The sequence below is a fragment of the Bos indicus genome, chromosome 11 (genome assembly GCF_029378745.1).
Source record: "Bos indicus isolate NIAB-ARS_2022 breed Sahiwal x Tharparkar chromosome 11, NIAB-ARS_B.indTharparkar_mat_pri_1.0, whole genome shotgun sequence".
NCBI lineage: Eukaryota > Metazoa > Chordata > Mammalia > Artiodactyla > Bovidae > Bos > Bos indicus.
In genome coordinates, this window is record NC_091770.1 from 23,626,439 (window position 1) to 23,770,617 (window position 144,179).

A 144,179-nucleotide genomic window follows, 5' to 3' on the forward strand; every position below is an offset into this window, starting at 1 on the left:
TTCCAACCTCTACTCTAGATTTTTAATTTTAGCTTTTTGGTATTTGTTATCAATTTTGTACCTATATTTTATTTTTTTTATAATTTTTGTGACTTTTTTTCTCTCTCTTTCTTTATCTTCTTCTTTTATATAACATTGTATATTTGAAATTCCAAACTACTCTAGATTTTTAATTTATGCTTTTTGGTATTTGTTATCAACTTTGTACCTATATTTTCTTTATAATTTTTGCGACGTTGTTTTTTTTGTTTTTTTTTTTCCTCTTTCTTTTTCTTCTTTCTTTTAACATTGTGTTTTTGAAATTCCAAACTCTACTCTAGATTTTTAATTTTTGCTTTTATGTATTTGTTACCAATTTTGTACCTTTAAGAACCCAATCTTCAGTACCCATTTTTCACTAGAGAGCGAGATTACTGGCTTGACTGCTCTCTCTCCCTTTGGACTCTCCTTTTTCTCCACCGGGTCGCCTGTGTCTCCTCCCTAACCCCTCTCTACTCTACCCAACTCTGTGAATTTCTGTGTGTTCCAGACGGTGGAGAACACTTAGGGAACTGATAACTGGCTGGATCTGTCTCCCTCCTTTTCATTTCCCCCTTTTATCCTCCTGGCCATCTCTGTCTCCTTCCTCCTTCTTCTCTTCTCTGTATAACTCCGTGAACATCTCTGAGTGGTCCAGTTGTGAAGTGCACATAAGGAAGTGATTACTGGCTAGCCCACTCTCTCCTCTAATGATTCCACCTCATCTCATTCAGGTCACCTCTAACTCCCTCCTCCCTCTTCTCTTCTCCATGTAACACTGTGAACCTCTCTGGGTGATGCTCACGGTGGAGAAACTTTTCGTCTTTAACGTAGATGTTTTATCAATGGTGCTGTATAGAAGGAGAAGTTTTTAAACTACTGTAAAAATAAGACCGATAACTGGAAGCAGGAGGCTTAAGTCCAAACCCTGACTCCAGAGAACTCCTGACTCCAGGGATCATTAATTGACAGGAGCTCATCAAACGCCTCCATACATACACTGAAACCAAGCACCACACAAGAGCCAACAAGTTCCAGGACAAGATAAACCAAGCAAATTCTCCAGCAACACAGGAACACAGCCCTGAGCTCCAAGATACAGGCTGCCCAAAGTCACTCCAAAACCATAGACATCTCATAACTCATTACTGGACACTTCATTGCACTCCAGAGAGAAGAAATACAGCTCCACCCACCAGAACACCGACACAAGCTTCCCTAACCAAGAAACTTTGACAAGCCACCTGTACAAACCCACACACAGCGAGGAAACGCCACAATAAAGAGAACTCCACAAACTTTCAGAATACAGAACGGACACCCCAAACTCAGCAATTTAAACCAGATGAAGAGACAGAGGAATACCCAGCAGATAAAGGAACAGGATAAATGCCCAACAAACCAAACCAAAGAGGAAGAGATAGGGAATCTACCTGATAAAGAATTCGGAATAATGATAGTGAAATTGATCCAAAATTTTGAAATCAAAATGGAATCACAGATAAATAGCCTGGAGACAAGAATTGAGAAGATGCAAGAAAGGTTTAACAAGGACCTGGAAGAAATAAAAAAGAGTCAATATATAATGAATAATGCAATAAATGAGATCAAAAACACTCTGGAGGCAACAAATAGTAGAAAAACAGAGGCAGAAGATAGGATTAGTGAATTAGAAGATAGAATGGTAGAAATAAATGAATCAGAGAGGAAAAAAGAAAAACGAATTAAAAGAAATGAGGACAATCTCAGAGACCTTCAGGACAATATTAAACACTACAACATTCGAATCATAGGGGTCCCAGAAGAAGAAGACAAAAAGAAAGACCATGAGAGAATACTTGAGGAGATAATAGTTGAAAACTTACCTAAAATGGGGAAGGAAATAATCACTCAAGTCCAAGAAACCCAGAGAGTCCCAAACAGGGTAAACCCAAGGTGAAACACCCCAAGACACATATTAATCAAATTAACAAAGATCAAACACAAAGAACAAATATTAAAAGCAGCAAGGGAAAAACAACAAATAACATACAAGGGAATTCCCATAAGGATAACAGCTGATCTTTCAATAGAAACTCTCCAAGCCAGGAGGGAATGGCAAGACATACTTAAAGTGATGAAAGAAAATAACCTACAGCCCAGATTATTGTACCCAGCAAGGATCTCATTCAAATATGAAGGAGAAATCAAAAGCTTTACAGACAAGCAAAAGCTGACAGAATTCAGCACCACCAAACCAACTCTCCAACAAATACTAAAAGATATTCTCTAGACAGGAAACACAAAAACGGTGTATAAATTCGAACCCCAAACAATAAAGTAAATAGCAATGGGATCATACTTATCAGTAATTACCTTAAATGTAAATGGGTTGAATGCCCCAACCAAAAGACAAAGACTGGCTGAATGGATACAAAAACAAGACCCCTACATATGCTGTCTACAAGAGACCCACTTCAAAACAGGGAACACATACAGACTGAAAGTGAAGGACTGGAAAAAGATTTTCCATGCAAATAGGGACCAAAAGAAAGCAGGAGTAGCAATACTCATATCAGATAAAGTAGACTTTAAAACAAAGGCTGTGAAAAGAGACAAAGACGGTCACTACATAATGATCAAAGATCAATCCAAGAAGAAGATATAACAATTATAAATATATATATATACCCAACACGGGAGCACCGCAATATGTAAGACAAATGCTAACAAGTATGAAAGGAGAAATCAACAATAACACAATAATAGTGGGAGACTTTAATACCCCACTCACACCTATGGATAGATCAACTAAACAGAAAATTAACAAGGAAACACAAACTTTAAACAATACAATAGGCCAGTTAGACCTAATTGATATCTATAGGACATTTCATCCCAAAACAATGAATTTCACCTTTTTCTCAAGTGCACACGGAACCTTCTCCAGGATAGATCACATCCTGGGCCATAAATCTAGCCTTGGTAAATTCAAAAAAATAGAAATCATTCCAAGCATCTTTTCTGACCACAATGCAGTAAGATTAGATCTCAATTACAGGAGAAACACTATTAAAAACTCCAACATATGGAGGCTGAACAACACGCTGCTGAATAACCAACAAATCACAGAAGAAATCAAAAAAGAAATCAAAATTTGCATAGAAACGAATGAAAATGAAAACACAACAACCCAAAACCTGTGGGACACTGTAAAAGCAGTCCTAAGGGGAAAGTTCATAGCAATACAGGCATACCTCAAGAAACAAGAAAAAAGTCAAATAAATAATCTAACTCTACACCTAAAGCAACTAGAAAAGGAAGAAATGAAGAACCCCAGGGTTAGTAGAAGGAAAGAAATGTTAAAAAAATTAGGGCAGAAATAAATGCAAAAGAAACAAAAGAGACCATAGCAAAAATCAACAAAGCCAAAAGCCGGTTCTTTGAAATGATAAATAAAATTGACAAACCATTAGCCAGACTCATCAAGAAACAAAGGGAGAAAAATAAAATAATAAAATTAGAAATGAAAATGGAAAGATCACAACAGACAACAGAAATACAAAGGATCATAAGAGACTACTATCAACAATTATATGCCAATAAAATGGACAACGTGGAAGAAATGGACAAATTCTTAGAAAAGTACAACTTTCCCAAACTGGACCAGAAAGAAATAGAAAATCTTAACAGACCCATCACAAGCACGGAAATTGAAACTGTAATCAAAAATCTTCCAGCAAACAAAAGCCCAGGTCCACACGGCTTCACCGCTGAGTTCTACCAAAAACTTAGAGAAGAGCTAACACCTATCCTACTCAAACTCTTCCAGAAAATTGCAGAGGAAAGTAAACTTCCAAACTCATTCTATGAGGCCACCATCACCCTAATACCAAAACCTGACAAAGATCCCACAAAAAAAGAAAACTACAGGCCAATATCACTGATGAACATAGATGCAAAAATCCTTAACAAAATTTTAGCAATCAGAATCCAACAACACATTAAAAAGATCATACACCATGACCAAGTGGGCTTTATCCCAGGGATGCAAGGATTCTTCAATATCCGCAAATCAATCAGTGTAATACACCACATTAACAAATTGAAAAATAAAAACCATATGATTATCTCAATAGATGCAGAGAAAGCCTTTGACAAAATTCAACATCCATTTATGATAAGAGCTCTCCAGAAAGCACGAATAGAAGGGACATACCTCAACATAATAAAAGCTATATATGACAAACCCACAGCAAACATTATCCTCAATGGTGAAAAATTGAAAGCATTTCCTCTAAAGTCAGGAACAAGACAAGGGTGCCCACTTTCACCATTACTATTCAACATAGTTTTGGAAGATTTGGCCACAGCAATCAGAGCAGAAAAAGAAATAAAAGGAATCCAAATTGGAAAAGAAGTAAAACTCTCACTGTTTGCAGATGACATGATCCTCTACATAGAAAACCCTAAAGACTCCACCAGAAAATTACTAGAACTAATCAATGATTATAGTAAAGTTGCAGGATATAAAATTAACACACAGAAATCCCTTGCATTCCTATACACTAATAATGAGAAAACAGAAAGAGAAATTAAGGAAACAATTCCATTCACCATTGCAACAGAAAGAATAAAATACTTAGGAATATATCTACCTAAAGAAACTAAAGACCTATATAGAAAACTATAAAACACTGGTGAAAGAAATCAAAGAGGACACTAATAGATGGAGAAATATACCATGTTCATGGATTGGAAGAATCAATATAGTGAAAATGAGTATACTACCCAAAGCAATTTATAGATTCAATTCAATCCCTATCAAGCTACCAATGGTATTCTTCACAGAGCTAGAAAAATTAATTTCACAATTTATATGGAAATACAAAAAACCTCGAATAGCCAAAGCTGTCTTGAGAAAGAAGAATGGAACTGGAGGAATCAACCTACCTGACTTCAGGCTCTACTACAAAGCCACAGTCATCAAGACAGTATGGTACTGGCACAAAGACAGAAATATAGATCAATGGAACAAAATAGAAAGCCCAGAGATAAATCCACGCACATATGGGCACCTTATCTTTGACAAAGGAGGCAAGAATATACAATGGATTAAAGATAATCTCTTTAACAAATGGTGCTGGGAAAACTGGTCAACCACTTGCAAAAGAATGAAACTAGAGCACTTTCTAACACCATACACAATAATAAACTCAAAATGGATTAAAGATCTAAACATAAGACCAGAAACTATAAAACTTCTAGAGGAGAACATAGGCAAAACACTCTCTGACATACATCACAGCAGGATCCTCTATGACCTACCTCCTAGAATATTGGATATAAAAGCAAAAATAGACAAATGGGACCTAATTAAACTTAAAAGCTTCTGCACAACAAAGGAAACTATAAGCAAGGTGAAAAGACAGCCTTCAGATTGGGAGAAAATAATAGCAAATGAAGCAACTGACAAACAACTAATCTCAAAAATATACAAGCAACTCCTACAGCTCAATTCTAGAAAAATAAATGACCGAATCAAAAAATGGGCCAAAGAACTAAATAGACATTTCTCCAAAGAAAACATACAGAAGGCTAACAAACACATGAAAAGATGCTCAACATCACTCATTATCAGAGAAATGCAAATCAAAACCACTATGAGGTACCATTTCACACCAGTCAGAATGGCTGCGATCCAAAAGTCTACAAGCAATAAATGCTGGAGAAGGTGTGGAGAAAAGGGAACTCTCTTACACTGCTGGTGGGAATGCAAACTAGTACAGCCACTATGGAGAACAGTGTGGAGATTCCTTAAAAAACTGGAAATAGAACTGCCTTATGATCCAGCAATCCCACTGCTGGGCATACACACTGAGGAAACCAGAATTGAAAGAGACACATGTACCCCAATGTTCATCGCAGCACTGTTTATAATAGCCAGGACATGGAAGCAACCTAGATGTCCATCAACAGATGAATGGATAAGAAAGCTGTGGTACATATATACAATGGAGTATTACTCAGCCATTAAAAAGAATACATTTGAATCAGTTCTAATGAGGTGGATGAAACTGGAGCCTATTATACAGAGTGAAGTAAGCCAGAAAGAAAAACACCAATACAGTATACTAATGCATATATATGGAATTTAGAAAGATGGTAACAATAATTGTGTATACGAGACAGCAAAAGAGACACTGTTGTATAGAACAGTCTTTTGGACTCTGTGGGAGAGGGAGAGGGTGGGATGATTTGGGAGAATGGCATTGAAATACGTATAATATCATATATGGAATGAGTCTCCAGTCGAGGTTTGATGCACAATACTGGATGCTTGGGGCTGGTGCACTGGGATGACCCAGAGGGATGGTATGGGGAGGGAGGAGGGAGGAGGGTTCAGGATGGGGAACACATGTATACCTGTGGCAGATTCATTTTGATATTTGGCAAAACCAATACAATATTGTAAAGTTTAAAAATAAAATAAGATAAACTTTAAAAAAAACAATTGATAGAATTTATTACACTGACAGAGTAAATAGAAAATACACAAGACCACTTTGAAAAAAAATGGATGAAATTTAACATTCATTAATTATAAAAGGTCTCAAAACTAAAATCAGACTGGGATTTTTTTAATCTTTAAGTGGTATCTGCAAAAATCCAGAGCTGGAACTATGTACAATGGTGAAAGACTAAATACTTTCCTATTAATTTTAGAAACAAGGCAAAGATGCATCTTTCATGATTTCTAAACATTATCCTATTATAATTTCATAAATAGTACAATAAAGCAACAAAAGGTATAAAGCATACAGATCAAAATGAAGATTTAAACTGCTTGCAGACAATATGATTGTCTATATAGATAATCCCAAACAACATAGCTCCTAGCACTGATAATTCAGGTCAACTATATAAACAAATAACTGAATAAGTAAATTAATATGGGAAGAAGGATCGTTTTTTCTTACAGAAAAAAAGTCTAAATAAGTATTTTCCTGAAGTTTTCTTCCTCCTTAGTAGAAAGTAGCTAACCTATCCTCTTCCATTCCTAAGGATAGGAATGTGTTATCAAGCTTCAGTTTATAAGATTGAAAGATGAAAATATGTTATCACAACATATTCCTAAGTATAGGAATGGAAGATTCTCTTGGTTGTGATAACATATTTTTATAATCTTATAAACTGAAGCTTGATAACACATTCTAAATACTTTCAGAAGGGAAGCTAAAATTGCCTCCCTCACTTAATAAAATTTTTATTTCTAACATTGTTTACACAGTTGCTACTCTGCAAAATCCCTTGAGAAAAAAAAAATTCTTCATTTTGGCTCTAGAAATATTACAGTGGACCAAAGCAATTGGCCTTCAAGATAGCATCATCATTTCTCAAATTCTGTTTCCTTTTCTGCTCTCGTGACTCTCCATACAACTTCAGAATGTACCCTAGAATAGAATGATGGAAGGATCTTTCAACAGATATCTAGCTCCAAGTGTATATACACCCTCTCAAAGCACTTGAAGTTGGTCACTGGTTTCTGAAAACACAACATTTTATCTGTAAGGAACTATTTCTTATAAATCCTGCCCATAAATATTGCTGTCTGCAAAGTACATTATTAAGGCTTTATTTGGTTCAAGTAAGACTTTTCACTTGTCATAGAAGTAGTACATAAACATCATGTATAAACACATGACAAACTGGTTCCAGGTTGTTTTTTGTTTGTTTGTTTTACGTCATATAGTTTGTTCCTGGCTGAATAATGATTAAAACTGGCCCATGATCTTTTTGCATGTGGCTTGCAATTCCATTCCATTGCATAGTCCTATCACTACTTCCTGAACAAACAACTTTAGGATGGGGCTAAAACATCATATGCTTGTAATCATTCACAATATTCATCAATTTTGTTCAGTTGTCAATGAAATTGCACGAAACTTTTAAAAAATTTCCCTTCAGGTAAATTCACAAAGTTTCTAGTTGTTTGGACCAAGAACTCTCTCAGCAAGCTAGTCTAGTAGAAGCAAGCTTTAATTCATCATTACCCACAGAGCTGTCAGATTTAAACATGATTTCTTATCATTTTGAAATGCTCAACTGTGCAATGTACACGAAACTGTTAAATTACTAATATCACCAATCTTCAGGTGCACAGTAGCATATAATTCATGAATAAGTTTTTCAGTAATAATATTCTAGAAGGAACATTGTATCTAGAATTGATTATTAAAAATGGCCATAGAAATTATTTCAAGATTTCATTTAAATTTTAGTCACTATACATGCAAAGCTATAAGGAATTAACTTCGGAAAGCATTCTTGTAAAGTCTATTGTCTTGAAGTTTGATTGATGAGAACAAAAACTGCTTTGAATAATTTATTTTCCTGTAACAACTATTTTCTTTACTCTTTAAATTCTTTATCAGTCTTAGATCAAAGATGCCTAAATAGAACATTTTTTATTAAATGTTATCTTGAAGAGTTTTTTTTTCCCCTTACGAAATTTTGAGCTTATTATACTGCTTTTCATTCATGTTTAAACGATAGGAAAATCTAAAAGAATATTTTTTCTGCTAGGAACACTAATGGCATCATTGGAAAAAAATAATAAAAACTAAGTACAATTTATACAGATTATTTTTAATATTATTTTTTATAAAACTGAAACCAAGTCCCCCAAACTGAGTTCTGTTGCCAAGTTATGATTAACCTCTCTATCCAAAATTGCATTCCCTTCTTATTCCATACCTGTCCTCCAAGACTGAGTAGGATCAAAGGAAAGGAAGCATCATAACCAAGCAGGACCCTGTGGAGTCTTCCAGGAACACATCCTCCACCATGTCCTCCATCTGCCTGCTGTTTATTGAGAAGCTTTAGTTTCCCAAGCTTTTCAAGTCCCAAAGAGCTGACTGAAGAGTCAATGAATCAGGAAATATAAAGATGTAGGTAAAGAATGGAGGTTGGCCTGGAAACCGGTAATAATTTAGACTATAAACCAGTCACATGCGGCTAAGTCACTTCAGTCGTGTCCGACTCTGTGCGACCCCATAGACGGCAGCCCACCAGGCTCCCCCGTCCCTGGGATTCTCTAGGCAAGAACACTGGAGTGGGTTGCCATTATCAGTCACATAGCAGTTATCAAATTCCCAATTCCCTGAAAGATACAGATAAAGGTCTGAAGTGAAGTGAAGTCCCTCAGTCGTGTCTGACTCTTTGCAACCCCATGGACTGTAGCCAACCAGGTTCCTCTGTCCATGGGACTGTAGCCTACCAGGCTTCTCTGTCCATGGGACTTTCTAGTCAAGAATACTGGAGTGGGTTGCCATTTCCTTCTCCAGGGGATCTTCCCGACCCAGGGATCGAACCCGGGTCTCCCACATTGTAGGCAGACGCTTTATCGTCTGAGCTACCCTGAAACACAGCCTTAAATTGTTTTTACAGGAAGCAGACCCTCATCAGATGAAAACTGATTGCGAACACATAGATACCAGGGCAGTTGAAACCAGAAAGTTGATGAGGTCCAAAATTTCACCTTGATGCCAACCAATCTGAGAATTCTACACAAGCCGATCACGCACACCACAGCCCCCTCCCTCACACTGTCTTTAAAACCTTTATCTCCTAACTGGCATCTTGGAGGTGGTGTTAGGACATTTGTCCACCATCTTCCTGGGTTTCTGCCCGCCTGAGTAAAGCGACTTTTTCTTTTCCACCCACATGTGTTGTTTATTGGCCATCAAGCAGTTAAACTTGGGTTCAGGACCAGTCTTGTCCGCTTACAAAGCACAATTATGTAAGATTAGAATTAGGATATAAATCTCTAGCAATCTGCTTTAGATTTCATAATATTATCAATATTTCTGGTTGGAAAGCTATGTATGCTTTGAAATGTTATCCAGCTAATCTTTTACTGATTGACCATGTAAAACCCCTAATTGATTTGTACACATAATTAATCACTTTTATCATTAATCATTTTATTTTTGCAATAATAAACATACTCTTACACTTCAACTGTATTAAATTTCAGTGTAAAAAACTTATAATTTTCAGCTTAAGTTTCTTACACTTAAAAGTAGTTTCGGACATAGAACTTATATCTTAATTTCATTCACTTGCTCATTTTACTAATACATACTGAATAAGTAACACACGGCCCTGTATTATTGTTCATATGCTAATAATGATATGTATAACAGGGGTCAGCAAATAATGGCTTATGGGTCAAATCTGGCCCACCTTTGGTTTTGGATGATCCATCAGCTAAGAATTGCTTTTAAAGTTTTAATTATTTACATTTCAAATGATTATAGTAATGTAACATATATAAAACTTACATAACATATATATAAGTATAACTTCAATGTATGAACATAGCATATCTCTGCATTAATTTAGCTCTTTGCAATTCCTGTCAGGAATATAATATAAATTTTATTGTGTATATATGTCCGTGTGTGTGTGTGTGTGTGTGTGTGTGTATATATGTATACAGAGAGAGAAAGAGCATTTTCCATATAATTTAAGTATTATTGATGCTTTTTAAAATATTTTTAAAAATGTTTTTGAATTTCAATTTCCAATTGCTTGATGCAAATATAAAAATACAGCTGAATTTTTGTATATTGAACTAGTATTGTAATACATTGAAAAACTCAATTATTGGTTCTACTAGTCTTTTATTGTATGTTAGAATTGTCTACAAGCATCTCATTCTTGAATAATAGCAATTTCCTTTGTCCCTGGACATGAGCCAATCCTAAAGAAATCAGTCAATCCTAAAGAAAATAAACCCTGAATATTCATTGAAAGGACTGATGCTGAAGCTGAAGATCCAATATTCTGGCCACATAATGCAAGGAACAGACTCGTTGGAAAAGACCCTGATGCTGGGAAAGATTGAAGGCAGGAGGAGAAGGAGACAACAGAGGATGAGATGGTTGGATGGCATCACTGACTCAATGGACATGGGTTTGAGCAGCTTCCGGGAGTTGGTAACGGACCAGGAAGGCTGGTGTGCTGCAGTACATGGGGTCGAAAAGAGTTGGCCACAACTGAGCAACTGAACTGAATTAAACATGAGACTCTGGAAATTATATCAAAAAACAAAAGAAACTTTTACCAATGATTCAGGGATCAGGAGAAATATCTCACTTTTCCAATTTTCCTTTATTTCATCTGGCTAGTCCCATTCCCCCAAGAATCAGACCTCACTTAGCTCAGTGGTATAGGATAAATTTAATTTTGTTGAAAGAATTAACAGAGATCAATTAATATAACTCATGTGAAAGCATTTTTAATGCAGAATACAAGTTACCTATAAATATTGTTTAGGACTGAGATTTTTCCATGATTATTGTGTTCAGTGCTTGATTTTTTTCACAGTTCTCTTGGCTTGCACATTTAGTGTATTTTATCCAGAATATTTATGAATGTTTCACATTATGACCTTTGAAAAACTACTTATAAAAATGTGCCATACCATTTCATGATTTTTATTTCCTTGAGAGAGATAAAAATTAAAACATTTTAAATGAATTAAAGTTTAAAACCATCTTCCACTTTCTTCTGAAGTATGTATTTCCAACAAGAAAAATGGAGCCATTGAGTTGAAAGCAAATATTCAAAATTTTTAGTTCTTAAAAACCATCTAATCTGGCTTCCTAAGTGATGACAACCTAAGGAAATTCTCAGGAGATAGTATTGGGGCCAAAAAGTTTATTTAGGTTTTCCCAAAAGATGTTACCCAAACAAACTTTTTGGCCAACCCAATAAATCACACCAATCTTTTCCTTTGTCAGGTAAGCTTGGTACCTCTCAACAGCCTTCAGGTAAACATAATGTCTCTCACCAACCAAGGCTGCATCTTTCATTTAACTTGGCCAGCTCCCAAACAGGCAACAGTCATTAAAGAAATAAATAATGGAAGGAAAAAAGGACGAAGAGAGAGTAAGACCAGAGAAACTGAGTTTATAATGTGCATGTGGTTGCATCTATACATTTACGAGTTTTGCCTGTTTTAGAACTTCATTTTTGTAAAGTCAGGCAGCATGTCTGCCTATAGTAAGCATGGCTTTATTACTCATTGCAAATAATAATTGGTGTGAGAGAGAGGTTTATTACAACTTTTCAGCAAAATACTTTTTTCTGTAAACAACACTGATTTCAATGTGATAGTACAATATGAGGTGCCTTCAAGAAAACTTAAAAGATATCAAAACCCTCTCTTCACATGGCTTTAATAACTTATCCCAATCTTTGGTAACTTAAGTGGATGTTCTGGTTTTCAGCCGTGATGAAGCAGTTATATTGACAGTTGAATGAATGGACACTGATGTATCCCTATAGAGTCACTAGGCTAGGTTCCTCTCCCCTCTTGCTGATAGAATTAATTTACTGTTCAAGGCCTCCCATACTCACTCACCACCACCCCCCTCCAAGCACTTTCTAAAGTAATTATGCTTCCATGTAAAGCCACTACTGAAACAAACTTTGAGGATAAAAATAATAATTTCCTCCAGTTCAGTATCCTGAGTTGTTTTACTGTTTAGCAAACAGCTCTCCAGACCCACTTTCGCTCTCTAATTTGTTCTGTTTCACTCTTATTGGAAAGCACAGGATAGAGGCATTTTGAGAGTTTGTTCTGAAGCTTCTAAGTAAGATCTCCTTTCGATGGGATTGATTTGGAAACCACTCCAACTCACTAGGGAGGCCTTTACTGCATTCACTTGGAACTGTTTCTAATATGACCTTAAAAATAATTCTCTAAATTTTCCACAGGAGGCAAACAAATATAAATCCTCCAAATATTATTTTTTCCATTTTTGGTAAAGGAAAAACTGGCTCTCTATCCAGCTCCTCCTTCTTGTTAGAGTTTTTATATTGTCAACAAAGCCATAATTGCTATGTAAGTATATAATTTTAAAAGAGAATTTAAAAATCCATTTTGTATAGAAAGCTTCCAAAGCAGGGAAAAATGCCTCAAGTTTGGAAAATAGCCAGCAGAATGTAGTTAAAATTTGAGAAGACACTTTAGGAAGATTTTTTTTTCTTTTCAGAAAGTGTTATATTCGAAAAGCTGGAATACATAGCCTAATTAATGTTTAATGCTGGCAGACAAATGCAAAGGGGAAGGCAGCCATGTTTCAATGACTACTTCCTTAAAAAGAAATAGAAACTTCATAATCCATCAACATGAAGCATTTATTGTGCAACCTATTACATGTCCATCATTAGTCTGTGTGTTGTGGGGAATACAAAGGAATGAAAAAACAAGACACTTTGCCTCATTGTAAGCCATTAAATGATGTAAAAGAGCTAGCTTATTCTCTCCACTGTCTGTCAACCTCAACTTGCTTTGAACCTAAGATTTTATTAAGATGTACTTCAATGAAGGATAGAATTTAAACTGACCCTTGAAGAATCACTGCTGCTGCTGCTAAGTCGCTTCAGTCGTGTCCGACTCTGTGTGACCCCAGAGACGGCAGACTGCCAGACTCCCCCATCCCTGGGATTCTCCAGGCAAGAACACTGGAGTGGGTTGCCATTTCCTTCTCCAATGCATGAAAGTGAAAATGAAGTCACTCAGTCGTGTCCAACTCTTAGTGACCCCATGGACTGCAGCCTACCAGGCTCCTCCATTCATGGGATTTTCCAGGCAAGAGTACTGGAGTGGGGTGCCATTGCCTTCTCCAGAAGAATCACTAGAGTCTGAATAAATGAGTGGGTACATTAGGAGAGCATTTAAGGAGAGGAGAACCACAGACTTTTAGGGCCATTATTTCAGTCTGATTAGATTTCCACATGCTTATCATACAGGAGTGGGATGTTAGGTTGTGTTTCCTACGTCAAATCCAGAAGACATGTAGAAATGTGCTAAGATTCAGAATTACTAAGTATCTTGAACAGGGAAATGCAACAATAAAAAATTAGTATTTATGACCATTCAGATAGCAAGGTAGAATTATTGTAAACAGAGAACAACTGGAAAAACTGTAATGGTGTAGGTATGAAGGATCTGAGGAACTAGGGCTTAGGTTTCACAACCAAAGAGAAAGGGGTAGAAATGGATGACATTTTTGAAGGAAATTGATGACTTCAAAGTGAAATCAGAGAATTACTTCCAAGTAATCCATAGAATTTCATAGAATCCAGCCTCAATAATAGAGGAAAGGGTAGTTTTTTTGGCAGAGTCAGAAATGTTTTGATGAAAAGTTATTTTAACAAAGGTGTGTTTGTGTGTGTGTGAGAAAGAGAGAGAGACAGAAAAAGCACGATCAAGACAGCAAGAGATGTAGCTGGGGTGGGCAGAGGGGGAGGACAGAAAATATGTTGGGTCTTCATTTGTAGCATGGATTTTGGGGTGATGGCAAGACATTCAAAGGATAAATTCTAAGTGACAGTTGGAAAATATACAATATAAGAGGGAAAATAATGAAATATTCTAAGAAGTCTAAAGCCAACCAGCTGTCATTCAATGGATTTTCCTAGAAGGAACAATATCCTTTTTCTGCACCTACTTAATGCTTTATCAGTTATTCTTACTTCTATGATTTCTTATACAAGAAGTTGGTGACAGACCAGAGTAAGTAAAATTGCTTCATAAGTTGTAAAGTGCTATATAAATCTTTATGCCACCATTATATGTTACTTTTATATTATTTTCTAAAGCCATTATATTCACCCTCAAGTAGGAGTGATACAAAAGTGGCTTCTTTCAAAGAATGCAGTTTTGAAAAGGAAGAGAGAGATATAACGCTTTAGTGGAGAAAGTTGACTAAAACTACCTAGGCCAGGTGATCAAGGTTAACATCAATAGTGATGTCATGTTGACATTATGTAACTTTGATGTAATGTAATGAAAATAGCACTTAACCTCTGTTGTCTTCCTCTAAAAACCCATAATCTCAGTCTAATCATAAGAAAAAATATCAGATAATTTCCAACTGAGGGGTTTTCTACAAAATACTTGAGCAGTACTCTTCGACAGTGGCAAGGTCATCAAAAATGAGGAAATGAGATATTTCCACAGTAAAAGAGAGCCTACAGAGCCATGAATGCTGAATGCACTGTGGTATCTTAGATAGGACCCAAGAACAGAAAAAAAAAAAAAAAAGAGGGGAGTGGGGACATGAATTAAAAAAGTACTAAAGTATGATGTTTAGTTAAAAACATGTTTCAACACTAATTCAGTAATTGTGACAAACAAAGCATACTAATGTAAGATGTTAATAATGGGAGTAGGGTATAAAAAACTTCAATACAAATTTCTTATCTCAAAAAATCTATTCAAAGATAAACCTCTCATGCAGAATGTAAATGAGGATTTAAAGTCAAACAAGTTAGATAATTTGGAAATATGGTTTGGAAAAATGAAACACTGTCTTAAATTCTCTAAAGTAGTTATAATACGATACCTATTCTATTAATGGAACTTGGTTGTTTGACTTTTTAGATATTTATTAACGTAAGATTTACATTTGAAATGCCATTATGAAATTATTGTCCTATAATGTTTATGAAATCAGAAAATACATTTTTCAAATCTAATAAATAAAGGTTTACTATTTTCTACCTTCCCATTGTGGTTCAGCTTGCTATATGGGCTTCCCTTGTGACTCAGCTGGTAAAGAATCCACATGCAATGCAGGAGACCTGGGTTCGATCCCTGGGTTGGGAAGATTCCCTGGAGAAGGGAAAGGCTACCCATTCCAGTATTCTGGCCTGGAGAATTCCATGGGCTGTACAGTCCATAGGGTCACAAAGAGTTGGATATGACTGAGTGACTTTCACTCATTCACTCATTCACTATTGGATTCCAAATAGTTCCCTTTGCTTAATTTATTTATTACTCAGAATAGCTATGAATTTTAATTAACAAAAATTAATCCAAGAATAATCTCTAGGAATTACTCCCAAATAATTAAATATTCTCTCTAGAAATTACTCTTCCTCCTTCAATTACTATTTTGATACTTTTGTTTCAACTTAGAATATATAAGACTTACAAGTGATCACTAATCTTTTAGGTGAAAGTTCCAGTCTGAATTTTAGATACTGAAGTCTCAAGGTTCTGGCTAAGAAAATGGAAATGACTGCAAAACTTGGGTGGGTATATTTTTAGCCTGTTGAAGCCTGCAACTATGCTTGGTGCCTGCAAATTAGGTGTCTGTGGCTCCAACCCCAAACCACTATAAGTAGGAGGTTTCATTAAGTTTGAAATGAAATTAAATGCAAAAATTTTATAACAAACAGAACAGAGTTATGACTGTTTGTTGAATAAGAAGGTTGAGGATGAGGAGCCATGGAAAATGAGACCATACGAAGAGTGAACGCTCTGCCCCAGCTCCTCAGCAACACTTGGTTTCCAAATCCCTTTTGGAAACTTCTCAAACTCTTTGAAGTTTAGAGGAATAAAACCGTAAGGATTTTAGTGATTATTTAGTCTGTTTCCTAACTCTTCAGATTATTGAAACATCAAGGGCACACAGATCTAGAATGAGAACTGTAGTCTTCCAACCCCTCACTCAGTGTATGCTTTTCAATAGTTTTGACAATTGTATTTTGAAAGTGGTATCCCATGACAGATTGAACCATAAATTCAGAATTCCTGTTAGCTTCAAAATATTGCTATGCTATGCTAAGTCACTTCAGTCGTGTCTGACTCTGTGCGACCCCATAGACGGCAGCCCAACAGGCTCCCCCGTCCCTGGGATTCTCCAGGCAAGAACACTGGAGTGGGTTGCCATTTCCTTCTCCAATGTGTGAAAGTAAAGTCGCTCAGTCGTGTCTGACCCTCAGCGACCCCATGGACTGCAGCCCTCCAGGCTCCTCCATCCATGTGATTTTCCAGGCAAGAGTGCTGGAGTGGGGTGCCATTTCCTTCTCCTCAAAATATTGGGAGAAGTCTTTTAGTTTAAAAAGCAACTATACACGATACTGGATGCTTGGGGCTAGTGCACTGGGACGACCCAGAGGTATGGTATGGGGAGGGAGGAGGGAGGAGGGTTCAGGATGGGGAACACATGTATACCTGTGGTGGATTCATTTTGATATTTGGCAAAACTAATACAATTATGTAAAGTTTAAAAATAAAATAAAATTTAAAAAAATTAAAAAAAAAGCAACTTTGTTTAAAATTGAATTTTCCAAGATTATTTGATAGCATGTGACCTCTTTTTTTGAAGTGGTCTCTTTTACATTTTTGAAGAACACCATTGGGGAAAACTTGAGAGTCTCTTGGACTGCAAGGAGATCCAACCAGTCCATCCTAAAGGAAATTAGTCCTGAATATTCATTGGAAGGACTGATGCTGAAGCTGAAACTCCAATATATTGGCCACCTGATGTGAAGAACCAATTCACTGGAAAAGACCCTGATACTGGGAGAGATTGAAGGCAAGAGGAGAAGGGGATAACAGAGGACAAGATGGTTGGATGGCATCACCGACTCAATGAACATGAGTTTCAGCAAGCTACAGGAGATGGTGAAGGACAGGGAAGCCTGGCATGCTGTAGTCCATGGGGTCGCAAATAGTCAGACATAACTGAGTGACTGAACAACAACAAGCATGATTGAATACCTGAAAGGGATTGAGTATTATACTCCACGAGATTGGAAGAGTACCAAACACTGAGTCAGAGGGAAATAATAAACTACAACATACCAAATTATTTAACAATAAAAACCTATGATATCCCAAATTATTTGGCACTCATTTTGGGCTTTTATTTGGTTTACTTCCCTAAATGGAGATCACTGTGACTGAAAGTTAATAAAGTCAGCAACTTCTCTTGAAAGAAATTTCAGGAATGCCAAATTATTGTGAAATCCAGGAATCTAACACGGTTAATACAACATGGAAGCCATGACCAAGTAGTGGGTAGTAACAAGCATTATTTAAAAATAAATAGAATGTGATAAAAACAGAACAGGCTAGAAAATATAAAACGATACCATCGCATTAAGTAATGGTTTAAGTATATGCCTTACGATGCATACATGTATTATCATGTCTTAGTGTTCAAGTTCTTATTGTATGTTTAGAAAAATATTTCTAAAATACTGATGTAGAATATGATTCTGACATTAAATACAAGTATTCTAAAACTTTTGTGCAGCTGAAAATAATGTCCAAAAAAACCGGGCTCTTTTTGCAGAGAATACTACCCTGTGGACTAAGCAAGAGAATGTGAAGACCAATGTATATTGAACACTATTGCCATCTGGCTGGGTTGTCCATTCTTTATGTCACATACTACAAAAACAGGAATTGCAGGGACAGTAAGTAGAGCAAGTTGAATAGCATGTAAGAGAAAGCAATAGAACAGAGACTGAGGTGGCAGTAGGGAGTATCTTGAACACCAAAATCTGTACTACCTGAAGCCAAGTGAAGCAGATGGAATGTCTTAGTGAGAAGAGAAGTTTGACTGAAGCAGGAATTCACCAAGTGTCAGGAGAGGATCTTATTTTCATCGTTTGGACAAGCTGAAACACAAAATTCACTACTAACGACCAAGATCTGGTACGTAAGGAGAAATTCTATGGAAACAGGGCACTGAAGTAACAAAAACAAAGGGAATCATGCATCCTGTCGATGTGATTCCAGATATGAATCGATTTTAGGGAGGCAAAAACTGCAAGCAGAATAGGGGGGGACTTTTAAATAGAACTCAAACCAAAATATGAAAACCAAGTGAATTAAACCAAGTACAAGGTTAGTGTCATTCAGCAACTAGGACGAATAGATTCAGAGGAAGTCAGGAAACAAGTTATATCTGAAAGTACATAGTGCCAACAGTAAGCATGTACTCATTCCTTTATTCATATGTTCATGCATTCATTTGTTAATAAACTGATTAACTGATCAATTAAAAATTGTTTAATGAAATCTCTAGTGTGTGACAGGCACAAGTTCAAGATTTGCAGCATCAAAATTTCCATCCCTTAGTCATTATAAAAGCAGTGTAGGTTTTAGGCCCAAACCTCGAATTAAAGTGAAGTGAAGTCGCCCAGTTGTGTCTGACTCTGCAACCCCATGGACTGTAGCCTACCAGGCTCCTCCCTCCATGGGATTCTCCAGGCAAGAGTACTGGAGTGGGTTGCCATTTCCTTCTCCAGGTTATCTTCCCGACCCAGGGATCAAACCCAGGTCTCCCGCATTCCAGGCAGACGCTTTAATTTCTGAGGCACCAGGGAAGCCCCTAGCATTAATACATATAAAATTAAAAGCAAAGAAGAATGAGATGCTCTTTGATATAGGTATGCTATGCTATGCTAAGTCACTTCAGTCGTGTCCGACTCTATGAGACCCCATAGACGGCAGCCCACCAGGCTCCCCCGTCCCTGGGATTCTCCAGGCAAGAACACTGGAGTGGGTTGCCATTTCCTTCTCCAATGCATGGAAGTGAAAAGTGAAAGTGAAGTCACTCAGTCGTGTCCAACTCTTAGCAACCCCATGGATTGCAGCCTAACAGCCTCCTCCATCCATGGGATTTTCCAAGCAAGAGTACTGGAGTGGGGTGCCATTGCCTTCTCCATGATATAGGTATACTGACATCAAAAGAAGGATATAGCCAATAGCTTGAAGTTGAGATAGAAAACAAAAGATATAAAGAACAGATAAATAACCAAAATAAGGACAACACTTGGAGCTAATTTACACTAGAACCAAATAGTCCTGCCTCAGCATGCCTCAGTTCAAAGAATAACATCCATGAAGATAACTCTGACTCATTAAATACAGTATTATAAGAATAACTACCATTTAACTATGCATCATGCATATTATATCCATTATCTTATTTAGTCCTTACTTTCAACTTACTATTCCCAGTTTATACTTGTATCATCTCTTGATTACCAAAAAATAATAATAAAGAAAATGTTTAGAGATGTTAAGTAACTTATCCATGATTACCCTACTGAATAGGAGGACCTGGTATTTGAACCTAAGTTTGTTTGACCAAAGTTTGGTTGCTTAACTTATTTTAAACATAATCAATATTTAAGGCAGAAAACTTAAATACTTTATAAATATTACACATGGTACTTACTCTCAATGGGCTTATAGTCCATAAAGAGGTTTGAATATACAAAACAAAGTAATTTTAGAGAGTAACTAAAATTGAAAATTAGTGGTACCACAGTAACCAAAAGGACAAAGTCACTGTATGTTGCAAAAACTGGAAGGAAAATATGGAAATGTTTGGACTTGACTCAGGTTTTGAAGATAAATGGAGAGGAAGGAGAGCATATTCAGGCTGAGGGAAACGTGGAGGTGATTTGGAAGTCAAGTAGCAAAAATAAAGGCTCATGGGTAAAGACAAGCATGCCTAGAGGGAAGACCAGGAAAAGGTAGCCTATCTGGTGTGAATAGATGCTACCAAGGAAAAGTGAACCAGACACTGGAAGAAGTGAAGAGGGAACAGATCACATGAAACTAGAACAAGCTAAGACATCAGTTTATAAATAATGGAAAACAAATGAAATATTACAGAGAATGTTTTCATGCTCAACTATTTCTGAACCTCCACAAGTCTCTTCACATTCAAACAGATGTATTATTATTTTTCCTTACTATTATTAAGGGACACTAAATTTCACTTCTCAGTGATTAAAAAATAATTGCCTATATATAATGATAGGCAAATAAAATATACCCTCAGTTGTTCATAGAATCTGTTGACAAGAAGTCTGATGGACAAAATAGAAAACATCCAGATCAATGTCTTGCTCCCTCTTCTTTTTTTTTTAAGTTAATTTATTTGTTTTAATTGGAGGCTAATTACTTTACAATATTGTAGTGGTTTTTTGCTATTCATTGACATGAATCTGCCATGGGTGTACATGTGTTCCCCATCCAGAACCCCCCTCCCTCTTCCCTCCCCATCCCTCAGGGTCATGCCAGTGCACCAGCCCTGAGCACCCTGTCTCATGCATCGAACCTGGACTGGCAATCTGTTTCATATATGATAATATACATGTTTCAATGCCATTCTCCCAAATCACCCCACCCTCGCCCTCTACCACAGAGTCCAAGAGACTGTTCTATACATCTGTGTCTCTTTTGCTGTCTCACATATAAAGTCATCATTACCATCTCTCTAAATTCCATATATATTCATTAGTATACTGTATTGGTGTTTTTCTTTCTGACTTACTTCATTCAGTATAATAGGCTCCAGTTTCATCTACCTCATTAGAACTGATTCAAATGCATTCTTTTTAATTGCTGAGTAATATTCCACTGTGTATATGTACCACAGCTTTCTTATCCATTTGTCTGCCAATGGACATCTAAGTTGCTTCCATGTCCTGGCTATTGTAAACAGTGCTGCGATGAACACTGGGGTACACGTGTCTCTTTTAATTCTCGTTTCCTTGGTGTGTATGCCCAGTAGTGGGATTGCTAGGTCCTATGGCAGTTCTATTTCCAGTTTTTTAAGGAATCTCAACACTGTTCTCCATAGTGGCCAATGTATTCAAAAATTAAGATGAAATGGAAAAATTATTGAAAAATATAACTAACCAAGATACCACATAACTAAATACAAAATATGAATAACCTTATATCAATTAAAAAAGTTTTATTTGTGGAGGAATTGTCCTACAAATAATATTCTAGTCCCATATGATTTTGCTGGTGAATGTTATCACATTTTAAGAAAGAAATAACATTATACTTACCAAAAGTCTTTCAAAAAATAGAGGAAAAGGAACACTGTGAACTTTCTTTTTTGAGGTTAGCATGACCTTTATATCAAAGCTTACAAAATTAAGATTATAGACCTATATATTTTCTGAACATAGACACAAAAAATATTTTAAGTATTATAAATTTGACTCCAACAACTTATAAAAAGGTCATAGATCATAAACCAGTGGTTTTCTTCCCTCAAAAATTCATGATTTTTTAAATAACCAAAAAGAGCTATACTTCACTATATTAACAGATAAAAGAAGAAAACCATATAATCATCTCAGTAGATTAAGAAAAAGCAGTTGATGATATTTAACACCTATTTATAAGTAATACTCTGTAAATTGGGAAAATCAGTTTGATAAAGGGCATCTATGAAAAACTATATCTAGTATCACATTTAATGTGAAATATTAAAACACTCCCCCATAGTGGAAACAAGGAAAAGATGTTTACCCTTACTCTATTCATAATTGGATTGGAGGTCCTAGTTATTGAAATAAGATAATAAAAACAAATTAAAAACATAAATTTTTTAATGAAAAAAATCTCTACTTGCAAATAACATGAGTGCTTATCTAGATAATACTAATGAATCTACCAAAATACTACTAAAATTATGATAAACTGTGTTTCAAAAAATAGTCCCTGCAAAATCTCTGGTACCATATCCTCTTGCTGAATCTAGTTACTTGTCCCCATAGGTCTTTTCCCTTTTCCTTGAATATGGCAATTTTGGAACTGACTTGAAAAATAAAATGTGGAGGAAGGGATACTGTGTGACTTCCAAGACTGAGTCACAGTAAGTAGTACATCTTCCGCCTGGTGCATACTCTCTCCCTCCTGCCCTCCCACCTTACCCTCTCTCCCTTATGCTCTTCAGAGTTTCCCCCTGAGGATCTCACCATGATGTGAAAAAGTCAGTGAGCAATGTAAAAAAACCATATCTAAATCAAAATACTATCAGACATATTTTTAGGAATTGATCATTGGATTCTAAATTTTATATGGAAATACAAATGGAACAATGGATTGGCTCAAAATTGGGTAAGGAGTATCATGGCCATATATTACCACCCTGCTTATTAACTTACATGCAGAGTACATCATACAAAATGCTGGGCTGGATGAATCACAAACTGGAATCAAGATTGCTGGGAGAAATGTCAATAACCTCAGATATGCAGATGACACCACCCTAATAGCAGAAAGTGAAGAGGAACTAAAGAGCCTGTAGATGACAGTGAAAGAGGAGAGTGAAGAAGCTGGCTTGAAACTCAACATTTGAAAAACTAAGATCCTGGCACCTGGTCCCATCACTTCAGGCAAACAGAAGGGAAAAAATGGAAACAGTGACAGACTTTATTTTCCTGGTCTCCAAAATCACTGCAGATAATGACTGCGGCCACAAAATTAAACCACATCTACTTCTTGGAAGAAAAATAAAAAGACGCCTGCTCCTATGACAAACCTGGACAGCATATTAAAAGGCAGAGATATCACTTTGCTGACAAACGTTTGTATAGTCAAAACTATGGTTTTTCCAGCAGTCACTCCAGTACTCTTGCCTGGAGAATCCCATGGAAGGAGGAGCCTGGTAGGCTGCAGTCCATGGAATCGCTAAGAGTTGGACATGACTGAGTGAGCTCCCTTTCACTTTTCACTTTCATGCATTGGAGAAGAAAATGGCAACCCACTCCAGTGTTCTTGCCTGGAGAATCCCAGGGACGGGGGAGCCTGGTGGGCTGCTGTCTACGGGGTCGCACAGAGTTGGACACGACTGAAATGACTTAGCAGCAGCAGCTGCAGCAGCATATACAGATGTGAGAGTTGGACCATAAAGAAGGCTGAATGCTGAAGATACTTTTGAACTGTCGTTGATGGAGAAGACTCTTGAGAGTCCCTTGGACAGCTAAGAGATCAAACCCATCTATCCTAAAGGAAATCAGTCCTGAATATTCATTGAAAGGACTGATGCTGAAGCTAGAGCTCCAATACTTTGGCCACCTGATGTGAAGAACCAGTTCACTAGAAAATACCTTAGTTCTGGGAAAGACTGAGAGCAGAAGAAGGTGATGACACAGGATGAGATGGTGGGATGCCATCACTGACTCAATGGACATTAGTTTGCGCAAATTTCAGGAGATAGTGAAGGACAAAGAAACCCAGTGTCCTGTAGTCCATGGGGTCGCAAAAAGTCAGACACAACTTAGAGACTGAACAACAATAACACAAATGACAGAGAATAACAAAATCTTCTTAGAATAAAAGGAACCAAGTTGGAGGACTCACATTAACTTGTAACAAAACTTACTATTATAAAACCATAAAAATTAAGACTGAAAATAGATGTATATGATCATTTAATTTCTGACAAAGGTGCCAAAGCAACCCAATGGGAGAAGGGAAGGATTTCTCAATAAGTGATATTGAATAAATATTCACATGAAAAAAAAAAGTAGCCTCAGCCCTATCTCATAACATACAAGACATTGGTTTGAAGTGGTATAGGGACCTAAACGTAAAAGCTAAAACTAAAGAACTTGTAGAATACTTGTAAAGGAATATATTCAGTACTTAGACATAGGCTGGTATTTCTTAGGCATATCACAAAAAACAATAATCATAAGGAAAAGTGATTAAACTTCATCAAAATTAAAACTTCTCCTTAAAAGCCAGGGATAAAAGCATATGTCCACAACATGTACACATTGCTATATTTAAAATGGATAACAAACAAAGGTCTACTGTATAACGCATAGAACTCTGCTCAAAGTTTTGTGGCAGCCTGGACAGGAAGGCAGTTTGGGGGAGAGTGGATACCTGTATATGTATGGCTGTCCCTGAGATGTTCACCTGAAACTATTACAACATTGTTAATTGGCTGTACCCCAATATAGAATAAAAAGTTAAAAAAGCATACATCCACAAGAAAGCACTGTGTAAGATAGTTCAGAGCTGTTTTATTCATGAGGTTCCCAAATTGGAAACAACCCAAGAGTCTCTCATCAGAAAATGGCTAAAGAGACTGCTGTAATATACTCATATGATGATCATTAGCTGGCAATTAAAAGGAACTACTAATATATATATAATATGAATAAAACTCAATATCAGTTTGCTAAATGAAAAAAAGACTTACACAATAGAGTTTATACTCTACGATTCAATTTATAGAACGTTTTAAAATATGTGAATGAGTCTATACTGAAAATAAATGAGAGCAGTGTTTGTCTTGGGAGTGGTGGGAAAAGGAACAGCCTAGGAAAGGGCAGGGGGTACTTTTAGGGGTGATGATAATATATATTAGATAGGAGTTTGAGTTTCATAAGTATATGTACTTTTCAAGACATTAAATAATATATCTCTGTTTTTTATGTTTAATCGTGTATATGCTATACATAAAATATACAAATATATTTGTTTATATATATATATATACACACTCAGGCATATGCCAATATAAAACCCTAGTTAATGATGTACATGCTGAAATTAGGGATACTGATGTCTCCAACTAATTTAGAATTGCTTTAAAAAATTCATGGACTGATGAATAAGTAGAGGAATGCGTAGGTGGATTAATATGTGAAAAAGTCAATAGGGCAAAATGTAAATTGTAGAATCTCGGTTTGACCATATGTGTGTCCACTGTGGGCCTTCCAGGTGGCACTAGTAAAGAACCCGCCTGCCAGTGCAAGAGATGTAAGAGGCATGAGTTCGATCCCTGGGTCGGGAAGATGCCCTGGAGGAGGGCATGGCAACCCACTCCAGTATTCTTACCTGGAGAATCCCATGGACAAGGGAGCCTGGCAGGCTATGTTCCATGCCATTACAAAGAGTTGGACATGACTGAAGCAACTTAGCACATGTTCACTGTATAATTCTTTCAACTTTTATATTTAAAATTTTTCATAATAAAATCTGGGGAGAGAATACAATTATAGAAGAAAAGAAATAATGGTCTATGAAGACTTTTATAATGAGACTTGATAGAGTCAGGTAGTAACGTTTTTACCTTTTGAGTAAGGCTATCTAATGAACATTTTCTAGAAGAGGTTCTACTTAAACTACATTCAAATCTGCTTACATCCTAAGGTCTTTCCACTGTTCATGAAGCAATATCACTATGAACTTGGAGTCAGTTCTACTCATTTCCTAGGCATGAGCTTAGATACTGTACTCTCAGAGTAGCTCTCTACCAGGTGAGGAAACTTGGAGTCCTGTTCCTCTCTCAGCACTCACTACCAATTGCTTTGTATCCTTATTCATTGTCTACTTTCCTCATAGCTTTTCAGAGGTATAAGGGCACTGAGCATGTCTTATTCATTATTGTATTCCCAGTTCTTTCAACAGTGCTTGTTACATAGCAGGCATTAAACACATATATATTAAATGGATGAATTCTGTTGTATTAAACATTAAAATAAAATAGTGGATCATGCAGAAAAGTGGACACTATTTACACCAAAGTTTTAGTTTCATCTCAGAAACTTCCTGGGCTGTTTAGGATAAGATCATCCAAACTAACTGGTCTCCTAGTTCTATAAAATAATCAAAAGATTTCCATGAGAGCTTTTTACTCAACAGTGAAAAGTTCCATATTCAAATGGGTAATATCTAACTTAAAAAAAAACCAAAACTGGTCATTGTTTCCAACTTACTCATTCTTTTATTCTTTTCCTTTTTTTTATTTCTCTGTATTATATCAAGGCATAATCACAACTTTTGGATGCAAAGTTCGACATGATGTGAATATAATTCTTCCTGGGGAAAAAATGGCCCCAAAGAGAATGAACAAGTAAATAACAATCACATTGTAATAGTAGCTTTTCATGTTTTACCATCAGTGAGGTAAAGAAAAAAAAGCAAAAACAAAAAATCAATAACTCAGCACATAAGCACATTGGATAGAAAAAAGAAACTGTTATTACTTTGCACCCTTCCTTGCACCCTTCATACCACACAGTCACAGCATGGGGTTGAAAAAGACAACTGCAGGGTGTCTACCTTGGGAAACTCAGGGACAGAACTGCCTTGCAAAGAGGCGAGACAGCTGTTACAAAACCAAATAAGTTCTTTGCTGCAATAATCACACAGAAAGATTGATGTTGGAAGCAAACATATGGCTCACAGGGGAGGAGTAATGAGATAAAGGCACATGCTGCTGAAGCAGGTGATCTGCTAATTAGATTTCAGTGATGTGGTTCATATAATGTTTAGATGGAAATTACCTTAAAATATACACAAGAAACAAAACAGAGAAGCATGGGAAAGTGATTTAGAGCCATGGTCATAATGAAATCAGAATGAAGGAGCTAAAGTAAGGTTTTTTATAAGACTTTTGTTGGCAAATAAAAACAATTTATCATGTACTATCAAAATCTTAATTGGGTTAAGTGAGTAGAGCAGTTCAAGAACTAGAAATACAGACACTATGATTATTAGTTCATCATATGTTGTTTCCATGTACTCTCATTAAGGTAGAAATAATTATTCATATTTATAATCTATTTTATTTTCTGTCACAATCATCTGAGATCATTGTTTCCTAGAAAATTGGGTCAGACAGGCTAAATGACTTGTTCAAGAATACAAATCTGTAACCAGGAGAACTAAGGTTCAAAGTTGGGATGTCTAAGTACAAAGAACTGTCCCTGATCCCCTGCAATGTTCTTCATCTAATTCCATAATGCTGAGAATTCACATGCAACTTAGAACGTGTTTTATAAGGAAATTAAATCAATGCATTTAGGTGTTTATAACATATGCTAATGTCTCCACACTACGCAGAGCTTTGAGTGATGGTCTTGACAATCGAAAGCACACTGTTTCTGGTCTAGTTACTTGGTGAGACCTCAAACTTAAAATATATTACTATTAAGGAGTCTTGCCTCCATTTTTTGAAAGCTATATAACCCTACAGTTATCACTTTAAACTGGACCATTGATACTGGCTCTTACAACATTGAACAAAATGGGAGTGCTTGATGTTTGAAGAAGGAAGTGGTAAAACTACCAAATTATTCCCTGGATAACCCTTCAGATTTTTAAAAGTCAAGGCATTTAGAAAGCATATGGACAAACATTATTTCCACAGTATTGTTTTAGAATAATGTGGGTGGCTGAAATACATTTGTAACAGATTGAAATAATTCAGTTTCTGTCTGTTGTGACATAAATGAAACACTACAATCAAGTATTCCAAATTACTGATTATTCCATGTGTTCTAGATAATAAACGGATTTGAAATTTTACTTCTACCTAGAGTAAACATTTATTATGCAAAGTAAAATTAATACATTTTTAGCAAGAAGTTTTTAAAGTACTTCCTTGGTTGAAGAGTTAATTTATATAACATCAAGGATTAGTGAAAGAATCATTTTGTGGGCAGTTTGCTTACATATATATGTACATTAATCAAAGAGATTTGATATAATAAAACATTTTAAGTGTCATAACAGCATGTTTAACTCAAAAACGTGGCAAAATGAAGACTAGCTTTACCTGATAGCTCCTAAAATTTTTAATAGTAATAATAATAATAGTAGTAGTAGTAGTATTAGCAGTGTGTGTCTGCTAAATCGCTTCAGTCGTGTCTGGCTCTTTACGACTCTATGGACTGTAGTCCGTCAGGCTTCTCTGTCTAAGGAATTCTCCAGGCAAGAGTACTAGAGTGGATTGCCATGCCGTCCTCCACGGGATCTTCCCCACTCAGGGACTGAACTCACGTCTCTCACGTCTCCTGCAGGTTCTTTACCAGTAGCACCACTTGGGAAGCCCAGTAGTTGATTACTAGCTAAGAATAGTGACAACAATGTTCATTTGAAAAATAAGAGACACATTTTAGTTGGATCCAGGATGAGTTAAACGGGAAAACGGAAGGCAGGAGGATGCATAACAGAGTTCAATCTTTAAGCCATCTGTCTGAGCAGCTAGAGAAAGCCTGGGGGTGGAGAAAATGGAGAAAACTCCCTGAAAGTGGTCTCAAGTACAGATGAGAAAAAAGCTCTGGTCCCTGCTGGGCAGGAAAATCACAAAGTAAAGCACTTCTTGTTACAAGGTGAACTTGAGACCCAGAGAATAAGGAACACATTTAAAAAGCAATCTGGAGACTAACTTGGTTGATTTGAAAGATGCTCTGTAAGCAAACTTGAATTTTATAAGACTTGATGAACTGATGATACATCAGGGTGGAGCAATAGTTAGTGAATGGAAACAATTCAGAGAAAGTTACTTAGGCTTTAAATGTGTGATTGGGTTGATTTCTCCTAGAAATAAGGAAAGTTATTTGTATCCTTATTCTGATTTCAAAAGGAATTTGCCATGTCCACAAATTCTATGATCCCAACACTTCAAAACCACTATCCCTTTTGACTGAATTAAAGTAAATACTTCTAGGCTTAGCAGATAAAGAATCTGCCTGCAATGCAGGAGACACAGGAGACCTGGGTTTGATCCCTGGGTCAGGATCCCTTCTCCCCTGGAAAAGGAAATGGCAACCCACTCCAATATTCTTGCCTGAAAAACCCCTTGAACAGAGAGCCTGACAGGCTTCTTGTCTGGATCCTATGTATCAGAACTATTTGCCTAATTTACCACATTCATCTAATTTCTTAAAGAACAGCAGGCATTGTACTAGATGCTAGGAAAACAAATTCACTGGTCAAATCAGCTTCTAGATAAGTTCCCATCTCTTTTCCTATTTTCTGTGATGTTAGATATTGGTCCCTATTGGTAACAGCTATCCTCAATGGAAAAGATAAATAGAACAGATCTTGTGGCAGTAAATCCTTTCACAAAGTCCAAAATACACAGACATTTAGCAAGTTAAATGTCTTTTTTTATGAGACTGCTTCAAATTAAGGTCAAACCAGTTGTCCTTGAGCTAAGGAAATAGTTGCCCAAACTGACTGACTTTGAGAAAATAGGTTTCCACTCATGTATTAATCCCTTGGCAACATTTATAGAGAAGCCACTATGTTCAAGGCATCAAGGAGAGTGCTGAGATCAGAGGTGAAAATATAGGTAGGATATGAACCCATCTCTCAAAAAGATACAACATATACCTTTAAATGATTATGATACAAAGTAGAAAGTGGTAAGTATTTTAAGAGATGAAAATACACAGGATGAACCTGAGTGTATATACACAAAATTTTGACGGGCGTATTTCTATGTATTTTTTCTCTTTTGTTTGTAACTATGTTAAATCAGCATTCCTCTGTAAATTTCCATTCTCATTTCTGTAATAGGCTATAATTCAATCTGACATCTAGAGGTGATGTAGAGATAGTAGAATGCAAATATATGTGCTGAGTAGACACAGATGGAATATGAGGGGATTTGGCATGGCTGAAATACAAGCATCTGCTGACAGGAGACAGGGAAAGAAAGAATTTTGTTCAGTAAACAGAGCAGCTCTTAGGAGAACTGAAGTCTGAATGGTCTTATGCACTATAGGAACGTCTGGCATTCAGAATCTTCCAGTCTTAAGAGCTCTTCTCTGTAAATTAGGGCACAATGGTTTTAACTACAAGATAAGTAGGTTCCTACTCAGCTCTAGGCTCTCAAATCCCACTAGACAAGTGGACTCTGCACCATGAGGCTTAGTCACAACTGTGCACCACTGGCACAGGCTTGGGCTCAGCAGACGCTCAGAAAACATTGATTCAGTGCATGAATAAGTAATTACTTGTGGGTGGACTTCTAATCATGTCCACCACCTTCTCTCCTTTCTTCTCACCTCCTCCTCTAGGGCGACCAACCATCCTGATTTGCCCACGACTTTCCCAGTTTTAGCCCTCAAGCCCCACTTCCTGCAAAACCTTCAGTCTCAGGCAAACCAGGATGGTTGGTCAAGCTTCCTTCCTTCCACCTTACCAATTTATGCTTCAAATATGTGCATGGCATCTGTGGACCTTATTTAAATCTATAGAGATATTTAGGATTAAAGATAGTGCTTTGAAGGGTACCTAAAACTTCGCAAATATGTTCCTTTGGCTTATTTATTTCTCCTCGGAATAGAAGAGACATTAAAACAGATATAGATTTTTAATGTCTTTCTCTATTCATATAGTAAGTAAGTGGATGATCTGCACATAAAATAGTTCTATTTGCCAAAAGCCATCATCCACCTGAGTACATTAGTGAAGTGAAGTCACTCAGTCGTGTCTGACTCTTCACAATCCCATGGACTGTAGCTTACCAGGCTCCTCCGTCCGTGGGATTTTCCAGGCAAGAATACTGGAGTGGGTTGCCATTTCCTTCTCCAGGAGATCTTCCCAATCCAGGGATCAAACCCAGGTCACCACATCGCAGGCAGACGCCTTACCATCTGAGCCCCCAGGGTGATAAAAACAGACCATAAGGCTTCAAGTCATTCTTGGAATATCTCTCTTGGATACCAAGCCAAACAGGTATGATACATAAAGTCCAAACTGACAGTGAACTGAGAAGATCTGGCCACTGCCAGAGCAATGATACCAGAGCAGCAGAGAAAACTGACATGGCAATGGAAGACCAGATCCACAAGAGAAATCCTGGAGTGTACAGAAAACCAAGGGACCATTTTTTAATATAATCCCCCTATGTATCCTGACCTTTAGCTGAACTGGGAATTATTAGAGCTGTGCCAGTCCCCAATGAGCACTGAGTAAATGTCATGCCAGGACCACCCAGCTCTGAAAGATGCAAGATGGCACTGCTGTCCACTCCCAGACTTTACTCAGAGCTATGGGTGTTCCAGTGGAACATGAAATGGTATTGTAGGTGGAAAGTTGGATTTTAAATTAGTCAAGATTTCATGCCTGCATGGCAAGGATCTTCACTCGATCTCACTCTACTGGAGGCAGAGGAGTTTTACCACTTGGTATCGATGTCTTGTTGGATTAGGAAGGTGCATTTCTCCTTATGATCTTAGTGGCACATTTCATTTACCTGTATTGAACTAGAGAAATTCTGGGATTATTGTGATTACAGTTTTCAATGATAAGCATTTTCAGTATAATATGGTAACTATACTTTCAGCAAAGCAAGTCTAGTGAAAGAAATCTGCAACTATTTCAGTCCTGAAGGGAAAAATACTTGTGGCATTTAACAAGAGCAGAGAAGGCAATGGCAACCCACTCCAGTACTCTTGCCTGGAAAATTCTATGGACGGAGGAGCCTTGTAGGCTGCAGTCCATGGGGTCACTAAGAGTCGGACACGACTGAGCGACTTCACTTTTACTTTTCACTTTCATGCATTGGAGAAGGAAATGGCAACCCACTCCAGTGTTCTTGCCTGGAGAATCCCAGGGATGGGGGAGCCTGGTGGGCTGCTGTCTCTGGGGTTGCACAGAGTCGGACACGACTGAAGTGACTTAGCAGTATGTCTCTTTGCCTATGTACTGTATTTTTAAGGATTTTCTACCTTAATTTCCCATTAGATGCATCCCCACAATATTTTACTTTTTTTGTCTTATTGAGGGATTTACTCACTTATTCATTCAAAAATATACATTGAGTGCCAGGCATTTAGACACTGGGGATAGAGCAAAAAACCAAACAGATAAAATTCCTATTAGCATGGCATTTACATACTGGAATCATGAGACAACAAACAAACAAATAAATGGCCCATCAGAAAGTCGTAAATGCTTTGGAAAAAAATAAGCCAGACAAGTATGGATAGGAAAGAAATCAAGAGTTCCCTAGGGCTGATTTTGAGCCACACTTGAGAAGAGGCCTTTCATCTTTCAGAAGCTCCCAAAGTTTTGTGACATACCATAAAATTTAGTAACACAGAGACTATGTAGCCATCACCACCATCAAATTTTAGAACTTTTCCATCACCCCTCCAAAACAAACTCTGTATCCATTATCACAGTGATAGATTGAAAGTTCCGAAACATCTGAACTCTGATAGTCATACAGAAATATAAACAGTAAAAATGTATCAAGGAACATAGTGAACAGTTTAACTGTTTATCATCAACTGTTGGCTTCAGAAAAAGACACTAAGTTCAGACCTTAACTTAGGAGTTTGTTACCTTGAGTGCAAGATGGTACCATCAACCACTATTGGCAGAAATTTCAATTGCTTATTAGAGGCAGTGGGGGTAAATTTTCACTGAGCCATTTTATGCAAGATCCTGATTGTGACTCATAACACACATGAGAAAGGTATTTGATATGTGTTGGTTGGAAAAGTTAAGGCATTTGGACTGTGCATGCAGTGAGTATGTGATCTTATCCACATTAAATGGAACCAGGTTCTAAAGAAATGAGATATGCACAAACTAAACTCGCAAGGAACAATAGGTATGCCTTGGTTTGGTAGTGGAGTTTTCACTCAGGGATTCACAAACTCCTCAGTGATTTTGGACTGCTGACAGGCTTCAGATCTGTGAACATTCTAAAGTAGTATATAAAAACTTGTACTTTTCTTTTGAGAAAGGAGCCACAGCTTCTTATCAGGTTCTCAAAATAGCACATTACACAAAATAGATTAAAAAATGATTACTCTTGGAGAGTGTAATTAATATAGTTGATTCTATTGGGTTGTCCAAATTGTTCGTTCAGGTTTTTCTGAAATGATGCTATGGAAAAAAATGAAGAGACTTTTTGGCCAACTCAATATTTTCTACTAAATGATCTATCTCCACAAACAAGGCTTTACATTTTGATTGCTCAAAATTATGTTCCAAGTCTGATTCAATGACAAGTAAATTTCTATATTTATATTTTTACATATAAGTGTCTACTTCCCTCTTATTTTACATACACTGTATCAGCCAGAATTTGGTCAGAGAAGCAGAGAAATCTGGAATAAGGGATTTATTAGGGGATTAGGTTTTTACACAACTGTGGAAACAGGAGAAGAAGTCTAAGTAAAGCTATTGCTTTTGTGTCTGTTGTTGAGTCTGAAGTTGGCAAAGCTGGCAGATGTGAAGAAAGACTTTACAGAGCAATAATCAACTGGAATCCACATCTATTTCAAGTTGCCTTCATCCTTGATAATACAAGTTATTTTCAGGTAAAACTGGGATCCCACATCACAGAACTGTTCACAGATTGCATAGAGGTCGAAGAAGGAAATTAATCAGGAGATCCGGCACTTTAGAGGACATGCAGGAGAAGATACTGTGGGAAGTGAAGGACTTGGAGGCACCAATGTGGCTCCAAACCAACGAAGTGAGCAAACAGATCAACAACAATCATACAATCTATGGCAGTTCCTGGTACCCTACACTGATGCTTAGAATATAGAGATAACTGCAATTTCACATTTACCCTCTATACCTCATGAATTTTTTCCTATGGATAATCATAACCCAAAGAGGGAAATTTTGGAAAAGTTAATTCCAACTTGGTTTAGTTGACCCAATTCAAAGTCATAAGATACAGAATACTTGACTGAATACAAGCATGGGGGAAAATGTTTTCTATTTGTCAATGCCGTGAAATGAAGGTGATAGTCTATTCATAAGCTATTCTGTTCAGCTATTATAACTCATGAGTTGCTCATATTGCTGGATGTATTTATTTGACCCTTAAAAAATGTAACCAATGTCCCATGAAGCAAAGGTCACTGTGGAACCCCCAAGTATAGCATATAAATATATGTGGTAGCATTAACATTGCTATGCTAAGTCACCTCAGTCATGTCCGACTCTGTGCGACCCCATAGACAGCAGCCCACCAGGCTCCCCCGTCCCTGGGATTCTCCAGGCAAGAACACTGGAGTGGGCTGCCATTTCCTTCTCCAATGCATGAAAGTGAAAAGTGAAAAGTGAAAGTGAAGTCGCTCAGTCGTGTCCAACTCTTAGCGACCCCATGGATTACAGCCTACCAGGCTCCTCCGTCCATGGGAATTTCCAAGCAAGAGTACTGGAGTGGGGTGCCATTGCCTTCTCTGGCATTAATATTAAGTGATTAATATCTATGGTAAAGACAGCTAGCCAGTATGTCAACAAAAGAGAATATTAAGCATACTAGACAAACAGGAAGAGAATGTTACATGGCAATTTACAAAAAGAAAAAGCATAATGGTTTAATATCTGAGTTTGAAGGAATATTCAAATACATTGATAATCAGAGGAATTCAAATTAAAACAATAAGATACTACTTTTATCTTAGGGATTAGCAATGTTGGAATGCCACATGTTGTTGAGGACATCAAGCAGGAGCACTCATGCATTACTGGTAAGGGATAGACAAGTGCAGACATACCAAAAAAAATCCCTAGTGTTTACTTAAATCAAGATTAATGGCCCAGCAATGTTACTCAGGGTTTATACTAAAAAATAAATTCTCAGAAAAATCCATGGTCACTAGATTATCAAGGGTATTCTCTGTTGTGTTTTACTCAAGTAGATAGTTGAAAGCAATGATTGAGCCCATGATTATAAATAAGAAATAAGAAAAATAACGTAAATAAATTAGAAAAATATAATGGACATATACTATAGAACACTATTCAGCAGATAGAAGCAAACAACTAGATGCATTCTCTGCGACATGGATAGCTATTAAAAAGCCAGTGTTTAAAAAAAAAAAAAAAGCCAGTGTTTAATGAAAAAACATAAAAATACAATATTCACATGTAAATTATAATCTTACAGGTAAAAATCTAGTAAATGTAATGATAACTAAGAAGTTTACCATTTAACATAAAACTTTGAACCTTAGTTCTCCTGGTTACAGATTTGTATTCTTAAACAAGTCATTTAGCCTGTCTGACCCAATTTTCTAGGAAACAGGGACAGAGAAGCCTGGCAGGCTACAGTCCATGGAATGGCAAAGACTCAGACAGGACTGAGCAACTTACACTTTCACAGAGAAAGGGAAGAAAAGTGTACTGTGGAATAACTTAACCCTCTGTCCTTAATTGGGGGGGTTGTGGGGAGGCAGGCGGGAAACATGCATTCCTCTCCTAACAAACAGAATTTGGGATAAATGTGGTTTTCACAGTGTCTTGGCATATAGGGATCTGCTATAACTATGTCTCTAAGCTCCAGTAAGTCCTTTATCACACCACCCACATCCTGAAATTTTGGGGTTTTGTGCTTTCCCACCCTCAAAGATAAACTGAGTTTTCAGGTAACAGAGATTCTGGTTGGAATAGAAAAAAAGGTATGTTGGAAAATGGAGTATATATTTTCAATTTTAAAGAGAAAAAAGTTAGTTAGAATTGGTGTAGAAAATACTAATGCTTTATAATTTTAATTTTAGTATCTTGTGGTATAGAATTTTGAAATTGTGACATAAACTATAGGTAAGAAACTCATAGGAGAGAGAAAATAGAGCAGAGAGCAAAGGTGAGAAGAATGGGAACATCCTTGGCATCATTCCTTGGAAAACTGAAAGAGCTCTTCTGTTGAGTGGATGCAATACAATGACATTGTTTTCATTTCCTACAGGACAACTCCATTCTGAGGTATCTGAGTTCCTTCACAAAGTAGAGTTACCACAGGATTTTGTATCTTATGACATAGCTGCCCCACTACAGCTCTTGATTGTATTGAAGATATTTTAATGAGAAAGACAGATGGGCAAATTTTCAGATATTTTTCTTACATTTATTGTTTGAATGACATTGTGTTATGACATCTTAATTTATATATTAACATATCAAATGATAATTGAACATCTAAAATGTCACACATCCAACTAGATCCCAGATTTTATTTTTTTAAAAATTGACATGGTGCCTGTGTTCATTAGACAAATAGCCTCCTCTCTTTACCCCCTCATCCCTGCCTATTTCCCTGCCTAAGATGTCCTACAACCTGAACTCTATAAATGTTACTTTACTTAGCAAAGGGACTTTGCACATGTGATTAAGAATTCTTAAATGTGGAGATTGTCCTGGCTTATCTAGTTTATTCCAATGTAATTGTGGGGTACTTACAAAGGGACAGGGGGGTAGGATAGTTGGAATTAGAGAAAGAGATGTGACAACAAAGGCAGAGGTCAGCATGAAAGAGAAATGTGAAGATGCCGACTTTGAAGATTGAAGAAGGAACCATGAGAAAGGAATTCAGGCAGTCTGTAAGAATCTGGAAAATGCAAAGGAACTAATTGCCCCCAGCCAAAGTCTCCAAAAGGAATGCCACAAAGCCAATTGATTTTTAGCTCCATGGAACCCATTTTTGATTTCTCAGCTCCAGAACTCTAAGATGATAAATGTCATTTTATTTTAAGTCACTAAATCTGTATCTGTGGCTTTTGTTTTAAGCCACTCAATTTGTAATTTGTTACAGCAACAGAAGGAAATTAATACATTTCCTTAATTTGAGAAATTTTGATGTACTGAGAGAGATTAGCAAGTAAACATTCAGAACACTCAGTATTAAGTCCACTGATAGTCATGCACCAGATACTATAAAACTATTTAACTCTGTGTGGACATTTTTAGAAAGCTCCTCTAAGAAAGCACATAACCTGAAACTTGGAGAATTAGAACTAGCTGGTTGGAAAAAAACAGAAAGAAGGGATGGAGGGAGGGGGCAGGAGTAGAGCATTCAAGTCATCAACCCAACAGTAATATGACCCTTTCACAACAGCAGAAATCTTAGGAAGTTTGGAACCTTAACCATTCTATCTTCCATTATAACTCTCCCCGCACCCTCTGAGGAATGCAGTATTTTTCCAGTGGATGTTAATACTGCTGATAAATCTGTCCATTCTGGAAAAGGCACAGTGGCAAATGGATAAGCACTATCAAATTATTAAGGAAGAGGCACTCCCTCACTGATGCTGACAAAGTATCATATAAGTTGACTTGGTCCTCTTGGGCTTCCAGGTGGAGCAGTGATAAAGAATCTGCCTGTCAATTCAGAAGATACAGGGCGCGCAGCTTCAATCCCTGGGTCAGGAAGATACCCTGGAGAAGGAAATGGCAACCCATTCCAGTATTCTTGTCTGGAATATCCCATGGACAGAGGAGCCTGGTGGGCTGCAGTCCATGGGGTCGCAAAGAGTCAGACAGGACTTAGCGACTTAACAACAACAATGAAGTCTTATATGATGAATACCTTAAATATGTTAAAGATTTTGCCGAATTGTAATTTTAAATATCTTTGGAAATATATTGTTAATTTTTAGTATGGTTAATCTAAAATCTGTGTAATCCACCTTTTGCCATAACACTATCACTTTTGAGTGATACTGCGCAGAAACATGAGTGAAAAATTTCTTGCTGCCCTCTTGCCATATCGGAAACCAAGGCAGACACATAGTATTGATTCCTAAAGGGGAAAGCTCTGCAAATAAACACTATATTGTATGGGCTTTCTTTCCAAAGAACAGTGAAATTGTTAAAGAGTCTATTTTGATAGGATTTAAAAGTAAAATCATATTGTATTTTGTAACAATCAAATACATAATTTAAAAAGCTCATTTAAAGGGTTTCTTACTATTCAACACAGTACCAATAGTGTCTTGAGGATGATTAAGAGGTTTATCACTAGATCTTTGGAACCATCATAATCAGTTCAGTTCAGTTCAGTCGCTCAGTTGTGTCCGACTCTTTGCGACCCATGAATCGCAGCACGCCAGGCCTCCCTGTCCATCACCAACTCCCGGAGTTCACCCAAACTCCTGTCCATCGAGTCGGTGATGCCATCCAGCCATCTCATCCTCTGTTGTCCCCTTCTCCTCCTGCCCTCAATCCCCCCAGCATCAGAGTCTTTTCCAATGAGTCAACTCTTCGCATGAGTTGGCCAAAGTACTGGAATTTCAGCTTTAGCATCAGTCTTGCCAAAGAAATCCCAGGGCTGATCTCCTTCAGAATGGACTGGTTGGATCTCCTTGCAGTCCAAGGGACTCTCAAGAGTCTTCTCCAACACCACAGTTCGAAAGCATCGATTCTTCGGTGCTCAGATTTCTTTATAGTCCAACTCTCACATCCATCCATGACCATAGGAAAAACCATAGCCCTGACTAGACGGACCTTTGTTGGCAAAGTCATGTCTCTGCTTTTCAATATGCTATCTAGGTTAATGTTTCCCACTATTACAGAATTCAGTGGAGAAGTTTTCTCTGGTGAAATTCTAAACATATTTTCTGTATTTTTATAGAGTTTAACATCCCCCTCCTCCCCAATACTCTACCAGGATTTTGAATCACAGTTAATTGTACCATACATTAAATGGACATATTATTTGAAGATCACTAGCAAATGTTATTGAAATCAAGAGAGCCTGTTTCCAGCATATTCTATAATACTCTAAGTGGTACTAGACCCCAGTGATCCTTAATGATTAATAGACTTGTAATTATATTAGCTATCTCAAAGTTTGAAAGAATTAAAATAAAATACTGAATAATATCTTTGCCTGGTAACTAAACTCATCCAACAATAAGCTTACTCATGAAAACTTCACTTCTTTATATTATTTGTGTATTTATTCTAATCTTCCAGTTTAAATTAAGCAAAACCATTTTTTTAAAATACATTCTAAGTGTAATATACCAGTACTTCTGGTATGTTTCCCAACTATTTATAAAAAAACACAACTCCAGTCAGCTTGTAAGAATATCAGTTAGTTTGTATTACATAGACTGTTTGGTAATTAAATATTCATTGAATGAAATAAGGTCCCTTAAAGTTTCTCAAAGGTATAACATGAAGCAAACTTTTTTTTAAGTTGGATTAAAAGAGTAACTTCCCCATTATTTTAGAGTGCTTCAGGAAAGCTTTTTCAGTTGAAAACTGAATTATGTAATAACACAATATCAGAAAGAAAATTGCCACAGTGGGCTATTGATTTCTATTAAAAGACTTAAATTGTCTTCCCAGGGGCCCTTGCCTTCTACATCTGTATAATTTCAGTCCCCAATATATCCTTTCAGTAGGGACAATGATGGCCATTGTGGTTTTATTGATACTCTGGTAATTATTTTTCCATTGAAGATTCCTTATTTACCTGAGTATTAAGAGGCCTAATGGTTTGGACAGCGGTTTGAAGGACCAGGAGTTTTGTTGCTATTGCTACTATTTAGGGTTTTTATAAAGAGTTTTGAATTAATTAGAATTAGTTGCATTCATTAGAATTGTGACCTTTATGCAGAGGAATATCTTTATGCCGCTCTACTTTGATTTGTCTGTAGTTTTCAAAGTCACCGTATAAAGTGTCTCTCTCCTGGCCTGAAAATTGAGTACCAACAACATCAGACACAGAGATGCCCTTTGTGTGTGGCTAGCTGGCATCACTTACTAACAATAAAGAGTATAACATTACGGTATAGAATGAAGCTACTAAGGGCATTTTACCTCATAGGTTAATATATTCATATAAATATATGGAGAAGAAAACATAAGGAGAAGTATTTTATGTAAATCGTGAAAGTAAACAATTAAATCATTTGACAGCAACTTAATCATTCAGAACAACTAAACCATTTGATCTTACCCTCTGCTCCATAATGATGACTCTCAAAGACATCTGATGCTTTCTAAATAATAAATATGGAAGTTGTCATAAAGCATCCAGGAGTTTCTGAAATTTAATAGATTTCCTACTTATCACAGAGGGTCAGTGAAATTCCTTTAGCTCTGTTTTTGTGCATTCATTACATTCTACTGTACTAATAATTATTTTTTATTAAATTTTATAGCTATACTATATTTGCCTTAAAAGTGTCCAGAATTTTACAGAAATAAGAAATATTTCAAAATTTAAAGATCAGCTTCTGTAAATCTAAAAGAAGTTAAATCTTGACATACCAGATCTACTTCTAATGTCAAAATGTTACTTAAAACATTCCAGACTGACACAGGCTATTCCTTGCCCAGTTGAGTCACTCAGTCATGTCCGACTCTTTGTGACACCATGGACTGTGGCACACCAGGCTTCCCTGTCCATCACCAACTCCCAGAGCTTTCTCAAACTCATGTCCATTGAGTCGGTGATGCCATCCAACCATTTCATTGTCTGTCATCCCCTTCTCCTCCCCTCTTCAATCTTTTCCAGCATCAGGGTCTTTTCCAATGAGTCAGTTCTTCACATCAGGTGGCCAAAGTATTGGAGTTTCAGCTTCAGCATCAGTCCTGTCAATGAATATTCAGGACTTATTTCCTTTAGGATAGACTGGTTGGACCTCCATGCAGTCCAAGGGACTCTAGAGAGTCTTCTCCAACACCACAGTTCAAAAGCATCAATTCGTCAGTGCTCAGGTTTCTTTATAGTCCAACTCTCACATCCATACATGACTACTGGAAAAACCATAGCTTTGTCTAGATGGACCTTTGTTTGCAAAGTAATGTCTCTACTTTTTAACATGCTGTCTGGGTTGGTCATAACTTTTCTTCCAAGGAGAAAGCATCTTCTAATTTCATGGCTGCAGTTACCATCTGCAGTGATTTTTGACACCCCCTCCCAAAATAAAGTCTCTCATTGTTTCCCCATCTATTTGCCATAAAGTGATGGGACCAGATGCCATGATCTTAGTTTTCTGAATGTTGAGTTTTAAACCAGTTTTTCACTCTCCTCACTCACTTTCATCAAGGAGCTCTTTAGTTCTTCTTTCGGTCATAAGGGTGGTGTCATCTGCATATCTGAGATACGTCATATGCATATCTGCATATTCCTTCCTAGAATTCCCTTAATGAATTGCTTATGTCATTGTCACTTAAATAAACACCATTCTTCAGGTAATTTTCTTATTATTGATTTTCCCTCAATATCAATGTTAATATTAATGTCCTCCTTTTAGAATTTCTCAAAGCTTGAAGCTTAAAAAGTAGGCATGAATTAAATGCAGAGAAAGAAGTGACAGCCTATCTGTACCATGACACTAGTTCTCACATATAGTGTTGCAACATTACAGCTCTGGCATATACTATAAGGAATTTTATTAGAATGAAGTGTGGAAAGATGAAATTAAAAGATGCTTGCTCCTTGGAAGAAAAGCTACAACAAATCTAGACAGCGTATTATAAAAGCAGAGACATTACTTTGCTAACAAAGGTTCAAATAGTCAAGGCTATGGTATTTCCAGTAGTCAAGTATGGATGTGAGAGTTGGACCATAAAGAAGGCTGAGTGCCAAAGAGCTGATGCTTTTGAACTGTGGTGTTAAAGAAGACTTTCGAGAGTCCCTTGGATAGCTGGAAGATCAATCCAGTCAATCCTAAAGGAAATCAGTCCTGAATATTCATCAGAAGGACTGATGCTGAAGTTGAAGCTCTAGTACTTTGGCTGCCTGATGCAAAGAGCTGACTCGTTGGAAAAGACCCTGATGCTGGGAAAGATCAAAGGCAGGAGGAAAGGGGGACGAAAGAGGATGAGATGGTTGGATGGCATCACCGACTCAATGGACATGAGTTTGAGCAAACTCCAGGAGATGGTGAAGGACACGGAAGCCTTGTGTGCTGCAATCCATGGGATCGCAAGGAGTCGGACAGGACTGAGCAACTGAACAAAAACAACGGAAAGATAGTGATACTTCTGATTGACATGGTTTCTCTTTTTAAGTGACTTTCTACTCTATGACCTTTAAAGAAACCTTGAGAATTGCTTAGGACCTGTACCATCATGTGTAATATCAGTATATAGACTCACCCTGGAATAGGTTCTGAAATCAGCTTGAAAGGTGAAAATCACAGAAAAAAGTAGCCTTGACAATCATTTAACCAAGCATCTTATGGGAGATACATATTTCTAATTAGCCCTGACACGGCCATGTTTTGGAAGAGAGAGGTTTTGTTGTTTGTTTGTTTGTTTTATCTTTCTTTCTTTCTTCAAATGAACAGTAGATGAAATGGTTGACTTGGCTTGCATTTAGAATCTGCCTGATATTTAAAAAAATACTCTGCTATATTTTAAATGGATAATCAACAAGGATCTACCGTATAGCACATGGAACTCTGATTAATGTTATGTGGCAACCTGGATGGGAAGGGGCTTTTGGGGGAAAATGGATACATGTATATGCATGGCTGAGTCTCTTCACTGTTCACCTGAAACTATCACAATATTGTTAATCAGCTATACCACAATAGAAAATAAAAAGCTTAAAATTAAAAAAAAATATATGTATTTTGAAAAACTAGAGCCACTCTCAGCCAGAGAGAGAACTAAGACCAATAGCAGGAAAGCTGGATTTCCTATGCCACAGTCATCCCCAGGGCACACTTTGTTTAAACATAATTGCTGGCTAAATCTACTAGGGTATTTAACTTATTTCTTCCTTTGCGTTTTATTTCTTAAGTTGATTTCACTTAAGTAAATGCCTTGTGATGCAACAGCATTTTTGATTAGCAATATATATCATTTTATGACCCATATTCAAGGCACAAGAGGCAACTCTTCTTTAGCTTATACCAAGATGTCCTTTGAAAACAATATGTGTAAGTATTTGCCTGAGGATTGAGTGTGTTCTTTAGATATCTTCAGAAGGTGAACACTGTCCAGGCAGGCCACCTTGAGCTATGGTGGCACCAAGTATTTTATGTCACTGCGGATGATGTAAGTTCAATTTACATTTACAAATAACACATTTCACTTTTCATTGCACAAAGTAATCTTTTTGTGAAAATTATGTCTGTATCACTGTCTTTTCTACCTCTGTCTCTAATCATCTCTTCAGTTAGAAGAGAAAGGAAAAGTATATAATTAGGTTTAGGAGGCGTTCCCCAGATGCAGCTGTCACAGAAATGGTACAGCTACTTTGAAATATTTGTAATACTCATTGCTCAGAATTGCAACAAACTTCTTTTTCCTACTTTAATTTTCAACTCTTTCACTTTCCAAAGTTCTCAAGGCCAAAGCTATTGGCCCTGCCTCTATAGTATAATGCGAGTGCACAATCCATTGCCTTTGCCAGTCAAGGGGTACCTTTCCTTCCGAGCAACATCCTGCACTTGATTGTCTGTATTTACTTCCAAAGATAAAGAATATTGTCCAAATTAGATGTCCATAATGACTAAATAGTTAAGTGAAGGAAAAACTCTACAAATAACAAACACTGGAGGAGATGTGGATAAAAGGGAACCCTCCAACACTGTTGGTGGGAATATAAGCTGGCACAGCCACTATGGAAAACAGTATGGAGCCTCCTCAGAAAACTAAAAGTAGAATTACCATATGATCCAGCAATCCCACTCCTGGACATATATCTGGACAAAACTCCAATTCAAAGAGATACATGCACTTCTGTGTTCACAGAAGTACTATTCGTAGTATCCAAGACATGGAAACAACCTCAATGTCCATTGACAGATGAATAGATAGAGAGGAAATGATACATGTATGCAGTGGAATGATAGTCAAAAGAGAATGAAATAATGCTATTTGAAGCAACATGGATGTATTATACTAAGTGAAGTAAGTCAGAAAGAGAAAGACAAATGCCAAATGACATCACTTACATGTGGAATTTAAGATGTGATACAAATAAATCTACCAATGAAACAGAAATAGACTCAAGGACATAGAGATCAGACTTGTGGTTGCCAAGGGGGAGGAGGTTAACAGATATACACTGTTACATATAGAATGGATGAACAAGGTCCTACTGTATAGCACAGACAACTATATTCAATATCCTATGATAAACCATAAAAATAATATATATATATGTATAACTGAATCACTTTGCTGTACAGCAGAAATTAACACAACATTGTAAATCAGCTATACTTCAGGTTTTTTTTAAAAGTGAGCTGAAGAATGAATATATTTTTTTCCTTATGATATATAGTAAGAGCATCAGCAAGAGTTTGGGTGCCTGGCAGCCCAAAGCAGCTATGGAAGACAGAACAGATATTACGAGCATAGGACACAAATTAAGGTAGAGACAATATAGCCAAGTACTTCTTTCATAAAGTGAAATGATAAATTCTACATGGAAATCATCCCTCCCACTACAAACATTGTACTTCTGGAATGCTTCATTCAAAAATTGTTTTTACCAGAAACTGGCACATTAGGAACTGATATATGATTATTATAGCAGGACATATTTGTCACTGGTAAAAGTAATGCCCTTACAAAAGTAATGGGCTAATTTGAATTGATAGGGAAGCATTTTTCTTTTCAAGTAAAATTAACCTTTTTTTTTAAATACAGGGGTTGAAGCTTATATTTTCCTTTATGGATCTCCTTTATTTTGAAACATATAAGCTGAAACTGCAAAGCTATTGGTGATTAAGTGTAAAGAACAAGTAAATGTAAAGTAAATGTAATTAAAGGCTATCTAAGGCAATAGCACCCCACTCCAATACTCTTGTCTGGAAAATCCCATGGACGGAGGAGCCTGGTAGGCTGCAGTCAATGGGGTCGCTAAGAGTCGGACAGGACTGAGCGACTTCACTTTCACTTTTCACTTTCATGCATTGGAGAAGGAAATGGCAACCCACTCCAGTGTTCTTGCCTGGAGAATCCCAGGGACCGGGGAGCCTGGTGGGCTGCTGTCTATGGGGTTGCACAGAGTCGAACACAACTGAAGTGACTTAGCAGCAAGGCTGTTTTGGAGAAGGAAATGACAATCCACTCCAGTATTCTTGCCTGGAGAATTCCCTGGACCAAGGAGCCTGGCTGGCTACAGTCCATGGGATCGCAAAGAATCAAACACAACTGAAGCAACTTTCACTCAAGGCTGTTTAATAAATTAGAACTAATATTTTTACAGAAAAAAATAATACCATGCTTTTGAAAATGTGCACATCGTGTATCATATCATGTTGGAAGAGGATTGACTGTGAGAATTACAGTACATGTACAGGCACAAAGAGTAAATTCTGTCCTCTACAAGCTTTAGTTCTGATGTCTATGATCTCTATATGTATTTCTACATATAACAAAATGATTATGTATTAATGAAAACCAAGAAATTCAAGCGCTGAGTTTAAGTTTATGAAATATATACTTGCTATTACTTGGAAATACTAAAACATAAACCTCTATTTTCATTATTGTGAAAACCACAATTCACATTACTAAAGATTAAAATCTCAAATCTGTTACTGTTTAAGATACACACACACACACACACACACACACACACACACACACTTCAAAAGACTACTTTGGAGCTTAAACTTGCATCCCTCTACAGTCTCCAGAATTGAAATAATATAGGAGTGAAAGCGTATTTCTGAATCAGGTTACCAAACACCATTTCTTTATAGCAGTAATGCTAGAAATATATAAAATGCTGAGAAATTCTAAGAAAGTCTCCAAATCAGATTAAATTGGGACATGCTATCAGTGAAAAGTACACAAAATTCTTAAGCCCTAAAATTAGAGAATCTTTTCTTTGAAGTTATAATAATTTAGAAATATTTATATCTAGAGTTTTGCAGACAATGGAATTGTTTCCTCCCTCTCTTTAAAAATGTTCAAAAAATTTTGACTTTCAGTGCCATTTCTGACAACACATGTTGTGCTTGGGTTTGGGGTTTGTTTTCATTTGTTTTTCCTGTGACCAGTTTCCAAACCCCAGCTATTGACTATGGTAACATATTTCTTTACAACAGAAGAGGTAAAAATGCCCAATAGTTACTAGAATCGTTGTTTTGTTCTTGAAGTCAGTGAATATATCCTTTACCTCAATTGTGTCAGTCTGTAAGCTGTTGTAGTCAACTCCTCTAAGGGCCTCCCTCAGGTACATGGATTCCTGAGTAAGTTTGACAATTTCAAGATTATTAAAAGCTATTATTGCAATGCATTCTATGAAGATCTCTAGTCACAGACACTGCCAAGATTGAGTAATGCACAAAAATTATGTTATACTTGTCAGTATTGTACAAGACACAAATTAGTCAAACATATTGCTTTGAGTCATTTCTTATAAAACTTTTAACTTTATAGGTTAACTACTATTTCCCTTTTCAAATTTGTTAGAAGTGTCCCATCTATGATCAAGGGGTTTTGATCAGTATTAAGGTTAACGTAGTCATGTCTCAGTCTTCATTGTGTTGACAATTCTAGGCAAAGTTTTATTACTTTTCTTTGTGTCTGCGCCTCTGAAAAAAAAAAAAAAACTAGAATGTTATTTGGTGGTAAACAAAAATCCCTTTAGTGTTGGGTAATTCATAGCCCAAGGACACTGACACTAATATATAATGAATAGAACTGTATGTGCTTTTAAGAATTACTCACATTATAATTATTTTGTTTTCTTCTATTCATTGTTTCTCTTCTTATTTCACAATTATAAGAATAAGATCCTGGATAGGTTTGCTTTTGTTTAGAATAATTTTAAGATAACATATTAGTATTTGATGAAAAGAAACGTTTCCTGTATATTATTTTTTAAAAAGGAATCCTTAAGATGAGCTTTAGTAGTATCACTGCAATATTTCCAAAGGAAAAGAAAAGCCTATGACCTAAATGCCTAAAATATGATTTTAATATGAAATCAGATGGATAAGTAATGCAAATGATAAGGCATGCCACTTTTCTTGGGAAAAAGACCTTCCTTTCAGAGAGTGGGGTATTTCTTTTACACTGTTTATATTCAAACACTAAATAAGGACAACATTTTTATAACAGGTGTGTATGAATTTGCATAAACTGTGGAATGAAATACCAAAATTATTTTTTGATAAAGTGAAAAGTAGGACATACTGGAATTAATGTTGAGTATATAATTATCATGTTTACCATATTTTTTATGACATGAAGCAAACAGCTATGTTTAGACATACATCTGTTTCAAATAGCACAAAGCAATGCTGTTGTTAAAAATATTTTTAGGCACACACAAAATTCTGACAAACTAATGTGTATTAGATTTCTCAATGCAGCCATCTATCTCAGGTGTTATGGTCTGCTATTCTGACTTACAAAAAGCAAACTTTAAAATCCAACATATCTTTGTCTTTCTGAAAACTACTCCTACTAGAGAAAAACTTTGTCTTCATGCTTTTTCAAGCATGACAACTGATAACAAGAATAGTTATTGTAGTAATTACTATTACTTCATCTTCTAGGAAAAGAAAAATGCATTACATTCCCAGTTGCTTTATTTTCATCATATGGATAATTCCAAACCTTGTTTTATGATTCTCTGCTGTAAATGTCAGTTAGAAACTTGACTACGGTTGCTATATGAATGAGTATTCCATATTCTAATTTATCACATTCATGACCAGTGTCACTATGGGGTTATTTGCCATCTTCATTATCCTAGGAAAGTTTTTTACTAATTAAACATATATAGACTTGGCCTCCTTTTCATTCTCTAGAGGCTACTTGGAATCATGCACCTTTGCAATTTTCCTTCTTTTTCAAACTGGAGGTTGTGTCAACTTTATTCTAGAAAATACATGAAATTTAATGGAATTGTAAAGTTGGTTTACAAATAAAATGTAACCCATCACTATAACAAGAAACTTATTTTGAACTATTTTTTTGAAAAAGTTTTTCAAAATCTTCATATCAAGTTTTCCTAATTTGTATACTTTCAGGAGCCAGAGAAGCCACAAGCCAGCCCTTGGACAAAAAGTTCACCTTTACATAAAAATAAAAATGATCAGCCATACTTCTCTATTCCATGGATGACTTTTTCATATTTGCATATTCTCTTTTCAAATCACATTCTTCCTAATTTCCTAAATATTTTGATGAATTGCAACCCTTAGATACATAGATGCTTTTATTAATTCTAGTAGGTCACACTATGTACTATATATGTAGCATAAGGGTTTGGGGTAGTTTAGGGGTATGGAGCAATATCTCTTCCTTATGTGCTCTCATGAAAAATATTAATTTAACATTTATAAATGTGATATAACTGTATAAGGAGCATACAAAATGAGAACCATACTGTTATTGCTAACTGCTGGTTAAATTCAAATCAATAGTTATAAAATATGTGTAAGGGGAAAAGATTAACAATACAATGGACAGTTATGTACCTATAACACTACTTTAAATATAGGGTATTGTCTTATATACCCTTTATTGAATGCTAAATGTGGTTGGATGCAATTTGCCAATATTTTATTTAGAATTTTTCTCATCTATATCCAGTGTGTTTAATAAGTAATTTTCATTCTTCTTATATCTTTGATAGATTTTTGTGCCTAAATTTTGCTAGTATTATAAAATGTGTTGGTTTGTGTTTTTCTCTATTCTTTGGAATATTTTGTGAATGACTGAAGTTACTGTTCCCTGAATGGTTGGAGAACTTGCATATAAAACCATCTATATGTAAAGTTATGTTTGCAGGGTGGCATTTAACTACTGATAAAATTCTTTCATTTGGGAATTATTTGGATCTTTTTCTTTTATCCTACCTTAGTTTTCATAAACTACATTTTTCTAGGGATTTGTCATTTCATCTAAAGCTTTCAAATATGTTGTCATAAAACCTTAATATTATACTTGTTAGTCTTTATCTAATTTTTATATCACCTCTAGTTATGTCTATATTTTTACTAACATTTTATTGAACACTTTTTTAAATTTAATTTAATTTTATTTTTAAACTTTACAATATTGTATTAGTTTTGCCAAATATCGAAATGAATCCACCACAGGTATACCTGTGTTCCCCATCCTGAACCCTCCTCCTTCCTCCCTCCCCATACCCTTCCTCTGGGTCGTCCCAGTGCACCAGCCCCAAGCATCCAGTATCATGCATCGAACCTGAACTGGCGACTCGTTTCATACATGATATTATACATGTTTCAATGCCATTCTCCCAAATCTCCCCACCCTCTCCCTCTCCCACATAGTCCATAAGACTGATCTATACATCAGTGTCTCTTTTGCTGTCTTGTACACAGGGTTATTGTTACCATCTTTCTACATTCCATACATGTGCGTTAGTATACTGTATTGGTGTTTTTCTTTCTGGCTTACTTCACTCTGTATAATAGGCTCCAGTTTCATCCACCTCATTAGAACTGATTCAAATGTATTCTTGTTAATGGCTGAGTAATACTCCATTGTGTATATGTACCACTGCTTTCTTATCCATTCATCTGCTGATGGGCATCTAGGTTGCTTCCATGTCCTGGCTATTATAAACAGTGCTGCGATGAACATTGGGGTACACGTGTCTCTTTCGCTTCTGGTTTCCTCAGTGTGTATGCCCAGCAGTGGGATTGCTGGATCATAAGGCAGTTCTATTTCCAGTTTTTTAAGGAATCTCCACACTGTTCTCCATAGTGGCTGTACTAGTTTGCATTCCCACCAGAAGTGTAAGAGGGTTCCCTTTTCTCCACACCCTCTCCAGCATTTATTGCTTGTAGACTTTTGGACACTCTTTTTTATAATCCATGTTGCTAAGATAAATTAGTAGGTAGGAAGGTAGATGACATAGATCTAGATATATATCTAGCCTGGATTATCCAGCAGAGTTTCGGGTCTAATCACAAGAGCTCTTTAAGTTGAAAGAGAAAGAGATAAGAGGTGGCAGAGTGACACAACTTGAGAAGATTCACTGACACCCTAACTATAGGTCAGTGAGAACCATACCAGACTTCTGACCTACAGAGCTGTAAAATAAAAAAATTTTGTTGTTCTAAGCTAAATTTAGGCAATTCATAATGGCAGCAATACAAAACCAATATAGCCTATAGCTTCCCTTCTAAGTGTCACTTTACCTGCATCATATATTTTTTTTAATATTTTGTCTTTTTGTTGTTTATAGAATTAAAATTTTTTATTTTTGGTTTCTTATTTATGTAGGCATTACTTAGAAGTTTTTCCTAATTCAAAAACATACCAATTTTACTCTCATCATCTTTTTGACTGAATTCTTACATTGTAGTTAGAGATTTTTGGTGTGAATTATATCAATGGCACCCCACTCCAGTACTCTTGCCTGGAAAATCCCATGGACAGAGGAGCCTGGTAGGCTGCAGTCCATGGGGTCGCTAGGAGTCGGACATGACTGAACGACTTCACTTTCACTTTTCACTGTCATGCATTGGAGAAGGAAATGGCAACCCACTCCAGTGTTCTTGCCTGCAGAATCCCAGAGACGGGGGAGCCTGGTGGGCTGCCGTCGATGGGGTCGCACAGAGTCGAACATGACTGAAGCGACTTAGCAGCAGCATATCATTTTTCATGTATGTATATGATCATCTTTAAAAAATAACCTCTCTGTGTTTCAAAATAACATATAGTTTTAACTTGCTGAGTACAATATTGTATAGCTGCTATTAGATGAAATTATTAGCCCGGTTAAATTTTCTCTATCCTAATTATGCTTGGCACTTTGCTCTATAAATACAAGGTTTATTAAGGCTATAATAAAAGGTTTCTCAAGATCCCACTATATGGTGCTCGTGCTTAGTCGTTCAGTTGTGCCCTACTCTCTGCAACCCCATAGACTGCAGCCCGCCAGGCTCCTCTGTCCATGGGGATTCTCCAGGCACAAATACTGGAGTGGGCTGCCATACTCTCCTCCAGGGGATCTTCCCAACCCAGGGATAGAACGGAGGTCTCACACATTGTAGGCAGATTCTTTACTATCTGAGCTACCAGGGGAAGCCTCGCTATATGGTAGATATGTTTATTTCTCCCTGTAGTTCAATCATAATTTCTTTAGGTTCATATATTTTGAGGTTGTTATATTTCTTGGATTCAGATTTAAGTCTTTATACTTTCTTGGTAAACTGAAATTAAGTAGTAACACATTTCAGGAAGAGACTTTCACTTACAATTTACCTTGTTTTAAAAACTAAACTTCTACAAAACTTTTCTTTGTATTGTATCTGTTTCATCTGATATATACTTTCTATTCTTTTTCAATCGATCTTTTTTTGCCCTAATGTTTTAGGTTTGCTTCTCATGAATATTGATTGTTTGGAATTTGTAATTTACCATTTTGACATTTTTGTCTTTACAACATTTAGTCCTTTTACATTTATTCTAATTTCTGATATATTTTCACTCTTCTATAATATTATTTTGTTTTCTCAAGGTTCCCTCTAGCTTCATGAACCAGAATTTCCTGCTAGACTCCCCACTCCTGACTCCACATTCCTTAATTAATATGAATTGAATCGCAGGCTCACAGGGTTTCACAAATGCCTCTCAGATGAAAGCAGGTTCTAGTGCTAAAATCATCTCCCTGTTCCCCTTTTTATTCAATTATTTCGCCTCTGATTATTTGTACATGCTAGCCTGCTCATAATTCAACATTTTGTTGTTTTTCACTGGGAGGATCAGTCTGGGTATTTATGTTGCTTAACTGTTAAGCAAGAGACATCACTATGAATTTTCTAGCTGTGTAAACTTAGAAACTGTCAACTTGGAAAATAAATACTACCATCATTATAGCCAAGTAATCTTTATAGCTTAAAAAAATAGACGATTTTGTCAAACAGACCACCATTATGAATTATCACTACTTTGGTGTAAACAAGGCTGTTTGTTGTCCCTTGGGGAGAATTTCTTCCAACCACAGAAGGTCAAAATTTGAACTTCTCAAAACTGCAAACTTTTTTATTTAACACACACACAAAAAAACATTTCTTGTAATAATGCATGGCATATTTTAGGAGATCAACAAATGTTTATTGAATAAATCTGCATCTGATTGTTTGTGACCTCACAGACTGCAACCTCCCAGACTCTTCTGTCCATGGATTCTCCAGGCAAGAATTCTGGAATAGGTTGACATTTCTTCCTCCAGGGTATCTTCCTGACCCTGGGGTCGAATCTGTGTTTCCTGCATTGGCAGGTGGATTCTTTACCACTGTGCCACCTGGGAAGCCAATTGAATAAACTAATGAATGAAAAATTGCGTTATGCCCTTGCTGACATAAGATGACTACTTTCCATCAAGCAATTTTCCTCGTGTACTTTTCTAACTCTTTAAAAAATCTAGCCTTAGTCTTTATTTTCTGAACAATAGTCAATGAGAAATTTTTTTTTCTGCTCTAAGAAATGTTTTATTAATAATACCAAGGTATATAAAAAATTAAAAGTTCCCATGATGCACATATTCTGTTTCAGTTACCTATCAGCTTTAGCCTTTTATTTCACCCATAAAATTCAAATTATGTATCAAGTAAAATAAAGATCCATTCCAATGAATTTTTTTTCCCTGAAAAGCTTACTTTTGCCTAAAAATTTAATGTAGCTATATATTTAAGTAAGATTTCATTGAATAGAAAAATAAAGAGTGTGTTTGAGGTCAGTGGACTAAGACTGTGGTATTTCAAAAATGATAGATAAGCATTGTAATTGGTGCAGGATATCTGTTTATGCAGTGTCTTAGAGCAGAGTAAAATATTTCACTGAGCAACAGATTACTTCTCAAATACCAACATTTCCTGATATTACAACAGCATTTGTTTGTTTTGTCTCTGATAGTTCTTTCTGTCAAATCATTTTCACATTTGTCATTCATCATTACTCCCAAATGTAAAACACTTTTCCTCTATAGTGATTAGCTTAGTAAATCTACAAGAATTTAAAGACTACAGAAAGAAATAAGGTGACTTCAATTACTTTAAATAGTATGGTCACAAATTAAATCTTGTGATGTCACCACCATATGTTGTACTGTTTTACAAGTTCTAAAATCAGCTATTTAGGTTAATGTTGACAGTATTACTCTCTATACTTAGTATGATCTGCCCTCAAACATTCTCTAGCTAGGAGATTTCTGGAGCAATATATTCTTGCTAAAAAAAGGAATGTCCTTGTATAAGGTTAGTAGAGACATTCTGATTTTATATCAGGCCAAATCCTTTTCTGGTACACAATTCCAGTAGTCTCATTTTGCTTCGTGCAAAATGTAATAAGGAAAGATATTCTTTAAGTAGAATACTTGGTGACTCTGAGGTTTTCAAAAATTTCCTTCATTACTTGAATAGCATAAAATCTAAGACTTATGACTTGCTATATCTGTTCATTGACATATTTCATGTTATATATATTGATTTTCCTACTCTAAGATTAATAAATTCTTAAGAACACTTCATTTTTCAAATTATTGACATTTTATATCCTATCAAATGTAGAATTGCCCTAGTTTAAGCCTTGTACTCTTGCCTGCAAAATCCCATGGATGGAGGAGCCTGGTGGGCTGCAGTCCATGGTGTCGCTAAGAGTCGGGCACGACTGAGCAACTTCACTTTCACTTTTCACTTTCATGCATTGGAGAAGGAAATGGCAACCCACTCCAGTGTTCTTGCCTGGAGAATCCCAGGGACGGGGGAGCCTGGTGGGCTGCCGTCTATGGGGTCGCCCAGAGTCGGACACGACTGAACCGAAGTGCAGACTTTCCTTGTGACCACTGAATCATTTACCTTTGTCAACATCCCCATACCTGTTATGGTTATTAATAGCAATGTCGTGGTATGTGTATGTTCATTGAGTTCTGGATTTTCAGGAGTTATCTATGGATTACTCCCAAGTACTATTACTATCCTTTCTTTCTACATAGCTAAATAAAAGAACCAGAATTCAAAACTGGTTTTCTTAGACTCCAAAGTCAGAGTTATCAGTAAAATGGAACCACTTGTTATATAGCATTACATTAGGGTTTTAATAAAGGTTTCAGCCAAATGATCAAATCGTCAATAGAACCTATCATCTAAACCTTTTGTAAGGCCTACAAAGGAGAGACTTATTATCTAGGTTACCCAAATTAATATATTTGCAATAAAAGAAGGTCAAAATTAGAAAGGTGGGAGACCTGAAGGTCCAGCCCCTAATCTCCTTAGACTTCAGTTCTTTGTCTATGAACTGATGGTAAACCGAAATCTCTAAACACTGTTCTAACAATGCAGTTTATGAATCCAGGTTTAGATCACTTCAATAAAAATTAAAACATGGTAAAAAAAATAAAATAAAATTGGAATAGGAAATGGCAACACACTCTAGTGTTCTTGCCTGGGAAATCCCATGGACAGAGGAGACTATCAGGCTACAGTCCATGGAGTCACAAAGAGTCAGACACAACTTGGCAACTAAACAACAACAAAATTTAAAATATGCCATCAATAAGAGATTATGTGTTTATTTTTAATTGCCATTGCATTATAGGAAAGCTTGTGTTACTAATTCCTTCATTTCAGTTACAATGATTTCTTTTAGATTGACATCCATTGCTAAATTTAAAATTTTGAAGCATATTGAAATTAAGCAATTTTATCTGAATTACAAAAGAACAGACATAAATTACTGCAAAAGAAGACACTGAACTATTATAAATATTGTATATGCCCTTTAAAATGAATGCAATATTCAGTTCTGCTTCTATTGCAGCTTTTAGCTTGAATTTGTGATTATAAAATTATATAAATCACATTCTTTAATTCTTTAAAAGTTGAATTGAGGCTTCACTGGCTTCCTAATTGAGACCAAAGAATTTGGGATTAATACTTACAAAAACCTATACCATGCTTCCCAATATTACATGTTAGGCATAACCAGATAAAAATTTCTCAACTTTAAGCCATCAAATTTATGACAACTTATTACAGAATCCTCTAGAAATTGAGATAGTTTGATAAGGCATATTCCCTTTTCCCCACGTTTGTAGTTCTATGTATTTCCCCCACAATACAAACATGAAATAAGCAAAACAGAAATAATAAATCTGCCTTAAGTTAAACACAGCATACTTGTGTGGATCCTGGAACTAACACGGGCATTACTGGAGAAACCAAAAAAATCCAAATAAAATATGTAGTTAACAGTAGCGCACCAGTGTTAATTTTCAGTTTTGACAACTGCAGCATAGTTATGTACGATGCTTAACATTAGGGGAAGCCGGGTGAAGAATATACAAAATGTACGATGTTTGCAACTTCTCTATAAATTTGAAATTACTCTAAAATTTTTTTTAAAACTACCACACTTAGAATTAAAACAGAAGCTATCTATTTTACTGTTAATCAGACAAAAATTATGTTTAGTTTTCCTATGAATCAATCATTCTAAGTTTGAAGAAAAAAATCCTAAGATTGTGTAGAATTTAGGAAACACAAGTATATCTAAAATATACAATCAAGAATCATAAGAACAGGATACTGACAGCTTTGAAATATCACCAGCTTCTCCACAGTGGCCCAGAAACGCATTAGGTATGAACTTTACACCTAGCTAGACTATCTTTATTAGGAAATCAATTAACTTATTTTGATATAGCAATTATTTAAAATAAAGCCTCAGGATTGAAGTTAGGAAAATCATAACATTATTAATAATATCACATTTTTAAAAATAATATCAACATGTATTGAGAATTTCTCATATATCTTTAATCCTCCCAATACCATTTGTCTCAAGAAACTGACCCCAGTAGACTGCATCCCCAATAGACTGATTGGTTTCAGCTAACGGAACATACAAGCAAAGGCTGGAAAACAAAGATCGGATCATATTTACCCTCTGTTCCCTCTCTATCAGGCTACTGTTCTGGTCTGACTAGTCTGAATGGTATCTCTGGTCACTGCCGCTAAAGGGTAGCCCTTCTTCCATAAGCAGAGCTTTTACAAAGTTTTGGGAACAGCATCTTCCTCTGCAAATAGTTACTTCATTACATTATTTTCAGTGTCTTTGTTCATTGTGCTCTCTATTCCATTAGGAGACCCTGACTAATATCCAACATAAAGTTAATGGATAATAATCCTTTGTTTTTTCCCTTGTTAAACTCTCAGCATTTTAAAATTGTATCCGTTTTAATCAAGGGACCTCTTTATATTGCCTAGGCAATTAAGCCCCAAATTAAAATAAGTTCCTCTTCCTTTATTTGTTTTTCTCTTTTAAGCACAATTTCAATAAGTTTAATTTCATCCTTGTGGGATATCAAGGTGCTTTTGTAATAATAGTATTTTGTAAATATTATTTATCTACAATACCTTTATTTAACACTGCAATAATTATAATCGTGTTTGACAACTGATGTACACTTTACCTTGACACTGATTGCTGCCATTTCTGTGCAATATTATGGGAAATATTATGAAAATTTTTCATACTACACAAATGTACACTGGATGTTTCATGGTAGCATATTAAAAGATGTTATTAAACCTAAAGACATTTAATATTTGATTTTTATGAAAGACAAATACGGATTTGCTAATTTCTCCATGATCTTAAGTGCCAATCTTATGCTATCTAGCAGATCAATTTGATACAATACATATGTGTTTAATCCATTCTTGCAACATAAAAGAAACATTTTAATAATAGGTTCAGGTGAAAAAAAAAAAAAAAAACTATTGATATCCACCTCCGGTAAGAATAGAGTAAAATCCTACCAGAATAATTTTCCCTCATAAAGAAACTATAAAATGTTGACATAAAACCAAAATCAGCAAAGTGAAGAAATTGTACTGGTGAGGAACATTCAATAAACTAGATTCTCATTTACATGGTTTTTAACCTGAGGCCAATTACAGCAGATGCAACATGCAAGTTGGCAAGTGCCACGTCTGACTCTGCAACTACATGGACTATAGCCCTCCAGGCTCCTCTGTCCATGGAATTCTCCAGGCAGGAATACTGGAGTGGGTTGCCAGTTCCTTCTCCAAATAAGAAAACTACCCTTGGAGAAATCATAGTCACAGAAGAGAATGGAGGAATTGAAGAAAAATAAGAGAGACAGAAGGGAATTCCCAAATTCTATATAGCCAATCTCTGACTGGTACTGGAACCACTCATGTGAGAACCAGATTCAAAGCAACTTAGATCAGATCACATCAGTCACTCAGTCGTGTCCGACTCTTTCTGACCCCATGAATCGAAGCACGCCAGGCCTCCCTGTCCCTCACCAACTCCCGGAGTTCACTCAGACTCACGCCCATCGAGTCAGTCATGCCATCCAGCCATCTCATCCTCTGTTGTCCCCTTCTCCTCTTGCTCCCAATCCCTCCCAGCATCAGAGTCTTTTCCAATGAGTCAACTCTTCACATGAGGTGGCCAAAGTACTGGAGTTTCAGCTTTAGCATCATTCCTTCCAAAGAAATCCCAGGGCTGATCTTCAGAATGGACTGGTTGGATCTCCTTGCAGTCCAAGGGACTCTCAAGAGTCTTCTCCAACACCACAGTTCAAAAGCATCAACTCTTCGGTGCTCAGCCTTCTTCACAGTCCAACTCTCACATCCATACATGACCACAGGAAAAACCATAGCCTTGACTAGACGGACCTTTGTTGGCAAAGTAATGTCTCTGCTTTTCAATATGCTATCTAGGTTGGACATAACTTTCCTTCCAAGGAGTAAGCATCTTTTAATTTTATGGCTGCAGTCACCATCTTCAGTGATTTTGGAGCCCAGAAAAATAAAGTCTGACACTGTTTCCACTGTTTCTCCATCTATTTCCCATGAAGTGATGGGACCGGATGCCATGATCTTTGTTTCCTGAATGTTGAGCTTTAAGCCAACTTTTTCACTCTCCTCTTTCACCTTCATCAAGAGGCTTTTTAGTTCCTCTTCACTTTCTGCCATAAGGGAGGTGTCATCTGCATATCTGAGGTTATGATATTTCTCCCAGCAATCTTGATTCCACCTTGTGTTTCTTCCAGTCCAGCGTTTCTCATGATATACTCTGCATATAAGTTAAATAAACAGGGTGACAATATACAGCCTTGACGAACTCCTTTTCCTATTTGGAACCAGTCTGTTGTTCCATGTCCAGTTCTAACTGTTGCTTCCTGACCTGCATACAGATTTCTCAAGAGGCAGATCAGGTGGTCTGGTATTCCCATCTCTTTCAGAATTTTCCACAGTTTATTGTGATCCACACAGTCAAAGGCTTTGGCATAGTCAATAAAGCAGAAATAGATGTTTTTCTGGAACTCTCTTGCTTTTTCCATGATCCAGCAGATGTTGGCAATTTGATCTCTGGTTCCTCTGCCTTTTCTAAAACCAGCTTGAACATCAGTAAGTTCACAGTTCACATATTGCTGAAGCCTGGCTTGGAGAATTTTGAGCATTACTTTACTAGCGTGTGAGATGAGTGCAATCGTGTGGTAGTTTGAGCATTTTTAGCATTGCCTTTCTCTTGGATTGTAATGAAAACTGACCTTTTCTAGTCCTGTGGCCACTGCTGAGTTTTCCAAATGTGCTGGCATATTGAGTGCAGCACTTTCACAGCATCATCTTTCAGGATTTGGAATAGCTCCACTGGAATTCCATCACCTCCACTAGCTTTGTTCATAGTGATGCTTTCTAAGGCCCACTTGACTTTACATTCCAGGATGTCTGGCTCTAGGTCAGTGATCACACCATCGTGACCAAAGAGCTAAACTTAGACTGGAGTGAATGCCCCCAAAACAGTTCATGTCCAAACAAGTCAACTGCATGCTAAACAGAAAAAACACTATCCACTTGAGATAAATAATGGAATCCCTATTATCTATAAATTAATTTTCTCAAATATGATATAAAATTACCAAACATATACAAGATGAGGAAAATAAAACACATTCTAAAGAGTAATTATCTGAGAAAATGGTATGAGACCAATCTGAAGATGAATCAGATGTTAGAACTAGGAGACAGGGATTTTAAACTATCTTTGATAACTATCCTTCAAAAAAAAATAAAAAGTAAATATATACAAATAAAAAAACAAAAACTCAATTGAAAAGATGAGAAAAAGAATTAATGGAACTCTAGAATGAAAAATGTAACACCTGCAATTAAAAATTTCCTAGATTGACTGATATTTTAATGTAATGACATAGGAAAGTTTAAGGTAGCTTGAATACAGAACAATAGAAATCACTCAATAAGAAAAACACAGATAAAATGATAGAAAACTGACTAGAACCTTAGGACTTAGTAGATAACATCAAATACTCCTACATATATATAATTGGTGTCCTAAGTGGTGAAGGAAAAAAATAGGGCAAAAAATATGTATTTCACAAAATAATGTCAAAAATTTCCTAAGTTTTATAAAAGATAAAATTTTAGATACGGATTCTCAACAAACAACAAGACAATAAATAAATAAAAAAACTGTACTGAGCCACACTGTGGTCAAGCTTTTGAACATAAAAGACAGAATAAAGCTTAAAAGCAGCAACACACACACATGCACCCCGACATGACGTACTGGCAAAAAGAGTTTTGACAAAAGGTGAAATACTCGCCAGAAACACGGAGGCCAGCAGAGAGTGAGAAACGTTTTCAAAATTCTAAAGCATGTCTTAAAATTCAGGTTTGGATGTTTCTGTTTGGCTTTGTAGCATCTTTAAAGTCCTAAAAGAATTTTTAGAAAAAAAATTAATGCTGGTTGTTGCTGTTTGACTTTTAGAATAGAAATATACTGTCTGCATATCAGTGCTCTCTCTCTCTCTCTCTCTCTCTCTATATATATATATATGTATGTATATGTATATATAAGCATGTATCCAGTACACTGGGACATTTTAGAAGACAATTACTAATGCATTAAGAAACGTAGTATTCTTCATGCATACTTGTCGTATGACAGAAGTATAACAGTTGTAGGCAAAGTTAAATAGTCTTAGAGTTTTTCCATTATTTTCTGTTCATCTGGCTTTCTCCCAACCTCAGGAAAGGCATTTTCATCTGAATGAATAGAATAAGTTATATAGCTGTTCCTAGAGTTATTGTCTTTAAAATCTGTATCCCTGCATATGGAATATCTTATTTTATCTCTAGGATAAAAATTTCAGGGATGGGGTGGGGAGGGAGGTGGGAAGGTGATACAGGATGGAGGGACACATATGCACCCGTGGGTGATTCGTGTCGATATATGGCAAAACCCACCACAATATTGTAAAGTAAGTATCCCCCAATTAAAAGAAATAATTTTTTTAAAGAAAAAAATTTCAGGTATCAGTACCAGAGGGAGGAAGTTTGAGAACAGAAAATGCTCTTTCCTTGAGCCACTGAAATCACTGCACATAGGCCATTGCATTTTCCAAATACATAAAAATACTATGTTCAAAAAAGCAAAAGAATGATACAATATTGAAATATTAGAATGTGTTTTAAAGACTGCATTTAACTAGTGTTGTCTATCATTAACTAGTCCAGTTAACTAGTAGTGTCTCACACACACTTACACACACATGTACACATACCACTATACACCTGTGTCCTAGAAACGTTAGCAGTCGAGTGTCATGCCAATCAAACAGATACTACATATTCCTGAAGAAAAATTATGTTTGCCTCTCAGGTAATTCACTCAGGTGAGTGCTGCCAGTATTTATAAAATAGTTGCATAATGGCCTTTAACTTATGGCAGACATTATGCTAAATAGTCATTTGAATACTTAAGCTGTTTTTGATTTATCCATTTCCAAATACCAACAAGGCTAGAACTGGGAGAAGCAGCCAAAGAGAGCAGAATGCCTGTTTCAAAAGGAGACAGAATGTTTTCCATGGAGATAAACTTGGAGACAGAATAGACTAGTATGAGACATTCCCTGCTGCTAGTCCTTTTTATTTTCTTTCTGCTGATTTGTGAAGGCTCTGTACTTTATGGTTAGAATGATTTCTTAGGTTTCTTCAGCTACCAAAAGAAACAGAAAAGAAAGGAAACTTCTTTTTGTTCCTTAAAGATGTTTTGTTGTTAAGCATAATGCAGGATACATGTAACCATCAGTTCAGATTTTCTTAAGAAATCCATGGGTTATTGTTAGATTTTCTTATTTTCCCTATTTTTTGTACACATTTAACACTTTTCACTTTATCCATGTAAAAATGACCATTTTGTTTTGGTCATCACCTTTTACACTACAAATTGTTTACCAATGTATCTCCCCACCTCTTCTTTTCAGACAGACCTGGTGATAAATGAACTTTGACACATATCTCATTAGGAACCACAATTTACATCATTTTCTTAATGTTTCAGGAATGTTATTTTGACATCATTTAGAATGGCTAAGGAATCTCCTCCTCCTTTGACAAAAGGGTTCTAGAAAGTTGTTTCCCAAAAGAGTCAATTACACTAAATATTAAGAACTAAAGAGAAGTATACACTTATATTGGCCAAAGGCTCAGGCAAACATTTTCTGCCCTGGACAGTACTGTTTGACTTCTGGGACAGAACCACATTGACTGGATTTCATCTCCCTCAACCTCAAATTCATCCTTAGATGTAGTTGTACATATCTCATGTCAGTCCTCACCTAACAATAAATAGTACATAAAGAAACACAGAATTTCCCCCAAGAATTTAATATTTAAGAATATTGGTCTGGAGGGTAGAATCTGGAAAATTAGTAATCACCTTTCAAAAAAACATCTAAAAACCAACTCTAGAAACACATTTTTTTCTTACAGTTTATAGCCTATATACAACATAACCACATTTTATATCATTTCCTGTCTTGTCTTTTGTGGGGTGGGCTCTTAGAACTTTAAACTTATCAAAAGTGTAGCTTACCAAAAATGTGGCATTATTGTTTTCACATAGTATTTATGATGACAACATATATTGGTATAGTTTAAAAATAAAGGATTATTCACAAAAGGGCTTTATAGTTTATGAATAAAAGATCCTTACCTATATATTCAATCTATTCTATCTTAGATAGCAACTTTTAAGTATATAATACAATATGATTAAATATAATCACCAGGCTGTACGTTAGACCCCCAGAACTTACTCATCTTGTAAATCAAAGTTTATACCCTTAGACTAACATCTCCCATTACCCCACCTCAGCTCCCAATTGATATACACTCTATTTCAATTAGTTCTGCTTTTTTTAGATTCCATATTTGTTCAGACCCTACCCCAGAACTACTCAATAAGAATCTTTAGGAGTGGGGCCCAGCGCTCTCTTTTCATACATCCTCCACATGATTCCAGAACACTGATAGTTTGACTAAAACAAAGTTGGGTTCTCTGGACACTAATATTGAAAGGGAGAAAGAAGTTAAGGACACAGGAAATTGGACAGTTAGGATGATAAAGCCTGAGTGTCTTGGCTAGAAAGTGAAGAACAAAAGAATTATAATAGTGGGAGAAACTAAAGAAGAATAGAAGTCAACATGAGATAAACACAAATCTGCTGTGAGTAAAGGAATGAAACACCATTCACCAGTCTCCACTTTTCAAAGTCCAATCCTACTTTTCTCCTGGCGTCCAAGTCTCAGTAGACATATTTTAGTAGCATTAAATGTAACTTTTGTTCTACTCAACTGTTTTTCACATTCAAGGACTATTGTAGCATAAGCCCTAAGTCAGAAATTGGGCCATCTACTGTTTTTGAGAAACGCTGGACTGGAAGAAACACAAGCTGGAATCAAGATTGCCGGGAGAAATATCAATAACCTCAGATATGCAGATGACACCACCTTTATGACAGAAAGTGAAGAGGAACTAAAAAGCCTCTTGATGAAGGTGAAAGAGGAGAGTGAAAAAGTTGGCTTAAAGCTCAACATTCAGAAAACGAAGATCATGGCATCTGGTCCCACCACTTCATGGTAAATAGATGAGGAAACAGTGGAAACAGTGTCAGACTTTATTTTGGGGGGCTCCAAAATCACTGCAGATGATGACTGCAGCCATGGAATTAAAAGACGCTTACTCCTTGGAAGGAAAGTTATGTCCAACCTAGATAGCATATTGAAAAGCAGAGACATTACTTTGCCAACAAAGGTCCGTCTAGTCAAGGCTATGGTTTTTCCTGTGGTCATGTATGGATGTGAGAGTTGGACTGTGAAGAAGGCTGAGAGCTGAAGAATTGATGCTTTTGAACTGTGGTGTTGGAGAAGACTCTTGAGAGTCCCTTGGACTGCAAGGAGATCCAACCAGTCCATTCTGAAGGAGATCAGCCCTGGGATTTCATTGGAAGGAATGATGCTAAAGCTGAAACTCCAGTACTTTGGCCACCTCATGTGAAGAGTTGACTCATTGGAAAAGACTCTGATGCTGGGAGGGATTGGGGGCAGGAGGAGAAGGGGACAACAGAGGATGAGATGGCTGGATGGCATCACTGACTCGATGGACGTGAGTTTGAGTGAACTCCAGGAGTTGGTAATGGACAGGGAGGCCTGGCGTGCTGCGATTCATGGGGTTGCAAAGAATCAGACATGACTGAGCGACTGAACTGAACTGTTTATGAAAAGTGGTAGGCAAAATAAAAGAAGTGTTAACTGGAGACAATTTGGAAAAATAAGCATTTACCTAAACTCTGGTTGGTAAAATAGAATACAAAATGTATCCACCAGGCAAGACATTTTTAAGTGAGCTAATAGCCAAATACTGAGGGTTTGCACTTTACGTACATGAAGTACTCCTGGAAGGACTGTATCTTATCAGAGAATGGGTAGTAATGATTATGAAAGATCTCAGTTTAGGTTACAGACTAGACTCAGTCTGGTATGACCTGTCACAAAGCCAACCTTAGGAGTCAGCAGTGCAGAAATACAATCCCATATTTCATAGACATTTATTTTGGAGAAGAGCACATTTGTTACATTTCAGGAAATGCAGCCCTAAACTATGCTGTATTTTGTCATCACTTCATAATATTAAATTTTGCTGTATTTTTGCTGATCACACCTGAACTCAGTGAGGTTAAAAACTGCTGCTTCTCCCTTTCATTCCTTTCAAATAAGCTCTAACTCTTCCTTTTCTATCCTTAAAAACATTGCCAGAAACATTATCCAAAACTTAAAAATAAGGCAAGAAGTTAGACAGAATATATCTTTGATGTTGTACAGAGGCAAAAGCCACCAGGTATTAGGCAGGAGTATGGTCTTTGTTCATTTCACTGCTTATGATGAATTAAAGTTCCAAAACATAGTGTGTGTGTGTGCACACACACACACACACATATACATAGTTTTACAGAAGAGCAATGTAAATAATTCCTCTCTATTAAATACATATAATCTGAATATTGAAATAAAATACTAAAATATTGAAATAAGTACGTCATCCCACTTACTAATATTTTCTATTGCTGAGAGATGCAGGGCAGACTAGATTGGTTAAATAAAACTGTTACCTGGGTAGAGATGCCAGTCTCTCTTTTCACAGACTCCTCAGTTTTGAAAAATGATTCTTTGAGAGACCTCTTATTTTGGTTTGTGTAGCTGGCAGACTCTTGCCTCCTCCAACAAAGTCCCCACCCTAATCCCAAGAGCCTGTGAATATGTTACATTAAAAGGCAAAGGGGAATTAGAATTATTATTAGCTGATCTTAAAATAAGTAGATTATCCTGGACTACCTGGATTAACATAATGTAATCACAAGGGTCCATGGACTTAGAAGAGAGAGGTGCAAGAGACAGAGTGCTGTGGTGTAAGAAGGTCTCAACCCACGTCAACTGGGTTTGAGAATGAGGAGCAGTGGAATGCAGGCAACCTCTAGCAACTGGAAAAGACAAAGGAATGACTTCTCCCCTAGAGTCTCCCAAAAAGAATTCAGCGCTGCTGACACCTTAATCCTAGCCAGTGAAACCCTTTTTGAACTCCTGAACCACACAACCATAAAACAATAAATTTGTATTGCTTTAGGCCACTAAGTTTGTGATGATCTGTTATGGCAGTGATAGGAGACTGATAGAACTTAAATATGTTTGAAGAACTCGCTCTTCATTCTCCCTTCCTATCCCCAGTCTGACTATCCAAAAATTCTCACATTTCTAGTCTTTTGCTTATACAGTCCATGAGAGAGAGGGAACTGATGCTTGTAGGATACCCTCCCCACCTGCCAACCACCCCCTGCCCCAAGAAAGTGAGGCAGAGATCTGTCAAGATTCTTCATCATCTCTCTTATGCATATGGTCTCTGCTGTTTCATTTTTGGGAATTTAATTGCAATCTCAATATGAAAGAGAACAATTGATGGAGCTAGACTAAATATGAGAGAAAGAAGAATCTGATCTGAAAAACTGTTACTAACATGTCATTTAAGTATCAACTGCTCATCTTGAGTACTTGGTTAAAATATGAATTAATGAACTTCATTCTAAATCTACCAAGCCAATACTTCTGGGGATAGAGGTCCACAGTTACTAGAACTTGATAAAGTCTGTCATAAAATAATGCCCTTTTTTTTAAACTTCACTTATCTCAACTACAGAAGCCTTAGACCAACAAAAAAAGCAAAGTTTTTGTTTTGAGAGGTAGAAAGCATCTGTTGCCTCACTTGGTAGCAGATGTCAAGAAAAGGAAGTTTAAATCTGAAGTGAAAAGCAAAGACCTGAGACCCAGAAGGGATAAGTGATTTGATTAAAGACACAACATCTTGACGGACAAAGTAAGAGCTAGATAATAGAACGTGTACCTTCTACTTTCCAGACCCTTCACATTTCTCTGAGTCCTCTCTCTTGAAAACAAGAGGAAATAGTGCCTTTTGGAAGCAAACACATTTATTGTAGGCCTGTTTCATCTCCACAGTAGTTCCTTTTATTATTAATTATTGGTGTTTCAATAAATGACTACAAACCGTTCTGTGCCATTAAATCCCACCCCAACCGTGAGATTTGTAAAGTGCTTGCTCCTCTACATTCCCTCATCAATCACATGCTCTCTCTTCTCTCCTTGGGTCTGGAGGCTTTGTTCCTGGTTAATGGGGAGCATGCTGAATTGTCCTCCATTTAGGATACTTGGTAATATTCAACTGATCTCAGATTTCTGTTTCTGCCTGGAGAGTGTTTTACATGTCAATAGTCACCAGTGAATTTACTGTTAAAAGAAGTTAAAAGGTTTGCTTTGATCCTAGAAGCCTGTCATTAAAAGTCCTGCCAATTGGCAAAAACTTGAAAAGTTTGCTTTTCAGCATTGAGCACTAGGAAAGTTTAGTCAATTAGACTTGGCTTGATTTTTTTCCTCAGGATGAGTTTTCTTCTTGAAAGAATCCCCAGAAGAATAAATCAATAAGATGTCAAGAAAAGGAAAATTCAAGTCTGAAGTGAAAATGGGAAAGGGTATCATTATGCATGAAGGGGGCATAAGGTCCCTGCCTTAGCTTTGCAGCTTAGCAATCACATAACAAGCTGGACTTTTCCAAGAGAAATGTCTTTGGCACTTAAACAGACCTAACTGCTAAAGCCATCTCAACCCGCTTCCTTCCTCTTTGCCTTTTCTCCTTGCATGTGGCACGCAAACCAAATGCAAGTTTTATTTCCATTAATATTAATATTCATTGAGAATACCATCCCAATATGCCTTCCCATGGTACCTTCCCTCAAAAATCAAACACTCATTTCATTTGCCATTGCTTCTTGTGACTCTAGTTAATCCTGATCATGACTGAGATTAGAAGAAAACATCTATCATTTTTAGGGCTCTTTATGTTTTAGGGCACTTTGGATAAATCTCTTTTTATGATTTTCTGTTCTGGAAACTGGAAGCCTTTCTCATTTGTATAAAATAAACAAAACCAGTGAATTAGAAAATTTAATCATTAACTGCATAAGTTTTATATAAGTTTATATATATATATATGTTATAATCATAAATTGTATGTTATGATAACATCATGACTAGATCTGAACACCGTTCTTATTTTTTCCCAGTTTACTCTGATACAGTGAGTTTTGAATTCTCAAAATGAAGCTAAAGAATATTTAAAATAAAATACCTTCTCCTCAAAATGCTTCCTGTATTCATTAAATCATTCTTCTTCTTATAACCTTGTTACTAAATCCTCTTGTTCCAACCTTTTAATACATTTCAAACTTGTTCCCTTTCTCTTAGGTTTTGTTATGTAACCACACACTAACAAACAAGCCTGAATTGTAGCAGCCATCTGGTTTATCTCCTTTAGTCTAAATCTGTCTTCACCTCTCCACATCACTGCCAGATGAATATAGGTAAGATTTTGGATAAAAACAAATGTCCCTCCTTTGTCAATGGGTTACCAGAGTGCTTCAAGAACTCACATCACACACGTAAACTTTTCTTCTGTCTCATCCTACTGATACTCAGATCTTTCATGCATGCTTCCCTTTGTGTCTTGGGTCAAGCTCTTCACTGAAAATCATAATGGTTCCTATCTATTAAACAAGTCACTATTAGTCAAAAAGTTCAAGAGACTCTATGAAACTTTTAAAAAAGTTTCTCTTCTGTTATGAAATCTAATTTTATTTATAGTAAATAAGTCCACTAATATTGTATTTTCTTATATTCATTGTCTCATTTATATTTGTTGGACCTCAGTCACTAAGATTTTTGAGGTCTTACATACAAGAACCTCTTTAGGAACTTCACGCTTTCAGTCACAGGATTTATCCTTCCATTGTAAACAACTTAAAACATTGGGAAACAATATTGGAAACAACAATTCTTAGGGACTGGACAAAAAAATAGCACAAAATCGTGATCCCTGAGAAAAAGGAAAGAAATGAGGTATGCCCAAAAGTGGCCACAACTTACAGCCTAGAGAAAGTTTGTGGGCTACTTAAAAGGGAGGGAGAAGCCACACAGACCTGAGCAGTTTCCCTGAGTTGAGGGAACAGAGAAGAGGTGGCCAAGGCAATTTGGCGAGGCCAAGGCAGGTAGAATCAGTAAAACAAAGTATCAAACAGAAGTAAGCTGCAAGGAAAATCTCTGGAGATCTTCAGAAATTTCTTTTCAAGTCTTCAGCTCAGTACTGACCAGTCCATGTTTATGAAGAACCTCTTCAAAACCAAAGAAACAACAAAAAGAGGCAAAACACGACCCAGAAAAGTAATTCAAAATGTATTATGGACCTGCATGTAAGAACTAAAACTGTAAAACTTTTATGAGAAAAGTTCAGTAGGAGATCTTGGTGATCTTGGGTTATGCAAAGATTTCTCAAATAAAACATAGAAACTACAAACTAGAGGGGGAAAAGATCAGCAGATTGGACTTCAGATTTATAGACCTTTATACTTCAAAAGACACTGCTACACAATGAAAAGGAAAGTCACATGCTAGAAGAATATAGTTGGAAGACATCTTTTTGATGAAAAGTTTGTATCCAAAATGTAAAGAATTCTTTTTTTTTTATTTTTTAACTTTATAATATTGTATTGGTTTTGCCATATATCAACATGAATCTGCCACAGGTATACACGTGTTCCCCATCCTGAAGCCTCCTCCCTCCTCCCTCCCCGTACCATCCCTCTGGGTCGTCCCAGTGCACCAGCCCCAAGCATCCAGTATCATGCATCAAACCTGGACTGGAGACTCGTTTCATATATGATATTATACACGTTTCAATGCCATTCTCCCAAATCATCCCACCTTCTCCCTCTCCCACAGAGTCCAAAAGACTGTTCTATACATCAGTGTCTCTTTTGCTGACAAAATGTAAAGAATTCTTTAACTCAATAAAAACCAAACTTTAAAAACAAAAGGCAGAAAGATTTGAAAAGACATTTCACTATAGAAGATAGATGATGAAATCATGACACAGAATGATTCTCACATAGTGATTCAGTTCAGTCCAGTCACTCAGTTGTGTCCAACTCTATGTGACCCCATGAACTGCAGCACTCCAGGCCTCCCTGTCCATTACCAACTCCCGGATTTCACTCAAACTCACGACCATCAGGTAGGTGATGCCATCCAGCCATCTCATCCTCTATCATCCCCTTCTCCTCCTGCCCCCAATCCCTCCTAGCATCAGAGCCTTTTCCAATGAGTAAACTCTTCACATCAGGTGGCCAAAGTATTGGAGTTTCAGCTTCAGCATCAGTCCTTCCAATGAACACCCAGGACTGATCTCCTTTAGGATGGACTGGTGGATCTCCTTGCAGTCCAAGGGACTCTCAAGAGTCTTCTCCAACACCACAGTTTAAAAGATTCAATTCTTTGGTCCTTAGCTTTCGTCACAGTCCAACTCTCACATCCATATATGACCACGGGAAAAACCATAGCCTTGACTAGACAAACCTTTGTTGGCAAAGTAATGTCTCTGCTTTTCAATATGCTATCTAGGTTGGTCATAACTTTCCTTCCAAGGAGTAAGCGTCTTTTAATTTCATGGCTTCAATCACCATATGAAGTGATTTTGGAGCCCCCAAAAATCAAGTCTGACGCTGTTTCCACTGTTTCCCCATCTATTTCCCATGAAATGATGGGACCAGATGCCATGATCTTCGTTTTCTGAATGTTGAGCTTTAAGCCAACTTTTTTGCTCTCCTCTTTCACTTTCATCAAGAGGCTTTTGAGTTTCTCTTCACTTTCTGCCATAAGGGTGGTGTCATCTGGATATCTGAGGTTATTGATATTTCTCCCGGCAATCTTGATTCCAGCTTGTGCTTCTTCCAGCCCAGCATTTCTCATGATATACTCTGCATATAAGTTAAATAAACAGGGTGACAATATACAGCCTTGACGTACTCCTTGTCCTATTTGGAACCAGTCTGTTGTTCCATGTCCAGTTCTAACTGTTGCTTCCCGACCTGCATACAAATTTCTCAAGAGGCAGATCAGGTGGTCTGGTATTCCCATCTCTTTCAGAATTTTCCACAGTTTATTGTGATTCACACAGTCAAAGGATCTGGCATAGTCAATAAAGCAGAAATAGATGTTTTTCTGGAACTCTCTTGCTTTTTCCATGATCCAGCAGATGTTGGCAATCTGATCTCTGGTTCCTCTGCCTTGTCTAAATCCAGCTTGAACATCTGGAAGTTCACGGTTCTCATATTGCTGAAGCCTGGCTTGGAGAATTTTGAGCATTACTTTACTAGCGTATGAGATGAGTGCAATTGTGTGGTAGTCTGAGCATTCTTTGGCATTGCCTTTCTTTGGGATTGGAATGAAAACTGACCTTTTCCAGTCCTGTGGCCACTGCTGAGTTTTCCAAATTTGCTGGCATACTGAGTGTAGCACTTTCACAGCATCATCTTTCAGGATTTGAAATAGCTCAACTGGAATTCCATCACCTCCACTAGCTTTGTTCGTAGTGATGCTTTCTAAGGCCCACTTGACTTCACATTCCAGGATGTCTGGCTCTAGGTCAGTGATCACACCATCGTGATTATCTTGGTCATGAAGACCTTTTTTGTACAGTTCTTCAGTGTATTCTTGCCACCTCTTCTTAATATCTTCTGCTTCTGTTAGGTCCATACTATTTCTGTCCTTTATCGAGCCCACCTTTGCATGAAATGTTCCCTTGGTATCTCTAATTTTCTTGAAGAGATCTCTAGTCTTTCCCATTCTGTTGTTTTCCTCTATTTCTTTGCATTGATTGCTGAAGAAGGCTTTCTTATCTCTCCTTGCTATTCTGTGGAACTCTGCATTCAGATGATTATATCTTTCCTTTTGTCCTTTCTTTTCATTCTCTTCTTTTCACAGCTATTTGTAAGTCATCCCCAGACAGCCATTTTGCTTTTTTGCATTTGTTTTCCATGGGGATGGTCTTGATCCCTGTCTCCTGTACAATGTCACAGACCTTATTCCATAGTTCATCAGGCACTCTATCTATAAGATCTAGTCCCTTAAATCTATTTCTTACTTCCATTATATAATCATAAGGAATTTGATTTAGGTCATACCTGAATGGTCTAGTGGTTTTCCCTACTTTCTTCAATTTTAGTCTGAATTTGGTAATAAGGAGTTCATGATCTGAGCCACAATCAGCTCCTGGTCTTGTTTTAGGGATAAGGAATAAGCAAAAGTCATTGAGAAACTGATACAAAGATAGATGAATAATGGAACAAGATAAAGAGCCCAAAAGCAGACACATGTGTATAGCAGTTATAATTTATTTACAATAGAATGGGCATAGCTTGCAGGTCAATTGGAAAAACACAGGGTTTTCAATAAATGATTGCTGGGACAATAGGTGTTTCCAAACAACACCTTCCATAATGTAATGAGATCTTATATCACAGTGTATACAAACTCCAACTGGATCAGAAATTCAAATATTAAAGAAAAAACTAAAATCAGTTGTAAGTCATTATAAGTCAAGAAAATATATGGTTGGCAGTGATATAAGGATTGAGTACACTGGATTATACACAACCACAATAACACATCATAAATTAAACACACACACATATAAATACTCAGTTACATGTACGGAGGAGCCTGGTAGGCTGCAGTCCATGGGGTCGCTAGGAGTCGGACATGACTGAGCAACTTCACTTTCACACTAAAATTAAGGAGTTCTGTTCATTATTAAACTGTAAAAAAGAGAAAATTCAAGCAATTAACTGGATGAAACTTTAAAAATGTATAAAGTACGAAAGGATTAGTATACTTAATTCTTATGTAATTCTGACAAATCAATAAGAAAAGGACAAACAACTCAATAGAAAAGTTGTCAACAGAGATGAAGGAAACAGAAATGATCTATTATATTGATTTAATCTACTAATATATTTTGATTTAGAATCTGGAGAAAATACTACTTTAGGCCAAATGACTAAGAGATTGGAAGAATTAGTGTCAACAGAAATACATTGTCTCTTTATAGTGTGTATTATTCACTTACAATGCCAGAATATAGACAGGATTTCAAAAATAAGTTCATGTTTTTTCCTTTTAAGTTTCAAAAGTCACAAAATTGAATAGTATGTATCTTATAAAGCAAACAATAAAAAAATATATAATAAAATATTCAATCTTTTCTTTGTTCTTCCCCATGCCTTCACCACCTATTTGGAAGTAGCTTTATATATTTTAGTGTGGGTGTATTTCTTAAATCTTTATTTATGCATTTACAAACACATGTATACAGAAGGTTATAAAAATTGCTATATCATGATTAATATGATTCCTTTCTTTGTCACTTAATGGCCTCATAGATATCTTTCAACATTAGTAATTTACTATTTGAGGTATTTTCAGACTCTTGGTTTTATATCTTACAAGAAAGTGTCAGTATAATATTTACCCAGTTTCATCACTTTTCAAGAGTCTTGATCTGCAATACTTTAAATATCTTTAGGCAAATTTATCTAGCATCTTTCTAAGATGCTCATGGTCCATTCAATTCTGTAATGCCCTAGAAAGCAAGTTTTCTAAGGCTGAGAAATTCTCAAATGGTACATTCATACCAAAGAATTGCTTTTGAACCGTAGTGTTGGAGAAGACCCTCAAGGGTCCCTTAGACTGCAAGGAGATCAAACCAGTCAATCCTAAAGGAAATTAACCCTGAATATTCATTGGAAGGACCGATGCTGAAGCTGAAGCTCCAACACTTGGGCCACCTGATGAGAAGAGCTAACTCATTAGGTATGACCTTGATGCTGGGAAAGATTGAAGGCAGGAGAAGGGGACGACAGAGGATGAGATAGTAGGATGGCATCACTGACTCGATGGACATGAGTTTGAACAACCTCTGGGAGATGGTGAAGGACAGGGAAGCCTGGTGTGCTGCAGTCCATGCAGTCTCAAAGAGTCAGCCATGACTGAGTAACTGAACAACAACAACATTCAAAAAAAAAAAAAGAGAGCATTTTCTAGAGGTGCACTTAATTTTATTTTTAATAGTTACTCAAATTAAATTTCACAGATTTTTAATTCCTAATAGAAGTGATGAAAATATACTGCATAGAGTTAGAATATGTGAATTGGGAGCTAAAGCAATGTGTGAACACACATTACAGAGGCTGCCTGATGGATATCTGAATTTCTGACAACTCTGCTGAACTATTAGCCGGAATTACACACTTACTCAATTTTGCCTTTAGATGAATAAAGAACCATATTTTTACACATAAGTGTGAAAATAAACTAAAGTAAATTGTGCTTATTTCCATAACTTGCTTTCTCTTGAGAAGAAAAAAGAACAAACCTACCCTTCACCATGAGTATAGCTACTGTTGTCAGGCTTATTAAATGCATAGCCCACCTTTTCCTATAGATTTAAATATTTTGCTTTTTGCAACTTTCTGAAAAACAGCAATCTAACTAATCTGTGTTGACTGGAACTCTGCTTCTTGACACTTTCTGCAGTGTCAAAATTCAGCTGATATATAATAAAAGGAATTTAGACCTGGACAAGGGCGAAGGATTACAAATCTCTAGCATGAGAGCTGCAACTGCCTCTCCTCTTCCTGTCCCTGGCAGTTGAGTGCAAATATAGCTTCAATTTTATTCTCAAAGCAGCATTTCAGGAGGCCCTTCTCATCCATCAGAACTGACATGCCAGATAAATTCTAGTGGCTATCCTCGAAGCTCTGCTGTCAAGCGACACTGTAACTCTCGACAAGTATCTCTTTTATGTCTCCTTTTTTCAGAAAACAATGTAGCTAATTATCTCTCTCTCCTAGAATTATTGGGAAGATGACATAAAATAAATGGCAAGGGGCAGCCCAATTTGTTATGCAATAGTTGATCGATATTTGCTGAATGAATTCATAGACATATGGATAAATGGTATTCAAGTTAAAAAAAACTCTTTTGAAATTTCAACTTAAAACTTGAGAATATACTAACTTTAAGGTTTCTCCCTTACTTTTTGTTTTTAATTGTGGTAAAATACATGTAACATAAAATTTACCACCTTCACCATTGTGCAACCCATCTTTAGGACTTTTTCCTCTTGCAAAACTGAAGCTCTATACCCTTTAAACAATAAATCCCCATTAGCCTCTCCTCTTAGCTCCTGGCTACCACCATTCTACTTTCTGTTTCCTTGAACTTGACTATACTACAGAGCTCATATAAATGGAATCATGCAGCTTTTGTCCTTTTGTGGCTGGCTTATTTTATTAACACATCTTCTTTATCTTCATCTTTTTCACTCATTGAATAGAAAACCCAGAAATAAACTCACACATCTATAGTCAATTAATCTACGACAAAGGAGGCAAGAATATTCAATGGAGAAAAGACAGTCTCTTCAATAATCGATGCTGGGAAAATTTTACAGCTATATGTAAAAGAATGAAATTACAGCATTCCCTAACATCATACACAAAAATAAACTCAAAATGGATTAAAGACCTAAATGTAAGTCCAGACACTATAAAACTCCTAGAGGGTGCTTCCCTGATGGCTCAGTGGTAAAGAATCTGCCTGCCAATGCAGGAAACATGGGTTTGATCCCTGATCCAGAAAGATTCCACATGCCCTGAGGACCTAAGCCTGGGGGCCACAACTATTGAGCCTGTGCTCTAGAGCCTGGGAACTGCAATTAGTGAGGCCATGTGCCACAACTACTGAAGCCCGAGGTGCCCTGGAGCCCGTGCTCTGCAACAGGAGAAGCCATGGCAATGAGAAATCCATGCACTGCAACCAGAGAGTAGCCCCCACTCACTGCGACTAGAGAAAAGCCTGACTAGAGCAACAAAGACCCAGCAGAGCCAAAAATAAATAAATTAATTAATTAATTAAATTAAAAAGAAAAGGAAAAAAACCTCTTAGAGGAAAAATACAGGCAGAACACTCGTTCACATAAATCGCAGCAAGATCTTTTTTGACCCACCTCCTAGAGGAAGGAAATTAAAAACAAAAATAAATAAATGGGACCTAACTAGGCTTAAAAGTTTTACACAGCAAAGGAAACCATAAACAAAACAAAGACAACCCTCAGAACTGAGTAAATATTTGTAAATGAAGCAATTGACCTAGAATTCATATCCAAAATATACACAATAGCTAATTTCTTTTAGCACTGAATAATACCCAATTGTCTGGATGGTCCAGAGTTTGTTTTTCCATTTACCTACCAAATGACATCTTGGTCACTTCCACATTTTGGCAATTATGAAGAAAGCTTCTATAAATATATACCTGCGGGTTTTTGTATGGATACAGTTTTAAACTCCTTGAGGTAAATACCAAAGAGTATGACTGCTAGATCATATGGTAAGAGTATGTTTCGTTCTACAAGAAACTGCCCAATTGTCTTACACAGTACCTATACCATTTTGCATTCCCACAAGAAATTCCCTATTGTTCCACATCCTTGTCAATATTTTCTGTTGACAGTCTTCTAGATTTTGGCCCTTCTAATAGGAGTGTAGTGTTGTCTCATTGTCTTAATTTGTATTTCCCTAATGGCATATGATGGAGAAGGCAATGGCACCCCACTCCAGTACTCTTGCCTGGAAAATCCCATGGATGGAGGAGCCTGGTGGGCTGCAGTCCATGGGGTCGCGAAGAGTCAGACATGACTGAGCGACTTCACTTACACTTTTCACTTTCATGCATTGGAGAAGGAAATGGCAACCCACTCCAGTGTTCTTGCCTGGAGAATCCCAGGGACAGGGAAGCCTGGTGGGCTGCCGTCCATGGGGTCGCACAGAGTCAGACACGACTAAAGCAACTTAGCAGCAGCAGCAGCAATGGCATATGATGTGGAACATCTTTTCATGTGCTTATTTGCCATGTATATACCTACTTTAGTGAAAAGCCCATTAAGGTCTTTGGCCCATTTTTCAATCAGAATGACTTCTTAATGTTGAATTTAAGAGTTTCTTGTATATTTTAAATAGTAGTCCTTTATCACTAGTGTCTTTAATAAATGTTTTTATCAATCTGTGGTTTGTTTTTCATTTACTTAATATTGTCTTTCATAGAACAAAATTTTTAAATTTTAATGAAGTCTGGCTTATCCATTATATCTTTCATGGATCATGTCTTTTGTGTTGTATCTAAAAACATATCCAAGGTCATCTAGATCTTCTCCTGTGTTATCTTCTAGGAGTTTTATGCGGTTGCATTTTACATTTAGGTTTGTGATTTAGGATCTCACTTTATATCATAAATTTAAAAAGCAAAAGCAAAGGATGCTTGTTTCTTAACTTAACCAACAAACTATCAGAGTTTCGCGAATTCTAAAGGTAAGAAAATATGCATTTGAATTTTTGGATGACCTTTTTCAAAACTTCAGATATAAATAAAAGTTTAACATTTAGGAAGATTTGTCTTCTTTTTTCAGGCTTCTGGTTTTTATTATTGCTATTATTATTCCTGTATCTAAGGGTTCTACAATGTGACACATGGATGCCACTAAAAGTTAACTGTAGCTTTTCATTAAAGGAGAGGAGAGAAATGTAGACATACTAGAGGTATCAATTCAGAAAAAAAAATAGCCTTGGAAGAATGATGTGAAAATATTTAAATCTTAAAACAGAAGAAAAACAAGGTAACTTCTTCAATGATGAAAATCTAAAAGCCAAACTTTCCTAATGAGGAACAAAGTTAAAGTAAAATATTTATGTGTGTTATGATGAACTCTGACTCTGTTGCTGGATTTGAATTCCCTTTGTGTGTTTTCATTATATATTAGCATTATTTCCTCTGCATTATTTACGGCCAAGACATAGTTTGTATCACATGTGTGATTAATTAAAGTATCAAGGAGGAAGGACACAATAGATCATGGCAATTTAACATTATGCATAAGTATCATATTACCATGGCTGAAAGAATCATTCAAAGGGCCATTTTCCCATATGTGTTCTTACTTGATTTGTAAAATAAGTTTTCCAGTTATAAGAAAGTTGGGAAGGGACAAAGAATAGGCCAATACTTAGCTTTTCATCTTTTACCTGACAGCCAAACATAATTATTTTATTCTTTTACAAAAATATAAATGAAAAGCCTCTGTTTAGTGCTACCACAGCCAACAGTGTCTGCCTCTTAACATATAAAACACGAGAACCGCAAGAAGGACCAATTTTTAGAACTAGAACTTAAAAGAGTCAACACAGAGTTTTAGAAAGATGAAAGTCTTCACAACCTGAAATCATACCTATAATATGAATCCCTCGTACCTAACTTCATCCAAGCAATAAAAAGGAATATATAATGACACAAGCTATTTTTCTTCTTAGCCTGGAAACTTAAACAGAGAACAGATAAATGCTAAGATTTGGGGCAGTCTTCTAAATGTTCAGTCTCCCAGCTACTGTGGTTTGCATGCCCCTAAGACATTAGCACAAGAAGGTACAACACATTGGAAATGGGGAAGAGGATAGAATAAACTCCTCAGAGAAACATTCCCTGGTTGACATTCCATGAGGCAAGAAGCCAATGGAATCAGTAAGGATAAGTGAATGTCCCAAATTCATCATCCAATTTAAGGGGGAGTCATAAATCAGTACCTTTAAATAAGGTACTCCTAGATAGCCATCTCATGGGTAGGAGAAGGGGCATTGATAACACTGCCATCTTTTTAAAAATGATATGTGTTGATTAAGTTCATCAATTATATCCCCTGAACCTCATGATAAAGGCTGATCCCATCTGATTTTCCCTCTTTATTCTAACTCCATACTGCTGCTGCTAAGTCACTTCAGTCGTGTCCAACTCTGTGTGACCCGGTAGACGGCAGCCCACCAGGCTCCCCCGTCCCTGGGATTCTCCAGGCAAGAACACTGGAGTGGGTTGCCATTTCCTTCTCCAATGCATGAAAGTGAAAAGTGAAAGTGAAGTCGCTCAGTCGTATCCAACTTTTAGCAACCCCATGGACTGCAGCCCACCAAGCTCCTCCATCCATGGGATTTTCCAGGCAAGAATACTGGAGTGGGGTGCCATTGCCTTCTCTGAACTCCATACTAAGGATAGGTAAAGATGCTCGCTTGACCAAGCATCAACTTCAGTAGAATGTGAAGGCTGGGAGAAAAGTGAAAGATTTGGGGGCAGGGAGGAGTGAAGAGGACACAGGAGGAAGAGAATGAGAGAAATAATGGGAAGGGTTAGGGTGTTGGAAAAATCTTTAAAAGTCTGTTTTCAATAAGTCTTCTACCCATGGGACTTTCCTGGTGGAGTGGTTAAGAAATCTGCCTTCTGATGCAAGGCACATGGATTTGACCCCTGATCAAGGAACTAAGATCCCACATGGTATGGGGCAACTAAGCCCACCTACTGCAATGAAAGGAAGAAAGGGAGCAAGAAAAGAACAGAGGGAGGGGAAAAAAGAAAACAAATAAAGAAGGAAAGGAAGGAGGGAATGGAGGGATGAAGAAAGGAAGTAAGACCTCTGTATCCTGGTAAGGGACAGCTCCAGAACACTGAAAAAAAAAAAAAAAGAAGAAGAAATCTTCTACCCTTACCTGACCTTTAGCTGGATGAAAGGGAATATAACATGTTTCCTTTTTCTTTCATATTTTGTTTATTGTTTTATATTTTTGAAAGCACTTTAACAGGTTGAGGATGGATAGAATCAGGGTACAAAAGATTAACAATATCATTATCCTAAGACTCAGCCCCTTCCAACTATAATGAGGGAAATTCAGCCCCCATTTGAGTTTCCCCTTCAGTTTTAAGTAGATATTTCAGAACCAGGTGCCATTCTTTCATGTTGCAGGGATACAAGTTCCTCATCCCACTCACGCCTAGTCTGCCTAGAAAATCTGCTGATGGCCCTCCTTGGCAAGGTGCTAGCTGGATACTGAACTTGAGCAGCCAGGGGAAGTCACATGCCTGTCCTTGCAGTCCAAATTTTAAAACGTGTCCTTTCTTTTACCTCACCTGTTCGAAGAACTATTTTCAAGCATGGCTGTCAACCATAGCATAGTTGGTGCCTCTTTTCAATTTCTGTCATCCCACTACACTCAAGATAGTGTTCAAACACACACTTCCCAGTATCTAACACAGGGAATCCTAGAGTCCCTAGGAGGCCACTCCTGGAAGCCTTGCTCTCGCCTGGAAACTGATCTTCTCCCTTTGCCTTCCAGTCCTTGAGTTCCATTAGCAATCTCAATTTCTCTGAAATTGTTGTTGCTATTATTATTTGAGATAAGGGTCATCCCTTGGGTAGGTCCATAGAATTTCCTTTGATCCTCTTAGGAAATTTGAGAAATAGTACTAACGTTCTTTCATAGGTTTGAAAACTGAAGCATCAAAAGATCAAGTAACTAGAGACAAAGCACATTAAATAGTTTACAAACTAATACAGCAAATGAATGTATGAGTAAATAAATGAATGACTGGCTCAAGCGGCAGAGATAACTAGATCTCAAATTTCCTAGTACTTAGCTTAATCACCTCCAATTGATAAACAGAATTTGCTCTTGATCAAATGTGAGCTGTACATGACATCTCAAGGGACTATGCAAGAGAGGAAAAAAAAGAATTTGTATAGCACTATTAATGAAATGTTTTATCATTATATCCCCTATTTCCTTTTACTATTATATAGCACCTACTAGTCAGGCCTTAGCTCCATTTTAAGACAAGAAACTGAGGCCCAGAGAAGTGTTAGTCACTCAGTCATGTCCGATTTTTTGTGTCCCCATGGACTGTAGCCTGACAGGATCCTCTGTCCATAAAATTCTCCAGCAATAATACTGGAGTGGGTTGCCATGCCCTTCTCCAGGGGGTCTTCCTGACCCAGGGATCAAATCTGGGTCTACCACATTGCAGGCAGATTCTTTACCATCTGAGCCACCAGGGAAGCCTGAGGCCCAGAGAGGATAAGTATTAATAGCTTGCCTCAGTGAACACAGCTAATTCGTGATTGAGGTGAGATTTGAACACAGATATGAGTCTAGGTCTGGTGCTTTTTCAGTAAACGAAATCAAAGCTCAGGCCTTTTTGACTTACTCACCTTTAAAACAGAGCACTTGTCTGTTGCTAATACAGACTTGAAATGCTTCAAATGGCTTTGAATCTCTCAGAAAATTAGATATACATATTTTTTACCACAATAGTCCTGTTGATCACCCTGTGGTCTTCTGTGCTTCCATCTTGCAGGTATTATGGCTGGATAAGCCAGTTCAAAGCAGTTATCATCAAAATATACAATCTAGTAGCTATCAAGACTGCAAATCTCCCTGGGATATAGATTCAGTCACATTATCGAAACCTGCTGGAAACGTGACACTAATGGCAAGTAAGAATTTTATAGCTCCCATTTCCCTTTGCTGACATTACAAATGTAAAATCTCTCATTTCCCCAAAAGTTCATCTACTTGATCTATGCTGCTGAGGCTATATATTTAGCATTTTTCTGGCAGCAGCAAAGATCCTGGAAGAGAAAGTGGGCCCATTAGTCTTACACAGGGAGACCTCATTCCAGGATAGCCAAGCCAACCCTAATCTCCCCACTCGTATTCCACCCCACCCCACAGCATACATTACATTCACCTGCAAAATACAAAGACATTGGTTGCAGATGAATCACTCATCTTACTATTAGGAATACAACAGGATGAGCAAGCCTCCCATGAAGCAAAGGGGAAATAAGACTAGAATATAGCATTGTGTATGCTAAAACTGAAAAAGTCCAAAGTATTGGAAATAAATGACACCATGGAAAGAAATTGCCACAGCTCACTAAAACAGCTAACTGAAAATTTGTCGATGAAAACTGTCAGTTCATATACCCAGCCATCATTATAAGCACTATAAAGGAAATAGCTAGAGGAGGTGAGAGGTGGGACAAAAAAAACTCTGTCCTTTGATTCTTTTTTGAAGCCCCCTGTGACTCACTGAGCTTCTATTTAAGCTTGAAGACTCAGTTCAACTTTCACCTTCTGCATGAAGACTTCTCACTCCTCCAGGAAAAGCTATTTGCTATCATTCTCCCCCAAGAAGGAGAGGATTAAGTATATCTTCTTTGCTGCTTCATCATGCATACCTGGTAGCATGCCAGGCATATAGTTGAAGCTCAATAATTATAACTGAATTAATTAAATCATTATCCAGTCTCCTCTTTGTGTTCCCATTATACAAAATCATATCAGAGCAGCCCTTTTCTCATATTTTGACCCTGGATTTTGCTCTTTCCACCTGACTGGCAGACAGTCTTTTGAGAGGCAAGAGGAATCAGGATCTAGTGATTTAGGCAGCCAAACATTTATCACAGCACTTTTATGGAAAACCAATCTACAGATGCTTCTTGGATGGAGTAAAAATAAATATCCTCTAAAGTAATTCAATTCTAACATTCTACTATATTAATAAAACAAGTTTTTATAAAACATGGTGCTTGAGAAGTGTAAAATCTAGTTGCAAAGCAAGTAGAATACCGATAAAATGATCAGCAGCGATATGCAAGGCAGGCCATTGAATTGTAATTAGGCACTCACTATTTTGTACCCTTCTATATTTAAATAAAGTCAGTGGGAAATAAGACTCGGGCAGGTAACTATTTTAAACCAATGAACACAGTATGCATTCCTAAGAAGGAAATTCTGATACAGAGTCTATTTCCTTACACTGTATTCACTGCACTCCCTAATCTCCGGTCCCATTCACTGCACTCCCCAATCTTTGGTCTGATTATAAGGCCAAGTACACTTTTATTTGAAATTAGCTCTGAAGTCAGAAATTTTTTAATGCTACAAAGGTAACCTGGCAAGTAGTCTTCATATTAAGAAGCACAAACTAAGTAAGAGCTAATAGCAGGTAGCTGCACTGCCTATGAAAAGGGAGCCTGATGATCAGCAAAATTTAAAGAAGTGGAAGGTTTCAGACCATCAGCAATTCATGTTTCTCTATGCCCAACTTGCTGGGTTGGTATATTCCTACCTGTCACAAGAAATATATATTAAGCCAGGTCCCCAGAGTGATAAATCTTCCTAAAAACCTCAGGGTGTCAGAACACTGGAAGAAAAGTGATGCACTTAATTAAAAAGAGGTTTACTGTGGCCAGTAGTGCCAAGGATTTATGTGCTACCTGTTCTCAGAAGAACAGAAGAATCTCCTATAGGGCACTGATGTCACCACTCAAACCCAAATTCACAGGTGAGCCTTGCATTCAGAACCCATGTACAACTGAGACACAGAGGACATCAGTAGGATATGTAGTTTTCCAATGACAGGGATAGGAATGGCTTCATGAGTGTGTAGCCTGCATTTTGTACAGGGTCTCACACTTGGTTTAAGGCTCTACTATTGCTGTCTTGAAGATCTTAACACACTTTAAACAAGAAGCCCCACAAATTATGTTGCTGATCTGAGACAAGGAAAAAGAGTAACCTGTGAAGTCCCTTATTGTCTGGTCAGAGAGTTAAAGATCCTGATAGCAAAGAATTTAGATATCAGAACATTGTACTGAACCTAGAAAGGAAATTCATCACAGTTAAGATGTGGGTTGGCTGCAGGGGACTTTCACACACTCTCCTCCAAAGAACACTGCAGGATAGCTACCGTTGAAACCTTGAGATGGTTGTTTTTGGTCACAAAGGTTACTTCATCATCATCTTCAGAGTAGTTTAAGCAAAACTGAACAGTGGACAGTGTATATTTGGATCCCCACTCCTCTCCCTATGCCCTGCTATCCCACCACTGACACCAAATTCATAGTCTTCCTCCTTATCCACTTGTCCCAAGTATATGCTGTTCTCATCTTTCTCCATCTAACCACCCAAGTGAAAATGTTCTTTCAGTAAAGTGCCTGATGAATTATTTCACACAGAATTGGTAAATAAGGGAAGCTTATACATTCTAAGAACCTAGAACAGTGTCTGACATAAAGTCAGCATTTAATAGTTGTTAATTTTATTTTCATTGATATTATTCTAGCTGTTGAACTGTTAATCCTCTGAGGGCCACACATATTTCTGAAAGTGGAGTATGAGGTAGCCAAAGATGTGATGTCAGGCAGGTCTTGATTTAGATCATGCATCAGCTAAATTGTATCTAAGCCTCAGTTTCTTCAATTATATAAGAGGATAATACTATTCTGTGAAATCTTCGTAAAAATTTTAGGTGAAGAATACAAAGAAAGTGAGTAGCACAATGTCTGACTCATGGGAGGTACTCAACTAAGGTGAGTTTCCATGAAGAATTGCTACTGTTTCTAAGAGTATCAGCATTTTTACAGGGATCAGAATTATAAACTCTGGGAAGATTATAGCAGAATGTTATTATCCTGGTGGTAACGAAACCACTGAAACATTTTTCTGCCTCCATTGAAACTTAAACTTCTGATTTTACTCAGCTTTTAGATCTCAGCATGGCTGTCACTTCCTCCAGGAAACCTTTAGTACTAGGTTTCCATAGATCCTGTCCTCCTCTAGTCACACAATGACACAGTACCATGGAATTGTTCACTTGTCTAAAATCCCAACCTGAGGCTAGGAAATGTGTCTTCCTTTGTAGTCTATATGGATACAGCAATGTTTTCCACCTCATGTGCTTTTCCAGAAGCTTATCACTCCCTCAGTAAGAAGTGGAGTCCTTATCCCCTCCTATCCTTAAATTCAGGGCCTTCCCTCGTAGCTCAGTTGGTAAAGAATCCACCTGCAATGCAGGAGACCCTGGTTCAATTCCTGGGTCAGGAAGATCTCCTGGAGAAGGAATAGGCTACCCACTCCAGAATTCTTGAACTTCCCTGGTAGATCAGCTGGTAAAGAATCTGCCTGCAATGTGGGAGACCTAGGTTCGATCCTTGGAGGAGGGAACGGCTACCCACTCCAGTGTTCTTGCCTGGAGAATTCCATGGACAGAGGAGCCTGGCAGGCTACAGTCCATGGGGTCACAGAGTCAGACACAACTGATTGACTTTCACTTTCACTTTTCATTCTTAAATCTGGGTGGGCATTTGTAACTGCTTCAGCTTATGCAAGAGTAGAAAATAATTCTATATAACTTCTGAGGTTATATCATTAAAAGTGGTATAGCTTCCACCCAAATCCCTCTCTTAAAATCATTTCCCTAGAAGTTCACCTACATGGTGGAAAGAAGATCAAGCCCATGGAGAGGCTTGAGAAGAGGAATCTGAGCCTCTAGTCTGCCAACAACCAGTATCAACTTTCTTTTCATGAGTGAGCCATCTTAAAAGCAAATACTCCAGCCCCAAATCAAGCTACCTCAGCTGATAGAACATGAAGATTCTTGCATGCCTAGTCACTGTCATATCTGACTCTTTGAAACCCCGTTGACTGTAGCTTGCCAGGATCCTTGGTCCATGGGATTCTCCAGGCAAGAATACTCAAGTGGGTATCCTTCCTTCTCCAGGGGATCTTCCAGACTCAAGGACTGAACCCAGGTCTCCTTCACTGAAGACAGATTCTTTACTGTCTGAGCCATCAGGGAAGCCCAGAACAAGAACAGGTGTGCCTTTTCTTCTAATTTAAGTCCAAATTGCAGATTCATAAGTTTAAATGTTATTTTAATCCACTAAGTTTTGTGTGATTTGTTAAATAGCAATGGATAATTAGAACAACTTTTGTTCATAGTTTCTTATTTTCAGTGTTTAGTCTAACAGAGGCAGGGAATAGGAACAGATTATAGATGAGAGGAAAGGAGTGGAGGAGAGAGAGAAGAAAGGCAAGAAGAAGAAAGTAAGAAATACAGGAAGAGAGTAAGGGAGGTAATGGAGAAAAGGAGGGAAGAAGCAGGAATATTTCCTATAATCTTCTTTCATTTATTGTGCTATATTCTTAATATTTTAAGAATTATAAATACAGATTTTACTTAACAGCAAAGAATTTAGTATATAACGTGGTCTAAGATATTAGAAAGAAAAGTAACCCTGAAAGTCAAACACTGTTGGTGAAAACTGACTTCCAATCAAAGACAGACAAGGGAAAGAGAAACTCCAAGTCAGCATGTCAGTGGATGGTGGACCACATCCTATCTGAAGCTCCTCTTTCCACTGAATCAGTCTCTAAATGCAGTGTTTGTTTAATCTCAGTCTACATATCATGAGCGTCTAAAATACCACCTGAATAGCAAGAGTGGGGATCTAGGGCAAATGCAGCAGACTTTAGGGAAAGAGCAAAGGCAGTGTTAGAGAATTTCATTGCACCTATAGGTAGCTTCTGGACCCCAGCTACCAGTCAACCTAGAAATATCAAACATCAAGTAGAAGCAAATATGATCCTCAACGCACTTTGCAGTCCCACTCCCTCCCCTGCCTTTCTGATGATATCAGAAATAGTAGGTCTGATAAGGAACCTACTTATCACCACAGTGCTTATAACCATCAAGCACTGTGAATTTCTGTGAAGTGTTTGATATATTTGATAATGGGATCTTTTCCTGAAGAATATATTTAGAGTTCCCACCTGTTTTTTGTTTTTTGTTTGTTTTGTTTTGCTTTCGTTTTAAACTTTTTATTTTATATTGGGATATAGTTGACTAATAGTGATGTGTTTGTTTCAGATATAAAACAAAGCTTATAACCATCAAGCACTGTGAATTTCTGTGAAGTGTTTGATATATTTGATAATGGGATCTTTTCCTGAAGAATATATTTAGAGTTCCCACCTGTTTTTTGTTTTTTGTTTGTTTTGTTTTGCTTTCGTTTTAAACTTTTTATTTTATATTGGGATATAGTTGACTAATAGTGATGTGTTTGTTTCAGATATAAAACAAAGTTATACATACACCCATATCCTTTTTCAATTCTTTTCCCAATTAGATTGTTACAGAATACTAAGCAGAGTCCCTTGTGCTATACACTAAGTAGGTCTTTGTTGGCTATCTGTTTTAAATACAGCTATGCATACATATCAAACCCCCAAACTCTGTAACTATCCCTCCACCTACCCTTCCCCTCTGGTAACCATGAGTTTGTAGCCTGTGAGTCTGTTTCTATTTTATAAAGATAGCTCAGAAGTAAACCCACACACCTATGATCAATCAATGTACAACAAAGACGGCACAACCATACAATGGAGGAAAGACAGTCTCTTCAATAAATGGTGCTGGAAAAACTGGACAGCTGCATGTAAAAAATGAAATGAGAACATTCTCTAACACTACACACAAAAATAAACTCAAAATGGATTAAAGACCTAAATGTGAGGCCAAACACAATAAAAGTCTTAGGGAAAAACATAGGCAGAACACTCTTTGACATAAATCACAGGCATATCTTTTTCGATCCGTCTCCCAGAGAAATGGAAATAAAAACAAAAACAAACAAATGGGACCTAATTAAACTCAAAAGCTTTTGCACAGCAAAGGAAACTATAAACAAAATGAAAAGACAACCCACAGATTGGGAGGAAACATTTGCCAATGATATGACCGACAAGGCATTAGTTGCCAAAATTTACAAACAGTTCATGAGGTTTAACATCATCAAAATAAGCAACCCAATCAAAAATTGGGCAGAAGACCTAAATACACATTTCTCCAAAGAAGACATACAGATGGCCAAAAGGCACATGAAAAGATGTTCAATACCACTAATAATTAAAGAAATGCAAATCTAAATTACAAAGAGATATCACCTCACACCATAAGAATGGTTATCATCAAAAAATCCACACACAATAAATGCTGGAGAGGATATGAAAAGAACGGAACCCTCCTACACTGTTGGTGGCAGTGTAAATTGGTGCAGCCACTGTGGAAAATATGGGGGCTTTTCAAACAACTAAAAACAGAACTACAGGATGACCTGCAATCCCACTCCTGGGCATCAGTTCAGTTCAGTCACTCAGTCGTGTCCGACTCTTTGCAACCCCGTGAATCGCAGCACGCCAGGCCTCCCTGTCCATCACCAACTCCCGGAGTTCACCCAGACTCACATCCATCGAGTCAGTTATGCCATCCAGCCATCTCATCCTCTGTCATCCCCTTCTCCTCTTGCCCCCAATCCCTCCCAGCATCAGAGTCTTTTCCAATGAGTCAACTCTTCGCATGAGGTGGCCAAAGTATTGGAGTTTCAGCTTTAGCATTCCTTCCAAAGAAATCCCAGGGCTGATCTCCTTCAGAACGGACTGGTTGGATCTCCTTGCAGTCCAAGGGACTCTCAAGACTCTTCTCCAACACCACAGTTCAAAAGCATCAATTCTTCGGCTCTTAGCCTTCTTCACAGTCCAACTCTCACATCCATACATGACCACAGGAAAAACCATAGCCTTGACTAGACAGACCTTTGTTGGCAAAGTAATGTCTCTACTTTTAAATATGCTATCTAGGTTGGTCATAACTTTCCTTCCAAGGAGTAAGCATCTTTTAATTTCATGGCTTCAGTCACCATCTGCAGTGATTTTGGAGCCCAAAAAAGTAAAGTCTGACACTGTTTCCACTGTTTCCCCATCTATTTCCCATGAAGTGGTCAAACAAGAGATGGCAAGAGTGAATGTCTACATTCTAGGAATCAGCGAACTAAAATGGACTGGAATGGGTGAATTTAACTCAGATGACCATTATATCTACTACTGTGGCCAGGAATCCCTCAGAAGAAATGGAGTGGCCATCATAGTCAACAAAAGAGTCCGAAATGCAGTACTGGGATACAATCTCAAAAACGGCAGAATGATCACTGTTCGTTTCCAAGGCAAACCATTCAACATCACAGTAATCCAAGTCTATGCCCCAACCAGTAACACTGAAGAAGCTGAAGTTGAACGGTTATATGAAGACTTACAAGACCTTTTAGAACTAACACCCAAAAAAGACGTCCTTTTCATTATAGGGGACTGGAATGCAAAAGTAGGCAGCCAAGAAACACCTGGAGTAACAGGCAAATTTGGCCTTGGAATATGGAATGAAGCAGGGCAGAGACTAATAGAATTTTGCCAAGAAAATGCACTGGTCATTACAAACACCCTCTTCTAACAACACAAGAGAAGACTCTATACATAGATATCACCAGATGGTCAACACCGAAATCAGATTGATTATATTCTTTGCAGCCAAAGATGGAGAAGCTCTATACAGTCAGCAAAAACAAGACCAGGAGCTGACTGTGGCTCAGACCATGAACTCCTTATTGCCAAATTCAGACTGAAATTGAAGAAAGTAGGGAAAACCACTAGACCATTGAGGTATGACCTAAATCAAATCCCTTATGATTATGCAGTGGAAGGGAGAAATAGATTTAAGGGCCTAGATCTGATAGATAGAGTGCCTGATGAACTCCTGGGCATATATCTGGATAAAAACTTGTTCTGAAAGGAAACATGCACCCCAATGTGCATTGCAGCTCAGCTGAAAATAGTCAAGACATGGAAGCAAACTAAATGTCCAACAACAGAGGAAAGGATAAAGAAGATGTGGTACATATATACTTTGGAATATTACTCAGCCTTAAAAACAATGAAATAATGCCATTTGTAGCAACATGGATAGACCAAGAGATTGTTATACTGAGTGAAGTCAGAGACAGAAATATTGTATGATATTGCTTATATGCAGACTCTTAAAAAAAATGATGCAAAAGAACTTACCTACCTGCTTCTTCTAAGTTCCTTTTATGTTGTGCTCTGTATAGGCAAAGATAAAGAGCCTGCTATAATTTTATATTGTTTTTTCTTTTTCTCAAAGTTCTATTTTTTTTAGATAATGCATGGTGGTATGTAGCACTCATGAACCTAAACTCTTTGAGTATCTGAGAAATATAATTAGAAATGTGTGGGTTGAATGACTTGTCTCCTAAACTGTGTGCTCTGGATATTCCTGGAAGGCCTAGAACATTCTTATTCAGCTTTATATCTCTGTAGTCTTTGCACTTTGTGGATGATTGATGCTTATTGAATATTTTTTTTTGAAAAAAGAACATCCAGAATGATAGCATCATCTATCATCATATGCAAAAAGCATTAATCTTTTAAAAATTTTGTAAAGTTTGTCCATATGGAGGAGTTAAATATTTATCTAAAATTTTACAGTTTAATGAAAGACCAAAGAATTGGACTGTGAAGAAGGCTGAGCGCCGAAGAATTGATGCTTTTGAACTGTGGTGTTGGAGAAGACTCTTTAGAGTCCCTTGGACTGCAAGGGGATCCAACCAGTCCATTCTGAAGGAGATCAGCCCTGGGATTTCTTTGGAAGGAATGATACTAAAGCTGAAACTCCAGTACTTTGGCCACCTCATGCGAAGAGTTGACTCACTGGAAAAGACTCTGATGCTGGGAGGGATTGGGGGCAGGAGGATAAGTGGACGACAGAGGATGAGATGGCTGGATGGCATCACGGACTCGATGGACATGAGTCTGGGTGAACTCCGGGAGTTGGTGATGGACAGGGAGGCCTGGCGTGCTGCGATTCACGGGGTCTCAAAGAGTCGGACACGACTGAGCGACTGATCTGATCTGATCTGATGTTTTCCAGAGAGAACTCAGCTTCTACACTGTCAGGAGTGATGCTGCACAGTAGTCAATGAGAGTATTGGCAGGTCCAGCACAAATTTAAGAATAGAATCCATCCCCTATTTTTTGCCCATCCCAGTCTTATCATTGCTGTAGCAGGAAATTAAAGCTCAATGATTTACTATCATTGTATTCCTTTAGTCAGGTTTTAAAATATTTAAGTATGTTAGTCTGTGTAATCACACTAAGATTTAATTTATAAGAAAGACATTCTGAGGATGATTTTACTTGCTTTTTTAAATTTTAAGAAAATAATAAGGGTGGGATGATTTGGGAGAATGGCATTGAAACATGTATAGTATCATATATGAAACGAGTCTCCAGTCCAGGTTTGATGCATGATACTGGATGCTTGGGGCTGGTGCACTGGGACGACCCAGAGGGATGGTACGGGGAGGGAGGAGGGAGAAGGGTTCAGGATGGGGAACACGTGTATACCTGTGGCGGATTCATGTTGATATATGGCAAAACCAATACAATATTGTAAAGTTAAAAAATAAAAAATAGAAAAAAAATGCAAATAATACACCTGAAATGAATACAACATTGTAAATCAATTATATTTCCATTAAAATTTTTTAAAAAGGAAACTAAAAATAAATCTGTTCAATATCAGGTTTAAAAATATTGCAAATAGGCTGTAGCTCCGAGAGCAGACGCGGGAGGCCAAGTGGGAGCAGGTGTGGGACAAGCAGCCGGTGCTCTCAGTGATCGCTGGAGGAGGTGGGCGCCTCCCGGGGCGCGCGTGTGGAGGTGGCCCAGCCTACCCGGGGCTGGGGAGGGACGCGCACGACGAGCCGGCCGGTCCCGCGCCTACTCGACAAATTTTATTAAAAAATAAATAAATAAATAAAAATATTGCAAATAAAAAGTGTGCACCTGAAAAAAAAAAAGAAAATAACTAATCTAATTTAAATAACTAGTCTAGTTTATAACTAGTCTAATCTTAAAACTATTTAAAATCTAAATAACTAGTCTAATTTAAATAACTAATTTCATTTTAATAAATAGGTTTATAACTACATATAAACCTATATGTATACCATAAACCATATGTATACCTATAAACCATATGTAAAAGTTAAATATGAATATATATGTTTTGTTTATCTAATAAATATGACTATATGTATGCAATAAATACAAGGGACTCTTGAGAGTCGCTTGGACTGCAAGGAGATCCAACCAGTCAATCCTAAAGGAAATCAGTCCTGAATATTCATTGGAAGGATTGATGCTGAAGCCTAAGCTCCAATACTTCGGCCACCTGATGCAAAGAACTGACTCATTGGAAAAGACCCTGATGCCGGGCAAGTTTGAAGGTGGGAGGAGAAGGAGATGACAGAGGATGAGGTGGTTGGATGGCATCACGGACTCAATGGACATGAGTTTAGTAAGCTCCAGGAGTTGGTGATGGACAGGGAACCCTGGCATGCTGCAGTCCATGGAGTCACAGAGTTGGACACAACTGAGAGACTGAACTGAACTAATGTAATATATGCATATGATCATTGGGTGGAAGGGAATGGAAAATATAATTTCTCATCGAAACACTGACAAACTTATACTTCTAGGCTTGTCATTTCTCAAACTCGACGCTATTTCTGCTTGCAGCTATTCCAACCACTTGGCTAGACAGATTTTAAAAGTGTTTTCAGACTTACCCTTGTTTCACAATGGGGCAGAATATCAGACTGACTTTCATGATAAACACAATGACTATGAAAACGTGTCACTCTGCTTACCTACTGAATAAGTGAATTCCTTTTGTTGAAGCCGATCTTCATTAAAACTGCTTAGTATGGCTGTTTGTATAAACACCTCAGTGGCTGTTTTTCTTAATAAGTAGTTTCATTTCATAAAGGATCTAATAAAAAATATTTAGAAACTATTAAATTAATAATCACTAAGAGGCTATGCATTAAAATATAGATTTAAACCACAATACAGGATATTAAGTTAGAGAAAGCCAGTTTGCCACAGAGAGCAATGAAGTAGAAGGAAATTTTTTAAATTCCATGGGCTTTTTTTTTTGTTTTTGATTTGGGGAGACAGCATTAGGAATCAATAAATTGCGGGAAGACTATTTGAAGATGTGACACAAGAGAAATGCTTCTGAAGTACTTCTTGAAGATTATACCATCAACAGCAACAACATTCGTAGAACACGCTTCAGCAACCTCATAGAATTGCCCTTACTGTTGACTATTATGACAGCTTAACTGTCCCCACCCTGGCCAGATCTCAGATAGCACTTAGATAAAGCATAAATTTAAATGATAGCTTATAGATTGTAGTTAAAATAAATCAGATGCATGGTTCTTCCTTGAATTTATTAGCATTATCACATGCATGAGTTAATCAAAAAATTCTGGGAAACCTTTTATATCCTGAATCTTTCCCAGTACTATAGATCAATGCCACTGGATCCTTTCCAGGAGTGGAACATCACAGTTTGGTGGATCAGGACCAAGGAACTGTCTCCAAGAGGCCTGCAATAGCCACTGGTTTGCATTTTTTACAGCAGGAATTGCATTAGTAATTCATCAAAATCATCCTTTCCTCAGATCCTTGGGCAATAAAAAGTGTTGGTACAATTTAGATAAAGGGTCAAATTGTGTGATGTTTTAACACAAGTGTAGTTTTATTAAAGATTTATGCTAGTAACTGAGTTAAGAATTTGTACCCTCAGCTAAAATAACATAAAGGGGAAAATTCAAATTGTAAGAATAATGTATTCAAGGAATTTTATACAATAATAATTCTATAAACAATATTTTTCAGTGAAATTAATATTACTGAGTTTATATTTTGAAATGATAGTACCTATGTTGTAATAATTAAAGAAACAGCATACATTACTATATTTATATGGTTGGTTTCTTGAGCTGTCTAAACTAAGCAATGTACACCATTATATAGTTTTATGCCTCTCCAATCAATCCTCAGTGATGATATATGGAATATCATTTTCACATCACTTAATGAAAAACTGGTCAAATGTAATAATTTCAAAAAAAATCTAGTTTAAAATTTAGTCATTTATTTTTTAATTGCTAAAATTCTTACCTAAAGAAACTAAAGACCTATATATAGAAAACTATAAAACACTGGTGAAAGAAATCAAAGAGGACACTAATAGATGGAGAAATATACCATGTTCATGGATCAGAAGAATCAATATAATGAAAATGAGTATCCTACCCAAAGCAATCTATAGATTCAATGCAATCCCTATCAAGCTACCAACAGTATTTTTCACAGAGCTAGAACAAATAATTTCACAATTTGTATGGAAATACAAAAAACCTCGAATAGCCAAAGCAATCTTGAGAAAGAAGAATGGAACTGGAGGAATCTACCTGCCTGACTTCAGGCTCTACTACAAAGCCACAGTCATCAAGACAGTATGATACTGGCACAAAGACAGAAATATAGATCAGTGGAACAAAATAGAAAGCCCAGAGATAAACCCACACACCTATGGACACCTTATCTTTGACAAAGGAGGCAAGAATATACAGTGGATTAAAGACAATCTAACAAGTGTTGCTGGGAAATCTGGTCAACCACTTGTAAAAGAATGAAACTAGAACACTTTCTAACACCATACACAAAAATAAACTCAAAATGGATTAAAGATCTAAACATAAGACCAGAAACTATAAAACTCTTAGAGGAGAACATAGGCAAAACACTCTCCGACATAAATCACAGCAGGATCCTCTATGACCCACCTCCCAGAATATTGGCAATAAAAGCAAAAATAAACAAATGGGACCTAATTAACCTTAAAACCTTCTGCACAACAAAGGAAATTATAAGCAAGGTGAAAAGACAGCCTTCAGAATGGGAGAAAATAATAGCAAATGAAGCAACTGACAAACAACTAATCTCAAAAATATACAAGCAACTCCTGCAGCTCAATTCCAGAAAAATAAATGACCCAATCAAAAAATGTGCCAAAGAACTAAATAGACATTTCTCCTAAGAAGACATACAGATGGCTAACAAACACATGAAAAGATGCTCAACATCACTCATTATCAGAGAAATGCAAATCAAAACCACAATGAGGTACCATGTCAACTTTTATCTTTTAAAAAAATTTCATTGGAACTGGAACAGTTGCTTTAAAATGTTGTATTAACAATACAGTATATTAATGCATATATATGGAATTTAGAAAGATGGTAATGATGACCCTATACGCAAGATAGCAAAAAAGACACAGATGTAAAGAACAGACTTTTGGACTCTGTGGGAGAAGGTGATGGTGGGATGATTTGAGAGAATAGCATTGAAACATGTATATTATCATATGTGAAATAGATTGCAGGTCCAGGTTTGATACATGAGACAGGGTGCTCAGGGCTGGTGCACTGGGATGATCCTGAGGGATAGGATGGGGAGGGAGTTGGGAGGGGGGTTCAGGATGGGGAACACATGTACACCCATGGCTGATTCATGTCAATGTATGGCAAAAACCACTACAATATCATAAAGTAATTAGCCTCCAAGTAAAATAAAAAATAAAGTGCAGGTTAGGTAAGAAAAAATAAATAAAATAAAATGTTGTGTTAATTTCTACTGAATAGCAAACTAAATCAGCTATATATATACATATATGCTCTCTTTTTCAGATTTCTTTCTCATTTAATTTAATCCAGTTTAAAACTCTAATTTTAAACTCAGTGTAATCACATTTCTCCTTCTGCACTATGTATTCAGGCTTTCTCTGGAACTCTTGACAGTTTATTGTGAAGGATGGTAACAAATATAAGATATAGGTCAAATGTACTATATCTGTACATTAACCTCAGCTTTAGCAACCATGCTAAATCACTTATCAGTTCTAAAAGTTTTGTAGTAGATTTCCTAGGTTCTATTTCTCTGGAGAACCCTGTCTCTTATATAGCTACAGAAGCCAACATTCAGTGGGCATTTGTAGTCAACATACAAGAAAGTGGGCAGAAACATCAAACGACCAACTCCCTAGCAATGCTTATCAATTGTGATGAGGATGTTCCTCCAAAGGACATTTGGCAATATCTGAAGATATTTTTGGTTGTCACATTCAGAAGGAATGCTACTAACACACATAAGACATGGATGATACTAAATTTACTACAGTGTACAAGACAACCCCACTCACCATAATAAAGAATCATCCAGCACAAGATGGTAAGAATGCAATAATGCTGATATTTAGAAACCCAGCCCTAAATTGAAGCCCACCACTTGACAAGCTATGATCCTACATGGAGCACTTAATAATTTATTAATGACATTGCCTTAATTATGAATAAATCATTATTCAGTTCAGTTCAGTTGCTTAGTTGTGTCCAACTCTTTGTGACCCCATGGACTGCAACACAAGGCCTTCATGTCCATCACCAACTCCTGGAGTTTAATCAAACTCATGACATTGAGTTGGTGAGGCCATCCGGCCATCTCATCCTCTGTCTTCCACTTCTCCTCTTTCCTTCAATCTTTCCCAGTATCAGGGTCTTTTCAAATGAGTCAGTTCATCGCATCAGGTGACCAAAGTACTGGAGTTTCAGCATCAACATCAGTCCTTCCAATGAACATTCAGGACTTTAGAATGGACTGGTTGGATCTCCTTGCAGTCCAAGGGACTCTCAAGAGTCCTCCAACACCACAATTCAAAAACACCAGTGCTTTGGCACTCAGCTTTCTTTATAATCCAACTCTCACATTCATACATGACTTCTGGAAAAACCTCAGCTTTCACCAGAAGGACCTTTGTTGGCAAAGTAATGTCTCTCCTTTTTAATATACTATCTAGGTTGGTCATAACTTTCCTTTCAAGGAGTAAGCGTCTTTTAATTTCATGGCTGCAATCACCATCTGAAGTGATCTTGGAGCCCAAAAAATAAAGTCTGACACTGTTTCCACTGTTTCCCCATCTATTTGCCATGAAGTGATTGGACCAGATGCCATGATCTTAGTTTTCTGAATGTTGAGCTTTAAGCCAACTTTTTCCACTCTCCTCTTTCACTTTCATCAAGAGGCTCTTTAGTTCTTCTTCACTTTCTGCCATAAGAGTGGTGTCATCTGCATATCTGAGATTATTGATATTTCTCCTGGCAATCTTGATTCCAGCTTGTGCTTCATCCAGCCCAGCATTTCTCATGATATACTCTGCATATAAGTTAAATAAGCAGGGTGACAATATACAGCCTTGACGTACTCCTTTTCCTATTTGGAATCAGTCTGTTGTTCCATGTCCAGTTCTAACTGTTGCTTCCTGACCTGCATACAGGTTTCTCAAGAGGCAGGTCAGATGATCGGGTATCCCCATCTCTTTCAGAATTTTCAACAGTTTATTGTGATCCACACAGTCAAAGGCTTTGGCATAGTCAATAAAGCAGAAGTAGATGGGGTTTTTTGGAAATCTCTTGCTTTTTCAATGATCCAACGGATGTTGGCAATTTGATCTCTGGTTCCTCTGCCTTTTCTAAAACCAGCTTGAACATCTGGAAGTTCATGGTTCACATATTGTTGAAGCCTGGCTTGGAGAATTTTGAGCATTACTTTACTAGCCTGTGAGATGAGTGCAATTGTGCAGTAGTTTGAGCATTCTTTGGCATTGCCTTTCTTTGGGATTGGAATGAAAACTGACCTTTTCCAGTCCTGTGGCCACTGCTGAGTTTTCCAAATTTGCTGGCATATTGAGTGCAGCACTTTCACAGCATCATCTTTCAGGATTTGAAATAGCTCAACTGGAATTCCATCACCTCCCCTAGCTTTGTTCATAGTGATGCTTCCTAAGGCCCTTTCTAAGGCCACTTGACTTCACATTCCAGGATGTCTGGTTCTAGGTGAGTGATCACACCATCATCATCATCACACAAATCATCAGTGGCACTCGGCATTTGAGGAAAGTTTTCAATATCAAAGAGGTTTAAACCAGCAAATAAATATAGCATAAGAAGCAAATAAGATTTCAAAAAGTACAATCAATATGCTAAGGTTTGTAATCATAATATTGCATGTAAAAAGATTCAGTTGAGTTCAGTTGCAGTCGTGTCCAACTCTTTGCGACCCTATGAATTGCACGACGCCAGGACTCCCTGTCCATCACCATCTCCCGGAGTTCACTCAAACTCATGTCTATCGAGTCAGTGATGCCATCCAGCCATCTCATCCTCTGTCGTCCCCTTCTCCTCCTGCCCCCAATCCCTCCCAGCGTCAGAGTCTTTTCCAATGAGTAAACTCTTCACATGAGGTGGCCAAAGTATTGGAGTTTCAGCTTTAGCATTAGTCTTTCCAATGAACACCCAGGACTTATCTCCTTTAGGATGGACTTGTTGGATCTCCTTGCAGTCCAAGGGACTCTCAAGAGTCTTCTCCGACATAGCATAAGAAGCAAATAAGACTTCAAAAAGTACAATCAATATGCTAAGGTTTGTATTCATAATATTGCATGTAAAAAGATTAGCATTATATTTAAAAGAGGTTTTTCAGAACTATGGGCTTTCCAGGTAGCGCTAGCGGTAAAGAATCTGCCTGCCAATGCAGGAGACATAGAGACATACGGTCAATACCTGGATCCACAAGATCCCCTGGAGGAGGGCATGGAAACCCACTCCAGTATTCTTGCCTAAAGAATCCCATAGACAGAGAAGCCAGGTGGGCTATAGACGATGGGATCACACAGAGTTGGACATGACTGCTGCAGCAGCAGCAATCAGAACTGTAACAACACCTTGGGAGCTGAGAATACAGAACAGTCAACCAAAGCATGAGGAAAAACAAACAAACAAACAAAAAAACTCTCAGAAAGAAAAATAAAAAGATCAACAAAAGAAAAAATTTTTAAAAATATTTAGACCATTTCAGAGAGTTGCAAAGATAAAAAAGATTGCATGTAAAGGACTGGAAATATAAAGCCCAGGGTAAAGAGATAAAATGGGTTACCTTAAAATGTTTAAACATGTTTCAACAGCAAACCTAAACATTCAAGTCTACAAAAATACTTTCAGATTTTAATAAAACACTCTTTATTCTATTTGGAATTAAATCCAGGCAATCATCAATTAGTTTGAAATTAGGATACTGATACTTTCAGATCAACAAATTTTCTGTACCCCTTCTCAGTAATCTACTGAACGATGGGCTTCACCAAAGCAAAGGAGAAAGTTTAACACATGGGATCCACATGCAGAGACTAACAAGCAGACAGTTCAGACTGAGGTAGGAAGATGGTGTCTTCCAGAAGGATGTCTCAAAAAAATTTTTAACTAATTGGTTACTTACATGATCAGTTCAGTTCAGTCACTCAGTTGTGTCCAACTCTTTGCCACCCCATGGACTGCAGCATGCCAGGCTTCCCTGTCCATCAGCAACTCCTGGAGTTTACTCAAACTCATGTCCATTGATTCGGTGATGCCATCCAACCATCTCATCCTCTGTCGTCCCCTTCGCCTCCTGCCCTCAATCTTTCCCATCATCGGGGTCTTTTCATATGAGTCAGTTCTTCGCATCAGGTGGCCAAAGTACTGGAGTTTCAGCTTCAGCATCGGTCCTTCCAATGAATATTCAGGACTGCTTTCCTGTAAGATGGTTGAATCTCCTTGCAGTCCAAAGGACTCTCAAAAGTCTTCTCCAAATGCCACAGTTCAAAACCATTAATTCCTCAGTGCTCAGCTTTCTTTACAGTCCAACTCTTACATCCATACATGACTACCAGAAACACCATAGCTTTGTCTATGTGGACCTGTGTTGGCCAAGTAATGTCTGTGCTTTTTAATATGCTGTCTGGGTTGGTCATAACTTTCCTTCCAAGGAATAAGCGTCTTTTAATTTCATGGCTGCAGTCACCATCTGCAGTGATTTTGGAGCCCCAAAAAATAAAGTCTGACACTGTTTCCACTGTTTCCCCATCTATTTCCCATGAAGTGATGGGACCAGATGCCATGATCTTTGTTTTCTGAATGTTGAGCTTTAAGCCAACTTTTTTACTCTCCTCTTTCACTTTCATCAAGAGGCTCTTTAGTTCTTCTTCACTTTCTGCCATAAGGGTAGTATCATCTGCGTATCTGAGGTTATTGATATTTTTCCTGGCAATATTGATTCCAGATGTGCTTCTCCCAGCCCAGAGTTTCTCATGATGTACTCTGCATATAAGTTAAATAAGCAGGGTGACAATATACAGCCCTGATGTACTCCTTTCCCAATTTGGAACCAGTCTGTTGTCTCATGTCCAGTTCTAACTGTTGCTTCCTGACCTGCATACAGATTTCTCAAGAGGCAGGTCAGGGGGTCTGGTATTCCCATCTCATTAAGAATTTTCCACAGTTTGTTGTGATCCACACAGTAATAAATTATATATAAGAATTATTTTTTTCAGGAAAAACAGAAAATTGTTTAAGAAATATTGTCATAGTACATAGTTTGACTCAGGACTGAACAGACTGCAATTATTCAGTAAGTCAAATTACTGAAAATTGATATAAACAAATAGCGTTACACAATAATATTGGGAAAAGTAAAATAAACTAATGCCATGTGGTGAGATAGAAAAATAGCATATCTCCCATATTAGGAACTAAATAGGTAATGTCTAAATTTGATGAATCAGGACATAATAGGGTAAATACATTACCTAGAAATGATTAACAGATTGAGAAATAGATTTAATTAGCTAGTAATTGATTTAGATATAATTCTGCTGTTACTAGAGGCTTAAACAAGTGGGGTTTTGCTTTTTGCTCACATAACAAGAAATTCAGGGGCACTCAGTCCCAGTCCTGAACAGTGGTACAAAAGTGTCAAGGCCAGTATTTCTGTGGTCCTCTAGCCTTTTTCTCAGGTCAGTCACAAAGTAGCTATGACAGCTTTACCCATCAAGTCTGCATCCCAGGCTGGAGGAAGGGCATAAAGCAAAAGAAAGCATGTGAAACAAATTTTTAGGACTAATTTTCTGACAATGAGACGGCCAAATTTTATGTGTTTGTGAAAAAAATGACCATAATTTTTTAGCTAGATATATCATCAAATTTAACAAAGCTGAGATTTCATTAGTTAAAACGAAAATCACAAGAGAATGGATATGTGTGGGCAGCTTGCAGTCTCTGCCAGAGGATGTAAACACCAAGGTTAAAAACACCTAAAATATAGTTGAAAGTGACCTGGAACTGGGTCTCAGGAGTGCTAAGAGGATAATAGATGTTGCATTCTTATTATAATCTTTATAATCCACCTATACTTTTAAACTATAAACATGAATTGTTATAAAAAAATTTGAAGAATAGAATGTGCTTAATGTATAAATGAATGCATTGATGACAAATGAAGGATGAATAACATCACAGCGTGGTATATAAAATAAAAGCTCACAAATCTCTAAATAAAAAAAAAAAAGAATGAGAGAATTAAGTCAATATAAAACATTTAGGTCATAACATAAAAAAACATGAGACTTGGCAGTTGATAACATACTCTCAGGAGAAGGCAATGGCATCCCACTCCAGTACTCTTGCCTGGAAAATCCCACGCATGGAGGAGCCTGGTAGGCTCCATGGAGTCCCTAGGAGTTGGACACGACTGAGAGACTTCCCTTTCACTTTTCACTTTCCTGCATTGGAGAAGGAAATGGCAACCCATTCCAGTGTTCTTGCCTGGAGAATCCCAGGGACAGGGGAGCCTGGTGGGCTGCCATCTATGGGGTCGCTCAGAGTAGGACACGAGTGACGTGACTTAGCAGCAGCAGCAGCAGCAGCATACTCTCATTTCAAATAGAAAATTGATTTCCACAAAATATAATCTAGAACGTCACATAATGTTTCTAAATTGGGTGTTACTGATTTGTAATTTTGTTAGTACTTAATTTATATATTTGATTTGGGTTTAAGTAAAATGAGAATCATAAACCTAAGGAATTTATATCTACTTTTAATCTTTATGCATTTGTAATATTATCAAAATAATTTGACACTGGAGTTCCATAAGCTAAATTTTCCTTAAAAATAAATCTGCATATTATTTTGATTTGAGAATTATTTTCCTATAATTATTGACTTTATGGAAGGCAGTTTTTACACACTTAATTCAACATATTATGTCCACAAATGTTGTTTTATACTCTAATCACTGTTTCTTATATTTAAAAATGGATAGGGTGAGACAGGGGCTTCCCAGGTGGCTCAGTAGTAAAAAAAAAAAATACACCTGCCAAGCAGGAGACATGTCTTAAATTCCTGGGTCGGGAAGAACCCCTAGAGAAGAAAATGGCAACCCACTTTAGTATTCTCACCTGGCAAATCCCATGGACAGAGGAGCCTGGTGGGCTTACAGTCCATGGGGTCATAATACAAGAGTCAGATGCAACTTAGTGACTAAACCACCACCACCACCAGGATGAGAGAGGGATAACCAAAGATGGATCTGGACATACACTAAGTTCCCTACATACAAATGAGTTCTGTTCAGAGAGTGTCCTTAAGTCCAGTTTGTAATTCAAACAAAGTTAGCCTAGGTACCTAATTAACACAGCTGGCTATATATAGTCCTGTACTGTAGTAGGTTTATTATACATTTCATGAAAATAATATACAAAAAATAAAGAAAACATTTTTAATCTTTCAGCACAGTTATTTGAAAAATATGCAAGACAACTTGAACTAACTTACAATTAGACGTGAAAATGCATGTTTACCTTTTTGAAAGCTCTCAATTTGAAGGTTCCTATGTAGGGGACTTTTAAGCTTTGTTGTCATCAGGCACAAAATGCAATCTACATTCATATTTACTCATCTAGAAACTGGGCCTAACTCTGTTCACCTAAAATATCTGTAGGGAATTAAACACTAACCTCAGCATGTTACTGAGTCCAAAGTTGCTCTGCTTATGGCACGATAGGCCAATGAATCCAAGAGATGAGGTCTTGAGGCAAGGAGGATGACTTTATTAGGAAAGCTGGCTGGCCAAGAAGATGGCAGACTAATATCTCAAAAAACCATTTTGTCTGAGTCTGGATGCCAGCATCTTTTATGGATCAGATGTTGGGGGAGGTGAGGAAACAAAATAAAAAGGCCACTTAATCTTTCAAGTATCTCCTAGAATGGTAAGTCTTAGGCAGCAGGGTTTGTTAGTTTCTGTCTTCTAGCCATCTCCAAGTGGACAGGGTTCTGAACAAAGGCACTTTAGCTTAATAGTCAAGGAGAGGGACAGCGTTCTCTGAGGCTGGCCATTATGTGTGATTATAGTGACAAAAGCAGCCAAAGAAACAGATTAAGCAAGGAAAAGTCAAAATTGACTCTTCCAGAAAACAGGGGCTAAGTTTTTGTTCACAAAAGATACAATTATTGATAAGTGAAAAGGAACTAAAGAATCTCTTGAATAGGATGAAACAGAAAAGTGAAAAAGCTGGCTTGAAACTCAACATTCAAACAACTAAGATCATAACATCTGGTCCTATCACTTCATGGCAAATAGAAGGGGAAAAAGTGGAAACAGTAACATTTTATTTTCTTGGGCTTTAAAATCACTGCAAATGGTGACTGCAATTTCACCATGACTACAGCCATGAAATTAAAGATTCTTACTCCTTGGAAGAAGAGTTATGAAAAACCTAGACAGCAAATTAAAAAGCAGAGACATCACTTTGCCAACAAAGGTCCACATAGTCAAAGCTATGGTTTTTCCAATAGTCATGTATGGATGTGATAATTGGACCATAAAAGGGCTAAATGCTGAAGAATTGATAATTTCGAATTATGGTGCTGGAGAAGACTCTTGAGAGTTCCTTGGACTGCAAAGAGATCAAACCAGTCAATCCAAAAGGAAATCAACCCTGAATATTCATTGGAAGGACTGATGCTAGAGCTCAATACTCTGTCCACGTGATGCAAAGAGCTGACTCATTGGAAAAGACCCTGATTCTGGGGAAGACTGAGGGCAGAGGATAAGGTGGCCACAGAAGATGAGATGGTTGGATGGTATCACCAACTCAGTGGATGTGAGTTTGAGCATATTCCAGGAGATAATGCAGGACAGAGGAGCCTGGTGTGCTGCAGCTCATGGGGTTGAAGAGTTGAACACAACTTAACAACTGAACAACAAAACAACTGTTATACATGAAAAGTCTAATATTAAATCCACTTATGAAGATAAAAAGTTTATAACCCTTTCATGAACATGAAATCAGTATTCTCAAATACATTTATATCTCTTCATCTCATGAAGAATTGATGTCAATTTGAACTAACTACTTGTAGTTTTCCTCTCCAATAGTTCTTAGATCTATTAAATTATAACTCTTCTCACTTTGCTCTGTTGTTTAAAATCAATATAAACATATTTATAATATTAAATATTAAATTGGAAATGTACTAGATATGAGATAAGTTGACCCAGAAACCAGCTGTTGTGAAATCATACTATCTTCTGTTTTATGTAGATTCTACAAAAATGCCATGGATGACATACCACAAAAAAATTAAATAACTACAAAGTGGGAAGTAGCAGGAGAAAAAAACTAAGATAAAATCTGAACTATTCTTCCCATGAAGCAGAAAGTAGAAGTTTAATGCAGATTTGTCTAGATAATTTTGACCATCATTGTCATCATAGAATCATCACTGTCAGCTTCAATATTATCATCCAGTATCTCTGCATTGCACTTTTACAATTTAATATCTATAATCTGTGCAAAGCATTTCCACATAATAAATTATCCTTCAGTTTTCAGAAAATCACACAATTAATACAGTACAGGTCACAGAGTCCGATATGACTGAAACAGCACACACACGCACTAGAGTTCAAACCCACTTTTCCACTTCACAGTAACCTAGTTGAGCACCTAAGTAAAAGAGGGTGGGAAGTTATTGTACCTATAGGCTGATGAGGTCAAATTGTGTATAAAAGGTGACCCCACACATGGACAAACTCACAGGAAAATGAGTCCAGCAAAGAATGAAAAGTTACTAGTATCTCTCATCAGATGGATTCCTAGGCTATAGGCATACCTTTAAAGGCAGAAGGACAAAAAAAATCAAACTTTATTGATTGAGCTTGGCATGTTTTGATGAGCAGTGAATGGGTTCAAAGTGTACCCATTCAAAGTCTGTAAGACACTTTGCTCAGACAGCAACAGAGAAACCGTAGTCAAGCTAAGAAAAAGAACCTGATGCTCTCGCCAAAACACAGAAGAAATAATATCACGTACCTTAAAGGATAGAAATCTGAGGCCAGGGACAAGTGTGGAAATGTTGCAGCCTGCTGTGGAAGCATGTTTTCTTAACAACAAAGGAGTAACTGTAATTTTTCTAAGAGAGATTAATACACAAAAAGTAGTAAATTACAGTTTTAAAAAACTAAGGGCCCACAGAAAGACTATTTGGATATTTCACATGTATTCTTGATGAAAAGTGAAGTTGCTCAGTCACGTCCGACTCTTTGGGACCCTTGCCAAATGCAATTTCCATCTTCTTTGGAATAAACCAATACACAAAATGGTGCTAAACACGTTTAACATATAATTCCATAAATAAGACTTGCATTTGTATTCAAACCCTGACTCAGCTATTACAAAGTGAAGCAATACCTGCTGGATTCCTGGTTAATCATTTGGAAATACCACCCCCCAACAGGGAAAGCCTACCACTTCTTCAGACAAAATATGATGAGGAAAAAGTTACATCTTAATTAGACATTGCTAATTGGTTTTATAGTATAGCTCTTGTGCCAGTTATCAAAATATTGCTTCTCAGCTTCAAATACACACTTGACTGTATACTCTGTGATAAACCAGAGAATTATTGGAAATCTTTGTCTTTAAAGCAAGCACAATTGAGACAAGCCTGGGACCTGGGATCCTTTGCCACAGTGTAGCAATGCTTGCACCTGGACATACTTCTCCTCCAGCAACAAAATACAAAGAAACTGTTTGGGACTAAAAATAACTGTGTGCATGAACAGTTGGAACAAATTCTGGACACAAAAGATACGAAAGTGACCAAAAAAATCCAGCTTCTACTTTTGAAGAGCCTGGAGTAAAAACAGGTTTTGGCAGCTAAAGAAGTACATATCCTCCTCCACTCAACACCACCACCAGAGGGGTTGGCAAAACATCTAAGACACCTTTCTGGCCTGACCCTGGACATACCCGTACTATCACTCCATCTAAGGAACAAGCTCGCCCCCTCTGGGGAGTGAACAAGCAAGGGAACCTGTTTGTTCTCTCTCTGCCATGCTGCAGCAGGCCCAATAAAGCCTTGCCTGAATTTTTTTTTCTGGTCTCTAGTCAATTTCTATTTATTGCAGAAGACCAAGAATCCTGGACAGTAACACAATGTCAAGCCTTTTCAGTAGATGGCATTCAAGAGATATCACCAGAGGAAGAAGCTTTCTGCAATTTCCTGTAAGGGCCAGGGGGTCAGCCTTGTGGCTGTGAAAACATCCTGTGGAGCCTGCCCAGCCACTGGCCTAGATAGAGCATGGTCCCTCCATGACATTACATCTTATGAATGTCAGTAACAGAGTCGGACACGACTGAAGCGACTTAGCAGCAGCAGCAGCAGCAGCAACCTTTCCTTGGTGCTATAGACACAGAAACCACAACCCGCTCTTCCCTTCCCCCTGCCCCCTCCCCCCACACAAACACACTCACAGAATCCTTTGCTCTGAAGGCCTCCTGTACTCCAGGCCCTGGGGATCCCCAATGTGGTCTGCTAGCAACTATCTGTATCCTGGAGGGTCACATACCAAGCAGTCATTTATGCCCCACACCCATGCAAGTCTGTATGCTGTAAAGGCCTTCTACAAGACTTGCTGCACATCCATGTCACCTGTTGACTTCCTGCTCACAGGCCTGCTTTCCTGGCCCCTTGTTTGCCCAGGAACTCCAGACCAGCCCAGCCTGCCCAAACCTGTAAACACTACTGCTATCAAGTGGGCTGGAATCCACCTCCTTCAGCGGATCTGAAACTCTTCCAAGCTTATCCTTTTTTGGTTATTCTCCCTCAACCCCAAGGTAACGTACCGAGTTTCTTTAAATCACATAGTTCATCTTTTATCATAATTAATAATTCTTGATATTAACTATACATGTTTAACTTATGGTTGACCTCTCTCTCCTGACTGAACCCAGACTACTGCAGTTTGAAAAACAGAAAGAAAACAAAACTAAAAATAAGGAAATATGCATTAATTTATTAAGTACTATATGCCAGACAATGTTAGACAACTTAAATATTTTATATCATTTAATCCTCAGAAAAATTCAAGGTTAAATATTTGAAGTTCAGGGAGATTAAATAACTTGTCCAGATTTATGTAGCTTAGTGAAGTGAAGTCGCTCAGTCGTGTCCGACTCTTTGTGACCCCATGGACTGTAGACTATCAGGCTCCTCTGGCCATGGGATTTTCCAGGCAAGAGTGCTGGAGTGGATTGCCATTTCCTTTGCCAGGGGATCTTCCCGACCCAGGAATCGAACCTGGGTCTCCCGCATTGCAGGCAGACGCTTTTACTGTCTGAGCCACCAGGGAAGCCTTATGTAGCTTAGGAAGGGACAAAAACATTTCCAACCCTTGTCCATCTGAATACAAATAGTTTTAACTTTTGACTTAAATATTTATCAAGTTATATATTTATATTTATGAAGTTGTGTATCTTTCTAAATCATGTCTGCACTTCAGAGAATGAATATTGAGAGAACAGAAGTTTAGGCATAAAATTATCAAGTCTTTGTGGTTTATTAGGTGGAATAATAAGATACTGATAGAGTATGGGAAGTGGAATTGATTACAGATACTCCTTACAACTCAGACTTCCCTGGTGGCTCAGATGGCAAAGAATCTGCCTGTAATACAGGAGACCCAGATTCAATCCCTGGGTAGAAAGATCCCCTGGAGAAAGAAATGGCAACCCACTTCAGTATTCTTGCCTGAACAGAGGAGCCTGTTGGGGCTATAGTCTATGGGATCATAAAGAATCGGACGCGACTGAGCAACTAACGCAACTTGAATCACTTTGGACTCTGGAATCACTGCAGGATTTGTCAGCAATTGAATGACAGAAAAAAAGCAGGATTTACAGCAAATTAGTCATGAAATGATGGGAATGGAGCATGGATTTTTAGTGGTCGAGTCAGAATTAAAGGATATTTCTGAATGTTTGTTGCAGAAATCTGGATAGGAAATGCTGAGGTTCCAACATAGAGAAGCAGTTATAGAGCTCTCAGGATAAATTCATCTCAAAGGGGACATCACAAGGATTGGGCATCAGACTGAGAAAGAGGGATGAACAAAAGACAAATCAGAATGTTGGTAACATTTTACAATAAAATTTCTGAGGAAATCCTTCACAAAGGAGACAAGACCCCTGGAAAGATCATGAAACAATCATTTCCTTGTTGTCGGAAGCATAAATTGTTAATAATAAAATGAGGTCTTGTTAACTGTTCATAAGCCAGATATACCAAGGTAAAAGAAGATTGTTATTTGCTATTTAAGTGTCCAGTGTTTTGCCTATGAGCAAGACAATAAAATGGCTGTCTTGCTCTCTTGAGCACAGCTACAGATGAGTAGTCTCAACAGAGACCCTTATACAAGGCTTAAGCAAACCTCTGATGATATTCTCCCATTGCCTGGAGATGAATATCAACTCTAGCACACAGAACTATTCAGACAACTGAAGAATTCTGTATAGCACTTCTGTGTTACTTGGTATTGCAATTTATTCAGAGTTGAGAGCAAGCATAAGCCTTTGATTTGCCTCTTCTCTTGGTATTCTGTAGTTGTTTGATTGCCATCACAAATATCAAAGTATTACCTTGCCCAAAGAGAAGGGGCAAGGTCAAATATGGTTGTTCCTACAACAAGGAACTGATGCCACTGAAAATAACATAAGAGAGGAAAACAACTTTGCTTACAGACATGCTCAGTTTGGGATATGCTGAGCATACTACTTAAAGAAAATAATCAGTAAGCAGAGAGCGAGTTAGAACTCAGGCTCAAGGATCATCTACAGAGAAATTACTGTATTATACAGAAGTTTACAAGGGAATATGTGGTTGTTCTAGTGTAAGTCTCTCATTTTATACACACAATTGAACCACTGAGAGGCGGTTGTTATCTCTGTTATTTTGGTACTTTTCCAAAGTGTGTATTGGGTTTTTCCAGAGAAACACAACAGGATAAATGGGAAACACAAATATTTTATACACACACATGTGGTCTCCTTTGGATATGATATTATATATACTAGAAAGAGATTATAAGAAATTGACCTACTGGTTATGGAAGGTGACAAGTCAAAGCTGCAGACAGCAACTGAGAATCCAGGAGAACTGATGATGTAATTCCAGCTCAGGTCCAGAAGCCTGAGACATGGAGAGACAAAGGTGTAGTTCTAGTACTAAGGCCAACAGGCTCAAGACCCAGGAAGAGCCGAATTTTCAATTAGACTACAAAATTGGGGGGTGGGGGAGACAATGTCCTTGCATAACTAAGGCTCTCAGGCAGGAAAAGTTCCCTTTTATTGTCAGGAGAGTCTACTTTCAACTGATTGGATAGGGCCCATCCACATTAGAGAGGACAATCTTCTTTACTCAGTCTACCAATTCAAACTTCAATCTCAGCCAAAAACATCCCCACAGTCACACTCAGAATAATATCTGACCAAATATCTGGGCACCCTGTGGCCCAGTCAAGTTAACTCATAAAATTAACCATGACACAAAATGAGCAGTAGATCATGAGTGGTAGATAGAACAGAAATTAAGCCTTCAGGCTCAGTTCCAAAATGTATATTTGCTCTACTCTTCAAAATAAGAGGTGGTAGATCATTTGTTTGGTTTGTTTTTTATTTAAAAAGTGTTACTTAGTTTTGAATAAGTTATACATGTTAGTGGTAGAAAATTCAAAAGGTGCTGACCAGTATGCAATGAAAAATAAGCCTCCATGCACCTTTGACCCCAGCCATCCAATTCCCTTCTGCAGATACAATTACTGTTACTAGTTTCTTGTATATCCTACTGGAAAGAACCTAAGAATATTAAAATAACATATTAAATATTTGTTTTTTGTACAAACAGCAGCATATCTTACATGTTAGTCTGCTCCATGGAAATCCCAAGGACAGAGGAGCCTGGCAGGCTACAGTCCATGGGGTCACAAGAGTTGGACAAGACTTAGTGACTAAACGAGCAGTCTGCCCTATGTTTTACTTTTGGCTTTCTTCAAACTCAACAAAATATGCTGAAGATTTTTCCCTTAATGGTACACATACAGTTCTTAGCATTCGCTGTATGCTGATGGAGCAATTTATTGGGTTGGCCAAAAAGGTCGTTTGGTTAATGAAGACACTGTTCATTAAAGTTCTTGGTGAAAATGAAAATGTGTCTTATTTCTACTGAAAACTGAGTGAAGTTTTTGGCCAACCCAATATTTACTCTCTTGCTACAAAGACTATTAGGGGCTTCCCTGGTAAAGAATCCGCCTGCAATGCAGGAGACCCCAGTTCAATTCCTGGGTTGGGAAATTCCCCCTGGAGAAGGGATAGGTGACCCACTCCAGTATTCTTGGGCTTCCCTGGTGACTCAGAGGGTAAAAAATCCACTTGCAACATGGGAAACCTGGGTTACTAATATATGCATTTTACATTTTAGCATATCAACAATATTTATTGTAAAAAAGGATACATACTAAATATATAACATAAAAGTGGAACTACTGGGTCAAATTTTTTTTTTTGTGGTGAGACATAACATCTAACTGCTCTCAATAGTAGTTGTACCAATTTACTCTTTCATAAACAATGAGAAGCATCTGTTTTCCCAAACCTTTGTGAATATAGTTTGGAATCAAGCATTCTTTGCTATTCTAATAACTTCTTAATGTTATTATTGTCATTTTGATTTACATTTATCTTATTCAGATATTGAATATTATTTTAAATGTGTTAAAGACAGTTTTATTTCCTCTGCTGTGAATTAGATAAACATATCACTTGCCCATTTTTGTTAAATATGTATAGCAGTTCTCTCTAAGTTAAGGAAGTTAACTTTTGAATGTGCAAAAAATACATCATCAAAGCCCAGTATCTCTTTCAACTCAATATGTCAACTTCAAAGTGGTAATGTTGGAAGCAGATTTTGATAATTTTTGTTTTGTAGAGAATGAACCGAAATGCGGTTTGGGGAACAGGAGGAATTTGGTGGGAGTCAGGAATGAATCCCTTGGCCACATTTCCAGGAAACAATACTGTACAAGGAGTCAGCTCATTCCTCTCCTGTCACCAGAACTCTCTTAGCTAGGAAATTCTGTCCAGAAAATTCTACTTGTTCGGTTCAAATTCATCACCTAGTTAGAGAATGCTTCTCTGTAAGGTGAGACTTACAGGATATACTTTATAGTGAAATTGCTAACAGCACAAACTTGTTTGAGAAACCCAGGGAGATACTACCTAACCCCAGCCATCTCCATGCCATCTCCCAGCTCTCAGATTCCTACCATGTACTTTCTCATCGGATGAGATGAGAATGGCACTTAAATTCTGTAGTGTTCTTCCCCAAATCCATAACTCCAACCTAACAGGACAAATCCCAATTGAGACATGTTCTACAAAACAGCCAGTCATTGCCCTTGGAAAGTGTCAAGGTCTTGAGAAACAGGAAAGACTGAAGAACTGCCACAGATTGGCAGGGCCTAAGGAGACATGACAACTGAATGCAGTATGGTATCCTGAACCGCATTCTGGAAAATAAAAGAACATGCATCACAATGTTCATAGGAGCACTATTTACAATAGACAAGACATGGAAGGAACCCAAATACCCATGACAGATGAGTGGATGAAGAAAATGTGGTATGGAACATTAGCCATAAAGCATAATGAAGTAATGCCATTTGCAGCAGCATGGATGGACCTAGAGAGTATCATACTAAGTGAAGTCGGCTGGACAGAGATAAAGAATCATACCATATCGCTTATATGTGAAATCTAAAACTAAGATACAAATGAACTTATCTATAAAACATATGCAGACTCGTAAACAGAAAATAAATTTATGGTTACCAAAGAGGAAGAGGGGTATAAATTAGGAGTTTGGGATTAACATATACATACTGCTGCTGCTACTGCTAGGTCACTTCAGTCGTGTCCGACTCTGTGGGACCCCATAGACGGCAGCCCACCAGGCTCCTCCATCCCTGGGATTCTCCAGGCAAGAACACCGGAGTGGGTTGCCATTTCCTTCTCCAATGCATAAAAGTGAAAGGTGAAAGTGAAGTCTCTCAGTCATGTCCGACTCTTAGAGACCCCATGGACTTCAGCCTACCAGGCTTCTCTGCCCATGGGATTTTCCAGGCAAGAGTACTGGGGTGGGGTGCCATTGCCTTCTCTGCATATACATACTACTATATATAAAATAGATAACTGACAAGGATCTACTACTATATAGCATAGGAACTATACACATTATTTTGCAATAACCAATAAGGGGAAAGTTGATGCTTTTGAACTGTGGTGTTGGAGAAGACTCTTGAGAGTCCCTTAGACTGCAAGGAGATCCAACCAGTCCATCCTAAAGGAGATCAGTCCTGGGTGTTCATTGGAAAGACTGATGTTGAGGCTGAAACTCCAATACTTTGGCCACCTGATGCGAAGAGGTGACTCATTTGAAAAGACCCTGATGCTGGGAAAGAATGAGGGCAGAAGGAGAAGGGGATGACAGAGGATGAGATGGTTGGATGTCATCACTGTCTCAATGGACATGAGTTTGGGTGAACTCTGGGAGTTGGTGTTGGAGAGGGAGGCCTGGTGTGCTGCAAGTCATGGGGTCACAAAGAGTCAGGCATGACTGAGGGACTGAACTGAACTGAACTGATAAGGGAAAAGAATATATATTCTTTTTCAGATTCATATATATATATATATATACATATATATAATATATGCTAAGTCACTTCAGTCATGTCCAACTCTGTGTGACCCTATTGACAATAGCCTGCCAGGCTTCTCTGTCCATGGGATTTTCCAGGCAAGAATATTGGAGTAGGTTGCCATTCCCTTCTCCAGGGGATCTTCCTGACACCGGGATCGAACTCAGGTCTCCTGAATTGCAGGAAGATTCTTTACCATCTGAGCCACCATATAAAGCTGAATCACTGTGCTATTCACTTGAAACTAACACAACATTTCAAATTAACTATACTTTAATAAAAAAAGAAAAAGGACACTAACAGAAAATCTGGTGAAATCAGAATAAAATCTATAGCTTACTTTCAAAAAGGAACAAAGTCAGTTGTATACCCTTCTAGACATTTTCATTGATTCACACTGCCTTTTAAGCTGTTTTTTCATTAATATATGAATGCCTATGTCAATAAATAATCATCACAAGTATCTTAATATTTTAGTAGAATTTCATTTTGTGTTTTATACACATTATATCAGAATTTATTTAGACAATCTCTACTATAAGACAAGCTATTTATTTGCATTTTTCAATAATAAGGAGAATACTGTAATGAAAATCTTAATGATGAAATCTTGTTGCAAATATTTATTTCCTTAGGATAAATTCCTCTAAGAGGCCTTTCTGAGTCTGAGAGGAGGTACATTTCTGAAGCTTTTCCCAAATTACCATTTAGATTGGTAAACCCTTCAACAAGTCAACAGCATTTTTGTTTTCACTTTTACCAAAATAGTAGGCTAAAAAAGTCCTTTAACTTTCATTTACAGGATTATTAATGAGATAATAAACTGCTTTTCTATGATGCCAGGGACTTCCCTAAAATTTTATTTTTCTTATTCAACTACTGTTCTCTCTTCTGAACATTTTCCATTACTTGCTTTCAAAGTTATTCTAACTTTAGTGTCAGTGTCTATGAAAGGTTTCCTCAAAGAAATCCCTGCTATGTCTCTAAAAATAACAAGAGGCACATTCCTGAGTTTCCTTAAATAATGATGTCAGATATTCTATAGAAAACTCTGACAAGAAGCCTCAAACTTAGCAAAGAATCACATCTGCAATCCAACCTCATTTATCATTGAGCACTTGGAAGCATGGGGCACTTATTTTTAAAGATAAATCAAGACTCTTTTGTGACTGAAAAAAAGTGTTTTACAGATAGAATTGTAAATGTTTGGGAGAAAAGATATATTTAGGCTGAGAGGTCACCTCTGGTGGGCATATTTGCCCTCTCAAATAGCTCCTCATGGTGAGGTAGGTGTGAGCTGCTTATTAACTGGATATAACAATACTTAAAAGCATGAATGTTAGCTAAACCTTTTTATTTTTAGACCTTAGTAGACTGGCTCTGAGCCTTATACCATCTATTTTGCCAAGCCCAAGAATGCTGGAGAACAAACCAAGCCTCCTTCAGCCTCTAACTTGGAATCACTTCCATTCTCATCACTAGTAAAAAGCCCCATGTTAAGTGGTTACAAATATAAGTGACCTGGCCCAAGTAACATGCAAACACTTTAAGGCTTTACTTCAGTACTTTCTAAATGGTAATCAGTTGTATGCCACATCTCTCTTGTCTCATTTTCCTAAAACTTCATGTTAGAAATAACTTGTATCCTTAACTATCCTGTAAAAAGCAATCTTATATTGATAGAATGCTATTCAGAAACTTGGCTTCTCATTTCCCTGGACTCAAACAAGAGTAAAACACTTTCCAGAAAACACAATGAACAGAAATTATTTTATACATGTAATAATAAAAATTGATGCAATGATGGTCTACATTTATTTTGCAAAAACTGTGGTAGTATAATTATGTTTAAATAGAATGTTAATGAGCTTCATTCCTAAAAAAAATGCTGTAGTTACTGCTTAGACTAGAATCCAGGAGGACCTTTGGGTTCAATGTCCAGGGGGAGTTAGACTGAAGCCAACACTTACTGCAGCAGAGACAGTAGGAAGTGGTAGCTTGGAAGGAAATTGATCCCTTTGGTAATCTTCATCAGCTCTTTCAATATTATTTCAAATCAGTATAAAATCTAAATTAATGATACAGCTTAAGAGGGTGTTCCTTAAACATCCTCAATCAGATTATCACTCTGAAGCCCCTCCTATTTGAAGTTGTAGAGCTTCCTTTGATCACAGCAAAACGCAATCCAATGGGCTTCCCTCAGGGACTCTCTGAGAAACCAGGGAACAACTGTTACTTACACAATAGGTTAAACAACATAGGGAATTTGCATGTCCCCCATCACTCACCAGATCAGGACTCTAACTGCCATGGTCACAATTCTCCAGGAAGTCTCTAAAATTAATGGAGACTTATAGCTGTTCTCAGTCGGTAAAGAATCTACCCATAATGCGGAAGACCTGGGTTCAATCCCTGAGTTGGGAAGATCCCCTGGAGAAGGGAAAGGCTCCCCACTCCAGTATTCTGGCCTGGAGAATTCCATAGCCTGTATAGTCCATGGGGTCACAAAGAGTTGGACATGACTGAATGACTTTCACTCCACTTCACTTCATAGCTGTTCTCAAGGACCAAAAACTCAAGCCTACAATTAGAATGAGTAAAAAGCATTATTTGAAGCATATGCTTTACCCTCCAATGTAACTAGAGCTTTCTCAGAACATTGTTCAGAATTTTCTAGGGTTCCTTAGCACAAAACATAGGGTCAGAAAACTTTATCTGGTGTCATGGCCTTAATACTATTTGAGTGATACAGAGATTTTCAATTCCTCATCCAAAAGAAAGGAAAAGAAAAAAGAAAAAGCTAGGCTCAATCACTTCTAAGTTCTTTTTTGACTATATTTCTGTGAATCCACAATCTATAAATCACTTAACTGTTATGTCAGATTTTGCTTCAAAAAAAAGAAAAAAACAGAAGGAGCCAGCTCTTGCTAAATTTCAGGGGTTTGAGTTGTAATTATAATTTAGAGTTGTAATTATTAATTAATTAATTATCCTTTCCTGGGACAGTTCTGAGGTAGATTTCCTCAAAGAAAACAGAACTAACCCCAGTACTTACACAATAAAGGAGGTTAACTTTCTTTAAAAAATGAGAAAACTTGTTTCCAAAGGTCCTCAATTTCCAGTGGACCTGTGAATTAAAACACTGGATTTTTTGGTTGCTTTATGTGGCATATAGAGGTAATAAGATGTAGAATGATCCTAATGTGAGCAAATAGAAAATCTGGTTCAACATTTCAAGCTATCATGGGTCAATATGTTTGAACAATAGTGGATCAAAAAAATCCAAAGAACGGTCTCTTTTGTTATCTCAAAGAGATATGTATAGAAGGAAACCATGAAAGATTATTCATTTTATCACTGCATCCTCAGAGACTTATTTTCCTTCATCCAACTTTCCTTTCAAGTAAAGCAATACAATCAAATAATAGGCTTCCCAGGTGGCACTAGTGGTAAATAACCACCCTACCAATGCAGGAGACATAAGAGATGAGGTCGGGAAGATCCCCTGGAGGAGGGCATGACAACCCACTCCAGTATTTTTGCCTGGAGAATCCCATGGACAGAGGAGCCTGGCATCTACAGTCCATAGGATCACAAAGAGTCGGACATGACTAAAGTGACTTAGCATGCATCAGAAATAATGTACTTATCTTTACAATGTGACTATTCATTGGATGAGTTCAATACTGAGAAAAAATGACAATTAGCCAACTTTGTGAGCCTCTCAATCATTCAAATGAACACAGAACACCAAAGCTTGCATATGGTTATAGCTCTTCCGGTGTATTAGATTAAACCACATGAAACTGTCAATATCTACCCATCTTTGAAATATAAATTTTGATCTGTTATGATTTATATTTTCCTTCATGGAGGAAAAAAAACACAGTCAGCTGTGACATTTCTGAATAGGAAATATTCACAACTAACCTAGCGTGTACACAATTGAGTAAACTTGTAGACTCGTAACACATTCTATTACAAACTCATTTTTAAAAACAAAAATTACCTTTTTTTTAGGACCAGCAGAACTAAACCAAGGAGCACAAATGACAAACAGTTTAAGACAAGAAGCTCCCACAGAATTGTGCCACAGCTGTTGATATGCTCTGGGTGTGTAATAACCTTTACAAAGGTTTTCATGTGCATAATTTTACAGTCAATAATTTTATACTCAATACTACTACTACTACTACTAAGTCGCTTCAGTCGTGTCCAACTCTGCGACCCCATAGACGGCAGCCCATCAGACTCCTGGGATTCTCCAGGCAAGACTGGAGTGGGTTGCCATTTCCTTCTCACATGAAAGTGAAAAGTGAAAGCAAAGTCATTCAGTTGTGTCCGACTCTTTGCGACCCCATGGACTGCAGCCTACCAGGCTCCACCATCCATGGGATTTTGCAGGCAAGAGTACTGGAGTGGGGTGCCCTTGCCTTCTCAAGTTATACTCAATCAGATCAGATCAGATCAGTCATTCAGTCGTATCTGACTCTTTGTGACCCCATAAATCTCAGCACGCCAGGCCTCCCTGTCCCTCACCAACTCCCGGAGTTCACTCAGACTCAGCCCATCGAGTCAGTGATGTCATCCAGCCATCTCATCCTCTGTCGTCCCCTTCTCCTCCTGCCCCCAATCCCTCCCAGCATCAGAGTCTTTTCCAATGAGTCAGCTCTTCGCATGAGGTGGCCAAAGTATTGGAGTTTCAGCTTTAGCATCATTCATTCCAAAGAAATCCCAGGGCTGATCTCCTTCAGAATGGACTGGTTGTATCTCCTTGCAGTCCAAGGGACTCTCAAGAGTCTTCTCCAACACCACAGTTCAAAAGCATCAATTCTTCAGCACTCAGCCTTCTTCACAGTCCACCTCTCACATCCATACATGACCACAAGAAAAACCATAGCCTTGACTAGACAAACCTTTGTTGGCAAAGTAATGTCTCTGCTTTTCAATATGCTATCTAGGTTGGTCATAACTTTCCTTCCAAGGAGTAAGCGTCTTTTAATTTCATGGCTACAGTCACCATCTGTAGTGATTTTGGAGCCCAGAAAAATAAAGTCTGACACTGTTTCCACTGTTTCCCCATCTATTTCCCATGAAGTGATGGGACCAGATGCCATGATCTTTGTTTTCTGAATGTTGAGCTTTAAGCCAACTTTTTCACTCTCCACTTTCACTTTCATCAAGAGGCTATTGAGTTCCTCTTCACTTTCTGCCATAAGGGTGGTGTCATCTGCATATCTAAGGTTATTGATATTTCTCCTGGCAATCTTGATTCCAGCTTGTGTTTCTTCCAGTCCAGCATTTCTCATGATGTACTCTGCATATAAGTTAAATAAACAGGGTGACAATATACAGCCTTGACGAACTCCTTTTCCTATTTGGAACCAGTCTGTTGTTCCATGTCCAGCTCTAACTGTTGCTTCCTGACCTGCAACAGGTTTCTCAAGAGGCAGGTCAGGTGGTCTGGTATTCCCGTCTCTTTCAGAATTTCCCACAGTTTATTGTGATCCACACAGTCATAGGCTTTGGCATAGTCAATAAAGCAGAAATAGATGTTTTTCTGGAACTCTCTTGCTTTTTCTATGATCCAACAGATGTTGGCAAATTATCTCTGGTTCCTCTGCCTTGTCTAAATCCAGCTTGAACATCTGGAAGTTCACAGTTCACATATTGCTGAAGCCTGGCATGGAGAATTTTGAGCATTACTTTACTAGCATGTGAGATGAGTGCAATTGTGCAGTAGTTTGAGCATTCTTTGGCATTGCCTTTCTTTGGGATTGGAATGAAAACTGACCTTTTCCAGTCCTGTGGCCACTGCTGAGTTTTCCAAATTTGCTGGCATATTGAGTGCAGCACTTTCACAGCATCATCTTTCAGGATTTGAAATAGCTCAACTGGAATGCCATCACCTCCACTAGCTTTGTTCGTAGTGATGCTTTCTAAGGCCCACTTGACTTCACATTCCAGGATGTCTGGCTCTAGGTCAGTGATCACACCATCGTGATTATCTTGGTCATGAAGACCTTTTTTGTACAGTTCTTCAGTGTATTCTTGCCATCTCTTCTTAATATCTTCTGTTTCTGTTAGGTCCATACCATTTCTGTCCTTTATTGAGCTCATCTTTGCATAAAATGTTCCTTTGATATCTCTGATTTTCTTGAAGAGATCTTTAGTCTTTCCCATTCTGTTGTTTTTCTCTATTTCTTTGCATTGATCGCTGAAGAAGGCTTTCTTATCTCTTCTTGCTATTCTTTGGAACTCTGCATTCAGATGTTTATATCTTTCCTTTTCTCCTTTGCTTTTTGCTTCTCTTTTTTTCACAGCTATTTGTAAGGCCTCCCCAGACAGCCATTTTGCTTTTTTGCATTCCTTTTCTATGGGAATGGTCTTGATCCCTGTCTCCTGTACAATGTCACGAACCTCATTCCATAGTTCATCAGGCACTCTATCTATCAGATCTAGGCCTTAAATCTATTTCTCACTTCCACTGTATAATCATAAGGGATTTGATTTAGGTCATACCTGAATGGTCTAGTGGTTTTCCCTACTTTCTTCAATTTAAGTCTGAATTTGGCAATTTGGAGTTCTAGGTCTGAGCCAAAGTCAGCTCCTGGTCTTGTTTTTGCTAACTGTATAGAGCTTCTCCATCTTTGGCTGCAAAGAATATAATCAATCTGATTTCGGTGCTGACCATCTGGTGCTATCCATGTATAGAGTCTTCTCTTGTGTTGTTGGAAAAGGGTGTTTGTTATGACCAGTGCATTTTCTTGGCAAAACTCTATTAGTCTTTTCCCTGCTTCATTCCGTATTCCAAGGCCAAATTTGCCTGTTACTCCAGGTGTTTCTTGACTTCCTACTTTTGCATTCCAGTCCCCTATAATGAAAAGGACATCTTTTTTGGCTGTTAGTTCTAAAAGGTCTTGTAGGTCTTCATAGAACCGTTCAACTTCAGCTTCTTCAGCGTTACTGGTTGGGGCATAGACTTGGATTACTGTGATATTGAATGGTTTGCCTTGGAAACGAACAGAGATCATTCTGTTGTTTTTGAGATTGCATCCAAGTACTGCATTTCAGACTCTTTTGTTGACCATGATGGCCACTCCATTTCTTCTGAGGGATTCCTGACTGCAGCAGTAGATATAATGGTCATCTGAGTTAAATTCACCCATTCCAGTCCATTTCAGTTCGCTGATTCCTAGAATGTCGACATTCACTCTTGCCATCTCTTGTTTGACCACTTCCAATTTGCCTTGATTCATGGACCTGACATCCCAGGTTCCTATGCAATATTGCTCTTTACAGCATCGGACCTTGCTTCTATCACCAGTCACATCCACAGCCTGGTATTGTTTTTGCTTTGGCTCCATCCCTTCATTCTTTCTGGAGTTATTTCTCCACTGATCTCCAGTAGCATATTGGGCACCTACTGACTTGGGGAGTTTCTCTTTCAGTATCCTATCATTTTGCCTTTATACTCAATAGGTATAGCCAAAACTGTTCATTCTCAAATACCTTTTTTTTTTTCTAATCAATCACATTCCTGCTGAAAATTCACATCTCTTATTGGATAATTATTTGCAGTTTATGCATATCATCACGAAGCAGGTGGCAAATTAATATGCCTTGAATATATACGTAAAATACCAATAAAACAATAGTATGACCATGCTGTTACTAAGGAGAAGGCAATGGCACCCCACTCCAGTACTCTTGCCTGGAAAACCCTATGGGTGGAGGAGCCTGGTAGGCTGAAGTCCATGGGGTCGCGAAGAGTTGGACAGAACTGAGCAACTTCACTTTCTCTTTTCACTTTCATGCACTGGAGAAGGAATTGGCAACCCACTCCAGTATGCTTGCCTGGAGAATCCCAGGGATGGAGGAGCCTGGTAGTTTGCCATCTATGAGGTTACACAGAGTCGGACATGACTGAAGTGACTTAGCAGCAGCAGCAGCTATTACTAAAAGCTTTAAAACTGATTTAAGCCAAATCTCTCAACCAGTCAGATGTTAAAATATGACTTTTTAATGCAGCAGTGATTAATGATTTCATTCTGTATGCATCCTTTTGCCTCTGATCTGCCTATTTCTATAAAATGAATTTCCCAGATACACAATTCTGTACATTACAAAATTATATTCTATGACAAGAGACTTACTTTCTGAGTTAATTCAAATAATGGCCTTAAAAGAACTACATATATTTTCTATTTGCTTTTGACTCTAATTTTTCTGGTTTTATTGCTTTACTGTTCCTAGTGAACCATTTTCTTTTTTCATGGTGATTTCTGTTGACTTTACTTCAAAGTCTGCATGCCTAGAATTTAAATGTCACTGAGAGAATTATAATAGTACCTAACATTTGTGAATAGTTTCTTCCACACCAGAACTGCGTTAATGGCAAAAATATATTATTTCAATTAAACAAATGCTAGGTTCATGCTTTTTAAGTAAGAGCAAAGTTTAATTTAAACTCATTTGACTACAGAATCAAATACAGCTCTCATTTATAATAAAATTCTAAGCATAAATATGCCCTACAATTCTTATTTAAATTTGTATTAGAATTGTATTGTCTCTACATTCCATTGGAAATAACATTTTGTAATACGAACTTTCTCCAAGCAAGCCCATTAAATTTGTTTATTTATTCATAAAAAGTTTTGTAATTTTCTTCTCACATATTCCTTGTAATATCTACTAGAGTATCTTATACTTACAACTATTGCTAAATGCAATGGATTCACCTATCATATTTTCTAATTTATTATAATTGATGAAACTTTATGGTTTTTGAACTCCACATACTATACTAAGGACCTTGGAATAATTATCTCATTTTTCCATATGAAAACCAAATATGGGACATATAATTATTAGTCTCTCTTTAAACTAAAGAAATGAAGACTCAGAAAATACAAATAACTTTAGGTCATAAAACTAAAACTGGCAGATTCATTTCCTTAATTTTACCTTAAATTTTCTTAAATTTCTCAAATTTTCCTAAATTTAGCTTAGCAATTTCAAAAGAGAATAATTCTAGAAGTAAGTTTGCAAAGTCAATCATTTAAGTAGCAATGTGTCTGTGCCAAAATTCTAGTTGTATTCTATCTTTGAAGAGGCAGTTTGCTTCCCCATCAGCCATTTTACTTTATCTACATGGATAAAGCAGATTCCCAATAATACAGACCTATCACAAAGTTTGGAGAAGGCAATGGCACCCCACTCCAGTACTCTTGCCTGGAAAATCCCATGGATAGAGGAGCCTGGTGGGCTGCAGTCCATGGGGTCGCTAAGAGTCGGACACGACTGAAGCGACTTAGCAGCAGCAGTAGCTGCTTAGCAGCAGCATCACAAAGTTTATGGTCTAAAGAAGCTGAAACATCTTAAAGTATTATCTATATCATCAAGAACTAAGATTTTATTCTGAAACTGTATCTTTTTTAAACATAAAATGTATTAGGGGAAAGCCATGACTCCACTCATAGTTAAGAGAACACGGTGGATGCTCAATGAATATTTGTGGGCCGTATTCCACATTCAATGACTTTAATTAAAAACAAAAACAAAAACACTAACCATAGCGGTTATTTTTGTGATTTAGTAAAGTTTGACTTGGAGAGGAATATACATTTTTTTAAACTTTAGCTTCCTTTGGCTGTGGAGAAGAGGGAGATGAAATAAAAGAGTGGTGAGTAGAGGATTTAAGTGAACCAGGGTAAAAGATCAAAGGAGGAACAGGTAGGTTGGGATAAGAGGCAGGAGTGTCTTTAGTTCAGTTCAGTTCAGTCGCTCAGTCGTGTCCGACTCTTTGCGACCCATGAATCGCAGCACGCCAGGCCTCCCTGTCCATCACCAACTCCCACAGTTCACTCAAACTCATGTCCATCGAGTCAGTGATGCCATCCAGCCATTTCATCTTCTGTCCTCCCCTTCTCCTCCTGCCCCTAATCCTTCCCAGCATCAGAGTCTTTTCCAATGAGTCAACTCTTCGCTTGTGGTGGCCAAAGTACTGGAGTTTCAGCTTTAGCATCATTCCTTCCAAAGAAATCCCAGGGCTGATCTCCTTCAAAATGGACTGATTGGATCTCCTTGCAGTCCAAGGGACTCTCAAGAGTCTTCTCCAACACCACAGTTCAAAAGCATCAATTCTTCGGTGCTTAGCCTTCTTCACAGTCCAACTCTCACATCCATACATGACCACTGGAAAAACCATAGCCTTGACTAGACAGACCTTTGTTGACAAAGTAATGTCTCTGTTTTTGAATATGCTATCTAGGTTGGAAATAACTTTCCTTCCAAGGAGTAAGCGTCTTTTAATTTCATGGCTGCAGTCACCATCTGTAGTGATTTTGGAGCCCCAAAAATAGTCTGACACTGTTTCCACTGTTTCCCCATCTATTTCCCATGAAGTGATGAGACCAGATGCCATGATCTTCGTTTTCTGAATGTTGAGCTTTAAGCCAACTTTTTCACTCTCCACTTTCACTTTCATCAAGAGGCTTGTTAGTTCCTCTTCACTTTCTGCCATAAGGGTGGTGTCATCTGCATATCTGAGGTTATTGATATTTCTCCCAGCAGTCTTGATTCCAGCTTGTGTTTCTTCCAGCCCAGCGTTTCTCATGATGTACTCTGCATATAAGTTAAATAAACAGGGTGACAATATACAGCCTTGACATACTCCTTTTCCTATTTGGAACCAGTCTGTTGTTCCATGTCCAGTTCTAACTGTTGCTTCCTGACCTGCATACAGATTTCTCAAAAGGGAGGTCAGGTGGTCTGGTATTCCCATCTCTTTCAGAATTTCCCACAGTTTATTGTGATCCACACAGTCAAAGGCTTTGGCATAGTCAATAAAGCACAAATAGATGTTTTTCTGGAACTCTCTTGCTTTTTCTATGATCCAGCAGATGTTGGCAATTTTATCTCTGGTTCCTCTGCCTTTTCTAAAACCAGCTTGAACATCTGGAAGTTCACAGTTCACATATTGCTGAAGCCTGGCATGGAGAATTTTGATCATTACTTTACTAGCCTGTGAGATGAGTGCAATTGTGCAGTAGTTTGAGCATTCTTTGGCATTGCCTTTCTTTGGGATTGGAATGAAAACTGACCTTTTCCAGTCCTGTGGCCACTGCTGAGTTTTCCAAATTTGCTGGCATATTGAGTGCAGCACTTTCACAGCATCATCTTTCAGGATTTGAAATAGCTCAACTGGAATGCCATCACCTCCACTAGCTTTGTTCGTAGTGATGCTTTCTAAGGCCCACTTGACTTCACATTCCAGGATGTCTGGCTCTAGGTCAGTGATCACACCATCGTGATTATCTTGGTCATGAAGACCTTTTTTGTACAGTTCTTCAGTGTATTCTTGCCATCTCTTCTTAATATCTTCTGTTTCTGTTAGGTCCATACCATTTCTGTCCTTTATTGAGCTCATCTTTGCATAAAATGTTCCTTTGATATCTCTGATTTTCTTGAAGAGATCTTTAGTCTTTCCCATTCTGTTGTTTTCCTCTGTTTCTTTGCATTGATCGCTGAGGAAGACTTCTTATCTCTTCTTGCTATTCTTTGGAACTCTGCATTCAGATGTTTATATCTTTCCTTTTCTCCTTTGCTTTTCGCTTCTCTTCTTTTCACAGCTATTTGTAAGGCCTCCCCAGACAGCCATTTTGCTTTTTTGCATTTCTTTTCCATGGGGATGGTCTTGATCCCTGTCTCCTGTACAATGTCATGAACCTCATGCCATAGTTCACCAGGCACTCTATCTATCAGATCTAGGCCCTTAAATCTATTTCTCACTTCCACTGTATAATCATAAGGGATTTGATTTAGGTCATACCTGAATGTGGTTTTCCCTACTTTCTTCAATTTCAGTCTGAATTTGGTAATAAGGAGTTCATGGTCTGAGCCACAGTCAGCTCCTGGTCTTGTTTTTGTTGACTGTATAGAGCTTGTCCATCTTTGGCTGCAAAGAATATAATCAATCTGATTTCGGTGTTGACCATCTGGTGATGTCCATGTGTAGAGTCTTCTCTTGTGTTGTTGGAAGAGGGTGTTTGCCATGACAGTGCATTTTCTTGGCAAGGAGTGTCTTAAAAATTTATAAAAAGAACAAGGTAAACTGAAGTAAACTTGGTGGAGAAAATGGAACACTTTTCCCATTTATACATCTAAGTGCTTAGTGCTAGAACAAAGAAAAATATTCAGTCATGTATATTTATCTTCTATCCACCCATTTAACTAAATCTCACATTCTTTTTCTAAGTAGACTTTTTAAAGAGCAGTTTTAGGTTCATAGCAAAACAGAGTGAATGGTACAGAGATTTCTCATATACCTTTTCATTTATACACCACCTCCCCCATTATCAAATTTTCTCACCAGAGTAATACATTGGTCACAATTGATCATTGTGACAATTGATCATGATCATGAATCAAAAAACCTACATTGCCACATCATTGTCACCCACATTCCATACTTTATGTTAGGATTCACTCTTGGTATCATACATTCTATGTGTTCGGACAAGTGTTCGCCATTATAGTACCATACAGGGTATTTTACTCTCCCGAAATATTCTCTATATCCTTATTTATCCTTCCCTTCTTCCAGCCTCTGTCAACCACCGATCCTTTTTTACTGCTTCCATACTTTTGTCACTTCAAAATGCATACAGTTTGAATCCCACCGAGTGCCACCTTCCCAGATTGGCTTCTTTCACTAGTAATATGCATTTCAAGTTCCTCCATGTCTTTTCACAGGTTGGTAGCTCATTTCTGTTAGTGCTGAATAATATTCTATTGTCTTTATATACCAAAATTTATCCATTTACCTAATGAAAGACATCCCGACTTTTGCCAATTACAAACAAAACTGTTATAAACATCTGTGTGTAGGTTTTTGTATGGACATAAAATTTCAACTTATTTGGATAAATACCAAGGAATACAATAGACGGTAAGAATATGTTTATTTTATTAAAAAAAAAAAAAACTAACTACCTATTTGCATTCCCCTAGAAATGAATAAGCTTCCTGTTAGTCCACATCCTTGCCATCATTTGGTGTTGATTTTTCAGATTTGGCCACGATCATAGGTGTAAAGTGATAGCTCATTGTTGTTTCTATAATGACACAAATTTCAGCATCTTATCACATTCCATCCTTCTTTCATGAGGAGTCCCATCAGATCCTTTGTGAGACTTCATCCTTAGAGAAAAATTCTGGAGTTCTTCAAACTCTATAACAGAACTAAAACTTAGGGAATTTGACTATAAGGAAAGCAGTCTTCATTGTTATTGGTTCAACTTCTGTTTGGACTCTGAACTTCTGTACATTCTGGGATTCAACAGTGTTCTAGATTTTTGTTGTAATCACCAGTTTAGGAAGTTTATATACCCTATGAGAGTAGAATGAAAACATCGTCTTGCAAACAACAAGAGATCCAATAATTTTAGTGTTCCAGAACCTTATCATCCCAATATCTTGAGTTAAAGAAAGCATCTCAGCAAATAGTCAACCCCTTGCTGCATATGAGCTATTTTCAATGAAGCTAACCACATTTTGACTAAATTTGTTCCAAATAATCCATAGACTGATCATCAGAAAGAAAGGAAGGAAGGAAAGAAGAAGAGAGGTGGAGAGAGAGAAAGAAAGAAAGAAAAAGAGATGAGGAGGGAGGGATGGAGGGAGAGAAATGAAAGCAGGAGAGAAGAAAGAAAACAAAAAAGGAAGGACATTCACATTTTTGATCACTGTTTCTAATATATTTTACAAAAAAGCACATTTCACAAGACCTTTTCAGATGAATAATGCAGCAAAAGTTGAGCCACCAGTCTTTCCAGTCTATCTTGAAAACTCTTGGAATACATATATCCTTCTTCTTTTGTTGGTTTTGTTTTGTATTGCTACCACACTATACTCTATAGTTTAACAATAGATCTTTTAAGTGCCAAGAATTTTCCATGTCTAAATTGCCCATGATTACCACATTGAGTCTATATAATTCCCACTGGGGCCTTGTTGGTGTCTATCAGTAATGCATCGCATACACAAGAAGTGGGCTATGGAACAATCATTAGGTAAGCAATCATCCCACACCTTGGTGAGTTTCCCATGCCTTCAGCAGCAATATATACATTTTGTAGGCCTGAAAACTACATGTTTTCCCTTTCCTGCCATTATATATAACACAAAGATGCTCATTTTCATCATTCAGAAGAATAATGCTCTACTCTCTTGGAAGCTCTGTTATGATTTATAGCATAAGTTAGCCTTTTTCCAAACAAAATGACTGCTATTTAAATGGCACTTTTTAAAAACTCTTCTCTCAACAAGTCAAAGTTGGTGGGAAAATATCACCCTGTTCATATTAGGGTTTGACAAGAACAAAGTTGTTTGAAATATAGTGTCTTAAATCTATTTTTTTAACCCAAGAAAAGTATGTGGAGAAGCAGCATTCCATACCATTCCCATTGCTTGTATATTAATACACCACAGATTTGTATTAGTTAAGGGACAGGATATGAGAAATGCCAACAAAAACAGTAATGGGATAAGAGGGGAAGGGTTAAAATTGGAATAAGAACAGGAAACTACTGAGTCATGGTAACTGTACAAGAGAATAAGAAATGGGTAGAATAGGATGAGTGAAAAGGTAATGTTCAGTTCAGTTTAGTCACTCAGTCATGTCCGATTCTTTGCAACCCCATGGCCTGGAGCACACCAGGCTTCCCTGTCAATCACCAACTCCTGGAGTTTACTCAAACACATGTCCACATTGGTGATGCCATCCAACCATCTCATCTTCTGTCGACCCCTTCTCCTCCTACCTTCAATCTTTCCCAGATTCCGGGTCTTTTCTAATGAATCAGTTCTTCACATCAGGTGGCCAAAGTGTTGGAGTTTCAGCTTCAGCATCGGTCCTTCCAATGAATATTCAGCACTGATTTCCTTTAAGGTTGACTGGTTGGATCTCCTTGCAATACAAGGGACTCTCAAGAGTCTTTGCCAACATCACAGTTCAAAAGCACCAATTCTTCGGTGCTCAGCTTTCTTTATATTCCAACTCTCACATCCATACATGACTACTGGAAAAACCATAGCTTTAACCAGATGGACCTTTGTTGGCAAAGTGATGTCTCTGCTTTTTAATATGCTGTCTAGTTGAGTCATAATTTTTATTCCAAGGAGCAAGTGACTTTTAAATTCATGGCTGCAGTCACCATCTGTAGTGATTTTGGAGCCCCAAAATAAATTCTGTCACTGTTTCCATTGTTTCCCCATCTATTTGCCATGAGGTGATGGGACCAGATGCCATAATCTTAGTTTTCTGAATGTTGAATTTTAAGCCAACTTTTTCACTCTCCTCTTTCACTTTCATCAAGAGGCTCTTTAGTTCTTTGCTTTCTGCCATAAGGGTGTCATCTGCATATCTGATGTTATTGATATTTTTCCTGGCAATCTTGATTCCAGTTTGTGCTTCATCCAGCCCATCGTTTCTCATGATGTACTCTGCATACAGGTTAAATAAGCAGGGTGACAATATACAGCCCTGATGTACTCCTTTCCCGATTTGGAACCAGTCTGTTGTTCCATATCCAGTTCTAACTGTTGCTTCTTGACCTGCATACACATTTCTCAGGAGGCAGGTCAGGTGGTCAGGTATTCCCATCTCTTTAAGAATTTTCAACAGTTTGTTGTGATTCACACAGTCAAACCTTTAGCATGTTTTTCTGGAATTATCTTGCTTTTTCGATGATACAGTGGATGTTGGCAATTTGATCCCTTGTTCCTCTGCCTTTTCTAAATCCAACTTGAACATATGGAAGTTCATGGTTCACATACTATTGAAGCCTGGCTTGGAGAACTTTGAGCATTACTTTGCTAGTGTGTGAGGTGAATGCAAATTGTGCATTCTTTGAGCATTCTTTGGCATTGCCTTTGGGATTGGAATGACATCTTGTGTCTATAGTAACTTTGGGAGAAAATTTTTAAGTATTACACAGTACTGTGCTGTGCTAAATTGCTTCAGTTGTGTCTGACTCTTTGTGACCTTATGGACCATAGCCTGCCAGGCTCCTCTGTCCATGGGATTCTCCAGGCAAGAATACCAGAATGGGTTGCCATGCCCTCCTCAAGGGGATCTTCCTGACCCAAGAATCGAATTCGTGTCTCTTAAGTCTCCTGCATTGGCAGGTGGGTTCTTTACCACTGAGCTACCTGAGAAGCCCAAGTATTACACTACTTTGACACAACAAAAATTAGAAGCAAAACATTTTTTCTCCTTGAAGCTTCTGTATACTTAAAACCTTGATGCCCTGCTCTTACCAAAGTGAAATATTCAATAGAATCTTATGAATACGCATGATTGATCATCTAAGAAGCAAGAAACTTATGAAGAATATTTTTTCCTATAAGTCATTATTTTAAAATGAAAAGAATGCCAAGATATTCTTTTTAAATTTCTGATGAGCTACAAGGAAATAGGAAAGAGAATTGCGAATAGGAAACTCTGCAGGGCAAGCAGAAGCCCTTTCCCTGTTATTTGTAAGCTGGATAATGGCATGTGTTATCATAGAATATTGAAGAGTTTATAATATCACTCTGCCCCTAAATTCTTGAAAACAAGAACCAGAATCTCACAGTCTACAGCAAAGCTTTTGACTGACTTATAACAGATTTCTTCTTTTCAAGATGAAGAGGAAACTAGGTTAGTTTAAGCATCAAAGTGCTTGATTGTGTCAAAAATTTATTTCATTATACCCTCACCCTAAAATATGTGCCTCATTTAAATAGAGTAACCTTTAATACTGTATGTTTCTACCTAGGTGCATTAATAAAGAGTTACACTTAGATTGAAAAGAATCTAATTAGGGAGAAATTTAGAGGCAGTATGAACTTATATGCTAGTTAAGTTTAGTTTGGCTTCTTTTATTGCTTACTACTTTATTCACTGGAGAAGGCAATGGCACCCCACTCCGGTACTCTTGCCTGGAAAATCCCATGGGCAGACGAACCTGGTAGACTCCAGTCTGTGGGGTCTCTAAGAGTCAGACACAACTGAGCGACTTCACTTTCACTTTTCACTTTCATGCATTGGAGAAGGAAATGGCAACCCACTCCAGTGTTCTTGCCTGGAGAATCCCAGGGACGGGGGAACCTGGTGGGCTGCCATCTATGGGGTCTCACAGAGTCGGACATGACTGAAGCAACTTAGCAGCATATAAAGAAGATGTAGGCAGGTACCATATCCAGAGGGGATGAAATGGAAGTCAAAGGTCAATCAGTTCAGTTCTGTTCAGTTCATTCACTCAGTCGTGTCCGACTCTTTGTGACCCCAAGAAATGCAGCACGCCAGGCCTCCCTGTCCATTACCAACACCTGGAGTTCACTCAGACTCACATCCATTGAGTCAGTGATGCCATCCAGCCATCTCATCCTCTGTCGTCCCCTTCTCCTCCTGCCCCCAATCCCTCGCAGCATCAGAGTCTTTTCCAATGAGTCAACTCTTCGCATGAGGTGGCCAAAGTACTGGAGTTTCAGCTTTAGCATCAGTCCTTCCAAAGAAATCCCAGGGCTGATGATCTTCAAAATGGACTGGTTGGATCTCCTTGCAGTCCAAGGGACTCTCAAGAGTCTTCTCCAACACCACAGTTCAAAAGCATCAATTCTTCGGTGCTTAGCCTTCTTCACGGTCCAACTCTCACATCCATACATGACCAAAAGAAAAACCATAGCCTTGACTAGACGAACCTTTGTTGGCAAAGTAATGTCTCTGCTTTTGAATATGCTATCTAGGTTGGACATAACTTTCCTTCCAAGGAGTAAGCGTCTTTTAATTTCATGGCTGCAGTTACCATCTGCAGTGATTTTGGAGCCCCAAAAATAAAGTCTGACACTGTTCCAACTGTTTCCCCATCTATTTCCCATGAAGTGATGGGACAGGATGCCATGATCTTCGTTTTCTGAATGTTGAGCTTTAAGCCAACTTTTTCACTCTCCACTTTCACTTTCATCAAGAGGCTTTTGAGTTCCTCTTCACTTTCTGCCATAAGGGTGGTGTCATCTGCATATCTGAGGTTATTGATATTTCTCCTGGCAATCTTGATTCCAGCTTGTGTTTCTTCCAGTCCAGCGTTTCTCATGATGTACTCTGCATATGTTAAATAAACAGGGTGACAATATACAGCCTTGACATACTCCTTTTCCTATTTGGAACCAGTCTGTTGTTTCATGTCCAGCTCTAACTGTTGCTTCCTGACCTGCATACAGATTTCTCAAGAGGCAGGTCAGGTGGTCTGGTATTCCCATCTCTTTCAGAATTTCCCACAGTTTATTGTGATCCACACAGTCAAAGGCTTTGGCATAGTCAATAAAGCATAAATAGTTGTTTTTCTGGAACTCTTTTGCTTTTTCCATGTTCCAGTGGATAATGGCAATTTGATCTCTGTTTCCTCTGCCTTTTCTAAAACCAGGTTGAACATCAGGAATTTCATGGTTCACGTATTGCTGAAGCCTGGCTTGGAGAATTTTGAGCATTACTTTACTAGCATGTGAGATGAGTGCAATTGTGCAGTAGTTTGAGCATTCTTTGGCATTGCCTTTCTTTGGGATTGGAATGAAAACTGACCTTTTCCAGTCCTGTGGCCACTGCTGAGTTTTCCAAATTTGCTGGCATATTGAGTGCAGCACTTTCACAGCATCATCTTTCAGGATTTGGAATAGCTCAACTGGAATTCCATCACCTCCACTAGCTTTGTTCATAGTGATGCTTTCTAAGGCCCACTTGACTTCACATTCCAGGATGTCTGGCTCTAGGTCAGTGATCACACCATCGTGATTATCTGGGTCATGAAGATCTTTTTTGTATAGTTCTTCTGTGTATTCTTGCCACCTCCTCTTGATATCTTCTGCTTCTGTTAGGTCTATACCATTTCTGTCCTTTATCGAGCCCATCTTTGCGTGAAATGTTCCCTTGGTATCTCTAATCTTCTTGAAGAGATCTCTAGTCTTTCCCATTCTGTTGTTTTCCTCTATTTCTTTGCACTGATCACTGAGGAAGGCTTTCTTATCTCTTCTTGCTATTCTTTGGATCTCTGCATTCAGATGCCTATATCTTTCCTTTTCTCCTTTGCTTTTCACTTCTCTTCTTTTCACAGCTATTTGTAAGGCCTCCTCAGACAGCCATTTTGCTTTTTTGCATTTCTTTTCCATGGGGATGGTCTTGATCCCTTTGGATCAAATCAGTGGCCACAAGTTTGCAATCTGTAGCAAGAAGATATTAAATTTAAATAACTGAAATCAGTATTAGATTATGGGTGTGGATACAAGGTCCAAGTCAAAATATAGGTTTCAGAAACAGAATACATCAATGAATCCATCAAGAGACCATCCATTTAAGGCCTATAAGCATAATTAGTCATGATATTGGCTGCTTGACACCAGGAATTTCCTAGGCTTTCTAAGTGGGTTGGATCATTCTGAAGGTTAATCATGGAATTAGTTGCTTTTCCCCAGTCCTGATAAATGACTCTGCTCCATGTTTAATAAGGTTTAAGTTCTATCCTGAATAGATACAGAAAGCTTTCCTACAGGAAGCTCACAAATGAAGCTATCCCAGAAAAGTCTCAGGACCAACATTCCCACTGAAGCAAGGCTCTTTTAAGTCAGAACTCAGAACTTTGTACATATGGTTCCTGGCCCTGGAAATAGTTTCAAGGTCCCAAATGGTATTCATATACACATCATTTCTCCTTCAGAACCAGGATCCAGCAAATGGGTCTAGTCACTCTCTTCCTCCAATAGTGTTCTAGGCACAATAATTGTCATGACGGTAGCAGGGTCCTGTTGTACCTCTGCTTCTATTCCCACCCAACCTAAACAGGTGAGCCCTTCCCTCCTCTATTTTCCTGTGGGGCTCCATGCCAAAGGTTCCACTTCTGCCCTAGACCAAGGTAGACATGAACTCATGCTCAAGATAGCTATATTGTCAGCCTCTCTCCCCAGTCTCTACCCTCAAGCTAAAAAAGAGAAGAATGAGTAACTTGAAGCTTTCACTTTAAGAACAAGTACAAGGCAAGGATGTCCCGCTCACCAGTCTTTCCAATGCTGCTAAAAGTTCTTGCTAATTCAGTAAGACAGGAAAGGGAACTAAAAGGAATAAAGATCAAGAAGGAAGAAATAAAACTGTCTTGATTTACAGATGATATGATAGGGAGGCCTGGCGTGCTGTGATTCATGGGGTTGCAAAGAGTCGGACACGACTGAGCAACTGATCTGATCTGATCTGATCTGATGATCATCTATGTAGAAAAAAATTTTTAAGTGAATAAAAGAACTCCTGAAACTAACAAGTGATAGCAAGGTTGTAGGATACAAGGTTAACATACAAAACTGAACTTTCTATATATCAACAATGAACAAGTAGAATTTGAAATTAAAGTACAATTCCATTTATATAGCACCTCTCCTCAAAAAATAAAATACTTAGGTACAAATCTAACAAAATTTAGGCAACATCTATATGAGGAAAACCATAAAACTCTGATGAACAAACTCAAAAAAGTAAGAGGAGAAAGAGTTTATATTCGAGGATAAGAAGACTCAAGATTGTCAAGATACTAGTTCTTCCCAATTGGATTACAATCAAAATCCCAGCAGGTTATTGGTGGATATCAACAGCCTTATTCTAAAGTTTATATGAAGGGGAAGAATAAAGTTGAAGGATTGATGCTACCCAATTTCAATACTTACTATAAAGCTACAGTAATTAGAACAGTGTGCTATTGGCAAAAGAATAGACAAACAGATCAGTAGAACAGAAAACAGAGCACAGTAACAGATCCCCATAAATACACTCAACTGATCTTTGACAAGGAGGCAAGGATACTACAATGGAGCAAAGATAGTCTCTTCAACAAATGGTGTTGAAACAACTTCACATCCACATGCAAAAATAGATCTAGACACAGATCTTACATTTTTCCCAAAAATTAACTCAAAAGTATAGCATAGATCTAACTATAAAATGCAAAATTATAAAACTCCTAAATTCCTACAACATAACATAATGTAGATAATCTTGAGTATTGTGATAGCTTTTTAGACACAACATCAAAGGCATGATTCATGAAAGAAATAACGGATACACAGGACTTCATTAAAATTTAAAATTTCCTCCCTGCAAAAAAAAAAAAAAAAAAAGTTATAAGAAGAATTAGAAGACAAAACACAAACTGGTAGAAAATACTTGTAAAAAGACACATATGATAAACAATTATTATCCTAAATATACAAAGAATTCTTAAAATTCAACCTCAAGAAAACAACCTGTTTTGAAATTGGGTCAAAGATCTTAATAGAAACCTCACCAAAGAAGATATGCAGATGGAAAATAAACATGTAAAGATTATGTACAAAGTGTATCATTAGGGAATTGCAAATTAAAACATCAGTGAGAGTCCACTACACACTAATGAGAAGGGCCAAAACCCAAAACACTGACAATATCCAATGCTGGTGAGGACTTAGAGCAACAGGAACCACATTGCTGGTAGGAATACAAAGTAGTTTAGCCACTCTGAAAGACAGTTTAGCAGTTTCTTACAAAATTAAACATACTCTTATATGAACCAATAATCACACTATTAATCCTTGCTATTTAACCAAAGGAGTTGAAAACTTATGTCCAAACATCTACACATTTATGTTTACAGTAGCTTTATTTATTACTGCTAACAATTGGAAGCAACCAAGATGCCCTTCAGTGGGTGAATGGATGGGTAAACTATGATAGTGATAGTTTAGACAATGGAATATTATTCAGTGCTAAAAGAAATTAGCTGCCAAGTAATGAAAGGACATGGAGGAACTTTAAATGCATCTTACTAAGTGAATGGAACCAATCTAAGAAGGCTATATATTGTAGGATTCCATCTATATTACATTCTGGGAAAGGCAAAAATATGGAGACAATAAAAAGATCAGCAATTGCCATGGATTGAGGCATGTGTGGAGGGATGGATAGACAGAGCACAGAGGATATTTAGAGTAGAATATGATATCATCATGATGGATACCTGTCATTATACATTTCTCTTAACCCAGTGAATATACAAAACTAAGAGTGAAATCTTAAGTAAAGCATGGGCTTTGAGTGATTATATTGTGTCAAGATAGGATCATCCTTGGTTTAAAAAAAAAAAAAAAGTACCATTCTGGTAAGTTATGTTGAAAATGAAGGAGCAGACTTCCCTTGTGGCTCAGCCAGTAAAGAATCCACCTGCAATGTAGGAGACCTGGGTTTGATCCCTGGGTTGGGAAGATCCCCTGGAGAAGGGAAAGTCTACCCACTCCAGTATTCTAGCCTAGAGAATTCCACGGAGTGTATAGTCCATGGGCTCGCAAAGAGTTGGACACAACTGAACAACTTTCACTTTCATGCATATGTGGGGAATTGCTATATAAGAGAATCTTATATTTTCCCTCAAATTTATTGTAAACTAAAACCACTCTAAAAAATAAGTATCTAAAAATAAACCTGGAAAAAACACAGAAGGATTAAGAAACAGAAGCACAGAATTTCAGAGAAAGCATTAGACTAGCATCCAGAAAAAAACTGGAAGAGGCACTGCTTGTATTCACATACAGAAGAATAGGTTTGTGTCCAGAGTGTGAGAAAATCATCATGGAAGGCCATTTTGACAAGGAAATGAGGAGCTGTGTTTTTTCATCTCTTACAATGGGTTAGGTCTGCATTGCAGTACCAGTAGTGTTCCACTACTGTTCCTGAGATCAAGGTTGATGCTTGTAGGCATTATTCTTGATATTTATGGATAAGCGCTAATGGATGTGTTCTGAGAAAACGTGAAAGCAACAAACCATGTTCTCTTTGCTCTACTTAAATCTGTCCATGGGCACTCTATTTAAACCACGTGTCATATTGAGGCCTGTCTTCCCTAAGTTAAGCACCAGTTCCTTTAACTACTTGATATCATTTAAAACCTCTTCATCTTCTTGATCAACCTCTCCTTTTTAATCATGATTTGAGTTCCTTTTTCCCAGCTGTAACTTTGTCAATGCCTTCTGGTTGTTGGTGGAAAACTGAAGATGGGAATTTGGATGGGGAAAGGAGGCCAAATACTCAGAGGTTGACTTCTTCTGCCCCAGTATGGTTCTGTCCTTCAGGCCTCAAAGGATATGTCTATGATATTAGGTTCTACTTCTATCCTTATTCCTCTTCCTCTAAAATGCTCCTTTCCTAACATTTTGCCACTCTTCCGAGCCTAACAGATATACAAGATCTATAATGACATCAACCACACTACAAAAGATGCCACTGGTTTTTAATTTAATTATAGCTTTAATGCAATAATTGCTGCTTGTCTCCTCCCTGTATTCTAATATTGATTTCATGAAATCTGTAAACAAATTTTTCAGAGGAAATTCATTTTTAATAACCTTAAAAATATTTAAAGAAATTCAAACAAACATCTGTGCACTACAAGATTGGCAAATAGTGTCTGTCATCTATTGAGTTTTTATACTATAGTCACAAAATTAAAACTACATATAATCTCCAGAAACTTCATTTCTAGGAAACTATCCTTGAAACATTTTAGCACACACATGATATAACACAAAGATATGCATTGAAGCTTTAGTTTCATAATGAAAGAAAAATGCAGCAATCTAAATGTTGATCAACAGAGAACTGGTTAAATAATTAGGATTCAACCACAAAGTATAATATGACACAGCCATTAAAACAATGAAGCAGCACCATTTGTACTGAGATAAAACAATATCTTAAGATTTTTTTTTTTTTTAATTCTGGATTTATTTTTATTTATTTTTATTTTTTTAGATTTTATTTTATTTTAAACTTTACGATATTGTATTGGTTTTGCCATACATCAACATGAATCCGCCACAGGTATACATGTGTCCCCCATCCTGAACCCTCCTCCCTCCTCCCTCTGCATACCATCCCTCTGGGTCGTGCCAGTGCACTAGCCCCAAGCATCCAGTATCGTGCATCGAACCTGGACTGGTGACTCATTTCATACATGATATTGTACATGTTTCAATGCCATTCTCCCAAATCTTCCCACCCTCTCCCTTTCCCACAGAGTCCATAAAACTGTTCTATACATCAGTGTCTCTTTTGCTGTCTCATACACAGGGTTATTGTTACCATCTTTCTAAATTCCATATATATGCATTAGTATACTGTATTGGTGTTTTTCTTTCTGGCTTACTTCACTCTGTATAATAGGCTCCAGTTTCATCCACCTCATTAGAACTGATTCAAATGTATTCTTTTTAATGGCTGAGTAATACTCCATTGTGTATATGTACCACAGCTTTCTTATCCATTCATCTGCTTTTAAACAAAAACAACTTCATAGAGTACTATGTTTATATTTTCAGAGAATATCTATGGAATAATGCAAACCAAACCCATAACAGTGGTTGCTCCTAGAAAGGAAAAATAAGTATTTAGACACAGGGCTGGGAAGATTTCATTTATACACATTGCTTTATGCCTACTGAATATTATTCTGTGTATATAGAATACTTATTTTAAGATAATTTAAATTTATTTTAAAATAGTTACAAAAGAAATAGCCTCCTTTGTTTTCTACTAAAAAGCATGTGGTTAGAAATGAAAAAGTAAACTATATATATATATATATATATATATGCGCAGAAACCTTCAGAAACGTTGCAGAGATATGATGATCAAGTAAAATTCTGAATGCCAAGTACCCTGGTACATCATGTCTGGGCCAGGGAAAAGGCTCAATAAATTATATAATTTTTATCATTTAACTTTTAGCTCTTTCTCTAGATTTATAATCAATTTTTATACATCAGTCTTGCTAAAGAATATTTCTAAATTTATGTAATATAGGTATGCATGTATGGTAGTGAAAATGATATCAGGTTAAGAAAAAATAGCTATTGGCAGGCTAGTTAGGTATTTAATTCATCTGCAAGGCTGCACTATGAGATTGGCAAGGAGTGACTGTCATCTATTGAGATTTTATCCTATAGTCACAAAGAAAGCTGTTAAACAACTCATTGAGTCAGGCTGAAACTTAAATGCTGTATCTTTCAGATTCATGCTGATAACATTGATATAATTTTCTACTGCTTTTGGTAGTTGTGTAATGTACTTTATCACACTTGGATGTATAGCCTGGAGTAGTTCCTTTTCCCTACTTATTCTGAGCATTCTTTAAGAAACTGGAAATTCAAGAAAGGAGCAGAGGAACTTGACCATGATCATTAATAGAAGTTTTGTTTATTTTTCTTTCCTTGTCTTTGATGATAGTGGTAGCTATGAACAAAGTCCAGAGTTTATCTGAGATGCATTTAGTGATCTAATTGGTAGCATTTAACATTCATTAGAAGAAGTCAGTCTCTTAGTCTTTGGTCCCCTTTCCCCATCCAAATTCTCACCTTCAGTTTTCTGTCAACAACCAGAAGGTATTCACAAAGTTACAGCTGGGAAAAAGGAACTCAAATTATGATATAAAAGGAGAGGTTGATAAAGAAGATGAAGGGGTTTTAAAATGTGTAAAACCTTAATGAATTATTGTAGGTCTTCATAGAACCATTCAACTTCAGCTTCTTCAGCATTATTGGTTAGGGCATAGACCTGGATTACTGTGATATTGAATGGTTTGCCTTGGAAATGAACAGAGATAATTCTGTCATTTTTGAGTTTGCATCCAAGTATTGCATTTTACACATAATTATTTTACAAATTACTCAAAAATGACAGAATGATCTCCGTTCATTTCCAAGGCAAACCATTCAATATCACAGTAATCCAGGTCTATGCCCTAACCAATAATGCTGAAGAAGCTGAAGTTGAACAGTTCTATGAAGACCTACAAGACCTTCTAGAGCTAACACCCAAAAAAAGTGTCTTTTTCATTATAGGGGACTGGAATGCAAAAGTAGGAAGTCAAGAAATACCTGGAGTAACAGGCAAATTTGGCCTTGGAGTACAGAATGAAGTAGGGCAAAAGCTAATAGAGTTTTGCCAAGAGAACACACTGGTAATAGCAAACACCCTCTTGCAACAATACAAGAAAAGACTCTACATATGGACATAACAAGGTGGTCAATACTGAAATCAGATTTATTATATTCTTTGCAGCCAAAGATGGAGAAGCTCTATACAGCAAGCAAAAACAAGACCAGGAGCTGACTGTGGCTCAGATCATGAATTCCTTATTGCCAAATTCAGACTTAAATGAAGAAAGTGGGGAAAACCACTAGATCATTCAGGTATGACCTAAATCAAATTCCTTATGACTATAGAGTAGAAGTGACAAATAGATTCAAGGGATTAAATCTAATAGACAGAGTGCCTGAAGAACTATGGACAGAGGTTCATGACTGAACAGAAGGCAGTGATCAAGACCATCGCCAAGAAAAAGAAATGGAAAAAGGCAAAATGATTGTCTGACAAGGCCTTACAAACAGCTATGAAAGAAAAGTGAAAGGAAAAGGAGAAAAGGAAAGATACCCATTTGAATGCAGAGTTCCAAAGAATAGCAAGGAGAGATAAGAAAGCCTTCCTCAGTGATCAGTGCAAAGAAATAGAGGGAAACAATAGAATGGGAAAGACTAGACATCTCTTCAAGAAAATTATATATACCAAGGGAACTTTTTATGCAAAGATGGGCACAATAAAGGACAGAAATGGTATGGACCTAACAGAAACAGAAGATATCAAGAGGAGGTGGCAAGAATACACAGAAGAACTGTACAAAAAAGATCTTCACGACCCAGATAATCATGATGGTGTGACCACTCACCTAGAGCCAGACATCCTGGAATGTGAAGTCAAGTGGGCTTTAGGAAGCATCACTATAAACAAAGCTAGTGGAGGTGACAGAATTCCAGTTGAGCTATTTCAAATCCTAAAAGATGATGCTGTGAAAGTGCTACACTCAATATGCCAGCAAATTTGGAAAACTCAGCAGTGGCCACAGGACTGGAAAAAGTCAGTTTTCATTCCAATCCCAAAGAAAGGCAATGCCAAAGAATGCTCAAACTACCACACAATTGTTCTCATCTCACATCTAGTAAAGTAAAGCTCAAAATTCTCCAAGCCAGGCTTCAGCAGTACGTGAACCGTGAACTTCCACATGTTCAAACTGGATTTAGAAAAGGCAGAGGAACCAGAGATCAAATTGCCAACATCTGCTGGATCATCAAAAAAACAAGAGAATTCCAGAAAAAACATCTACTTCTGCTTTATTGACTATGCTAAAGCCTTTGACTGTGTGGATCCAAACAAACTGTAGAAAATTCTTAAAGAGATGGGAATACCTGATGACCTGACCTGCTTCCTGAGAAATGTGTATGCAGGTCAGGAAGCAACAGTTAGAACTGGACATGGAACAACAGACTGGTTCCAAATCGGGAAAGGAGTACATCAGGGCTGTATATTGTCACCCTGCTTATTTAACTTGTATGCAGAGTACATCATGAGAAATGCTGAGCTGGATGAAGCACAAGCTGGAATCAAGATTGCTGGGAAAAATATCAATAACGTCAGATATGCAGATGACACCACCCTTATAGCAGAAAGCGAAGAACTAAAGAGCCTCTTGATGAAAGTGAAAGAGGAGAGTGAAAAAGTTGGCTTAAAACTACACACTCAGAAAACTAAGATCATGGCATCTGGTCCCATCACTTCATTGCAAATAGATGGGGAACAGTGGAAACAGTGACAGACTTTATTTTGGGGGCCCCAAAATCACTGCAGATGGTGACTTCAGCCATGAAATTAAAAGATTACTTCTCCTTGGAAGAAAAGTTTTACCAACCTAGACAGTTTATTAAAAAGCAGAGACAATAATGTAAAGTTTAAAAATAAAATAAAATTAATTAAAAAAAAAAAAGCAGAAACATCACTTTGCCAACAAAATCCCATCTAGTCAAAGCTAGAGTTTTCCAGTAGTCATGTATGGATATGACAGTTGGACTATAAAGAAAGCTGAGTGCCAAAGAATTGATGCTTTTGAACTGTGATGTTGGCAAAGACTCATGAGAGTCCCTTGGATTGCAAGGAGATCCAATCAGTCCATCCTAAAGAAAATCAACCCTGAATATTCACTGGAAGGACTGATGCTGAAGCTGAAACTCCAATACTTTGGCCAGCTGATGTGAAGAACTGACTCATTTGAAAAGACCCTGATGCTGGGAAAGATTGAAGGTGGAAGGAGAAGGGGACGACAGAGGATAAGATGTTGGATGGCATCACCAACTCAATGGACATGAGTTTCAGTAAGCTCCTGGTGTTGGTGATGGACAGGGAGGCCTTGCTTGCTGCAGTACATGGGGTTGCAAAGAGTCGGACATGACTGAGCAACTGAACTGAACTGAACTGAAATGATATGTAGAATTTGTGCTGGATATTATGGCATTGTAAACATAAAACAGAGCAATGACTCTGTCCTCAAGAAGTTTACAATACACAACAGAAGATATATTATGAACATAAATATAATGCAGAAAGTATGGATGAAATGAGAGAAAGAAAATAAACTACTCAGTTTCTGCAGCAGCATTATTCACAATAGCTGAAAGGTAGAAAGAACCCAGATGTCCATCAGCAGATAAATGAATAAACAAAATGTGGTCTATACATCTACAATACAATACTATTCAGCCTTAAAAAGGAATGATTCTGATACATGCTACAACACGGATTATCTGTAAAGATATTATGCTAAGTGAAATAAACCAATCACAAAAGAACAAGCAATGTATAATTCACTATATGAGGTACTTAGAGCAGTCAAATTCATAGAGAAATCCATTAGAATGTGATTTCCAGGGGTGGGGAAGGGTGGAATGGAGAGTTCTTATCTAATGGGTACAGAGTTCAGTATCAGATGATGCAAAGTTTCTCCATATGAATGGTAACGATGATTGTACGACACTGAATGTACTCAACACCACTGAACTATAGACATTAAAACAGTTACACTGCTGAATTTTATGCTATGTATATTTTACCAAAGAAAAGTAACAGGTAGTTTGATATAAATTTAAATTTTGATATGAAGTGAAGTAAAATGTGCTCAGTCGTGTCTAACTCTTTGTAACCCCATGAACTATCTAGTCCATGGAATTCTCCAGGCCAGAATACTGGAGTGGGTAGCCTTTCCTTTCTCCAGGGGATTTTCCCAATCCAGGAATCATACCCAGGTCTCCACATTGCAGGCAGATTCTTTACCAGCCGAGCTATCAGGGAAGCCCTAAATTTTGATATATCCAAGATATTTCCTAGAAAAAGAGGGAAATCCTGACCTTAACCCAGGTGCTTCACATCCAGAGCCACCCTGAAAATCCACAGAAAGAGAATAATTATATCTGTATACACAGACCAGAACTCTAACTTTTAAATATTAGAAGGATAAAAGTGGTATGAAAATAAAACTATATATAATCTTTGCATGTAATAAAGGAGAGTATCAAAAATGATTCAGTTATTGAAAAAAGAATCTCAGACTTTCTCTAATGTTCCAGGAAGACAATTCTTTGCTGACTCTACTAGTACCTGAATTTTGTTTTCTTTATTGAGATGTCCTAATAACAGTAAGTCTTTACCATAGTTCTTTTTAACAAGCTTTGATATTTGAAAGTTATTTTCTTCATGTCAAATAATAACAATGAATCTAGTCATTTCCTTCAACTGTATGTGTGAACTTAATCACTGATGCCCTTTAAACATAGCTTAAATAGAACATTTGACTCGCTCAGGGAACCCAGTTTCCGGAAGAAGCACTGTCTTTTCATAAGTTACTCATAGGGTATTTTTAGCAGTTTGAAAGCTGGTCCTGTTTCCAGCGAAGTGAATGAAGTTTGGGAAATGGCAGACTATTGGTTTCTCACTCTGGATGCCCTTGCTATTTGTACATGAGGCAGTGAATCATACTGCTTAAAAAAGCTAACAGTGTATTTATGTATAGGAATAGCATCTAAGATTCTGCTTATATACTGACAGTGTTGTTGATGATAATAAAGCCTACTATTATCCTGCCAGCTTATCTGATACTGGAGAGGCCTTTTGGTTTAAGAGATTCTTAAAAATACTAACTGCTCTATGTATCATTTAGTACCTACCACCTTTGAGATGCTGTCGGTTTTTCTGATCCATTTGTAACTGCCAGTAATATAATGCTTTCCTTTGCAACTGAATTCAGAACAGTCAACATGCTGGTGAAATTTATTAATGCAACATTTATTTAATAACATGTTTATGACATATGGATCTCTGATAATATGTTCTCTGAGATGGTACATAACTCCCTTGCCAGCTAAGCATAATTAAGAATTTGTTTCTTCCTTCAGAAATTAAAAAAACCTTATGTTTGAGGGTATTATTAAATCACCATTAGATATACAAATTAAATATATTTTCCTTTTTTTTTCTGTTACCTTTTCCCTTTCCCATTATCTCCCCTGAGTTATGCAGATTAATTTTGCTTTTGGAATATAGTTAATACCCTGAAATGCATACAGTAGCCCTCCTTATCCACCATAAACACATTCTAAGACCACTAGTGGGTGCCTGGAGCCATGGATGATATTAAACCCTCTACATACCATGTTTTTTCCTGTAAATAACAGGCAGCTGAATGTATCAATAACTAGGCTGGACAAAGGGATGACACATGTCCCATGTAGGACATAATGAGGCAGTGCTAGATTTCAAAACATTACTCAGAAAAGCAAACAATTTAAAACCTGTTAGTTGTTTATTTCCGGTAATTTCCACTTAATATTTTCAGACTGAAGTTATTTCAGGTAATTGAAACTAAGAAAGGAGAAGCCGTGGATAAGCAGGGTCTACTTTATTATGTGTGTATGATTTTGTAAAAGAATAAAAAGGGGATGCATGTTCCTACTGCCCTGAGGAAACTCATACAATGGCAATCAACATTTCCTTGAATTTGTCTCTGAATTAATATTATTAGACATCCCTCCTGATTTATGATAATTGGCAATGAGTGAAGTTAAAATAAGTTTAAGTATCCAGAGATGTTCAGTTCAGTTCATTCGCTCAGTTGTGTCCGACTCTTTGCAACCCCATGAATCACAGCATGCCAGGCCTCCCTGTCCATCACCAACTCCCGGAGTTCACTCAGACTCACGTCCATCGAGTTGGTGATGCCATCCAGCCATCTCATCCTCTGTCGTCCCCTTCTCCTCCTGCCCCTAATCCCTCCCAGCATCAGTGTTTTCCAATGAGTCAACTCTTCGCATGAGGTGGCCAAAGTACTGGAGTTTCAGCTTTAGCATCAGTCCTTCCAAAGAAATCCCAGGGCTAATCTCCTTTAGGATGGACTGGTTGTATCTCCTTGCAGTCCAAGGGACTCTCAAGAGTCTTCTCCAACACCATAGTTGAAAAGCATCAATTTTTCGGCACTCAGCTTCCTTCACAGTCCAATTCTCACATCCATACATGACCACTGGAAAAACCATAGCCTTGACTAGACAGACCTTTGTTGACAAAATAATGTCTCTGCTTTTTAATATGCTATCTAGGTTGGACATAACTTTCCTTCCAAGGAGTAAGCATCTTTTAATTTCATGGCTGCAATCACCATCTGCAGTGATTTTGGAGCCCCCCAAAAAATAAAGTCTGCCACTGTTTCCCCATCTATTTGCCATGAAGTGATGGGACCGGATGCCATGATCTTCGTTTTCTGAATGTTGAGCTTTAAGCCAACTTTTTCACTCTCCACTTTCACTTTCATCAAGAGGCTTGTTAGTTCCTCTTCACTTTCTGCCATAAGGGTGGTGTCATATGCATATCTGAGGTTATTGATATTTCTCCCAGCAATCTTGATTCCTGCTTGTGCTTCTTCCAGCACAGCGTTTCTCATGATGTACTCTGCATACAAGTTAAATAAGCAGGGTGACAATAACATCCAGAGATGTTGCTTCCATATATCTCTGATAAATAAACTTAATCATAAAGTATGCCTAAAATGAGAGATTCAAATAAGATTTTCTTTCTATCAAATGAGATGACCTATGATCTATGTATAGGGTGCACTCATCATTAAAAGAAAGTCCTTAATATACTCAGGGAAGGAAAGGTACACAGAGATTCTATATACATTTAAACGTGTTCAATCCAGTCTTAGAAGTAGCCCTATATAGCATTCACCAGCAGCACCGTATTTTATACTTTTGGAGGACAATTTTATGTGAATAGTTATTAATTTCTGCATATTACATTCATATATTGCCGTAATGACATACTCATTTCTCCAAGTGATATTGAGGCTATTATACCCAAATAACTATCCCTATTGTGTTTATTTCTTCAGTTAACCATATTTCATTGCCATTTTTACATTTATCCTTAAAAACTTTTAATATGCCATTCTCCTATTCTGTCATCAAATATCTTCAGATATTACTCCAGAAAAAAACATTAAAATGATATTATAGTTTTATAGATCTTAATAAAAAATGTATCCCAATTGTGTGAACAAAATTCCATCACTTTTTTTTTTTTTTTTTTTTTGCAAAAAATAGTTTCCATGACTGAAAACTACTAGACATCTTAGGAACATGAACTGGCTGGTAGAAATAGACAATGCAGGTAGGTTTGGTTTCTCTCAGGGAATTAGAAAATTTCTCCTCAGTGAAAGAAGAGAAAGCTATAACGAGTCTTCATAAGGAACCCTGATCATAAGGAGTAAGTCAATGAGCCATTTTTTATGGCTTTTAATGATTTGGGCAGAAATGAAAAAGAAGACTCAGTGGTCA